Source organism: Oncorhynchus gorbuscha, linkage group LG15, assembly GCF_021184085.1.
Source record: "Oncorhynchus gorbuscha isolate QuinsamMale2020 ecotype Even-year linkage group LG15, OgorEven_v1.0, whole genome shotgun sequence".
In the NCBI taxonomy this organism is placed as follows: domain Eukaryota; kingdom Metazoa; phylum Chordata; class Actinopteri; order Salmoniformes; family Salmonidae; genus Oncorhynchus; species Oncorhynchus gorbuscha.
Genome location: NC_060187.1, coordinates 2,226,109 through 2,364,743, shown reverse-complemented (window position 1 = coordinate 2,364,743; position 138,635 = coordinate 2,226,109). Strand labels below are relative to the sequence as shown.

General features: G+C 43.6%; 2 protein-coding genes across 8 annotated transcripts; one reads left to right on the top strand and one right to left on the bottom strand.

Moving 5' to 3' along the window:
- The first annotated feature begins 28,520 nt into the window (after positions 1-28,520).
- On the top strand, positions 28,521-74,118 carry LOC123998250 (cyclic nucleotide-gated cation channel alpha-3-like). Of its 3 annotated transcripts, XM_046303297.1 has the most exons (7): positions 28,521-28,683; positions 29,539-29,655; positions 29,810-29,983; positions 38,906-38,914; positions 49,816-49,917; positions 50,055-50,161; positions 72,648-74,118. In XM_046303297.1, exons 1-7 carry the CDS (start codon positions 28,577-28,579, stop codon positions 74,036-74,038), a joined length of 2,007 nt encoding a protein of 668 aa, XP_046159253.1. In that variant the 5' UTR covers positions 28,521-28,576; the 3' UTR covers positions 74,039-74,118. The 3 variants fall into 3 exon arrangements, with proteins under 3 accessions (XP_046159253.1, XP_046159255.1, XP_046159254.1); XM_046303299.1 differs by lacking the exon at positions 38,906-38,914 and having other exon boundaries at positions 29,855-29,983; XM_046303298.1 differs by lacking the exon at positions 38,906-38,914.
- A 10,928-nt stretch (positions 74,119-85,046) lies between these two features.
- Positions 85,047-131,193, bottom strand: LOC123996516 (ubiquitin-protein ligase E3A-like). 5 transcript variants are annotated; one of them, XR_006832004.1, is made up of 15 exons: positions 130,935-131,193; positions 129,542-129,585; positions 127,787-128,094; positions 126,935-127,623; positions 126,573-126,650; positions 116,130-116,285; positions 115,709-116,035; positions 111,375-111,519; positions 110,620-110,825; positions 107,851-108,015; positions 106,783-106,938; positions 102,363-102,436; positions 100,656-100,799; positions 86,232-86,435; positions 85,047-85,299 (listed from the first exon to the last, which is right to left on the bottom strand). XR_006832004.1 is itself a non-coding variant. In XM_046299912.1 (14 exons), coding segments are annotated over exons 2-14 (2,487 nt in total). In that variant the 5' UTR covers positions 129,544-129,585; positions 130,935-131,193; the 3' UTR covers positions 85,047-86,398. The 5 variants fall into 5 exon arrangements, 4 of the variants coding, with proteins under 4 accessions (XP_046155868.1, XP_046155869.1, XP_046155867.1 ...); XM_046299912.1 differs by having other exon boundaries at positions 85,047-86,435; XM_046299913.1 differs by lacking the exons at positions 85,047-85,299; positions 86,232-86,435 and adding an exon at positions 89,685-93,197 and having other exon boundaries at positions 129,531-129,585.
- Positions 131,194-138,635: the final 7,442 nt, after the last annotated feature.

Here is a 138,635-nt window from a genome sequence, read left to right as displayed (position 1 = left end):
GCTCATCGCACTCTGGCGACTCCTTGTGTCGGGCTGGGCACATTCAGGCCGACTCGGTCTTCAGTTGAACAGTGTTTCCTCTGACACATTGGTGCGGCTGGCTTCCGGGGTTAAGCGGGCTGTTGTTAAATAGCATGGTTTGGCGGGTCATGTTTCGGAGGACGCATGTTGAACTCAATCTTCACCTCTCCCGAGCTTGTTGGGAAGTTGCAGTGAGGAGACAAGATCTTAATAGGATTTGATGAAATTGGAGAGAGAGAAAAAAAAAGTGACATAGCAACTCTTTGAAACGAATAGCGACAAGCAAAATCACGTCCTCCAAAGTGGGTGTACAGCGACTTCGGAAAGTGACCCCTTGACCTTTTCCTAATTTTGTTACGTTACAGCCTTATTCTAAAATGGATTACAGTTTTCCTCATCAATCTACACACGTTACCCCATAATGACAAAGCAAAAACAGGTTTCTAGAACATTTTGCTAATTTATTACAAACAAAAAACTGAAATATCACATTTACATAAGTATTCAGACCTTTACTCAGTACTTTGTTGAAGCTCTTTTGGCAGCGATTACAACCTTTAGTCTTCTTGGGTAGGACGCTACAAGCTTGGCACACCTGTATTTGGGGAGTTTCTCCCATTCTTCTCTGCAGATCCTCTCACTCTGTCAGGTTGGATGGGGAGCATCGCTGCACAGCTATTTTCAGGTATCTCCAGAGATGTTAGATCGGGTTCAAGTCCGGGCTCTGTCTGGGCCACTCAAGGACAATCAGAGACTTGTCCCAAAAGCACTCTTGCATTGTCTTGTCTTTGTGCTTAGGGTCGTTATCCTGTTGGAAGGTGAACCTTCGCCCCAGTCTAAGGTCCTGAGCGCTCTGGACCAGGTTTTCATCAAGGATCTCTCTGTACTTTGCTTCAATTCTGACTAGTCTCTCAGTCCCTGCTGCTGAAAAACATCCCCACAGCATGATGCTGCCACCACCATGCTTCACCGTAGGGATGGTGCAAGGCTTCCTCCAGACATGACGCTTGGCATTCAGACCAAAGAGTTCAATCTTGGTTTCATCAGATCAGATAATCTTGTTTCTCATGGTCTGAGAGTCTTTAGATGCCTTTTGGCAAACTCCAAGCTGGCTGTCATGTGCCTTTTACTGAGGAGTGGCTTCTGTCTGGACACTCTACCAAAAAGGCCTGATTGGTGGAGTGCTGCAGAGATGGTTGTCCTTCTGGAAGAATCTCCCATCTCCACAGAGGAACTCTAGAGCTCTGTCAGAGTGACCATCGGGTTTTGGTCTCCTCCCTGACCAAGGCCCTTCTCCCCCGGTTGCTCAATTTGGCCGGGTTTCCAGCTCTAGGAAGAGTCTTGGTGGTTCCAAACTTCTTCCATTTAATAATGATGGATGCCATTGTGTTCTTGGGGACCTTCAATGCTGCAGACATTTTTTAATAACCTTTCCCAGATCTGTGGCACAATCCTGTCTAGGAGCTCTAAGGGCAATTTCTTTGACCTCATGGCTCAGTTTTAGCTCTGACATGTGCTGTCAACTGTGGGACCTTATATAGACAGGTGTGTGCCTTCCCAAATCATGTCCAATCAATTGAATTTACCACAGTTGGACTCCAATCAAGTGGCAGAAACAAGGAAGATCAATGGAAACAGGATGCACCAGAGCTCAATTTCGAGTCTCATAGCAAAGGGTCTGAATACTTATGTAAAGTAAATAAGGTATTTCTGTTTTTAAAATTTTAATACATTTGCTGAAGAAAAAAAACAACAGTTTTTTGCTTAGTCGTTCTGAGGCATTGTGTGTAGATTGCCGAGAATAAAAAAATATTTTAGCCATTTTAGAATAAGGCTGTAACGTAACAACATGTGGAAAGAGTGAAAGGGGTCTGAATGCTTTCCGAAGACACAGTACAGTATATACAGATGTCTCGTCATTGTGCATAAAGAATATTTCCATATGTTTCTCACTTAAAGATATATAAAAGGTTTTATATCATTTCAGCCAGTAGTTTTGAAAGTAGCACTCAGGAGCCAATGGTGGACGACGTCACCTATATCGTTCTATATAATGGAGCCAATGGCTCATCACCTATCTCGTTCTATGTAATGGAGCCAATGGCTCATCATCTATATCGTTCTATGTAATGGAGCCAATGGTGGACGACGTCACCTATATCGTTCTATGTAATGGAGCCAATGGCTCATCATCTATATCGTTCTATGTAATGGAGCCAATGGCTCATCATCTATATCGTTCTATGTAATGGAGCCAATGGCTCATCATCTATATCGTTCTATGTAATGGAGCCAATGGCTCATCATCTATATCATTCTATGTAATGGAGCCAATGGTGGACGACGTCACCTATATCGTTCTATATAATGGAGCCAATGGCTCATCATCTATATCGTTCTATATAATGGAGCCAATGGCTCATCATCTATATCATTCTATGTAATGGAGCCAATGGTGGACGACGTCATCTATATCGTTCTATATAATGGAGCCAATGGCTCATCATCTATATCGTTCTATGTAATGGAGCCAATGGCTCATCATCTATATCGTTCTATATAATGGAGCCAATGGCTCATCATCTATATCGTTCTATATAATGGAGCCAATGGCTCATCATCTATATCGTTCTATGTAATGGAGCCAATGGTGGACGACGTCACCTATCTCGTTCTATGTAATGGAGCCAATGGCTCATCATCTATATTGTTATATGTAATGGAGCCAATGGTGGACGATGTCACCTATATCGTTCTATGTAATGGAGCCAATGGCTCATCATCTATATCGTTCTATGTAATGGAGCCAATTATGGACGACATCACCTATGTCGTTCTATATAATGGAGCCAATGGCTCATCATCTATATCGTTCTATATAATGGAGCCAATGGTGGACGACGTCATCTATATCATTCTATATAATGGAGCCAATGGCTCATCATCTATATCGTTCTATATAATGGAGCCAATGGTGGACGACGTCATCTATATCATTCTATATAATGGAGCCAATGGCTCATCATCTATATCGTTCTATATAATGGAGCCAATGGCTCATCACCTATATCGTTCTATGTAATGGAGCCAATGGCTCATCATCTATATCGTTCTATGTAATGGAGCCAATGGCTCATCATCTATATCGTTCTATGTAATGGAGCCAATGGTGGACTACGTCATCTATATCGTTCTATATAATGGAGCCAATGGCTCATCATCTATATCGTTCTATGTAATGGAGCCAATGGCTCATCATCTATATCGTTCTATATAATGGAGCCAATGGCTCATCATCTATATCGTTCTATGTAATGGAGCCAATGGCTCATCATCTATATCGTTCTATGTAATGGAGCCAATGGTGGACGACGTCATCTATATCGTTCTATATAATGGAGCCAATGGCTCATCATCTATATCGTTCTATATAATGGAGCCAATGGCTCATCAGCTATATCGTTCTATATAATGGAGCCAATGGTGGACAACGTCACCTATATCGTTCAATATAATGGAGCCAATGGTGGACAACGTCACCTATATCGTTCTATATAATGGAGCCAATGGTGGACCACGTCATCTATATCGTTCTATATAATGGAGCCAATGGCTCATCATCTATATCGTTCTATATAATGGAGCCAATGGCTCATCATCTATATCGTTCTATATAATGGAGCCAATGGCTCATCATCTATATCGTTCTATATAATGGAGCCAATGGTGGACGACGTCATCTATATCGTTCTATATAATGGAGCCAATGGCTCATCATCTATATCGTTCTATGTAATGGAGCCAATGGTGGGCGACGTCATCTATATCGTTCTATGTAATGGAGCCAATGGCTCATCATCTATATCGTTCTATATAATGGAGCCAATGGCTCATCATCTATATCGTTCTATGTAATGGAGCCAATGGCTCATCATCTATATCGTTCTATATAATGGAGCCAATGGCTCATCATCTATATCGTTCTATATAATGGAGCCAATGGCTCATCATCTATATCGTTCTATGTAATGGAGCCAATGGCTCATCATCTATATCGTTCTATATAATGGAGCCAATGGCTCATCATCTATATCGTTCTATGTAATGGAGCCAATGGTGGACGACGTCATCTATATCGTTCTATGTAATGGAGCCAATGGCTCATCATCTATATCGTTCTATGTAATGGAGCCAATGGCTCATCATCTATATCGTTCTATGTAATGGAGCCAATGGCTCATCATCTATATCGTTCTATATAATGGAGCCAATGGCTCATCATCTATATCGTTCTATGTAATGGAGCCAATGGTGGACGACGTCATCTATATCGTTCTATGTAATGGAGCCAATGGCTCATCATCTATATCGTTCTATATAATGGAGCCAATGGTGGACGACGTCATCTATATCGTTCTATATAATGGAGCCAATGGCTCATCATCTATATCGTTCTATGTAATGGAGCCAATGGCTCATCATCTATATCGTTCTATATAATGGAGCCAATGGCTCATCATCTATATCGTTCTATGTAATGGAGCCAATGGCTCATCATCTATATCGTTCTATGTAATGGAGCCAATGGTGGACGACGTCATCTATATCGTTCTATATAATGGAGCCAATGGCTCATCATCTATATCGTTCTATGTAATGGAGCCAATGGCTCATCATCTATATCGTTCTATGTAATGGAGCCAATGGCTCATCATCTATATCATTCTATGTAATGGAGCCAATGGCTCATCATCTATATCGTTCTATATAATGGAGCCAATGGTGGGCGACATCATCTATATCGTTCTATATAATGGAGCCAATGGTGGACGACGTCATCTATATCGTTCTATATAATGGAGCCAATGGTGGACGACGTCATCTCTATTGTTCGATATGTTGCTTCTTCATTCCCCTTTATATGATGTTACCAATTCCAGTTCGTATAATGTGTTAACGAATACGTAAGCGCTTAAGATCCCGTGAAACTCTTTTTCAATCTCATCAGGAAACCTTACGCAACTTTTATTTTTTATGTCAAGGGGAGAGATTTAGAGAGTCAAGGAGAGAGAGAGAGACCCGGAGGAGGGTTTAACGAGAACACAGTACCATGACCAATCAGGGAATAATCATTCGCAGTAATACGAGTGGTTTTCTATACTGAGTTTTACTGATGATCTGAATGATGTCCAGGTTATAAATACACTGCTGGGGCTCCTAGTCCTGATTATTATGAGTGCTTATGTTCAATTAGCAGACCCAATTGAACACTGGGTAATTGTGTTGATTACATACAGTATGACGGTGACTGTCCTCTCCTGTTTTCTGTGTTGAGAACTCGGTAGTGTGTGTTGTAGCCGAGCACAGACGATTTTTAAGCACTTCGCTCTTCAGCACTCAGCGGTCCCATTCTGTGAGCTTGTGTGGCTTACCACTTTGCTGCTGAGCCGTTGTTGCTCCTTAGCAGGGCAGAAATTTGACGAAATGACTTGTTGAAATAGTGGCAACCTGTGACGGTGCCATATTGAAAGTCACCGAGCTCTTCAGTGCAGGCCATTCTACTGCCAATGTTTGTCTATGGAGATTGCATGGCTGAGTGCTAGATTTGTGTGGCTGAAATAGCTGAATCCACTCATTTGAAGGTGGGTCCACATTATGCTGTATATATATATGGGAGCTTTAAAGCTGCTTCATAATTTTTTTGTCAACGTTTGATGTGGTGATAAAAGAACGGATCATTAATTAATGAATTAATTGCTATTAGGGCTCAAACATTTAATTGAGTGAATTTGTGATCTTCACATTTTAATTGATTTATATATATATATATATATATATATATATATATATATATATATATATATAGTGTACATTGTAAACCACTGCAGGCCTCTCATTCAGCTCAGGCAGAAATGAAGCAGTCTAGAGGTGTCTGAACCAGCCTTGTAAACAGTACATGAGTATGTTGAGTACTGATGATCGCGTGGGTTCGAGAACACACCACTCTATCTTCAATGGGATGGAGACATGACAAAAGATGCTGCCATGGTAACTCAGCAGGAATACGCATGGAGTTAATTTCTGTTGTTCTGCTCGGAACACAACAGGAGAGGTAAAACACACCCACCTCCAGGTGTTCAACAGCATGGGTCATGTGGTTACTGGATGTATGTGTTTGTTTCCATAGCCAGGTCCGTCTTCCCCTGGTCCACATCAGTAGCAGAACACTTTACAGTACACTAGGTTAGGCCTCTGATCAGTCCTCTGGTTAGTCCTCTGGTTAGTCCTCTGATCAGTCCTCTGGTCAGTCCTCTGATCAGTCCTCTGATCAGTCCTCTGGTTAGTCCTCTGGTCAGTCCTCTGGTCAGTCCTCTGGTTAGTCCTCTGGTTAGTCCTCTGGTCAGTCCTCTGGTCAGTCCTCTGGTCAGTCCTCTGGTTAGTCCTCTGATCAGTCCTCTGGTCAGTCCTCTGATCAGTCCTCTGGTTAGTCCTCTGGTCAGTCCTCTGGTCAGTCCTCTGGTTAGTCTTCTGGTCAGTCCTCTGGTCAGTCCTCTGGTCAGTCCTCTGGTCTGTCCTCTGGTTAGTCCTCTGGTCAGTACTCTGGTTAGTCCTCTGGTCAGTCCTCTGGTCAGTCCTCTGGTTAGTCCTCTGGTTAGTCCTCTGGTCAGTCCTCTGGTTAGTCCTCTGGTCAGTCCTCTGGTTAGTCCTCTGATCAGTCCTCTGGTCAGTCCTCTGATCAGTCCTCTGGTTAGTCCTCTGGTCAGTCCTCTGGTCAGTCCTCTGGTTAGTCTTCTGGTCAGTCCTCTGGTCAGTCCTCTGGTCAGTCCTCTGGTCTGTCCTCTGGTTAGTCCTCTGGTCAGTACTCTGGTTAGTCCTCTGGTCAGTCCTCTGGTCAGTCCTCTGGTCTGTCCTCTGGTCAGTCCTCTGGTTAGTCCTCTGGTCAGTCCTCTGGTCAGTCCTCTGGTTAGTCCTCTGGTCAGTCCTCTGGTTAGTCCTCTGGTCAGTCCTCTGGTCAGTCCTCTGGTCAGTCCTCTGGTTAGTCCTCTGGTCAGTCCTCTGGTTAGTCCTCTGGTCAGTCCTCTGGTTAGTCCTCTGGTCAGTCCTCTGGTCAGTCCTCTGGTCAGTACTCTGGTTAGTCCTCTGGTCAGTCCTCTGGTCAGTCCTCTGGTTAGTCCTCTGGTCAGTTCTCTGGTTAGTCCTCTGGTCAGTCCTCTGGTTAGTCCTCTGGTTAGCCCTCTGATCAGTCCTCTGGTTAGTCCTCTGGTTAGTCCTCTGGTTAGTCCTCTGGTTAGTCCTCTTATCAATTCTCTGGTTAGTCCTCTGGTTAGCCCTCTGATCAGTCCTCTGGTTAGTCCTCTGGTTAGTCCTCTGGTTAGTCCTCCGATCAATTCTCTGGTTAGTCCTCTGGTTAGCCCTCTGATCAGTCCTCTGGTTAGTCCTCTGGTCAGTCCTCTGATCAATTCTCTGGTTAGTCCTCTGGTTAGTCCTCTGGTCAGTCCTCTGATCAATTCTCTGGTTAGTCCTCTGATCAATTCTCTGGTTAGTCCTCTGGTTAGTCCTCTGATCAATTCTCTGGTTAGTCCTCTGGTTAGTCCTCTGATCAATTCTCTGGTTAGTCCTCTGATCAATTCTCTGGTTAGTCCTCTGGTTAGCCCTCTGATCAGTCCTCTGGTTAGCCCTCTGATCAATTCTCTGGTTAGTCCTCTGATCAATTCTCTGGTTAGTCCTCTGATCAATTCTCTGGTTAGTCCTCTGGTTAGCCCTCTGATCAGTCCTCTGGTTAGTCCTCTGGTTAGTCCTCTGGTTAGTCCTCTGATCAATTCTCTGGTTAGTCCTCTGGTCAGTCCTCTGATCAATTCTCTGGTTAGTCCTCTGGTCAGTCCTCTGATCAATTCTCTGGTTAGTCCTCTGGTTAGTCCTCTGATCAATTCTCTGGTCAGTCCTCTGGTCAGTCCTCTGATCAATTCTCTGGTTAGTCCTCTGGTCAATTCTCTGGTTAGTCCTCTGATCAATTCTCTGGTCAGTCCTCTGATCAATTCTCTGGTCAGTCCTCTGGTCAGTCCTCTGATCAATTCTCTGGTTAGTCCTCTGATCAATTCTCTGGTTAGTCCTCTGGTCAATTCTCTGGTCAATTTTCTGGTCAATTCTCTGGCCAGGCAACCTTGAGGACAACAAAAGCAGACTATAGGAGGTTCTGCTAACTTATGAAAGGTCACAGTATCTGTGTAACCTATGAAAGGTCACAGTATCTGTGTAACCTATGAAAGGTCACAGTATCTGTGTAACCTATGAAAGGTCACATTCTCTGTGTAACCTATGAAAGGTCAGTCTCTCTGTGTAACCTATGAAAGGTCAGTCTCTCTGTGTAACCTATGAAAGGTCACAGTCTCTGTATAACCTATGAAATGTCAGTCTCTCTGTGTAACCTATGAAAGGTCAGTCTCTGTGTAACCTATGAAATGCACAGTCTCTCTGTGTAACCTATGAAAGGTCACAGTCTCTCTGTGTAACCTATGAAAGGTCAGTCTCTCTGTGTAACCTATGAAAGGTCAGTCTCTGTGTAACCTATGAAATGCACAGTCTCTGTGTAACCTATGAAAGGTCACAGTCTCTGTATAACCTATGAAAGGTCAGTCTCTCTGTGTAACCTATGATAGGTCACAGTCTCTCTGTGTAACCTATGAAAGGTCACAGTCTCTCTGTGTAACCTATGAAAGGTCAGTCTCTCTGTGTAACCTATGAAAGGTCAGTCTCTCTGTGTAACCTATGAAAGATCACAGTCTCACTGTGTAACCTATGATAGGTCAGTCTCTCTGTGTAACCTATGAAAGGTCACAGTCTCTCTGTGTAACCTATGAAAGGTCACAGTCTCTCTGTGTAACCTATGAAAGGTCACAGTCTCTCTGTGTAACCTATGAAAGGTCACAGTCTGTCTGTGTAACCTATGATAGGTCACAGTCTCTCTGTGTAACCTATGAAAGGTCACAGTCTCTCTGTGTAACCTATGAAAGGTCACAGTCTCTCTGTGTAACCTATGAAAGGTCACAGTCTCTCTGTGTAACCTATGATAGGTCACAGTCTGTCTGTGTAACCTATGAAAGGTCACAGTCTCTCTGTGTAACCTATGAAAGGTCACAGTCTGTCTGTGTAACCTATGATAGGTCACAGTCTCTCTGTGTAACCTATGAAAGGTCACAGTCTCTGTGTAACCTAATGAAAGGTCACAGTCTCTCTGTGTAACCTATGAAAGGTCACAGTCTCTCTGTGTAACCTATGAAAGGTCACAGTCTCTCTGTGTAACCTATGAAAGGTCACAGTCTCTCTGTGTAACCTATGAAAGGTCACAGTCTCTCTGTGTAACCTATGAAAGGTCACAGTCTCAGTCTCTATGCCACTTTGTTTACTTTGTCTACACACTCATCTCATATGTATATACTGTACTCGATACCATCTACTGTATGCTGCTCTGTACCATCACTCATTCATATATCCTTATGTACATGTTCCTTATCCCCTTACACTGTGTATAAGACAGTAGTTTTGGAATTGTTAGTTAGATTACTTGTTGGTTATCACTGCATTGTCGGAACTAGAAGCACAAGCATTTCGCTACACTCGCATTAACATCTGCTAACCATGTGTATGTGACAAATAAAATTTGATTTGATTTGATTTGCCATATGAAAGGTCACAGTCTCTCTGTGTAACCTATGAAAGGTCACAGTCTCTCTGTGTAACCTATGAAAGGTCACAGTCTGTATCTGTAACCTATGAAAGGTCACAGTCTCTCTGTGTAACCTATGAAAGGTCACAGTCTGTCTGTGTAACCTATGAAAGGTCACAGTCTGTCTGTGTAACCTATGAAAGGTCACAGTCTCTCTGTGTAACCTATGAAAGGTCACAGTCTCTCTGTGTAACCTATGAAAGGTCACAGTCTGTCTGTGTAACCTATGAAAGGTCACAGTCTCTCTGTGTAACCTATGAAAGGTCACAGTCTGTCTGTGTAACCTATGAAAGGTCACAGTCTGTCTGTGTAACCTATGAAAGGTCACAGTCTCTCTGTGTAACCTATGAAAGGTCACAGTCTCTCTGTGTAACCTATGAAAGGTCAGTCTCTCTGTGTAACCTATGAAAGGTCAGTCTCTGTGTAACCTATGAAATGCACAGTCTCTGTGTAACCTATGAAAGGTCACAGTCTCTGTATAACCTATGAAAGGTCAGTCTCTCTGTGTAACCTATGATAGGTCACAGTCTCTCTGTGTAACCTATGAAAGGTCACAGTCTCTCTGTGTAACCTATGAAAGGTCAGTCTCTCTGTGTAACCTATGAAAGGTCAGTCTCTCTGTGTAACCTATGAAAGATCACAGTCTCACTGTGTAACCTATGATAGGTCAGTCTCTCTGTGTAACCTATGAAAGGTCACAGTCTCTCTGTGTAACCTATGAAAGGTCACAGTCTCTCTGTGTAACCTATGAAAGGTCACAGTCTCTCTGTGTAACCTATGAAAGGTCACAGTCTGTCTGTGTAACCTATGATAGGTCACAGTCTCTCTGTGTAACCTATGAAAGGTCACAGTCTCTCTGTGTAACCTATGAAAGGTCACAGTCTCTCTGTGTAACCTATGAAAGGTCACAGTCTCTCTGTGTAACCTATGATAGGTCACAGTCTGTCTGTGTAACCTATGAAAGGTCACAGTCTCTCTGTGTAACCTATGAAAGGTCACAGTCTGTCTGTGTAACCTATGATAGGTCACAGTCTCTCTGTGTAACCTATGAAAGGTCACAGTCTCTGTGTAACCTAATGAAAGGTCACAGTCTCTCTGTGTAACCTATGAAAGGTCACAGTCTCTCTGTGTAACCTATGAAAGGTCACAGTCTCTCTGTGTAACCTATGAAAGGTCACAGTCTCTCTGTGTAACCTATGAAAGGTCACAGTCTCTCTGTGTAACCTATGAAAGGTCACAGTCTCAGTCTCTATGCCACTTTGTTTACTTTGTCTACACACTCATCTCATATGTATATACTGTACTCGATACCATCTACTGTATGCTGCTCTGTACCATCACTCATTCATATATCCTTATGTACATGTTCCTTATCCCCTTACACTGTGTATAAGACAGTAGTTTTGGAATTGTTAGTTAGATTACTTGTTGGTTATCACTGCATTGTCGGAACTAGAAGCACAAGCATTTCGCTACACTCGCATTAACATCTGCTAACCATGTGTATGTGACAAATAAAATTTGATTTGATTTGATTTGCCATATGAAAGGTCACAGTCTCTCTGTGTAACCTATGAAAGGTCACAGTCTCTCTGTGTAACCTATGAAAGGTCACAGTCTGTATCTGTAACCTATGAAAGGTCACAGTCTCTCTGTGTAACCTATGAAAGGTCACAGTCTGTCTGTGTAACCTATGAAAGGTCACAGTCTGTCTGTGTAACCTATGAAAGGTCACAGTCTGTCTGTGTAACCTATGAAAGGTCACAGTCTGTCTGTGTAACCTATGAAAGGTCACAGTCTGTATGTGTAACCTATGAAAGGTCACAGTCTGTCTGTGTAACCTATGAAAGGTCACAGTCTGTCTGTGTAACCTATGAAAGGTCACAGTCTGTCTGTGTAACCTATGAAAGGTCACAGTCTGTCTGTGTAACCTATGAAAGGTCACAGGCTAAATAAGCCCTTCTAGATGTTTAGGACTGCTGTCGTTGTATGTCCACCTCCACCACAGTATTATATACTGGATCCCTTTGCAGAATACCTGACAGAATAACTGTTTATTTTGATTATCCCCCCAGACGTCTGCATAGTATTGTATGGAGACCGTTGACTCTGGAGGAGATAGACGGCATCCTACGATCTCTTTCAACCAGGCTAAAATAGTTCTGGTTCTGGTGGGATAAGGTTTGGCCTTTTTTAACTCTTCACCCAAAGACTGTTGATTTATAAACTATTGAGTTGACAAATTTGTTTGCCTGTCTGGCCGCCTGTCTGGCCGCCTGTCTGGCCGCCTGTCTGGCCGCCTGTCTGGCCACCTGTCTGCCCGCCTGTCTGGCCACCTGTCTGCCCGCCTGTCTGCCCACCTGTCTGCCCGCCTGTCTGCCCACCTGTCTGACCGCCTGTCTGGCCGCCTGTCTGCCCACCTGTCTGCCCACCTGTCTGCCCACCTGTCTGCCCACCTGTCTGCCCACCTGTCTGCCCACCTGTCTGCCCGCCTGTCTGGCTGCCTGTCTGGCCGCCTGTCTGGCTGCCTGTCTGCCTCTTGTCCGCCAGAGATTTGGAGGTGAGATCATCATGCCCAGGGATCATCATGCCCAGGGATCATCATGCCCAGGGATCATCATGCCCAGGGATCATCGTGCCCAGGGATCATCGTGCCCAGGGATCATCGTGCCCAGGGATCATGCCCAGGGATCATGCCCAGGGATCATCGTTCCCAGGCATCATCGTGCCCAGGGATCATCATGCCCAGGGATCATCATGCCCAGGGATCATCATGCCCAGGGATCATCATGCCCAGGGATCATCGTGCCCAGGGATCATCATGCCCAGGGATCATCGTGCCCAGGGATCATCGTGCCCAGGGATCATCGTGCCCAGGGATCATCGTGCCCAGGGATCATCATGCCAAGTCAGTAATTGTACTTCTACTTGAGTAGAATATTTCAGGACTCTATTAATGAATTGCTTTAATTTATTTTCAAATATAAATAGAATATAGAATAATATTTTTTTCCATTCAGATGTGCCTTGTAGCAACTGAACATATTATGACTTAGTTCCTACAGTAGAATCATGGTTACAACATTCAGGTAACATTAGTGAAATTAGCTAATTATCAATATTGTTTATCATTTTTAAAGTAAGTCACTTACTTTTTAAAAACTTTTTTTTCATTTTTTTTTCACCTTTATTTAACCAGGTAGGCTAGTTGAGAACAAGTTCTCATTTGCAACTGCGACCTGGCCAAGATAAAGCATAGCAGTGTGAACAGACAACACAGAGTTACACATGGAGTAAACAATTAACAAGTCAATAACACAGTAGAAAAAAAGGGGAGCCTATATACAATGTGTGCAAAAGGCATGAGGAGGTAGGCGAATAATTACAATATTGCAGATTAACACTGGAGTGATAAATGATCAGATGATCATGTACAGGTAGAGATATTGATGTGCAAAAGAGCATATAAGTAAATAAATAAAAACTGTGGGGATGATGTAGGTGAAAATGGGTGGGCTATTTACCAATAGATTATGTACAGCTGCAGCGATCGGTTAGCTGCTCAGATAGCTGATGTTTGAAGTTGATAAGGGAGATAAAAGTCTCCAACTTCAGCGATTTTTGCAATTCGTTCCAGTCACAGGCAGCAGAGAACTGGAACGAAAGGCGGCTTGAGGTGTTGGCTTTGGGGATGATCAGTGAGATACACCTGCTGGAGCGCGTGCTATGGATGGGTGTTGCCATCGTAACCAGCGAACTGAGATAAGGCGGAGCTTTACCCAGCATTGCCTTGTAGATGACCTGGAGCCAGTGGGTCTGGCGACGAATATGTAGTGAGGGCCACCCGACTAGAGCATACAAGTCGCAGTGGTGGGTAGCATAAGGTGCTTTAGTGACAAAACGGATGGCACTGTGATACACTGCATCCAGTTTGCTGAGTAGAGTGTTGGAAGCGATTTTGTAGATGACATCGCCGAAGTCGAGGATCGGTAGGATAGTCAGTTTGACTAGGGTAAGCTTGGCAGCGTGAGTGAAGGAGGCTTTGTTGCAGAATAGAAAGCAGACTCTTGATTTGATTTTCGATTGGAGATGTTTGATATGGGTCTGGAAGGAGAGTTTGCAGTCTAGCCAGACACCTAGGTACTTATAGGTGTCCACATATTCAAGGTCGGAACCATCCAGTGTGGTGATGCTAGTCGGGCATGCGGGTGCAGGCAGCGATCGGTTGAAAAGCATGCATTTGGTTTTACTAGCGTTTAAGAGCAGTTGGAGGCCACAGAAGGAATGTTGTATGGCATTGAAGCTCGTTTGGAGGTTAGATAGCACAGTGTCCAATGACGGGCCGAAAGTATATAGAATGGTGTCGTCTGCGTAGAGGTGGATCAGGGAATCGCCCGCAGCAAGACCAACATCATTGATATATACAGAGAAAAGAGTCGGCCCGAGAATTGAACCCTGTGGCACCCCCATAGAGACTGCCAGAGGACCGGACAGCATGCCCTCCTATTTGACACACTGAACTCTGTCTGCAAAGTAATTGGTGAACCAGGCAAGGCAGTCATCCGAAAAACCGAGGCTACTGAGTCTGCCGATAAGAATATGGTGATTGACAGAGTCGAAGGCCTTGGCAAGGTCGATGAAGACGGCTGCACAGTACTGTCTTTTATCGATGGCGGTTATGATGTCGTTTAGTACCTTGAGTGTGGCTGAGGTGCACCCGTGACCGGCTCGGAAACCAGATTGCATAGCGGAGAAGGTACGGTGGGATTCGAGATGGTCAGTGACCTGTTTGTTGACTTGGCTTTCGAAGACCTTAGATAGGCAGGGCAGGATGGATATAAGTCTGTAACAGTTTGGGTCCAGGGTGTCTCCCCCTTTGAAGAGGGGGATGACTGCAGCAGCTTTCCAATCCTTGGGGATCTCAGACGATATGAAAGAGAGGTTGAACAGGCTGGCAATAGGGGTTGCGACAATGGCGGCGGATAGTTTTACTCTGTGTACATTTTAAATTCGGTACTTTTATTTCAGATGGGATTTTTACACCCGTAATTTGACTTCTTCTTGAGTAAACTATTTCAGTACTCTTTCCACCTCTGCCATTTTCCCACATTGCGATTAAATTAGTGTCACTGTGTGTTTCTTTTAAAATGGCAAAATGCTGTTTTTTGTTGTTTTTATGGATTAGGTGATGACATTGACTATGAAGCTGCTCCAATAGGATTGCAGATATTGTTGTAGGGATTTTAAATGAGTGGTTGATAGACTGCTGTGTAATAATGACTCTGCTCTCCTTTGGCTGAAAGATTTCTATTGGCGAAGAGGTTGGACATCCAATCACTCCTCAGCAGTGTAATCAAGCAGAGGATCACAAGCCTCTATTATAGAAACACACACACACACACACACACACACACACACACACACACACACACACACACACACACACACACACACACACACACACACACACACACACACACACACACACACACACAGACACACACACACACACACACACACACACACACACACACACACACACACACACACACACACACACACACACACACACACACACACACACACACACACACACACACACACACACACACACACACACACACACACACACTTGTAATCAGCTGGTGATTGGGAACGACTGCTCAGGTGCAATTATGTAATTTAGTTGACTCATTGAATTAATGAATTCAACTCATTGAATTGTTCCTTGTGTTATATGTCCAGCAGTGTTGCAGTTCTTGGACACACTCAAACCAGTGCGCCTGGCAACTACTACCATACCCCGTTCAAAGGCACTTTAATCTTTTGTTTTGCCAAAGGCCATTTTTGCCTTTATCTGTTGTTTAGTACAGTCTTTTTGCTAGCTAGGGCCATCTACTTTTAGTGCTAACTGTCTTCCCTGTAGCCTAGTTGGTGTGTGAACTGCTGACTGTCTTCCCTGTAGCCTAGTTGGTGTGTGAACTACTGACTGTCTTCCCTGTAGTCTAGTTGGTGTGTGAACTACTGACTGTCTTCCCTGTAGCCTAGTTGGTGTGTGAACTGCTGACTGTCTTCCCTGTAGCCTAGTTGGTGTGTGAACTGCTGACTGTCTTCCCTGTAGCCTAGTTGGTGTGTGAACTACTGACTGTCTTCCCTGTAGCCTAGTTGGTGTGTGAACTACTGACTGTCTTCCCTGTAGCCTAGTTGGTGTGTGAACTACTGACTGTCTTCCCTGTAGCCTAGTTGGTGTGTGAACTGCTGACTGTCTTCCCTGTAGCCTAGTTGGTGTGTGAACTACTGACTGTCTTCCCTGTAGCCTAGTTGGTGTGTGAACTACTGACTGTCTTCCCTGTAGCCTAGTTGGTGTGTGAACTGACACTAGACAGACTATGGACCAGACTACCTATCTACATGTATTAGCAGAGTGACTGACACTAGACAGACTATGGACCTCTCCTCCTACTCATGATACCTCTCCTCCTACTCATGATACCTCTCCTCCTACTCATGATACCTCTCCTCCTACTCATGATACCTCTCCTCCTACTCATGATACCTCTCCTCCTATTCATGATACCTCTCCTCCTATTCATGATACCTCTCCTCCTACTCATGATACCTCTCCTCCTACTCATGATACCTCTCCTCCTATTCATGATACCTCTCCTCCTATTCATGATACCTCTCCTCCTATTCATGATACTTCTCCTCCTATTCATGATACCTCTCCTCCTACTCATGATACCTCTCCTCCTACTCATGATACCTCTCCTCCTATTCATGATACCTCTACTCCTACTCATGATACCTCTCCTCCTATTCATGATACCTCTCCTCCTATTCATGATACCTCTCCTCCTATTCATGATACCTCTCCTCCTATTCATGATACCTCTCCTCCTACTCATGATACCTCTCCTCCTACTCATGATACCTCTCCTCCTACTCATGATACCTCTCCTCCTACTCATGATACCTCTCCTCCTACTCATGATACCTCTCCTCCTATTCATGATACCTCTCCTCCTACTCATGATACCTCTCCTCCTACTCATGATACCTCTCCTCCTACTCATGATACCTCTCCTCCTACTCATGATACCTCTCCTCCTACTCATGATACCTCTCCTCCTACTCATGATACCTCTCCTCCTATTCATGATACCTCTCCTCCTACTCATGATACCTCTCCTCCTACTCATGATACCTCTCCTCCTACTCATGATACCTCTCCTCCTACTCATGATACCTCTCCTCCTACTCATGATACCTCTCCTCCTATTCATGATACCTCTCCTCCTATTCATGATACTTCTCCTCCTATTCATGATACCTCTCCTCCTACTCATGATACCTCTCCTCCTACTCATGATACCTCTCCTCCTATTCATGATACCTCTACTCCTACTCATGATACCTCTCCTCCTATTCATGATACCTCTCCTCCTATTCATGATACCTCTCCTCCTATTCATGATACCTCTCCTCCTATTCATGATACCTCTCCTCCTACTCATGATACCTCTCCTCCTACTCATGATACCTCTCCTCCTACTCATGATACCTCTCCTCCTACTCATGATACCTCTCCTCCTACTCATGATACCTCTCCTCCTACTCATGATACCTCTCCTCCTACTCATGATACCTCTCCTCCTACTCATGATACCTCTCCTCCTATTCATGATACCTCTCCTCCTACTCATGATACCTCTCCTCCTACTCATGATACCTCTCCTCCTACTCATGATACCTCTCCTCCTACTCATGATACCTCTCCTCCTACTCATGATACCTCTCCTCCTACTCATGATACCTCTACTCCTACTCATGACACCTCTCCTCCTACTCATGATACCTCTCCTCCTACTCATGATACCTCTCCTCCTACTCATGATACCTCTCCTCCTACTCATGATACCTCTCCTCCTACTCATGATACCTCTCCTCCTACTCATGATACCTCTCCTCCTACTCATGATACCTCTCCTCCTATTCATGATACCTCTCCTCCTACTCATGATACCTCTCCTCCTACTCATGATACCTCTCCTCCTATTCATGATACCTCTCCTCCTATTCATGATACCTCTCCTCCTATTCATGATACCTCTCCTCCTATTCATGATACCTCTCCTCCTACTCATGATACCTCTCCTCCTACTCATGATACCTCTCCTCCTATTCATGATACCTCTACTCCTACTCATGATACCTCTCCTCCTATTCATGATACCTCTCCTCCTATTCATGATACCTCTCCTCCTATTCATGATACCTCTCCTCCTATTCATGATACCTCTCCTCCTACTCATGATACCTCTCCTCCTATTCATGATACCTCTCCTCCTACTCATGATACCTCTCCTCCTACTCATGATACCTCTCCTCCTACTCATGATACCTCTCCTCCTACTCATGATACCTCTCCTCCTACTCATGATACCTCTCCTCCTACTCATGATACCTCTCCTCCTACTCATGATACCTCTCCTCCTACTCATGATACCTCTCCTCCTACTCATGATACCTCTCCTCCTATTCATGATACCTCTCCTCCTACTCATGATACCTCTCCTCCTACTCATGATACCTCTCCTCCTACTCATGATACCTCTCCTCCTACTCATGATACCTCTCCTCCTACTCATGATACCTCTCCTCCTACTCATGATACCTCTCCTCCTACTCATGATACCTCTCCTCCTACTCATGATACCTCTCCTCCTACTCATGATACCTCTCCTCCTACTCATGATACCTCTCCTCCTACTCATGATACCTCTCCTCCTACTCATGATACCTCTCCTCCTACTCATGATACCTCTCCTCCTATTCATGATACCTCTCCTCCTACTCATGATACCTCTCCTCCTACTCATGATACCTCTCCTCCTACTCATGATACCTCTCCTCCTACTCATGATACCTCTCCTCCTACTCATGATACCTCTCCTCCTACTCATGATACCTCTCCTCCTACTCATGATACCTCTCCTCCTACTCATGATACCTCTCCTCCTACTCATGATACGTCTACTAGGTGTCATGAGTAGGAGGAAAGGTGTCATGTTGACACGGATATTAATTCATTTATGTGTGATCAGCCTCTTCAGTTGATGTAGTGACAGACATCCTATATTGACAATAACTTTATTTTGAATCTGTGGATGTCTGAAGCTCACATTTGCTATTTTGTGATCAGTGAGAATTTTAATGTCTCCAAATCAAATCTCCAAATCAAAATGACTTGAATGTTTTCTTGCCATTTGAATGAAGCTGTAGGGCCAGTAATGCTCAGTATTAACCCATCAAATTATTTGGAAATTAAATAAGTCCACCGTTGATCTGGGAGCATTGTTTTTGTTGACTATTTGTACTCAATACATGACAGGAAACAAAAATATGAAACAAAACCCTAATCTTTTTTTATGTTGAACCTTTTGTATGACTTAAAATGACACATAAATAGCAGAGCATCCTTGATAAGTCGCTCTGGATAAGAGCGTCTGCTAAACGACTTAAATGTAAATGTAATAGAAAAATACAGTTTCTTTGCCTGTTGAATATTCATAATTTGAGCACCATGTGGCTCCGCCTCCTGGCAGACAGCACGGTTGATTTTCTCCTGTTAGCGTGAACTGTCTGTCTACTGTCTGTCTGTGGTGCTGAAGATACCACAGAAAGGGGCTTCTGGAAGTCACTCACAAATTCTCTACTATTTGTATTACAATTGGGATTGGGATTTGTTTTTTTTGGGGGGGGGGGTCAAAGAAGAAATAAACCAAACGACGTAGGATTACAATTATTTTCAACAAAGAAAAAAATAAGGAATTATCCAATGTCAACTTGAACTGAATGACTTCTGCTGTCGCAGCGTGAGGAGAGAACACAATAGGCTACATTCAGGTGGGTACAATTGCTTTGGTGGTCTCCGTAGGATAGATCGTTTTAGTGTTATCTGTCACTAATCCACAGGTAGACGTGTTAACAGTAGTGGTCTCCACACCACAGATCATATAGGGTCTCCACACCACAGATCATATATGGTCTCCACAACTAAGATCATACATATTAACAGTAGTGGTCTCCACACCACAGATCATATATGTTAACAGTAGTGGTCTCCACACCACAGATCAGGTACACATATTAACAGTAGTGGTCTCCACACCACAGATCATATATGTTAACAGTAGTGGTCTCCACACCACATATCAGGTACACATATTAACAGTAGTGGTCTCCACAACACAGATCATATATGTTAACAGTAGTGGTCTCCACACCACATATCAGGTACACATATTAACAGTAGTGGTCTCCACAACACAGATCATATATGTTAACAGTAGTGGTCTCCACACCACAGATCATATATGTTAACAGTAGTGGTCTCCACACCACATATCAGGTACACATGTTAACAGTAGTGGTCTCCACACCACAGATCATATATGTTAACAGAAGTGGTCTCCACAACACATATCAGGTACACATATTAACAGTAGTGGTCTCACACCACATATCAGGTACACATATTAACAGTAGTGGTCTCACACCACAGATCATATATGTTAACAGAAGTGGTCTCCACACCACATATCAGGTACACATGTTACCAGTAGTGGTCTCCACAACACAGATCATATATGTTAACAGTAGTGGTCTCCACACCACAGATCATATATGTTAACAGTAGTGGTCTCCACACCACAGATCATATATGTTAACAGTAGTGGTCTCCACACCACAGATCATATATGTTAACAGTAGTGGTCTCCACACCACAGATCATATATGTTAACAGTAGTGGTCTCCACACCACAGATCATATATGTTAACAGTAGTGGTCTCCACACCACAGATCATATATGTTAACAGTAGTGGTCTCCACACCACAGATCATATATGTTAACAGAAGTGGTCTCCACACCACATATCAGGTACACATATTAACAGTAGTGGTCTCCACAACACAGATCATATATGTTAACAGTAGTGGTCTCCACACCACAGATCATATATGTTAACAGTAGTGGTCTCCACACCACATGTCATATATGTTAACAGTAGTGGTCTCCACACCACAGATCATATATGTTAACAGTAGTGGTCTCCACAACACAGATCATATATGTTAACAGTAGTGGTCTCCACACCACAGATCATATATGTTAACAGTAGTGGTCTCCACACCACAGATCATATATGTTAACAGTAGTGGTCTCCACACCACAGATCAGGTACACATATTAACAGTAGTGGTCTCCACACCACAGATCATATATGTTAACAGTAGTGGTCTCCACACCACATATCAGGTACACATATTAACAGTAGTGGTCTCCACAACACAGATCATATATGTTAACAGTAGTGGTCTCCACACCACATATCAGGTACACATATTAACAGTAGTGGTCTCCACAACACAGATCATATATGTTAACAGTAGTGGTCTCCACACCACAGATCATATATGTTAACAGTAGTGGTCTCCACACCACATATCAGGTACACATGTTAACAGTAGTGGTCTCCACACCACAGATCATATATGTTAACAGAAGTGGTCTCCACAACACATATCAGGTACACATATTAACAGTAGTGGTCTCCACACCACATATCAGGTACACATATTAACAGTAGTGGTCTCCACACCACAGATCATATATGTTAACAGAAGTGGTCTCCACACCACATATCAGGTACACATGTTACCAGTAGTGGTCTCCACAACACAGATCATATATGTTAACAGTAGTGGTCTCCACACCACAGATCATATATGTTAACAGTAGTGGTCTCCACACCACAGATCATATATGTTAACAGTAGTGGTCTCCACACCACAGATCATATATGTTAACAGTAGTGGTCTCCACACCACAGATCATATATGTTAACAGTAGTGGTCTCCACACCACAGATCATATATGTTAACAGTAGTGGTCTCCACACCACAGATCATATATGTTAACAGTAGTGGTCTCCACACCACAGATCATATATGTTAACAGAAGTGGTCTCCACACCACATATCAGGTACACATATTAACAGTAGTGGTCTCCACAACACAGATCATATATGTTAACAGTAGTGGTCTCCACACCACAGATCATATATGTTAACAGTAGTGGTCTCCACACCACAGATCATATATGTTAACAGTAGTGGTCTCCACACCACATATCAGGTACACATATTAACAGTAGTGGTCTCCACAACACAGATCATATATGTTAACAGAAGTGGTCTCCACAACACATATCAGGTACATGTGTGACGGGGGTGACAGCATCATGTTGTGGGGGTGCTTTGCTGCAGGAGGGACTGGTGCACTTCACAAAATAGATGGCATCATGAGGGAGGGAAAATTACGTGGATATATTGTAGCAACTTCTCAAGACATCAGTCAGGAAGTTAAAGTTTGGTTGTGAATGGGTCTTCCAAATGGAAAATGACACCAAGCATACTTCCAAAGTTGTGGCAAAATGACTTAAGGACAACAAAGTCAAGGTATTGTAGTGGCCATCACAAAGCCCTGACCTCAATCCTATAGAAAATGTGTGGGCAGAACTAAAAAAGCGTGTGTGTACAAGGAGGCCTACAAACCTGACTCAGTTACACCAGCTCTTTCAGGAGGAATGGGCCATAATTCACCCAACTTATTGTGGGAAGCTTGTGGAAGGCCAGACCCAAGTTAAACAATTTAAAGGCAATGCTACCAACTACTAATTGAGTGTATGTAAACTTCTGACCCATTACATTACATTACATTTAAGTCATTTAGCAGACGCTCTTATCCAGAGCGACTTACAAATTGGTGCATTCACCTTATGACATCCAGTGGGACAGTCACTTAACAATAGTGCATCTAAAACTTAGGGGGGTGAGAGGGATTACTTCTCCTATCCTAGGTATTCCTTAAAGAGGTGGGGTTTCAGGTGTCTCCGGAAGGTGGTGATTGACTCCGCTGTCCTGGCGTCGTGAGGGAGTTTGTTCCACCATTGGGGGGCCAGGGCAGCGAACAGTTTTGACTGGGCTGAGCGGGAGCTGTACTTCCTCAGTGGTAGGGAGGCGAGCAGGCCAGAGGTGGATGAACGCAGTGCCCTTGTTTGGGTGTAGGGCCTGATCAGAGCCTGGAGGTACTGAGGTGCCGTTCCCCTCACAGCTCCGTAGGCAAGCACCATGGTCTTGTAGCGGATGCGAGCTTCAACTGGAAGCCAGTGGAGAGAACGGAGGAGCGGGGTGACGTGAGAGAACTTGGGAAGGTTGAACACCAGACGGGCTGCGGCGTTCTGGATGAGTTGAAGGGGTTTAATGGCACAGGCAGGGAGCCCAGCCAACAGCGAGTTGCAGTAATCCAGACGGGAGATGACAAGTGCCTGGATTAGGACCTGCTCCGCTTCCTGTGTGAGGCAGGGTCGTACTCTGCGGATGTTGTAGAGCATGAACCTACAGGAACGGGCCACCGCCTTGATGTTGGTTGAGAACGACAGGGTGTTGTCCAGGATCACGCCAAGGTTCTTGGCGCTCTGGGAGGAGGACACAATGGAGTTGTCAACCGTGATGGCGAGATCATGGAACGGGCAGTCCTTCCCCGGGAGGAAGATCAGCTCCGTCTTGCCACTGGGAATGTGATGAAAGAAATGAAATCTGAAATAAATATTCCGCTCCACTATTATTCTGACATTTCACATTATTAAATAAAGTGGTGATCCTAACTGATCTAAGACAGGGAATTTTTACTAGGATTAAATGTCAGGAATTGTGAAAAACTGAGTTTGAATGTATTTGGCTAAGGTGTATGTAAACTTCCGACTTCAACTGTAGGTCTATGTACTTGTCATGTTAGTTGAAGCTAACTATTAGTTTTATGCAACGATTGTTTGCTAAGGTGTAATATTTGATTAGCTTTGCTATCTAGCAAGCTGAGATCTCATTGCTCAAATTGGTAATCCAATATTTTGAAAACAGCTTGCTAGCCCCCATCTCCAGTACATAACATGCAAATATCTAATGTATATAATATATAAATATATATATATATATATATATATAATAAATATCTAATGTTATCCTAGCTAATGTCACTTCTCTGTACTGTTTCTTTAGGCATTGACCTGCTCTACTTGTACCAGTTTATTCCCTGATGTTGTCCATGTTCTGTAATGGATACCCTCTGTTTATACATACAACTGATTACTCATTCATTCTCGCTTCCTCCAATGTATTCCACATTGCCCACTTCCTCACCAGACAGTATCAAAATAATAACGAATATTCACTCAACATGTCACGTCCTGACCTTTATTTCCTTTGTTTTTGTCATTATTTAGTATGGTCAGGGCGTGAGTTGGGGTGGGCAGTCTGTGTTTGTTTTTCTATGATTTTGGGGATTTCTATGTTTCGGCCTAGTATGGTTCTCAATCAGAAGCAGGTGTCGTTAGTTGTCTCTGATTGAGAATCATACTTAGGTAGCCTGGGTTTCACTGTTTGTTTGTGGGTGATTGTCTATGTTGATTGCTTGTGTCATCACAGTTCTCATTAGCTTCACGGTCGTTATTTTGTTTACTGTTTTTGTATAGTGGGTTCCAGTGTTCAGTGTTTTCTTTATTACATTTCATCATGAACACATACCACGCCGCATTTGATCCTCCGATCCTTCTCGGACGCCCGTGACACATCTTTTAAAAAAAAAGCAGAATTTTTACAGATTACAGTCCAAAACTAATAAAAAGAGTTTCAGCATGTACCGAAAGTATTCACAGCCCTCGATTCTGTTCCTCATGTTGTTGTGTTACAGCCTGAATTTAAAATGGATTCAATTGAGATTTTGTCTCACTGATCTACACATAATACCCCATAATGCCAAAGTGGAATTATGTTTTTAAAAATGTTTTCAAATTAATAAAAAAATAAAAGATAATCTCTTGAGCCAATTGGTATTAAGACTTTTGTTAAGGAGCCTAAATAAGTTCAGGAGTAAAGATTAACAACAACTTAACAAGGTACATAAGTTGCATGGACTCATTTTTAAATGAAACTAATTAATTTAACCCCATCTCTGTACCCCACAGATACAGAGAATTGTGCTTTTACACCTGCATTGTTTGGGGTTTTAGGCTGGGTTTCTGTACAGCACTTTGAGATATCAGCTGATGTACGAAGGGCTATATAAATAAATTTGATTTGATTTGATTTGAATTGTAAGGTCCCTAAATCGAGCAGTGAATTTCAAACACAGATTCAACGATAAAGACCAGGGAGGTTTTCCTATGGTTCACAAACAATGGACCTATTGGTAGATGGGTAAAGGAAAAATAAGCAGATTTTAAATATCCCTTTGAGCACGTCGCAGTTATTAGTCTTACACTTTAGATGGTGTATCAATACACCCAGTCACTACAAAGATACCGGCGCCCTTCCTAAATCAGTTGCCGGAGAAGAAGGAAACTGCTCAGGGATTTCACCATGAGGCCATTGGTGATTTTAAAACAGTTACAGAGTTTAATGGCTGTGACAGGAGAAAACGGAGGATGGATCAACAGCATTGTAGTTACTCCACAATAGTCAAAACATTCCAAATAATGCACCCTGTTTGTAACAAGAAACTAAAGGAAAATTGCATAAAATATGGCAAATATATTTTTTTCTGGATCCAAAGTGTTATGTTTGGGGAAAATCCAACACAACACATCACTGAGTACCACTCTTCATATTGTCAAGTATAGTGGTGCCTGCATCATGTTATGGGTATGCTCGCCATCAGCAAGGACTACGCAGTTTTTTAGGATAAAAAAAGAGCTAAGCACAGGCAAAAACACAGTGCCTCACATACAGCAGCCTACCCACAGTGCCTCACATACAGCAGCCTACCCACAGTGCCTCACATACAGCAGCCTACCCACAGCACCCACCCACAGTGCCTACCCACAGTGCCTCACATACAGCAGCCTACCCACAGTGCCTCACATACAGCAGTCTACCCACAGTGCCTACCCACAGTGCCTACCCACAGTGCCTCACATACAGCAGCCTACCCACAGTGCCTACCCACAGTGCCTACCCACAGTGCCTCACATACAGCAGCCTACCCACAGTGCCTCAGATACAGCAGCCTACCCACAGTGCCTCACATACAGCAGCCTACCCACAGTGCCTCACATACAGCAGCCTACCCACAGCGCCCACCCACAGTGCCTACCCACAGTGCCTACCCACAGTGCCTCACATACAGCAGCCTACCCACAGTGCTTACCCACAGTGCCTCACATACAGCAGCCTACCCACAGCGCCCACCCACAGTGCTTACCCACAGTGCCTCACATACAGCAGCCTACCCACAGTGCCTCACATACAGCAGCCTACCCACAGTGCCTCACATACAGCAGCCTACCCACAGTGCCTCACATACAGCAGCCTACCCACAGTGCCTCACATACAGCAGCCTACCCACAGTGCCTCACATACAGCAGCCTACCCACAGCGCCCACCCCACAGTGCCTACCCACAGTGCTTACCCATAGTGCCCACCCCACAGTGCCTACCCACAGTGCCTCACATACAGCAGCCTACCCACAGTGCCTCACATACAGCAGCCTACCCACAGCGCCCACCCCACAGTGCCTACCCACAGTGCTTACCCACAGCGCCCACCCCACAGTGCCTACCCACAGTGCCTCACATACAGCAGCCTACCCATAGTGCCCACCCCACAGTGCCTACCCAGAGTGCCTCACATACAGCAGCCTACCGGATATTTTAAAACTGCATTAGTGATCTCTCAGAGGGTCGGAGGATCCTGTGTTGTCACATTGTCTACAGCCTAGCATCTGATTGGATGTGTTGTCACATTGTCTACAGCCTGGCATCTGATTGGATCTGTGTTGTCACATTGTCTACAGCCTAACATCTGATTGGATCTGTGTTGTCACATTGTCTACAGCCTGGGCATCTCTGTGTTGTCACATTGTCTACAGCCTAGCATCTGATTGGATCTGTGTTGTCACATTGTCTACAGCCTAACATCTGATTGGATCTGTGTTGTCACATTGTCTACAGCCTGGCATCTGATTGGATCTGTGTTGTCACATTGTCTACAGCCTAACATCTGATTGGATCTGTGTTGTCACATTGTCTACAGCCTGGCATCTGATTGGATCTGTGTTGTCACATTGTCTACAGCCTGGGCATCTGATTGGATCTGTGTTGTCACATTGTCTACAGCCTAGCATCTGATTGGATCTGTGTTGTCACATTGTCTACAGCCTAACATCTGATTGGATCTGTGTTGTCACATTGTCTACAGCCTAGCATCTGATTGGATCTGTGTTGTCACATTGTCTACAGCCTAACATCTGATTGGATCTGTGTTGTCACATTGTCTACAGCCTGGCATCTGATTGGATCTGTGTTGTCACATTGTCTACAGCCTGGGCATCTGATTGGATCTGTGTTGTCACATTGTCTACAGCCTAGCATCTGATTGGATCTGTGTTGTCACATTGTCTACAGCCTGGCATCTGATTGGATCTGTGTTGTCACATTGTCTACAGCCTGGCATCTGATTGGATCTGTGTTGTCACATTGTCTACAGCCTAGCATCTGATTGGATCTGTGTTGTCACATTGTCTACAGCCTAGCATCTGATTGGATCTGTGTTGTCACATTGTCTACAGCCTAGCATCTGATTGGATCTGTGTTGTCACATTGTCTACAGCCTAGCATCTGATTGGATCTGTGTTGTCACATTGTCTACAGCCTAGCATCTGATTGGATCTGTGTTGTCACATTGTCTACAGCCTGGGCATCTGATTGGATCTGTGTTGTCACATTGTCTACAGCCTAGCATCTGATTGGATCTGTGTTGTCACATTGTCTACAGCCTGGCATCTGATTGGATCTGTGTTGTCACATTGTCTACAGCCTGGCATCTGATTGGATCTGTGTTGTCACATTGTCTACAGCCTAGCATCTGATTGGATCTGTGTTGTCACATTGTCTACAGCCTAGCATCTGATTGGATCTGTGTTGTCACATTGTCTACAGCCTGGCATCTGATTGGATCTGTGTTGTCACATTGTCTACAACCTGGGCATCTGATTGGATCTGTGTTGTCACATTGTCTACAGCCTAGCATCTGATTGGATCTGTGTTGTCACATTGTCTACAGCCTGGCATCTGATTGGATCTGTGTTGTCACATTGTCTACAGCCTGGCATCTGATTGGATCTGTGTTGTCACATTGTCTACAGCCTAGCATCTGATTGGATCTGTGTTGTCACATTGTCTACAGCCTGGGCATCTGATTGGATCTGTGTTGTCACATTGTCTACAGCCTGGGCATCTGATTGGATCTGTGTTGTCACATTGTCTACAGCCTAGCATCTGATTGGATCTCGTGATGGAGTGACTGGATAGTAGTGACGACACACCTTCCAAAACCATACAGGTCTCGCTTTCATTATAACTAGCAGCTTCTGTATAGACAGACACACTGCTTGTCCTTGATATTGTAGTCTCATGGGATTTATAGAAAAGACCACTGAAAGACTGATGAATGAATGGAACCATTCACAGACATAATAGATAAATGCCTAGCTGTCTCTTACATTCAGATGCAGGGTTAAGGTTTCAAAACTAGGGGTTACTTTTCCAAAATGTCCAGGTCGTCCAGAAATCCTGGTTGGAAGATGCCTATGCATCTTTTTAAGGGTCTATATCCTGATCACTGATTGGCTAACCTCTGACCTCTTACAGTGTTTTTTTTCTTCTTCGGAGTGTGGAGACCCTTGGCCAGCAAGGCCTGAGAAGTCAGCATGGCAAAGATCTGCACAGACCAGTCCTACCCGGCACCGACCAGGCAACAGCCACTTCTCGGCACGTCCGATGATGACCTGGACTCCATCGAGAACGGAACCTCCCGGTGAGAAGTCAAGACTCCGTTGCTTTATTGTCTGGCTTTGACAACGAGTAATGCGGATTTGGCATGATAGCACAAACAGATAGGCATTCAGGCTAGGAACACACAGGCTGTCCCAATCCAATGATCTAGCTACAGTCAGGCTAGGAACACACAGGCTGTCCCAATCCAATGATCTAGCTGCAGTCAGGCTAGGAACAAACAGGCTGTCCCAAACCAATGATCTAGCTACAGTCAGGCTAGGAACACACAGGCTGTCCCAATCCAATGATCTAGCTGCAGTCAGGCTAGGAACAAACAGGCTGTCCCAAACCAATGATCTAGCTACAGTCAGGCTAGGAACAAACAGGCTGTCCCAATCCAATGATCTAGCTACAGTCAGGCTAGGAACAAACAGGCTGTCCCAATCCAATGATCTAGCTACAGTCAGGCTAGGAACACACAGGCTGTCCCAATCCAATGATCTAGCTACAGTCAGGCTAGGAACATACAGGCTGTCCCAATCCAATGATCTAGCTGCAGTCAGGCTAGGAACACACAGGCTGTCTCAATCCAATGCCAGCTGCCTGTTGTCTAGCTGCCATAAAAGTCAGCGTCCTTGTGGATTGTGACTCTCACAGCGTCCTCTCTCTCTCTCTCTCTCTCTCTCTCTCTCTCTCTCTCTCTCTCTCTCTCTCTCTCTCTCTCTCTCTCTCTCTCTCTCTCTCTCTCTCTCTCTCTCTCTCTCTCTCTCTCTCTCTCTCTCTCTCTCTCCTCTCTCTCTCTCTCTCTCTCTCTCTCTCTCTCTCTCTCTCTCTCTCTCTCTCTCTCTCTCTCTCTCTCTCTCTCTCTCTCTCTCTCTCTCTCTCTCTCTCTCAGGGCCAACTCAGAGTGTGAAGACACATTGTCAGAGGTTCAGGGTGCTGTGTCTGTGTTAACCAGCAGACACACAGAGTCTCACAGAGATTCCTTTACAGGGTCAGGAGCCCTGGCCAGGTATATCCCACCTCACAGCATTGCACCATCTCACCCATAACATTCAGTCCATCGTCACTTGTTGCTTGTCCATTGTCAGTTTCACATCATGCAAAGTCATCCGCTCCGGATTCTCTTAGTTACAACCTGTGTGTTGTTTTCTCTGATCATCTAGGCTCTCTCACTTCCTGTTCATGCTGCGGACCTGGGCCTCTCACAAGATGCACCATGAGGTGGAGAGACCGGACTCCTTTCTGGAACGCTTCAGGGGTCCTGAGCTCAAAGAGGCCTCCAGCAGAGAGAGCAACGCACAGTCACTGGGATACCCCGACAGAGTCCGCAAGAGGAAGTAAGTCTGGACTAGAGATGGGGATGGCCAACTGGGGTTGCAAAATTTCCTGAATGTTTTCAAAATTCCCTGATTTTTTGCAAAAATCCCGATTGGAGGAATTCTGGACTTCCTGCTTATTCTGGGAGTCTTGGAACCCAAACCGTTATTTATGGTAAATTTGAGAATTTAGGGAAAATTCACGAAAGTTTGCCACTCTATGCTCAATGAAAAACGTTGTCTTCTTTCAAAAGAGATGTTCTGATCTCAGCGGGTCTAACCTGTACAAAAAACGGTTAAATGAAAACAAACCGAAAAGTTCTAACTTGGAATATCGTTTAATATACATGTGAAGATGAGTAAGTGGACATAGTATATAAGTAGCTCTATAGAGAGAAAGTAGAAAGTAGGAAGTAGCCTCCGATACTAGTTTATACTGGACACTGGAATTCTGAATATTATCATTATTATTATTATTTTTTACCTCAGTTTCAACAATCTCCTGCAACCCGCCTCACCCAATGTGGTAAGGATCTGGTATTTTCTATACTTCAGAACCGGAACCCCCAACAGAGGCTAGCCAGCTAACTAGCTACTAGCTAGTAGTCAGTTAGCCACTGCTAGCGGTAATCAGCTAACCATAGCCTGATCAACTCCTGCCAGTCTGCACAGCACGTTTCAACCCAGAGCATACCGGACTGCTCTTTCTCCATCTCCTGTTTCCTACCTCAAGCTCTGAACCTTTTCACCTGAATCATTGCAGCTAGCTAGCTGCTATCCGAGTGGCTACCCCTCTAGCTAATGTCTCTGTCCAGAAGCAAGCACCAGTGAGCCTGGAACTCGACTCGTGCTAGGCCCATCTCCCAGCTAGCTGAAGAGGTCCATCAGCCACTCCTTGGGCTACAATACATATTTTGCCAATTGGCCTCGACCCCTTTTACTGCCAACACGGAGCCCCTCCAATTCCACCATGACCACCCAGGTAGGCCAGTTGAGAATAGGTTCTCATTTACAACTGCAACCTGGCCAATATATATTCCATGTGTAACTCTGTGTTGTTGTTTTTGTCACACTGCTTTGCTTTATCTTGGCCAGGTCACAGTTTTATATGAGAACTTGTTCTCAACTGGCCTACCTGTTTAAATGAAGGTGAAATAAAAAATAAATAGAAAAAAAGCTATTTTGCCACAACTTTGGACGTATGCTTGGGGTCATTGTCTATCTGGAAGACCCATTTGCGACCAAGCTTTTTAACTTCCTGACTGATGTTGCTTCAATATAACAACATAATTTTACTTCCTCATGATGCCATATATTTTGTGAATTGCACCAGTCCCTCCTGCAGCAAAGCACCCTCACAACATGATGCTGCCACCCCCGTGCTTCACGGTGGGGATGGTGTTCTTCGGCTTGCAAGCCTCCCCCTTTTTCCTCCAAACATAAGGATGGTCATTATGGCCAAACAGTTCTATTTTTGTTTCATCAGACCAGAGGACATTTCTCAAAAAAGTACGATCTTTGTCCCTATCTGCAGTTGCAAACCGTAGTCTGGCATGTTTATGGCGGTTTTGGAGCAGTGGCTTCTTCCTTGTTGAGCGGCCTTTCAGGTTATGTCGATATAGAACTCGTTTTACTGTGGATATAGATACTTTTGTACCTGTTTCCTCCAGCATTTTCACAAGGTCCTTTGCTGTTGTTCTGGGATTGATTTGCACTTTTCGCACCAAAGTACGTTCATCTCTAGGAGACAGAATGCATCTCCTTCCTGAGCGATATGACGGCTGCGTGGGCCCATGGTGTTTCTACTTGAGTACTATTGTTTGTACAGATGAACATGGTACCTTCAGGTGTTAGGAAATTGCTCCCAAGGATCAACCAGACTTGTGGAGGTCTACAATTTTTTTCTGAGGTCTTGGCTGATTTATTTTGATTGTCCCATGATGTCAAGCAAAGAAGCACTGAGTTTGAAGGTAGGCCTTGAAATACATCAACAGGTACACCTCCAATCGAGTGAATTATGAGTGAAATAATCGGTCTATAAACAATTGGAGAAATTACTTGTGTCATGCACAAAGTAGACTTGCCTAACCGACTTGCCAAAACTATAGTTTGTTAACAATACATGTATGGAGTGGTTGAAAAACGAGTTAATGACTCCAACCTAAGTGTATATAAACTGACTTCAACTGTACCTTCCCCTCCAATCATCATCATAGCAATAGTAATATTTGTAAACTTCCGACTTCGATTGAAGATAAGCACTCGGGGAGCGGTCTAAGGCACTGCATCTCAGTGTTAGAAGTGTCACTACAGACACTGGTTTGATTCCAGGCTGTATCACAACCGGCCGTGCTAGGGCGGCGCACACAATTGGCCCAGTGTCATCCGGGTTTGGCCGGTTTAGGCCGTCATTGTAAAATAATAATAACAAATATATATATATGGACTATGGATCGTACGACCCTCTGCTCTGTCAATAGTCGCATTGGTATGTATTTGCTCCAGTTGGATTTTAGTATCATTGCAGCTTTAACCGATCACTGCCTGCACCCGCATGCCCGACTAGCATCACCACCCTGGATGGTTCCGACCTTGAATATGTGGACATCTATAAGTACCTAGGTGTCTGGCTAGACTGCAAACTCTCCTTCCAGACTCATATCAAACATCTCCAATTGAAAATCAAATCAAGTCGGCTTTCTATTCCGCAACAAAGCCTCCTTCACTCACGCTGCCAAGCTTACCCTAGTAAAACTGACTATCCTACCGATCCTCGACTTCGGCGATGTCATCTACAAAATCGCTTCCAACACTCTACTCAGCAAACTGGATGCAGTCTATCACAGTGCCATCCGTTTTGTCACTAAAGCACCTTATACCACCCACCACTGCGACTTGTATGCTCTAGTCGGCTGGCCCTCACTACATATTCGTCGCCAAACCCACTGGCTCCAGGTCATCTACAAGTCCATGCTAGGTAAAGCTCCGCCTTATCTCAGTTCACTGGTCACGATGGCAACACCCATCCGTAGCACGCGCTCCAGCAGGTGTATCTCATTGATCATCCCTAAAGCCAACACCTCATTTGGCCGCCTTTCGTTCCAGTACTCTGCCGCCTGTGACTGGAACAAATTGCAAAAATCGCTGAAGTTGGAGACTTTTATCTCCCTCACCAACTTCAAACATCAGCTATCTGAGCAGCTAACCGATCGCTGCAGCTGTACATAGTCTATAGGAAAATAGCCCACCCATTTTCACCTACCTCATCCATATACTGTTTTATTTATTTACTTTTCTGCTCTTTTGCACACCAATATCTCTACCTGTATATGACCATCTGATCATTTATCACTCCAGTGTTAATCTGCAAAATTGTAATTATTCGCCTACCTCCTCATGCCTTTTGCACACATTGTATATAGACTCCCCCTTTTTTCTACTGTGTTATTGACTTGTTAATTGTTTACTCCATGTGTAACTCTGTGTTGTCTGTTCACACTGCTATGCTTTATCTTGGCCAGGTCGCAGTTGCAAATGAGAACTTGTTCTCAACTAGCCTACCTGGTTAAATAAAGGTGAAATAAAAAAAATTAAAAAAATTAGAACGATGAGACACATTATTATTTGAGAGGCCCTGTTTAGGATTGTATGGACCACAAATAGTATGGTAGCTTGAGGTAATGGTAAACTATAAAGAAGTCCATATTTAGAATGCATTATGGACAGTACTGATGGTGATTATACTGGTTATATATAGTTATATATAGCGTATCTGAAATATATACATACAATATATACAAGAGTAGAAAGAAAAATAGGATTGCATTAAGAATAAAACTTCTACTCCTTATTCATTCAGTGAACGGTTGAACTATACTGTTTCATATTTATGTAAATATTACATTAGACTCATGAGGAGTGAACTGTATGGTGAACAGAAACAGGAGGGGTTCTGCCACCTGCAGGGCTCTTGTATATCCTGCACTGCCATATTTCAGCAGACATTACAAAACCAAAATATACATTACATATACACTATATGGCCAAAATATACATTACATATACACTATATGGCCAAAATATACATTGCATAACCAAAATATACACTACATGACCAATATATACACTACATGACCAAAATATCCATTACATTACCAAAATATACACTACATGACCAATATATACACTACATGACCAAAATATACACTACATGACCAATATACACTACATGACCAAAATATACATTACATATACACTACATGACCAATATATACACTACATGACCAAAATATACACTACATGACCAATATATACACTACATGACCAAAATATACACTACATGACCAATATATACACTACATGACCAATATACACTACATGACCAAAATATACATTACATGACCAATATATACACTACATGACCAATATATACACTACATGACCAATATATACACTACATGACCAAAATATCCATTACATGACCAATATATACCAAAATATACACTACATGACCAATATATACACTACATGACCAAAATATACACTACATGACCAATATACACTACATGACCAAAATATACATTACATATACACTACATGACCAATATATACACTACATGACCAAAATATACACTACATGACCAATATATACACTACATGACCAAAATATCCATTACATTACCAAAATATACACTACATGACCAATATATACACTACATGACCAAAATATACACTACATGACCAATATACACTACATGACCAAAATATACATTACATGACCAATATATACACTACATGACCAATATATACACTACATGACCAATATACACTACATGACCAATATACACTACATGACCAATATATACACTACATGACCAAAATATACACTACATGACCAAAATATACACTACATGACCAATATATACACTACATGACCAATATATACACTACATGATCAAAATATACACTACATGACCAATATACACTACATGATCAAAATATACACTACATGACCAATATACACTACATGACCAAAATATACACTACATGACCAATATACACTACATGACCAAAATATACATTACATGACCAATATATACCAAAATATACACTACATGACCAATATATACACTATATGACCAAAATATACACTACATGACCAATATACACTACATGACCAAAATATACATTACATGACCAATATATACCAAAATATACAATACATGACCAATATATACACTATATGACCAAAATATACACTACATGACCAATATACACTACATGACCAAAATATACATTACATATACACTACATGACCAATATATACACTACATGACCAAAATATACACTACATGACCAATATATACACTACATGACCAATATATACACTACATGACCAATATATACATTACATTACCAAAATATACATTAATTTACCAAAATATACACTACATGACCAATATATACACTACATGACCAAAATATCCATTACATGACCAATATATACACTACATAACCAAAATATACACTACATGACCAATATATACACTACATGACCAAAATATACATTAATTTACCAAAATATACACTACATGACCAATACATACATTACATATACACTACATGACCAATATATACACTACATGACCAAAATATACATTAATTTACCAAAATATACACTACATGATCAAAATATACACTACATGACCAATATACACTACATGACCAAAATATACACTACATGACCAATATACACTACATGACCAATATACACTACATGACCAATATACACTACATGACCAAAATATACACTACATGACCAATATATACCAAAATATACACTACATGACCAATATATACCAAAATATACACTACATGACCAATATATACACTATATGACCAAAATATACATTAATTTACCAAAATATACACTACATGACCAATATACACTACATGACCAATATACACTACATGACCAATATACACTACATGACCAATATACACTACATGACCAATATATACACTATATGACCAAAATATACATTAATTTACCAAAATATACACTACATGACCAATATACACTACATGACCAATATACACTACATGACCAATATACACTACATGACCAAAATATACACTACATGACCAATATACACTACATGACCAATATACACTACATGACCAATATACACTACATGACCAAAATATACACTACATGACCAATATATACCAAAATAAATATGACAATATTACAAAATATACACTACATGACCAATATATACACTATATGACCAAAATATACATTAATTTACCAAAATATACACTACATGACCAATATACACTACATGACCAATATACACTACATGACCAATATACACTACATGACCAATATACACTACATGACCAATATATACACTACATGACCAAAATATACACTACATGACCAATATATACCAAAATATACACTACATGACCAAAATATACACTACATGACCAATATATACACTATATGACCAAAATATACACTACATGACCAAAATATACATTAATTTACCAAAATATACACTACATGACCAATATACACTACATGACCAATATACACTACATGACCAATATACATTACATGACCAAAATATACATTACATATACACTACATGACCAAAATATACATTACATGACCAATATATACACTACATGACCAATATATACACTACATGACCAAAATATACATTACATTACCAAAATATACATTACAAAATATACACTACATGACCAAAATATACATTACATGACCAAAATATACCAAAATATACACTGCCACCGTCATAAGATGCCACCTTTCCAACAAGTCAGTTTGTCAAATTTCTGCCCTGCTAGAGCTGTCCTGGTCAACTGTAAGTGCTGTTATTGTGAAGTGAAAACATCTAGGAGCAACAACGGCTCAGCCACAAAGTGGTAGGCCACACAGGCTCACAGAACAGGACCACCGAGTGCTGAAGTGTGTATCGCATCTGTCCATCGGTTGCAACATACATCACCGAGTTCCAAAAATGCCTCTGGAAGCAACGTCAGCACAAGAACTGTTCAGTGGGAGCTTCATGAAATGGGTTTCCTTGGCCAAGGAGCCACACACAAGCCTAAGATCACCATGTGCAATACCAAGCATTGGCTGGAGTGGTGTAAAGCTCACAGCCAATGGACTCTGGAGCAGTGGAAACGTGTTCTCTGGAGTGATGAATCACGCTTCACCATCTGGCAGTCCGAAGGACTAATCTGTGTTTGGCGGATGCCAGGAGAACACTACCTGCCGGAATGCATAGTGCCAACTGTAAAGTTTGGTGGAGGAGGAATAATGGTCTGGGGCTGTTTTTCATAGGTCGGGCCCTTTACTTCCAGTGAAGGGAAATCTTAACGCTACAGCATACAATGACATTCCAGACGATTCTGTGCATCTAACTTTGTGGCAACAGTTTGATTTGGATTTATTAGGATCCCCATTAGTCGATGCCAATGGCAACAGCTCGTCTTACTGTGGTCCGACACATAACGAAAAAGACATTAGAGACAAAATGCTTTACAATTTACATACACTACATGTTAATGTTTTTAAGTGTTTTTTGTGTGTGTGTGTGTGTGTGCGCATCTATCAATTACACATATACAGTGCATTCGGAAAGTATTCAGACCCCTAGACTTTTACACATTTTGTTACGTTACAGCCTAGTTCTTATGGATGAAATTGTTTTATTTCCCCATCAATCTACACACAATACCCCATAATGACATCACAATACCCCATAATGACATCACAATACCCCATAATGACATCACAATACCCCATAATGACATCACAATACCCCATAATGACATCACAATACCCCACAATGACATCACAATACCCCACAATGACATCACAATACCCCATAATGACATCACAATACCCCAGAATGACATCACAATACCCCATAATGACATCACAATACCCCATAATGACATCACAATACCCCATAATGACATCACATTACCCCATAATGACATCACAATACCCCATAATGGTAAAGCAAAAACAGGTTTTTAGAAATGTTTGCAAATATCACATTAACATGAGTATTCAGACCCTTTACTCAGTACTTTGTTGAAGCACCTTTGGCAGTGATTAGAACCTCGAGTCTTCTTTGGTATGCTGCTTCAAGCTTGGCACACCCTTATTTGCAGATCCTCTCAATCTCTGTCAGGTTCGATGGAGAGCGTCGCTGCACAGATTTTTTCAGGTCTCTTCAGTGTCATGACTGTCCTGTGAGGATCCAGATAGGTCAGGTCAGGTTTGCAATGAAGGTCTTCAACCAGACCCCCTCTCACCTGCAGAGGGGGGAGGAGGGAACTGGTGGGGGCTAACAACTCACGCCCTGTTGTAAATCAAACAGAGAAGATTCAGGTATCCCTCTCCAAATTCACCAAAGGAATGTGCTTTGTTTCAAAATACTTTTTTCCCGTCGAAACTCTAACAGATTCTAAAGTGAATACTGGAACAATATTTCTAACAGAACGTGGGGAATGGTCATTCTGCTACTCTGTTCAAACCATCGTATTACACTACTCTCATCACCCCACTGGGAATCATTGACACGGCTAGCCTGTCTTCAAAGAAGCATCTACCAGAGCGAATTGTAGGAGAAAAAAACTCCGTAGTTCTGTTCAGGACCGATGCAACAAGTCACTGATACCGGACAACTGCAGAGAAGAACAACAGTAGAAGACTTGCTGGAACCAATCAGAGCCTTACAAGCGCGCCGCAAACAGGCCCAACCCTCTTTCTAAGGCGGCCCGGTTCCGAGAGAGATACACGGCGAACCAAGCCATTTCACATGAATACATTCATGACTTCTTACTCCAAGCGAGCCGCAGTTAGATTTTTGTCAGAGGGTCAGGAGGCCCGGAAAATAGACCTCGTAAGTATCATGGTAGTCCATGAGGTAGTCTACCCCAAGATGTGAAGGACAAGGTGGAGCTCCCATAAGTATCATGGTAGTCCATGAGGTAGTCTGCCCCGAGATGTGAAGGACAAGGTGGAGCTCCCGTAAGTATCATGGTAGTCCATGAGGTAGTCTGCCCCAAGATGTGAAGGACAAGGTGGAGCTCCCGTAAGTATCATGGTAGTCTGCCCCGAGATGTGAAGGACAAGGTGGAGCTCCCATAAGTATCATGGTAGTCCATGAGGTAGTCTACCCCAAGATGTGAAGGACAAGGTGGAGCTCCCGTAAGTATCATGGTAGTCCATGAGGTAGTCTGCCCCAAGATGTGAAGGACAAGGTGGAGCTCCCATAAGTATCATGGTAGTCCATGAGGTAGTCTGCCCCGAGATGTGAAGGACAAGGTGGAGCTCCCATAAGTATCATGGTAGTCCATGAGGTAGTCTGCCCCGAGATGTGAAGGACAAGGTGGAGCTCCCGTAAGTATCATGGTAGTCCATGAGGTAGTCTGCCCCGAGATGTGAAGGACAAGGTGGAGCTCCCATAAGTATCATGGTAGTCCATGAGGTAGTCTGCCCCGAGATGTGAAGGACAAGGTGGAGCTCCCGTAAGTATCATGGTAGTCCATGAGGTAGTCTGCCCGAGATGTGAAGGACAAGGTGGAGCTCCCATAAGTATCATGGTAGTCCATGAGGTAGTCTGCCCCGAGATGTGAAGGACAAGGTGGAGCTCCCATAAGTATCATGGTAGTCCATGAGGTAGTCTGCCCCGAGATGTGAAGGACAAGGTGGAGCTCCCATAAGTATCATGGTAGTCCATGAGGTAGTCTGCCCCGAGATGTGAAGGACAAGGTGGAGCTCCCGTAAGTATCATGGTAGTCCATGAGGTAGTCTGCCCCGAGATGTGAAGGACAAGGTGGAGCTCCCGTAAGTATCATGGTAGTCCATGAGGTAGTCTGCCCGAGATGTGAAGGACAAGGTGGAGCTCCCGTAAGTATCATGGTAGTCCATGAGGTAGTCTGCCCGAGATGTGAAGGACAAGGTGGAGCTCCCGTAAGTATCATGGTAGTCCATGAGGTAGTCTGCCCGAGATGTGAAGGACAAGGTGGAGCTCCCATAAGTATCATGGTAGTCCATGAGGTAGTCTGCCCCGAGATGTGAAGGACAAGGTGGAGCTCCCATAAGTATCATGGTAGTCCATGAGGTAGTCTACCCCGAGATGTGAAGGACAAGGTGGAGCTCCCATAAGTATCATGGTAGTCTGCCCCGAGATGTGAAGGACAAGGTGGAGCTCCTATAAGTATCATGGTAGTCCATGAGGTAGTCTACCCCGAGATGTGAAGGACAAGGTGGAGCTCCCGTAAGTATCATGGTAGTCTGCCCCGAGATGTGAAGGACAAGGTGGAGCTCCCGTAAGTATCATGGTAGTCTGCCCCGAGATGTGAAGGACAAGGTGGAGCTCCCATAAGTATCATGGTAGTCTGCCCCGAGATGTGAAGGACAAGGTGGAGCTCCCGTAAGTATCATGGTAGTCCATGAGGTAGTCTGCCCCGAGATGTGAAGGACAAGGTGGAGCTCCCGTAAGTATCATGGTAGTCTGCCCCGAGATGTGAAGGACAAGGTGGAGCTCCCGTAAGTATCATGGTAGTCTGCCCCGAGATGTGAAGGACAAGGTGGAGCTCCCATAAGTATCATGGTAGTCCATGAGGTAGTCTGCCCCGAGATGTGAAGGACAAGGTGGAGCTCCCATAAGTATCATGGTAGTCCATGAGGTAGTCTACCCCGAGATGTGAAGGACAAGGTGGAGCTCCCATAAGTATCATGGTAGTCTGCCCCGAGATGTGAAGGACAAGGTGGAGCTCCCGTAAGTATCATGGTAGTCCATGAGGTAGTCTGCCCCGAGATGTGAAGGACAAGGTGGAGCTCCCGTAAGTATCATGGTAGTCCATGAGGTAGTCTACCCCAAGATGTGAAGGACAAGGTGGAGCTCCCATAAGTATCATGGTAGTCCATGAGGTAGTCTGCCCCGAGATGTGAAGGACAAGGTGGAGCTCCCGTAAGTATCATGGTAGTCCATGAGGTAGTCTGCCCCGAGATGTGAAGGACAAGGTGGAGCTCCCGTAAGTATCATGGTAGTCCATGAGGTAGTCTGCCCCGAGATGTGAAGGACAAGGTGGAGCTCCCATAAGTATCATGGTAGTCCATGAGGTAGTCTGCCCCGAGATGTGAAGGACAAGGTGGAGCTCCCGTAAGTATCATGGTAGTCTGCCCCGAGATGTGAAGGACAAGGTGGAGCTCCCGTAAGTATCATGGTAGTCCATGAGGTAGTCTGCCCCGAGATGTGAAGGACAAGGTGGAGCTCCCGTAAGTATCATGGTAGTCCATGAGGTAGTCTGCCCCGAGATGTGAAGGACAAGGTGGAGCTCCCATAAGTATCATGGTAGTCCATGAGGTAGTCTGCCCCGAGATGTGAAGGACAAGGTGGAGCTCCCATAAGTATCATGGTAGTCTGCCCCGAGATGTGAAGGACAAGGTGGAGCTCCCGTAAGTATCATGGTAGTCCATGAGGTAGTCTGCCCCGAGATGTGAAGGACAAGGTGGAGCTCCCATAAGTATCATGGTAGTCCATGAGGTAGTCTGCCCCGAGATGTGAAGGACAAGGTGGAGCTCCCATAAGTATCATGGTAGTCCATGAGGTAGTCTACCCCAAGATGTGAAGGACAAGGTGGAGCTCCCATAAGTATCATGGTAGTCCATGAGGTAGTCTGCCCGAGATGTGAAGGACAAGGTGGAGCTCCCATAAGTATCATGGTAGTCCATGAGGTAGTCTGCCCGAGATGTGAAGGACAAGGTGGAGCTCCCATAAGTATCATGGTAGTCCATGAGGTAGTCTGCCCCGAGATGTGAAGGACAAGGTGGAGCTCCCATAAGTATCATGGTAGTCCATGAGGTAGTCTACCCCAAGATGTGAAGGACAAGGTGGAGCTCCCATAAGTATCATGGTAGTCTGCCCCGAGATGTGAAGGACAAGGTGGAGCTCCCATAAGTATCATGGTAGTCCATGAGGTAGTCTACCCCAAGATGTGAAGGACAAGGTGGAGCTCCCATAAGTATCATGGTAGTCCATGAGGTAGTCTACCCCAAGATGTGAAGGACAAGGTGGAGCTCCCATAAGTATCATGGTAGTCTGCCCCGAGATGTGAAGGACAAGGTGGAGCTCCCATAAGTATCATGGTAGTCCATGAGGTAGTCTACCCCAAGATGTGAAGGACAAGGTGGAGCTCCCGTAAGTATCATGGTAGTCTGCCCCGAGATGTGAAGGACAAGGTGGAGCTCCCGTAAGTATCATGGTAGTCTGCCCCGAGATGTGAAGGACAAGGTGGAGCTCCCATAAGTATCATGGTAGTCTGCCCCGAGATGTGAAGCACAAGGTGGAGCTCCCGTAAGTATCATGGTAGTCCATGAGGTAGTCTGCCCGAGATGTGAAGGACAAGGTGGAGCTCCCGTAAGTATCATGGTAGTCTGCCCGAGATGTGAAGGACAAGGTGGAGCTCCCGTAAGTATCATGGTAGTCTGCCCCGAGATGTGAAGGACAAGGTGGAGCTCCCATAAGTATCATGGTAGTCCATGAGGTAGTCTACCCCGAGATGTGAAGGACAAGGTGGAGCTCCCATAAGTATCATGGTAGTCTGCCCCGAGATGTGAAGGACAAGGTGGAGCTCCCGTAAGTATCATGGTAGTCCATGAGGTAGTCTGCCCCGAGATGTGAAGGACAAGGTGGAGCTCCCGTAAGTATCATGGTAGTCCATGAGGTAGTCTACCCCAAGATGTGAAGGACAAGGTGGAGCTCCCATAAGTATCATGGTAGTCCATGAGGTAGTCTGCCTCGAGATGTGAAGGACAAGGTGGAGCTCCCGTAAGTATCATGGTAGTCCATGAGGTAGTCTGCCCCGAGATGTGAAGGACAAGGTGGAGCTCCCATAAGTATCATGGTAGTCCATGAGGTAGTCTGCCCCGAGATGTGAAGGACAAGGTGGAGCTCCCGTAAGTATCATGGTAGTCCATGAGGTAGTCTGCCCCGAGATGTGAAGGACAAGGTGGAGCTCCCATAAGTATCATGGTAGTCCATGAGGTAGTCTGCCCCGAGATGTGAAGGACAAGGTGGAGCTCCCGTAAGTATCATGGTAGTCTGCCCCGAGATGTGAAGGACAAGGTGGAGCTCCCGTAAGTATCATGGTAGTCCATGAGGTAGTCTGCCCCGAGATGTGAAGGACAAGGTGGAGCTCCCATAAGTATCATGGTAGTCCATGAGGTAGTCTGCCCCGAGATGTGAAGGACAAGGTGGAGCTCCCATAAGTATCATGGTAGTCCATGAGGTAGTCTACCCCAAGATGTGAAGGACAAGGTGGAGCTCCCATAAGTATCATGGTAGTCCATGAGGTAGTCTGCCCCGAGATGTGAAGGACAAGGTGGAGCTCCCATAAGTATCATGGTAGTCCATGAGGTAGTCTGCCCGAGATGTGAAGGACAAGGTGGAGCTCCCATAAGTATCATGGTAGTCCATGAGGTAGTCTGCCCCGAGATGTGAAGGACAAGGTGGAGCTCCCATAAGTATCATGGTAGTCCATGAGGTAGTCTACCCCAAGATGTGAAGGACAAGGTGGAGCTCCCATAAGTATCATGGTAGTCTGCCCCGAGATGTGAAGGACAAGGTGGAGCTCCCATAAGTATCATGGTAGTCCATGAGGTAGTCTACCTCAAGATGTGAAGGACAAGGTGGAGCTCCCATAAGTATCATGGTAGTCCATGAGGTAGTCTACCCCAAGATGTGAAGGACAAGGTGGAGCTCCCATAAGTATCATGGTAGTCTGCCCCGAGATGTGAAGGACAAGGTGGAGCTCCCATAAGTATCATGGTAGTCCATGAGGTAGTCTACCCCAAGATGTGAAGGACAAGGTGGAGCTCCCATAAGTATCATGGTAGTCCATGAGGTAGTCTGCCCCGAGATGTGAAGGACAAGGTGGAGCTCCCGTAAGTATCATGGTAGTCCATGAGGTAGTCTGCCCCGAGATGTGAAGGACAAGGTGGAGCTCCCATAAGTATCATGGTAGTCCATGAGGTAGTCTACCCCAAGATGTGAAGGACAAGGTGGAGCTCCCGTAAGTATCATGGTAGTCCATGAGGTAGTCTGCCCGAGATGTGAAGGACAAGGTGGAGCTCCCATAAGTATCATGGTAGTCCATGAGGTAGTCTACCCCAAGATGTGAAGGACAAGGTGGAGCTCCCGTAAGTATCATGGTAGTCCATGAGGTAGTCTGCCCCGAGATGTGAAGGACAAGGTGGAGCTCCCGTAAGTATCATGGTAGTCCATGAGGTAGTCTACCCCGAGATGTGAAGGACAAGGTGGAGCTCCCATAAGTATCATGGTAGTCCATGAGGTAGTCTACCCCGAGATGTGAAGGACAAGGTGGAGCTCCCATAAGTATCATGGTAGTCTGCCCCGAGATGTGAAGGACAAGGTGGAGCTCCCGTAAGTATCATGGTAGTCCATGAGGTAGTCTGCCCCGAGATGTGAAGGACAAGGTGGAGCTCCCGTAAGTATCATGGTAGTCCATGAGGTAGTCTACCCCAAGATGTGAAGGACAAGGTGGAGCTCCCATAAGTATCATGGTAGTCCATGAGGTAGTCTGCCCCGAGATGTGAAGGACAAGGTGGAGCTCCCGTAAGTATCATGGTAGTCCATGAGGTAGTCTGCCCGAGATGTGAAGGACAAGGTGGAGCTCCCGTAAGTATCATGGTAGTCCATGAGGTAGTCTGCCCCGAGATGTGAAGGACAAGGTGGAGCTCCCATAAGTATCATGGTAGTCCATGAGGTAGTCTGCCCCGAGATGTGAAGGACAAGGTGGAGCTCCCGTAAGTATCATGGTAGTCTGCCCCGAGATGTGAAGGACAAGGTGGAGCTCCCGTAAGTATCATGGTAGTCCATGAGGTAGTCTGCCCCGAGATGTGAAGGACAAGGTGGAGCTCCCGTAAGTATCATGGTAGTCCATGAGGTAGTCTGCCCCGAGATGTGAAGGACAAGGTGGAGCTCCCATAAGTATCATGGTAGTCCATGAGGTAGTCTGCCCGAGATGTGAAGGACAAGGTGGAGCTCCCATAAGTATCATGGTAGTCTGCCCCGAGATGTGAAGGACAAGGTGGAGCTCCCGTAAGTATCATGGTAGTCCATGAGGTAGTCTGCCCCGAGATGTGAAGGACAAGGTGGAGCTCCCATAAGTATCATGGTAGTCCATGAGGTAGTCTGCCCCGAGATGTGAAGGACAAGGTGGAGCTCCCATAAGTATCATGGTAGTCCATGAGGTAGTCTACCCCAAGATGTGAAGGACAAGGTGGAGCTCCCATAAGTATCATGGTAGTCCATGAGGTAGTCTGCCCCGAGATGTGAAGGACAAGGTGGAGCTCCCATAAGTATCATGGTAGTCCATGAGGTAGTCTGCCCCGAGATGTGAAGGACAAGGTGGAGCTCCCATAAGTATCATGGTAGTCCATGAGGTAGTCTGCCCCGAGATGTGAAGGACAAGGTGGAGCTCCCATAAGTATCATGGTAGTCCATGAGGTAGTCTACCCCAAGATGTGAAGGACAAGGTGGAGCTCCCATAAGTATCATGGTAGTCTGCCCCGAGATGTGAAGGACAAGGTGGAGCTCCCATAAGTATCATGGTAGTCCATGAGGTAGTCTACCCCAAGATGTGAAGGACAAGGTGGAGCTCCCATAAGTATCATGGTAGTCCATGAGGTAGTCTACCCCAAGATGTGAAGGACAAGGTGGAGCTCCCATAAGTATCATGGTAGTCTGCCCCGAGATGTGAAGGACAAGGTGGAGCTCCCATAAGTATCATGGTAGTCCATGAGGTAGTCTACCCCAAGATGTGAAGGACAAGGTGGAGCTCCCGTAAGTATCATGGTAGTCTGCCCCGAGATGTGAAGGACAAGGTGGAGCTCCCGTAAGTATCATGGTAGTCTGCCCCGAGATGTGAAGGACAAGGTGGAGCTCCCATAAGTATCATGGTAGTCTGCCCCGAGATGTGAAGGACAAGGTGGAGCTCCCGTAAGTATCATGGTAGTCCATGAGGTAGTCTGCCCCGAGATGTGAAGGACAAGGTGGAGCTCCCGTAAGTATCATGGTAGTCTGCCCCGAGATGTGAAGGACAAGGTGGAGCTCCCGTAAGTATCATGGTAGTCTGCCCCGAGATGTGAAGGACAAGGTGGAGCTCCCATAAGTATCATGGTAGTCCATGAGGTAGTCTACCCCGAGATGTGAAGGACAAGGTGGAGCTCCCATAAGTATCATGGTAGTCTGCCCCGAGATGTGAAGGACAAGGTGGAGCTCCCGTAAGTATCATGGTAGTCCATGAGGTAGTCTACCCCAAGATGTGAAGGACAAGGTGGAGCTCCCATAAGTATCATGGTAGTCTGCCCCGAGATGTGAAGGACAAGGTGGAGCTCCCATAAGTATCATGGTAGTCCATGAGGTAGTCTACCTCAAGATGTGAAGGACAAGGTGGAGCTCCCATAAGTATCATGGTAGTCCATGAGGTAGTCTACCCCAAGATGTGAAGGACAAGGTGGAGCTCCCATAAGTATCATGGTAGTCTGCCCCGAGATGTGAAGGACAAGGTGGAGCTCCCATAAGTATCATGGTAGTCCATGAGGTAGTCTACCCCAAGATGTGAAGGACAAGGTGGAGCTCCCATAAGTATCATGGTAGTCCATGAGGTAGTCTGCCCCGAGATGTGAAGGACAAGGTGGAGCTCCCGTAAGTATCATGGTAGTCCATGAGGTAGTCTGCCCCGAGATGTGAAGGACAAGGTGGAGCTCCCATAAGTATCATGGTAGTCCATGAGGTAGTCTACCCCAAGATGTGAAGGACAAGGTGGAGCTCCCGTAAGTATCATGGTAGTCCATGAGGTAGTCTGCCCCGAGATGTGAAGGACAAGGTGGAGCTCCCATAAGTATCATGGTAGTCCATGAGGTAGTCTACCCCAAGATGTGAAGGACAAGGTGGAGCTCCCGTAAGTATCATGGTAGTCCATGAGGTAGTCTGCCCCGAGATGTGAAGGACAAGGTGGAGCTCCCGTAAGTATCATGGTAGTCCATGAGGTAGTCTACCCCGAGATGTGAAGGACAAGGTGGAGCTCCCGTAAGTATCATGGTAGTCCATGAGGTAGTCTGCCCCGAGATGTGAAGGACAAGGTGGAGCTCCCATAAGTATCATGGTAGTCCATGAGGTAGTCTGCCCCGAGATGTGAAGGACAAGGTGGAGCTCCCATAAGTATCATGGTAGTCCATGAGGTAGTCTACCCCAAGATGTGAAGGACAAGGTGGAGCTCCCATAAGTATCATGGTAGTCTGCCCCGAGATGTGAAGGACAAGGTGGAGCTCCCATAAGTATCATGGTAGTCCATGAGGTAGTCTACCCCAAGATGTGAAGGACAAGGTGGAGCTCCCATAAGTATCATGGTAGTCCATGAGGTAGTCTACCCCAAGATGTGAAGGACAAGGTGGAGCTCCCATAAGTATCATGGTAGTCTGCCCCGAGATGTGAAGGACAAGGTGGAGCTCCCATAAGTATCATGGTAGTCCATGAGGTAGTCTACCCCAAGATGTGAAGGACAAGGTGGAGCTCCCATAAGTATCATGGTAGTCCATGAGGTAGTCTGCCCCGAGATGTGAAGGACAAGGTGGAGCTCCCGTAAGTATCATGGTAGTCCATGAGGTAGTCTGCCCCGAGATGTGAAGGACAAGGTGGAGCTCCCGTAAGTATCATGGTAGTCCATGAGGTAGTCTACCCCAAGATGTGAAGGACAAGGTGGAGCTCCCGTAAGTATCATGGTAGTCCATGAGGTAGTCTGCCCGAGATGCGAAGGAGGTGGAGCTCCCATAAGTAAGGACAGATGTGTGGACAAGCTGGAGCTCCCGTAAGTATCATGGTAGTCCATGAGAGTCTGCCCCGAGATGCGAAGGACAAGGTGGAGCTCCCATAAGTATCATGGTAGTCCATGAGGTAGTCTACCCCAAGATGTGAAGGACAAGGTGGAGCTCCCGTAAGTATCATGGTAGTCCATGAGGTAGTCTGCCCCGAGATGTGAAGGACAAGGTGGAGCTCCCGTAAGTATCATGGTAGTCCATGAGGTAGTCTACCCCAAGATGTGAAGGACAAGGTGGAGCTCCCATAAGTATCATGGTAGTCCATGAGGTAGTCTGCCCCAAGATGTGAAGGACAAGGTGGAGCTCCCGTAAGTATCATGGTAGTCCATGAGGTAGTCTGCCCCGAGATGCGAAGGACAAGGTGGAGCTCCCATAAGTATCATGGTAGTCTGCCCCGAGATGTGAAGGACAAGGTGGAGCTCCCATAAGTATCATGGTAGTCCATGAGGTAGTCTGCCCCGAGATGTGAAGGACAAGGTGGAGCTCCCATAAGTATCATGGTAGTCCATGAGGTAGTCTACCCCAAGATGTGAAGGACAAGGTGGAGCTCCCATAAGTATCATGGTAGTCTGCCCCGAGATGTGAAGGACAAGGTGGAGCTCCCATAAGTATCATGGTAGTCCATGAGGTAGTCTACCCCAAGATGTGAAGGACAAGGTGGAGCTCCCATAAGTATCATGGTAGTCCATGAGGTAGTCTACCCCAAGATGTGAAGGACAAGGTGGAGCTCCCATAAGTATCATGGTAGTCTGCCCCGAGATGTGAAGGACAAGGTGGAGCTCCCATAAGTATCATGGTAGTCCATGAGGTAGTCTACCCCAAGATGTGAAGGACAAGGTGGAGCTCCCATAAGTATCATGGTAGTCCATGAGGTAGTCTGCCCCGAGATGTGAAGGACAAGGTGGAGCTCCCGTAAGTATCATGGTAGTCCATGAGGTAGTCTGCCCCGAGATGTGAAGGACAAGGTGGAGCTCCCGTAAGTATCATGGTAGTCCATGAGGTAGTCTACCCCAAGATGTGAAGGACAAGGTGGAGCTCCCGTAAGTATCATGGTAGTCCATGAGGTAGTCTACCCCAAGATGTGAAGGACAAGGTGGAGCTCCCGTAAGTATCATGGTAGTCCATGAGGTAGTCTGCCCCGAGATGCGAAGGACAAGGTGGAGCTCCCGTAAGTATCATGGTAGTCTGCCCCGAGATGCGAAGGACAAGGTGGAGCTCCCATAAGTATCATGGTAGTCCATGAGGTAGTCTACCCCAAGATGTGAAGGACAAGGTGGAGCTCCCGTAAGTATCATGGTAGTCCATGAGGTAGTCTGCCCCGAGATGCGAAGGACAAGGTGGAGCTCCCATAAGTATCATGGTAGTCTGCCCCGAGATGTGAAGGACAAGGTGGAGCTCCCGTAAGTATCATGGTAGTCCATGAGGTAGTCTGCCCCGAGATGCGAAGGACAAGGTGGAGCTCCCATAAGTATCATGGTAGTCTGCCCCGAGATGTGAAGGACAAGGTGGAGCTCCCATAAGTATCATGGTAGTCTGCCCCGAGATGTGAAGGACAAGGCACACCTGGCATCATGCTACATTAACATGAAAAATAGCTCTATTCTGGTTGGATGGGTGGGAGAGTAACACTATGTGGGTGTTGGTAAGAACACACGCAGTAGACAAGGGTAACCTTTGTACTACCAAGTCCAGGGTTTTGTCACCATTGTGGCCATTGATTTTACAATGTCAAAACACACATGAACAATGTGTTCACTGTAATGAACAGTATATGAAAGATGGTGGTCATTCTGTTACTTGATCATAATTAAATACTGGCCCTTTTGTGATGACTGAACAATCTGTGAAACATATTTTTAAAAGCTTGCTTAAAAATGAATCCGAAGTCATGTTTCAGGAAAGAGATTTGGATCATGGACCCATCAGCAGACAGATACTACAGATGGCTAACCATCATCGCAGCACCATGCTTCTACAACCTGATGATGCTAGTGACCAGGTCTGTTCTCATAGAGTACAGTTCACTTCTTCATTTAAGCTCATATATTTTTGTTGCTGAATGTTGGTTGTCTATCTTTTGAATGTTTGTTGTGTTTAATGTTGTACATTGGTTGTTGACTATTTGTCATCCCACAGGGCATGTTTTAATGAACTCCAGAGCACGTACATAACTCTGTGGATTGTCCTGGACTACACCTCAGACTTAATCTACTACACAGACACATTCGTCAGGTCTAGAACAGGTGAGGTTCTATGTTTCTACTACTCAAACATTCTAGAACAGGTGTGGTTCTACTACTCAAACATTCTAGAACAGGTGAGGTTCTGTGGTTCTACTACTCAAACATTCTAGAACAAGTGAGGTTCTATGGTTCTTCTATTCAAACATTCTAGAACAGGTGAGGTTCTATGGTTCTACTACTCAAACATTCTAGAACATTTACATTTACATTTACATTTACATTTAAGTCATTTAGCAGACGCTCTTATCCAGAGCGACTTACAAATTGGTGCATTCACCTTATGACATCCAGTGGGACAGTCACTTAACAATAGTGCATCTAAAACTTAGGGGGGGTGGGGTGAGAGGGATTACTTAACCTATCCTAGGTATTCCTTAAAGAGGTGGGGTTTCAGGTGTCTCCGGAAGGTGGTGATTGACTCCGCTGTCCTGGCGTCGTGAGGGAGTTTGTTCCACCATTGGGGGGCCAGGGCAGCGAACAGTTTTGACTGGGCTGAGCGGGAGCTGTACTTCCTCAGTGGTAGGGAGGCGAGCAGGCCAGAGGTGGATGAACGCAGTGCCCTTGTTTGGGTGTAGGGCCTGATCAGAGCCTGGAGGTACTGAGGTGCCGTTCCCTCACAGCTCCGTAGGCAAGCACCATGGTCTTGTAGCGGATGCGAGCTTCAACTGGAAGCCAGTGGAGAGAACGGAGGAGCGGGGTGACGTGAGAGAACTTGGGAAGGTTGAACACCAGACGGGCTGCGGCGTTCTGGATGAGTTGAAGGGGTTTAATGGCACAGGCAGGGAGCCCAGCCAACAGCGAGTTGCAGTAATCCAGACGGGAGATGACAAGTGCCTGGATTAGGACCTGCGCCGCTTCCTGTGTGAGGCAGGGTCGTACTCTGCGGATGTTGTAGAGCATGAACCTACAGGAACGGGCCACCGCCTTGATGTTAGTTGAGAACGACAGGGTGTTGTCCAGGATCACACCAAGGTTCTTGGCGCTCTGGGAGGAGGACACAGTGGAGTTGTCAACCGTGATGGCGAGATCATGGAACGGGCAGTCCTTCCCGGGAGGAAGAGCAGCTCCGTCTTGCCGAGGTTCAGCTTGAGGTGGTGATCCGTCATCCACACTGATATGTCTGCCAGACATGCAGAGATGCGATTCGCCACCTGGTCATCAGAAGGGGGAAAGGAGAAGATTAATTGTGTGTCGTCTGCATAGCAATGATAAGAGAGACCATGTGAGGTTATGACAGAGCCAAGTGACTTGGTGTATAGCGAGAATAGGAGAGGGCCAAGAACAGAGCCCTGGGGGACACCAGTGGTGAGAGCGCGTGGTGAGGAGACAGATTCTCGCCACGCCACCTGGTAGGAGCGACCTGTCAGGTAGGACGCAATCCAAGCGTGGGCCGCGCCGGAGATGCCCAACTCGGAGAGGGTGGAGAGGAGGATCTGATGGTTCACAGTATCGAAGGCAGCCGATAGATCTAGAAGGATGAGAGCAGAGGAGAGAGAGTTAGCTTTAGCAGTGCGGAGCGCCTCCGTGATACAGAGGAGAGCAGTCTCAGTTGAATGACTAGTCTTGAAACCTGACTGATTTGGATCAAGAAGGTCATTCAGAGAGAGATAGCGGGAGAGCTGGCCAAGGACGGCACGTTCAAGAGTTTTGGAGAGAAAAGAAAGAAGGGATACTGGTCTGTAATTGTTGACATCGGAGGGATCGAGTGTAGGTTTTTTCAGAAGGGGTGCAACTCTCGCTCTCTTGAAGACGGAAGGGACGTAGCCAACGGTCAGGGATGAGTTGATGAGCGAGGTGAGGTAAGGGAGAAGGTCTCCGGAAATGGTCTGGAGAAGAGAGGAGGGGATAGGGTCAAGCGGGCAGGTTGTTGGGCGGCCGGCCGTCACAAGACGCGAGATTTCATCTGGAGAGAGAGGGGAGAAAGAGGTCAGAGCATAGGGTAGGGCAGTGTGAGCAGAACCAGCGGTGTCGTTTGACTTAGCAAACGAGGATCGGATGTCGTCGACCTTCTTTTCAAAATGGTTGACGAAGTCATCTGCAGAGAGGGAGGAGGGGGGAGGGGGCGGAGGATTCAGGAGGGAGGAGAAGGTGGCAAAGAGCTTCCTAGGGTTAGAGGCAGAAGCTTGGAATTTAGCGTGGTAGAAAGTGGCTTTAGCAGCAGAGACAGAGGAGGAAAATGTAGAGAGGAGGGAGTGAAAGGATGCCAGGTCCGCAGGGAGGCGAGTTTTCCTCCATTTCCGCTCGGCTGCCCGGAGCCCTGTTCTGTGAGCTCGCAATGAGTCATCGAGCCACGGAGCGGGAGGGAGGACCGAGCCGGCCTGGAGGATAGGGGACATAGAGAGTCAAGGGATGCAGAGAGGGAGGAGAGGAGGGTTGAGGAGGCAGAATCAGGAGATAGGTGGGAGAAGGTTTGAGCGGAGGGAAGAGATGATAGGATGGAAGAGGAGAGAGTAGCGGGGGAGAGAGAGCGAAGGTTGGGACGGCGCGATACCATCCGAGTAGGGGCAGTGTGGGAGGTGTTGGATGAGAGCGAGAGGGAAAAGGATACAAGGCAGTGGTCGGAGACTTGGAGGGAGTTGCAATGAGGTTAGTGGAAGAACAGCATCTAGTAAAGATGAGGTCGAGCGTATTGCCTGCCTTGTGAGTAGGGGGGAAGGTGAGAGGGTGAGGTCAAAAGAGGAGAGGAGTGGAAAGAAGGAGGCAGAGAGGAAAGAGTCAAAGGTAGACGTGGGGAGGTTAAAGTCGCCCAGAACTGTGAGAGGTGAGCCGTCCTCAGGAAAGGAGCTTATCAAGGCATCAAGCTCATTGATGAACTCTCCGAGGGAACCTGGAGGGCGATAAATGATAAGGATGTTAAGCTTGAAAGGGCTAGTGACTGTGACAGCATGGAATTCAAAGGAGGCGATAGACAGATGGGTAAGGGGAGAAAGAGAGAATGACCACTTGGGAGAGATGAGGATCCCGGTGCCACCACCCCGCTGACCAGACGCTCTCGGGGTGTGCGAGAACACGTGGGCGGACGAAGAGAGAGCAGTAGGAGTAGCAGTGTTGTCTGTGGTGATCCATGTTTCCGTCAGGGCCAAGAAGTCGAGGGACTGGAGGGAGGCATGGGCTGAGATGAACTCTGCCTTGTTGACCGCAGATTGGCAGTTCCAGAGGCTACCGGAGACCTGGAACTCCACGTGGGTCGTGCGCGCTGGGACCACCAGAGTAGGGTGGCCGCGGCCACGCGGTGAGGAGCGTTTGTATGGTCTGTGCAGAGAGGAGAGAACAGGGATAAACCGACACATAGTTGACAGGCTACAGAAGAGGCAACGCTAATGCAAAGGAGATTGGAATGACAAGTGGACTACACGTCTCGAATGTTCAGAAAGTTAAGCTACGTAGCAAGAATCTTATTGACTAAAATGATTAAAATGATACAGTACTGCTGAAGTAGGCCAGCTGGCAGTGGGTGCGTTGTTGACACTACACTAATCAAGTCGTTCCGTTGAGTGTAATAGTTTCTGCAGTGTTGCTATTCGGGGGCTAGCAGGCTAGCTAGCAGTGTTGTTTACGTTACGTTGCGTTAAAAGAACGACAATAGATGGCTAGCGAACCTAGAAAATCGCTCTAGACTACACAATTATCTTTGATACAAAGACGGCTATGTAGCTAGCTAAGTAGCTAGCTACGATCAAACAAATCAAACCGTTGTACTGTAATGAAAATGAAGTGAAAATGTGATACAACCTGTGAATGCGACCGGGTAGTTGAGTTCTATACAGAAAAGACGTTGGCTAGCGTTGGCTAGCTGTTGGCTAGCTAGCAGAGTCACCTACGTTAAGGACGACAAATAGCTGGCTAGCTAACCTCGGTAAATTAAGATAATCACTCTAAGACTACACACTCTAAACCTAAACAACACAATTATCTTGGATACGATGATACGATGATACGAAGACAGCAAAGACAGCTATGTAGCTAGCTGACACTAAACTAATCAAGTCGTTCAGTTGAGTGTAACAGTTTCTCCAGTGCAGCTAATCAGTGGACGTTAGCTAGCTGGCTAGTGAAGACTAGTGAAGACTACGTTAGGACGGCGAAATACGATAATTACGCAATTATCTTTTGATACAAAGACGGCTATGTAGCTAGCTGAGAAGAAATTGCTAAGATAAGACAAATCAAACCGTTGTGATATGAGATATAATGAAAAAGTTATACTACCCGTTGGAGCGACGTGCAGATGCGACCACTCGCTCCAACCGGAACCGGAACCGGAATTTTAGAACAGGTGAGGTTATGTGGTTCTACTACTCAAACATTCTAGAACAAGTGAGGTTCTATGGTTCTTCTACTCAAACATTCTAGAACAGGTGAGGTTCTATGGTTCTACGACTCAAAAATTCTAGAACAGGTGAGGTTATGTGGTTCTACTACTCAAACATTCTAGAACAAGTGGGGTTCTATGGTTCTTCTACTCAAACATTCTAGAACAGGTGAGGTTCTATGGTTCTACTACTCACACATTCTAGAACAGGTGAGGTTCTGTGGTTCTACTACTCACACATTCTAGAACAGGTGAGGTTCTGTGGTTCTACTACTCAAACATTCTAGAATAAGTGAGGTTCTATGGTTCTTCTACTCGAACATTCTAGAACAGGTGAGTTTATATGGTTCTACGACTCAAACATTCTACAACAGGTGAGGTTCTACTACTCAGACACATTCTAGAACATATGAGGTTCTACTACTCACTCATTCTAGAACAGGTGAGGTTCTACTACTCAGACTCATTCTTGAACATATGAGGTTCTACAACCCATACACATTCTAGAATAGATTAGGTTTTATGGTTCTACTACTCAGACACATCGTCAGATTCAGAACAGGCGAGGTTCTGCTACTCAGACTAATTCTAGAACAGGTGAGGTTCTACTACTCAGACACATTGTCAGGTCTAGAACAGCTGAGGTTCTTCAACTGTATTTGATCAATTGTGATTTGTAAAGGAAGAGAGGCATGGCACTGAAAAATGTTATTCATGTTTTATTTGTCACATGCTTGGTAAACAACAGGTGTAGACTAACAGGCTTACTTACGGGCCCTTCCCAAGAATACACAATAATAGAAAAATAATAATATGAGGAATGAATAGAAAATGAGTAACAATAACTTGGCTATATACACGGGGTACCAGTACCGAGTCAATGTGCAGGGTATGAGGTAATTTTGCATATTTGGAAAAAAACAACAAAATAAATACCTTATTTACATAAGCATTTAGACCCTTCCGTATGAGACTCAAAATTGAGCTCAGGTGCATCCTGTTTCCATTGATCATCCTTCAGATGTTTCTACAACTTGATTGGAGTCCACCTGTGGTAAATTCAATTGATTGAACATGATTTGGAAAGGCACACACCTGTCTATATAAGGTCCCAGAGTTGAAATTGCCTGTCACAGCAAAAAGTAAACCATGAGGTCGTAAGAATTGTTCGTAGAGCTCCGAGACAGGATTGTGTCGAGGCACAGATCTGGGAAAGGGTACCAAAACATTTCTGCAGCATTGAAGGTCCCCAAGAACACAGTGGCCTCCATCATTCTTACATGGAATAAGTTTGGAACCACCAAGAGTCTTCCTAGAACTGGTCGCCCAGCCAAACTGAGCTGTTGGGGGAGAAGGACCTTGTTCAGGGAGGTGACCAAGAACCCGATGGTCACTTTAAGTGAGCTCCAGAGTTCCTCTGTGGAGATGGTTGTCCTTCTGGAAGGTTCTCCCATCTCTGCAGCACTCCACCAATCAGGCCTTTATGGTAGAGTGGCCAGATGGAAGCCACTTCTCAGTAAAAGGCACATGACAGCCCACTCGGAGTTTGCCAAAAGGCACCTAAAGGACTCTCAGACCATGAGAAACAAGATTCTCTGGTCTGATGAAACCAAGATTGAACTCCTTTGACCAAGCATCACGTCTGGTGGAAGCCTGGCACCATCCCTATAGTGAAGCATGGTGGTGGAAGCTTCATGGTGTGGGGATATTTTTCAGCGTCAGGGACTGGGAGACTAGTCAGGATTGAGGGAAAGATGAACGGAGCAAAGTAAAAAGATCCTTGATGAAAACCTGCTCCAGAGCACTCAGGACCTCAGACACGGGCGAAGGTTCACGTTCCAACAGGGCAACGACCCTAAGCACACAGCCAAGACAATGCAGGAGTGGCTTCAGGATGTGTTTCTGAATGTCCTTGAGTGGCCCAGCCAGAGCCCGGACTTGAACCCGATCGAACATCTCTGGAGAAAACTGAAAATAGCTGTGCAGCGACGCTCCACATCCAACCCGACAGAGCTTGAGAGGATCTGCAGAGAAGAATGGGAGAAACTCCCCAAATACAGGTGTGCCAAACTTTTAGCGTCATACCCAAGAAGACTCAAGGCTGTAATCGCTGCCAAAGGTGCTTCAACAAAGTACTGTCATTATGGGGTATTGTGATGTCATTATGGGGTATTGTGATGTCATTATGGGGTATTTTGTGTAGATTGATGAGGGAGATTATTATTTGTTTTAATACATTTTAGAATAAGGTTGTGACGTAACAAAATGTTTTTGCTTTGTCATTATGGGGTATTGTGATGTCATTATGGGGTATTGTGATGTCATTATGGGGTATTGTGATGTCATTATGGGGTATTTTGTGTAGATTGATGAGGGAGATTATTATTTGTTTTAATACATTTTAGAATAAGGTTGTGACGTAACAAAATGTGGAAAAAGTCAAGGGGTCTGAATACTTTACGAATTAATTGTATAGGTAAAGACTAGAAAACAGGACAGATTATATCAATTCAATTCAATCACATTCATTTATAAAGCCCTTTTTACATCAGCCGATGTCACAAAGTGCTACACAGATACCCAGGCTAAAACCCCACACAGCAAGTAATGCAGATGTAGAAGCACGGTGGTTAGGAAAAAGTCCCTAGAAAGGCCAGAACCTAGGAAGAAACCTAGAGAGGAACCAGGCTATGTGGGGTGGCCAGTCCTCTTCTGGCTGTGCCGGGTGGAGATTATAACAGAACATGGCCAAGATGTTTAAACGATCATAGATGACCTGCAGGGTCAAATAATAATAATCACAGTGGTTGTAGAGGGTGCAACACCTCAGCACTATTCAGAGTTGGAGACAGCAGGTGCGTTAGAGAGAGAGAATCGAAAACAGCAGACCCGGGACAAGGTAGTATGTCCTGTGAACAGGTCAGGGTTCCATAGCCGCATGCAGAACAGTTGAAACTGGAGCAACAGCAAGTCCAGGTGGACTGGGGACAGCAAGTCATCAGGCCAGGTCGTTGTGAGGCATGGTCCCAGGGCTCAGGATGTGAGGGAGAGAGAGAATTAGAGGGAGCATACTTAAAATTTCACAGGACACCAGATAAGACAGGAGAAGTACTCCAGATATAACAGACTGACCCTAGCACTCCGACACAAAACTACTGCAGCACAAATACTGAAGGCTGAGACAGGAGGGGTTGGGAGACACTGTGACCCGTCCGACGATACCCCCGGACAGGGCCAAACAGGCAGGATATAACCCTACCAGCTTTGCCAAAGCACAGCCCACACATCACTAGAGGGATATCTTCAACCACCAACTTACTATCCTGAGACAAGGCCGAGAATTGACTAGGAAGTTCTCCCCCATGGCACGAACCCAAGGAAGGGGAAGCGCCAACCGGGACAGGAAGATCACGTCAGTGACTCAACCCACTCAAGTGATGCACCACTCCTAGCGACGGCATGGAAGAGCACCAGTAAGTCTGGTCCTTCTGTAGCTCAGTTGGTAGAGCATGGCGCTTGTAACGCCAGGGTAGTGGGTTCGATCCCCGGGACCACCCATACGTAGAATGTATGCACACATGACTGTAAGTCGCTTTGGATAAAAGCGTCTGCTAAATGGCATATATCAGCCCATGTAATAGGGTTTGAGGCAGAGAATCCCAGTGGAGAGAGGGGAACTGGCCAGGCAGAGACAGCAAGGGTGGTTCATCGCTCCAGTGCCTTTCCATTTACCTTCACACTCCTGGGCCAGACTACACTCGATCATAGGGCCTACTGAAGAGATGAGTCTTCAAAAAAACGTAAAAGTCGAGACCGAGTCTGCATCTCTCACACGGATAGGCAAACCATTCCATAAAAATTGAGCTCTATAGGAGAAAGCCCTGCCTCCAGCTGTTTCTTAGAATTCTAGGGACAGTAAGGAGACCTGCTGGCAGGACCAAACCAAAAAGATAGGTCGGAGCAAACCCATGTAATGCTTTGTAGGTAAGCAGTAAAACCTTGAAATCAGCCCTTGCCTTAACAGGAAGCCAGTGTAGGGAGGCTAGCACTGAAGTAATATGATCACATCTTTTGATTCTAGTCAAGATTCTAGCAGCCGTATTTAGCACTAACTGAAGTTTATTTAGTGCTTTGTCCGGGTATCCGGAAAGTAGAGCATTGCAGTAGTCTAATCTAGAAGTGACAAAAGCATGGATTAACTTTTCTTCATCATTTCTGGACAGAAGGTTTCTGATTTTGCAATGTTACGTAGATGTAAAAAAAACTGTCCTTGAAACAGTCTTGATATATTCGTCAAAAGAGAGATCAGGGTCCAGAGTAATGCCGAGGTCCTTCACAGTTTTATTTGAGATGACATCAAGATGAATTGTCAGATTCAACAGAAGATCTCTTTGTTTCTTGAACTTAGAACAAGCATCTCTGTTTTGCCCGAGTTTAAAATTAGAGCATTTGCCGCCATCCACTTCCTTATGTCTGAAACACAGGCTTCCAGGGAGGGCAATTTCGGGGCTTCACCATGTTTCATCGAAATGTACAGCTGTGTGTCATCCGCATAGCAGTGAAAGTTAACATTATGTTTCCGAATGACATCACCAAGAGGTAAAATATATAGTGATAACAATAGTGGTCCTAAAACGGAACCTTGAGGAACACCAACATTTACAGTTAATTTGTCAGAGGACAAACCATATACAGAGACAAACTGATATCTTTCCGACAGATAAGATCTAAACCAGGCCAGAACTTGTCCGTGTCGACCAATTTGGGTTTCCAATCTCTCCAAAAGAATGTGGTGATCGATGGTATCAAAAGCAGCACTAAGGTCTAGGAGCATGAGGACAGTGGCAGAGCCTCGGTCTAATACCATTAAAAGGTAATTTACCACCATCACAAGTGCCGTCTCAGTGCTATGATGGGGTCTAAAACCAGACTGAAGCGCTTCGTATACATTGTTAGTGTTCGTGAAGGCAGTGAGTTGCTGCGCAACAGCTTTTTCAAAACTTTTTGAGGGGAATGGGAGATTCGATATAGGCTGATTAGTTTTTTATATTTTCTGGGTCAAGGTTTGGCTTTTTCAAGAGAGGCTTTATTACTATTGCTGCCACTTTTAGTGGGTTTGGTACACATCCAGTGGATAGAGAGCCGTTTATTATGTTCAACATAGGAGGGCCAAGCACAGGAAGCAGCTCTTTCAGTAGTTTAGTTGGAATAGAGTCCAGTATGCAGCTCGAAGGCTTAGAGACCCTGACTACTTTCATCAATGTGTCAAGAGATACAGGATTAAAAAACTTGAGTGTCTCCCTTGATCCTAGGTCCTGGCAGTGTTTTGCAGACTCAGGACAACTGAGCTTTGGAGAAATACGCAGATTTAAAGAGGAGTCCGTAATTTCTTTACTAATAATCATGATATTTTCCTCAAAGAAATTCTTGGATATATATATAATAGGATGATCGAGCAGCAGTGAGGGCTCTTGGCGGTACTGTCATTTCAAGCTAGTCAGAAGACTTCCAGTTTGGTGTAGCACCATTTCCGTTCCAATTTTCTGGGAGCTTGCTTCAGAGCTCGGTGTTTTCTGTATACCAGGGAGCTAGTTCCTTATGACAAATGTATTTTGTTTTTAGGGGTGCGACTGCATCTAGGATATTACGCAAGGTTGAATTGAGTTTCTCGGTTAGGTGGTTAACTGATTTTTGTAGTCTGACCTCCTTGGGTAGGAAGTCTGGAAGGGCATCTAGGAATCTTTGGGTTGTCCGAGAATTTATAGCACGGCTTTTGATGATCCTTGGTTGGGGTCTGAGCAGTTTATTTGTTGCAATTGCAAACATAATACAATGGTGGTCGGATGGGCCAGGATTATGAGGAAAAACATTAAGATCCACAACATTTATTCCATGGGACAAAACTAGGTCCAGAGTATGACTGTGGAAGTGAGTAGGTCCGGAGACATGTTGGACAAAACCCACTGAGTCGATGATGGCTCCGAAAGCCTTCTGGAGTGGGTCTGTGGACTTTTCCATGTGAATATTAAAGTCACCAAAAATTTGAATATTATCTGCCATGACTACAAGATCCAATAGGAATTCAAGGAACTCAGTGAGGAACGCTGTATATGGCCCAGGAGGCCTGTAAACAGTAGGTATAAAAAGTGATTGAGTAGTTTGCATAGATTTCATGACTAGAAGCTCAAAAGATGAAAATGGAGTCCTTTTTCTTTGCAAATTGAAATTTGCTATCATAAATGACATTTCAAATGTTAGGAACACCTTCACCTTTGCAGGATGCACGGGGGACATGGTCACTAGTGTAACCAGGAGGTGAGGCCTCATTTAACACAGTAAATTCATCAGGCTTGAGCCATGTTTCGGTCAGAAAAAAAAACAATCACATAATTGTTTTTATTATATATATATTTCTCCTTTATTTAACCAGGTAGGCCAGTTGAGAACAAGTTCTCATTTACAACTGCGACCTGGCCAACTGCGACATCAAGATTATGATCAGTGATTAGTTCATTGACTATAACTGCCTTGGTATTGAGGGATATAACATTGAGTAGCCCTATTTTGAGATGTGAGGTATCACAATCTCTTTCAGGCAGGGTAGCCTAGTGGTTAGAGCTTTGGACTAGTAACCGGAAGGTTGCGAGTTCAAACCCCTGAGCTGACAAGGTACAAATCTGTCGTTCTGCCCCTGAACAGGCAGTTAACCCACTGTTCCTAGGCCGTCATTGAAAATAAGAATGTGTTCTTAACTGACTTGCCTGGTTAAATAAAGGTAAAATAAAAAAATATATAAAAAATAATGACAGGAATGGAGGAGGTCTTTATTCCAGTGAGATTGCTAAGGCGAACATCGCCATGTTTAGTTTTGCCCAACCTAGATCAAGGCACAGACAGGGTCTCAATGGGGATAGCTGAGCTGACTACACTGACTGTGCTAGTGGCAGACTCCACAAAGCTGGCAGGCTGGCTAACAGCATGCTGCCTGGCCTGCACCCTGTCTCAATGTGGAGCTAGGGGAGTTAGAGCCCTGTCTGTGTTCGTAGATAAGATGAGAGCAACCCTCCAGCTAAGATGGAGCTGTCACTCAACAGGCTAGGCTTTGTCCCAGAAAGAGGGCCAATTATAAATTAAATTCTAGATTTTGAGAGTGGCAGAAAGCAGTTTTCAACCAGCGATTGAGTTGTGAGACCCTGCTGTAGAGCTCATCACTCCCCCTAACTGGGAGGGGGCCAGAGACAATTACTCGATGCCGACACATCTTTCTAGCTGATTTACACACTGAGGCTATGTTGCTCTTGGTGACCTCTGACTGTTTCATCCTAACATCGTTGGTGCCGACATGGATAACAATATCTCTATACTCTCTACACTCGCCAGTTTTAGCTTTAGCCAGCACCATATTCAGATTAGCCTTAACGTCGGAAGCCCTGCCCCCTGGTAAACAGTGTATGATCGCTGGATGATTCGTATTAAGTCTAATACTGCGGGTAATGGAGTTGCCAATGACAAGGGTTTTCAATTTGTCAGAGCTAATGGTGGGAGGCTTCGGCGTCTCAGATCCCGTAACGGGAGGAGTAGAGACCAGAAAAGGCTCGGCCTTTAACTCCGACTCGTTGCTTAATGAAAACCGGTTGAGCATTCCTACAGCATTTCCCTCCGGAAGCCATGAGAAAGTTGTCAGGCTGCGGGGACCGTGCGAGAGGATTTATACTAACATTACTATCTGTACTTACTGGTGGCACAGACGCTGTTTCATCCTTTCCTACACTGAAGTTACTCTTGCCTAACGATTGCGACTCAAGCTGGGCTTGTAGCACAGCTATCCTCGCCACAAGGCGATCATTCTCCTGTATATTATGAGTACAGCGACTGCAATTAGAAGGCATCATGTTAATGTTACTACTTAAGCTTCGGCTGTTGGAGGTCCTGGAGAACCACATCTAGATAAAGCATCCGGGGTGAAAAAGTTGATCAAGGGAAACAAATAAAAATATGAAGCGGTCATTAAAAAGTTACAACCGTAAAGTTGGCAGGAAGCAAAGTAACGTTAGCGAAACATAGCCTCGTAAAACTGACCATCCTACCGATCCTTGATTTTGGCGATGTTGTTTACAAAATAGCTCCAAACACTCAGCAAACTGGATGTAGTCTATCACAGTGCCATCCGTTTTGTCACCAAAGTCCCATATACTACCCACCACTGTGACCTGTACGCTCTCGTTGGCTGGCCCACACTACATATTCGTCGCCAAACCCACTGGCTCAAGGTCATCGAGAAGTCTTTGCTCGGTAAAGCCTGGTAAAGCTCGGTAAAGCCCCGCCTTATCTCAGCTCACTGGTCACCATGGCAGCACCCACCCATAGCACGTGCTCCAGCAGGTATATTTCACTAGTCATCCCCAAAGCCAACACTTCCTTTGGCCGCCTTTCCTTCCAGTTCTCTGCTGCCAGTGACTAGATCGGATTGCAAAAATCACTGAAGCTGGAGTCTTATATCTCCCTCTCGAACTTTAAGCATCAGCTGTCAGACCAGCCTGTACACAGCCAATCTGTAAATGGCACACCCAACTACCTCATCCCCATTTTGTCCTCTTGCTCTTTTGCACCCCAGTATCTCTACTTGCACATCATCATCTGCACATCTATCGTTCCAGTGTTAATGCTAAATTGTAATAATTTTGCCACTTAGGCCTATTTATTGCCTTACCTCCCTACTCTTCTACATTTGCACACACTGTACATATATTTTTCTATTGTGTTATTGACTGTACTTTTGTTTATGTGGAACTCTGTGTTGTTGTTTTTGTCACACTACTTAGCTTTATCTTGGCCAGGTCACAGTTGTAAATGAGAACTTGTTCTCAACTGGCCTACCTGGTTAAATAAAGGTGTTCTCAACTGGCCTACCTGGTTAAATAAAGGTGTTCTCAACTGGCCTACCTGGTTAAATAAAGGTGTTCTCAACTGGCCTACCTGGTTAAATAAAGGTCAAATTTAAAAAAAGGAAAAAAAACACTAAATAAATATAATACAATTAAAAAATAATAATATTACAGAATGTTTTTTTTTAAATTAATCAGTATATTTGAGTTTAACCATAACATATGTTGTAATATTTGTTCTATCTTTTCCGGAGGATAAAACTGAAATTGTATTGTTTAAGAAAGGGCGATACTTTAAACAAAATGTCCTTTTCAATTAGTCGGAAATGAGAAGCTGTATGAAGGCAAAACGCCATTTAAAGGATGAGCCTTTTCAATTAGTCAGAAATGAGAAGCTGTATGAAGGCAAAAAGCCATTTAAAGGATGAGCCTTTTCAATTAGTCGGAAATGAGAAGCTGTATGAAGGCAAAAAGCCATTTAAAGGATGAGCCTTTTTTAATCCACTGGAGAACCATTTTGGGGTTCAGTATAATTTATGTATGAGTGAAGCTTTTAGTGAGAGGTTTAAAGCTTTAATATTTATAATAATAATAATAATAATAATAATAATAATTTAGTAGTTTTAGCCCCCTAACTCATGTCCATTATATCAATAGGCATGTTTAATTTTGTCTCGCTTAGCGCCATTTGTAAGTAGGTAAACTGTGATAAGGACCAAAGAGTTCATCAATGTGATTTTCAATAAACAGTATTTACCTCTCCATAGTTGCAGAATCTAGTACAGAGGTCCATTAATAACAACAGCCATTACTCCCGTGTTCCAATGGCATGTTGTGTTAGCTAACCCAAGTTTATCATTTTAAAAGGCTAATTGATCATTAGAAAACCCTTTTGCAATTATGTTAGCACAGCTGAAAACTGTTGAGCTCATTAAAGAATCCATAAAACTGGCCTTCTTCAAACCAGTTGAGTCTCTGGAGCATCAGCATTTGAGGGTTTGATTACAGGCTCAAAATGACCAGAAACAGAGGACATTCTTCTGAAACTTGTCAGTCTATTCTTGTTGTAAGAAATTAAGGCTATTCCATGCGAGTAGTTGCCAAGAAACTGAAGATCTCCTCCAACGCTATGTACTACTCCCTACACAGAACAGCGCAAACTGTCTCTAACCAGAATAGAAAGAGGAGTGGGAGGCCCCGGTGCACACCCCGGTGCACGATGGCAAGTACATTAGAGTGTCTGGTTTGAGAAACAGACACCTCACAAGTCCTCAACTGGCAGCTTCATTAAATAGTACCCGCATAACACCAGTCTCAATGTCAACAGTGAAGAGGCGACTCCGGGATGCTGGCCTTCTAGGCAGAGTTGCAAAGAAAAAGCCATATCTCAGACTGGCCAATAAAAAGAAAAGATTAAGATGGGCAAAGGAACACAGACACTGGACAGAGTAATAGTTACAGGGGAGATAAATGAGCCAATTGTAAGCTGGGGATGATTAGGTGACCATGATGCTATGAAGGCAAGATTAGGAATTTAGCCATGACAGCAGAGTAAACACCCCTACTCTTACAATAAGTGCCATGGGATCTTTAAGACAACAGCCTACGCAGGGCAATGTCCCCAATCACTGCTGTGGGGAATTGGGATATTTTTTGGGACCAGAAGAAAGAGTGCCTCCTACTGGCCCTCCAACAACACTTCCAGCAGTATCTGGTCTCCCATCCAGGGACTGACCAGGACCGACCCTGCCTGGCTACAGAAGCAAGCCAGCAGTGGGACCCACTACTGATCCTTATCAACTGTGGAGAGTAGACCCACTACTGATCCTTATAGACTGTAGAGAGTAGAGCCACTACTGATCCTTATAGACTGTAGAGAGTAGACCCACTACTGATCTTTATAGACTGTAGAGTAGACCCACTACTGATCCTTATTGACTGTAGAGAGTAGACCCACTACTGATCCTTATAGACTGTGGAGAGTAGACCCACTACTGATACTTATTAACTGTTCAGAGTAGACCCACTACTGATCCTTATAGACTGTAGAGAGTAGACCCACTACTGATCCTTATAACCTGTCCAGAGTAGACCCACTACTGATCCTTATTAACTGTAGAGAGTAGACTCACTACTGATCCTTATAGACTGTAGAGAGTAGACCCACTACTGATCCTTATAGACTGTCCAGAGTAGACCCACTACTGATCCTTATTAACTGTAGAGAGTAGACCCACTACTGATCCTTATAGACTGTGGAGAGTAGACCCACTACTGATCCTTATTAACTGTAGAGAGTAGACCCACTACTGATCCTTATAACCTGTCCAGAGTAGACCCACTATTGATCCTTATAGACTGTAGAGAGTAGACCCACTACTGATCCTTATTAACTGTAGAGATTAGACTCACTACTGATCCTTATAGACTGTAGAGAGTAGACCCACTACTGATCCTTATAGACTGTCCAGAGTAGACCCACTACTGATCCTTATTAACTGTAGAGAGTAGACCCACTACTGATCCTTATAGACTGTAGAGAGTAGACCCACTACTGATCCTTATAGACTGTAGAGTAGAACCACTACTGATCCTTATAGACTGTAGAGAGTAGACCCACTACTGATCCTTATCAACTGTAGAGAGTAGACCCACTACTGATCCTTATAAACTGTCCAGAGTAGACCCACTACTGATCCTTATAGACTGTAGAGAGTAGACCCACTACTGATCCTTATCAACTGTAGAGAGTAGACCCACTATTGATCCTTATAAACTGTCCAGAGTAGAGCCACTACGGATCCTTATAAACTGTCCAGAGTAGAACCACTACTGATCCTTATAAACTGTAGAGAGTAGACCCACTACTGATCCTTATCAACTGTAGAGAGTAGACCCACTATTGATCCTTATAAACTGTCCAGAGTAGAGCCACTACTGATCCTTATAAACTGTAGAGAGTAGAGCCACTACTGATCCTTATAGACTGTAGAGAGTAGACCCACTACTGATCCTTATTAACTGTAGAGAGTAGACCCACTACTGATCCTTATCAACTGTCCAGAGTAGACCCACTACTGATCCTTATAGACTGTAGAGAGTAGACCCACTACTGATCCTTATAGACTGTAGAGAGTAGACCCACTACTGATCCTTATAGACTGTAGAGAGTAGACCCACTACTGATCCTTATTAACTGTAGAGAGTAGACCCACTACTGATCCTTATTAACTGTAGAGAGTAGACCCACTATTGATCCTTATAAACTGTCCAGAGTAGAGCCACTACTGATCCTTATAAACTGTAGAGAGTAGAGCCACTACTGATCCTTATAGACTGTAGAGAGTAGACCCACTACTGATCCTTATTAACTGTAGAGAGTAGACCCACTACTGATCCTTATCAACTGTCCAGAGTAGACCCACTACTGATCCTTATAGACTGTAGAGAGTAGACCCACTACTGATCCTTATAAACTGTAGAGAGTAGACCCACTACTGATCCTTATTAACTGTAGAGAGTAGACCCACTACTGATCCTTATTAACTGTAGAGAGTAGACCCACTATTGATCCTTATAAACTGTCCAGAGTAGAGCCACTACTGATCCTTATAAACTGTAGAGAGTAGAGCCACTACTGATCCTTATAGACTGTAGAGAGTAGACCCACTACTGATCCTTATTAACTGTAGAGAGTAGACCCACTACTGATCCTTATCAACTGTCCAGAGTAGACCCACTACTGATCCTTATAGACTGTAGAGAGTAGACCCACTACTGATCCTTATAAACTGTAGAGAGTAGACCCACTACTGATCCTTATAGACTGTAGAGAGTAGACCCACTACTGATCCTTATTAACTGTAGAGAGTAGACCCACTACTGATCCTTATAGACTGTAGAGAGTAGACCCACTACTGATCCTTATAGACTGTAGAGAGTAGACCCACTACTGATCCTTATAGACTGTGGAGAGTAGACCCACTACTGATCCTTATAGACTGTGGAGAGTAGACCCACTACTGATCCTTATAGACTGTAGAGAGTAGACCCACTACTGATCCTTATTAACTGTAGAGAGTAGACCCACTATTGATCCTTATAAACTGTCCAGAGTAGAGCCACTACTGATCCTTATAAACTGTAGAGAGTAGAGCCACTACTGATCCTTATAGACTGTAGAGAGTAGACCCACTACTGATCCTTATTAACTGTAGAGAGTAGACCCACTACTGATCCTTATCAACTGTCCAGAGTAGACCCACTACTGATCCTTATAGACTGTAGAGAGTAGACCCACTACTGATCCTTATAAACTGTAGAGAGTAGACCCACTACTGATCCTTATAGACTGTAGAGAGTAGACCCACTACTGATCCTTATTAACTGTAGAGAGTAGACCCACTACTGATCCTTATAGACTGTAGAGAGTAGACCCACTACTGATCCTTATAGACTGTGGAGAGTAGACCCACTACTGATCCTTATAGACTGTGGAGAGTAGACTGATCCTTATAGACTACTGATCCTTATAGACTGTGGAGAGTAGACCCACTACTGACTTATAGATCCTTATAGACTGTGGAGAGTAGACCCACTACTGATCCTTATAGACTGTGGAGAGTAGACCCACTACTGATCCTTATAGACTGTGGAGAGTAGACCCACTACTGATCCTTATAGACTGTGGAGAGTAGACCCACTACTGATCCTTATAGACTGTGGAGAGTAGACCCACTACTGATCCTTATAGACTGTGGAGAGTAGACCCACTACTGATCCTTATAGACTGTGGAGAGTAGACCCACTACTGATCCTTATAGACTTATAGACTGATCCTTATAGACTGTGGAGAGTAGACCCACTACTGATCCTTATAGACTGTGGAGAGTAGACCCACTACTGATCCTTATAGACTGTGGAGAGTAGACCCACTACTGATCCTTATAGACTGTGGAGAGTAGACCCACTACTGATCCTTATAGACTGTGGAGAGTAGACCCACTACTGATCCTTATAGACTGTGGAGAGTAGACCCACTACTGATCCTTATAGACTGTGGAGAGTAGACCCACTACTGATCCTTATAGACTGTGGAGAGTAGACCCACTACTGATCCTTATAGACTGTGGAGAGTAGACCCACTACTGATCCTTATAGACTGTGGAGAGTAGACCCACTACTGATCCTTATAGACTGTAGAGAGTAGACCCACTACTGATCCTTATAGACTGTGGAGAGTAGACCCACTACTGATCCTTATAGACTGTGGAGAGTAGACCCACTACTGATCCTTATAGACTGTGGAGAGTAGACCCACTACTGATCCTTATAGACTGTGGAGAGTAGACCCACTACTGATCCTTATAGACTGTGGAGAGTAGACCCACTACTGATCCTTATAGACTGTGGAGAGTAGACCCACTACTGATCCTTATAGACTGTGGAGAGTAGACCCACTACTGATCCTTATAGACTGTGGAGAGTAGACCCACTACTGATCCTTATAGACTGTGGAGAGTAGACCCACTACTGATCCTTATAGACTGTGGAGAGTAGACCCACTACTGATCCTTATAGACTGTGGAGAGTAGACCCACTACTGATCCTTATAGACTGTAGAGAGTAGACCCACTACTGATCCTTATAGACTGTGGAGAGTAGACCCACTACTGATCCTTATAGACTGTGGAGAGTAGACCCACTACTGATCCTTATAGACTGTAGAGAGTAGACCCACTACTGATCCTTATAGACTGTAGAGAGTAGACCCACTACTGATCCTTATAGACTGTAGAGAGTAGACCCACTACTGATCCTTATAGACTGTGAGTAGACCCACTACTGATCCTTATAGACTGTAGAGAGAGTAGACCCACTACTGATCCTTATAGACTGTGGAGAGTAGACCCACTACTGATCCTTATAGACTGTGGAGAGTAGACCCACTACTGATCCTTATAGACTGTGGAGAGTAGACCCACTACTGATCCTTATAGACTGTGGAGAGTAGACCCACTACTGATCCTTATAGACTGTGGAGAGTAGACCCACTACTGATCCTTATAGACTGTGGAGAGTAGACCCACTACTGATCCTTATAGACTGTGGAGAGTAGACCCACTACTGATCCTTATAGACTGTGGAGAGTAGACCCACTACTGATCCTTATAGACTGTGGAGAGTAGACCCACTACTGATCCTTATAGACTGTGGAGAGTAGACCCACTACTGATCCTTATAGACTGTGGAGAGTAGACCCACTACTGATCCTTATAGACTGTGGAGAGTAGACCCACTACTGATCCTTATAGACTGTGGAGAGTAGACCCACTACTGATCCTTATAGACTGTGGAGAGTAGACCCACTACTGATCCTTATAGACTGTGGAGAGTAGACCCACTACTGATCCTTATAGACTGTGGAGAGTAGACCCACTACTGATCCTTATAGACTGTGGAGAGTAGACCCACTACTGATCCTTATAGACTGTGGAGAGTAGACCCACTACTGATCCTTATAGACTGTGGAGAGTAGACCCACTACTGATCCTTATAGACTGTGGAGAGTAGACCCACTACTGATCCTTATAGACTGTGGAGAGTAGACCCACTACTGATCCTTATAGACTGTGGAGAGTAGACCCACTACTGATCCTTATAGACTGTGGAGAGTAGACCCACTACTGATCCTTATAGACTGTAGAGAGTAGACCCACTACTGATCCTTATAGACTGTAGAGAGTAGACCCACTACTGATCCTTATAGACTGTGGAGAGTAGACCCACTACTGATCCTTATAGACTGTGGAGAGTAGACCCACTACTGATCCTTATAGACTGTAGAGAGTAGACCCACTACTGATCCTTATAGACTAGTACTGATCCTTATAGAGTAGACTGTAGAGAGTAGACCCACTACTGATCTTATAGACTGTTATAGACCCACTACTGACCCACTACTGATCCTTATAGACTGTGGAGAGTAGACCCACTACTGATCCTTATAGACTGTGGAGAGTAGACCCACTACTGATCCTTATAGACTGTAGAGAGTAGACCCACTACTGATCCTTATAGACTGTAGAGAGTAGACCCACTACTGATCCTTATAGATAGACTGATCCTTATAGACTGTAGAGAGTAGACCCACTACTGATCCTTATAGACTGTGGAGAGTAGACCCACTACTGATCCTTATAGACTGTAGAGAGTAGACCCACTACTGATCCTTATAGACTGTAGAGAGTAGACCCACTACTGATCCTTATAGACTGTAGAGAGTAGACCCACTACTGATCCTTATAGACTGTAGAGAGTAGACCCACTACTGATCCTTATAGACTGTAGAGAGTAGACCCACTACTGATATAGACTGTGGAGAGTAGACCCACTACTGATCCTTATAGACTGTAGAGAGTAGACCCACTACTGATCCTTATAGACTGTAGAGAGTAGACCCACTACTGAGAGTAGACCCACTACTGATCCTTATAGACTGTAGAGAGTAGACCCACTACTGATCCTTATAGACTGTGGAGAGTAGACCCACTACTGATCCTTATAGACTGTAGAGAGTAGACCCACTACTGATCCTTATAGACTGTAGAGAGTAGACCCACTACTGATCCTTATAGACTGTAGAGAGTAGACCCACTACTGATCCTTATAGACTGTGGAGAGTAGACCCACTACTGATCCTTATAGACTGTAGAGAGTAGACCCACTACTGATCCTTATAGACTGTAGAGAGTAGACCCACTACTGATCCTTATAGACTGTAGAGAGTAGACCCACTACTGATCCTTATATAGTAGACCCACTACTGATCCTTATAGACTGTAGAGAGTAGACCCACTACTGATCCTTATAGACTGTGGAGAGTAGACCCACTACTGATCCTTATAGACTGTGGAGAGTAGACCCACTACTGATCCTTATAGACTGTAGAGAGTAGACCCACTACTGATCCTTATAGACTGTAGAGACCAGACTGTGGAGAGTAGACCTACTGATCCTTATAGACTGTGGAGAGTAGACCCACTACTGATCCTTATAGACTGTAGAGAGTAGACCCACTACTGATCCTTATAGACTGTAGAGAGAGTAGACCCACTACTGATCCTTATAGACTGTAGAGAGTAGACCCACTACTGATCCTTATAGACTGTAGAGAGTAGACCCACTGATCCTTATAGACTGTAGAGAGTAGACCCACTACTGATAGACTGTGAGATACTGATCCTTATAGACTGTGGAGAGTAGACCCACTACTGATCCTTATAGACTGTAGAGAGTAGACCCACTACTGATCCTTATAGACTGTAGAGACTGATCCTTATAGACTGTGGAGAGTAGACCCACTACTGATCCTTATAGACTGTTAGACCCACTACTGATCCTTATAGACTGTGGAGAGTAGACCCACTACTGATCCTTATAGACTGTAGAGAGTAGACCCACTACTGATCCTTATAGACTGTAGAGAGTAGACCCACTACTGATCCGAATGGAATGAAACATTCAAATCACAGCGCTTTTGCGCCATTATTCAAATGACATTTTCACTGCAGTTTACAGCCTAGAGTAGAATGTTGTACTCATTAGAAAACAATAATGCAGTTATTCATTGCCTTGTGGTATTGTAGGCTAGTCTTGGCAGGATCATTGTATTGTCCCTTAACAAGATCAATAGGGGAGTTGAACAGCGTGTCCTATTGTCTTCACTGTTCTTTCATACGCAATGATGCACCTGGCTTCTCCTCTGCCTATCAGCCATTCCTATTGGTTCTTGTGGATTCATATTGAAAATTGATGCAGCTTTGAATGCTTTTATGTGTGGTATGATTGCTAGTTCGCCTATTGCAGATCTGTACAAACGATCCACCTATCACTATTGTCACTATGGATGGTGGATAGAAGGCATGGATAGACAGTTAGATTGGTAGACTATATTGACCTGTGGTATATAGTACAAGTTAGAGTGCAGAAAAAGCACAGTGCATAAGGAATAGACCAAAACACCTTGATTATAGGGGAGGTGCGCTTGCAAACAGATGAGACAATTTGGCTAGGATGGAAGAAATGATGTCGCAAAACCTGCAAAAGAGGGAATTTAAACCAGGGAGAAATTTCACTACCCTCCCCTGTGCCCAATAAAAAAAGCACAACCCTCCCGAAAGCAAAAAGTAAAGTTAGACAACCCTCCCGTATTTTAGCACCCCCCCCCAGTAAATGTAGAACTGTCCCTTATTTGGTATCACTAATTTCTCTTGAATTATTTCAACAGGTTTTCTGGAACAGGGACTGCTTGTGAAAGACGACAAGAAGCTTAGAGACAAATACAAATCAATGCCACAGTTCAAATGGGACATGATTTCAATGATACCCACAGACCTGCTGTTTCTGAAAGTGGGTTTAAACTACCCCGAGCTCCGACTGAACCGACTCGCAAAGATGAACCGTCTCTTTGAGTTCTTCGACCGCACTGAGACCAGAACCAGCTTCCCCAACGTTTTCCGAATCAGCAATCTGGTACTTTACATCCTGATCATCATCCACTGGAACGCCTGCATCTTCTTCGCCATCTCCAAGACCATCGGGTTCGGGTCCGACACCTGGGTGTACCCAAACATCAGTCATCCTGAGCACGGCCGCCTTGCCAGGAAGTACATCTACTGTCTCTATTGGTCGACCCTGACCCTGACCACCATCGGAGAAACCCCGCCACCAGTTAGAGACTTCGAGTACCTCTTTGTGGTCGTCGACTTCCTCATCGGTGTGCTGATTTTCGCCACCATCGTTGGTAACGTTGGTGCCATGATCTCAAACATGAACAAAACCCGTGCGGAATTCCAGGCTAAGATCGACTCCATCAAGCAATACATGCAGTTCCGTAAGGTCTCCAAGGATCTGGAGGTCAGGGTCATCAAGTGGTTCGACTACCTCTGGACGGAGAAGAAGACCTGCGATGAGAAGGAGGTGTTGAAGAACCTGCCGGACAAGCTGAAGGCCGAGATCGCCATCAACGTCCACCTGGACACCCTGAAGAAGGTGTGTATCTTCCAGGACTGTGAGGCTGGTCTTCTGATTGAGTTGGTGCTGAAGCTGCAGCCTCAGGTGTTCTCCCCAGGAGATTACATCTGTAAGAAGGGAGACATCGGCAGAGAGATGTACATCATTAAGGAAGGGAAGCTGGCTGTGGTGGCAGACGACGGGGTGACACAGTTCGTGGTGCTCAGCGATGGCGCGTACTTCGGAGAGATCAGTATCCTGGGCATCAAGGGATCCAAGGCTGGCAACAGGAGAACGGCCAACATCAGGAGCATAGGTTACTCTGACCTCTTCGCCCTGTCGAAAGACGATCTCATGGAGTCCCTCACTGAGTACCCCGACGCCAAGAAGGCTCTGGAAGAAAAGGGAAAGGCTATGCTGATGAAAGACAACATGATCGATGACGACGTCGCTAACGCGGGCGCCGACCCTAAGGACATGGAGGAAAAGATCCAAAGGTTGGAGAGTAATATTGAAATCATCAAGACTAAGTTGGCCAAGATCATGGCTGAGTTCACATCCAGCCAGAACAAGATCAAACAGAGGATCACCAACATGGAGTCAACAGTCAAGTCAGTCCGGCCCGAGGATATATCTGAGGTGGTGGCCGACAACAAGACACATTAGTCCCACAATGCAATGTATTTACCCAGAGACTTTTTCTATTGAACCTTTATATTGACAGGGAGCCATTCCGAGATCAATGATGAGCATGTACAAAATATACACATCAATACATAAAAAGAGAAAGATAATTATAGAAAACAAAACACATTCTTCAGAAATGCAACTCATCACATTTTAGAGAGTTTGGGAGATTATTATATTCCACAAATAAGGTGTAAAAAAAACTAAAGCAGATTTACCTAACTCAGTGGAGATCAAAGGGATCTGGTATCTCGTTTTGTCTGTAGGTTAATAATTAAGTACTGCGGAAGTGCAATGTATCGATCTATGAGATTTCAAAAGAAAGCCAGCCTACTTTAAGATGATTGTAAACTTCAAACATTTTTCGGAATATTTTTGGAGGCAATATTGCAGCGTAATTCTGCAAGCAAAGGTTGCTGTAAAAAATTTCCATTTAAAATGAGGAATGTTTTGTTATCTGGGGGGAGTTTTGATTGGCAGTGTCACCTAGCAGACAATTATTTTTATCCTCCAATCAGAGCGCAGATATTGGTCATGTGATTAGTCTGCCATTCTAAACTAAAACTGAAGTGAAAGAAAATTAACTCCTGTTCTGAAGTGAAATGTTTCCTCACTGCAATATTTGATCATGATACGCTAATACATGCATACTGTGTTATTTTTGTCATGTTTAACTGACAAAAATATCCACGGTGGGATGCATGCTAATCGATTAGCAATTCCATGTAAAGTCAATGGGACAAACTGGCTAAATTACCTAGCTACCAAGCCACATTCTCCACATTCGGGTAGGCAGATAGCCTAATGGTTAGAGCATTGGGCTACTAACCATAAGGTTGCTGGATCGAATCCCCGAGCTGACAAGGTAAAAATCTGTCGTTCTGCCCCTGAATAAGGCAGTTTACCCACTGTTCGCTGGTAGGCTATCATTGTAAATAATACTTTGTTCTGACTTGCCTAGTTAAATAAAAGTAACAACAATAGATTGGTAGCTAGCTATAGCCATTTACATTTCATATGTTGTATCTTTAGCTAGCTAGCTGGCTGGCTAGCTAGCTTAATCCCATTCACATCTTTCTAGTTTCTGAAGTTAAGAGATTGCTAAATGTAGAGATCTTTATGTCTGCACTGCCATTGACTTGACTGGCAGCAGATTGAGTGGATGTTTGTTAGCTGATCAATTTCAGTATGACTCTGGCAGTCAACAGGAATTAACAAGATATAGTCGATTAGTAAATATAAATAGGGAATTGATCTTCATATGAAGTCTATTATTCATGTCCGTGTTGCAATACTCCAGTGTCTCATATCCTTTACCAGCAACATTGATCTTCATATGAAGTCTATTATTCATGTCCGTGTTGCAATACTCCAGTGTCTCATATCCTTTACCAGCAACATTGATCTTCATATGAAGTCTATTATTCATGTCCGTGTTGCAATACTCCAGTGTCTCATATCCTTTACCAGCAACATTGTTTCTCTGGTCACATCAGATATCATCCTCAGAATATTGTTGATAAAAGGATATTAAAAGGGTGAGCCGGTTAAGGATCGATTCAGACCAGGTGTTAAAATTGTACGACAAGCGACAGTTTATTTCAGAGTGAGAATATCTGGTACACGTAAATACGGCTCTCCCATTCGCTCGCACAGAACAGCAGGAAAAGAGGGCGAGTCAACTGCTACACACACAATTTATACAGAACAGAAAGTAGGTTGATCCTGGGAGATCGGATCTTTGGATTGGTTCAGCTGGGGTGTAGTCTGTAGTCTTCCGCCATTGGCTCAGCTGGGCCGTCCGTCACTCTAGAATCCCGCCGTCACACAATGTTCAGCTAAAGGGGGAAATTTGGTGTGTGCGCTGGTTTGGCAGTCAGTGTGTAATGTGGGAGCTATCCTGTAGGGGACCCCACAGGCTTTACTGTGAGTTGTAGCCATGTATTTAGCAGTAGGCTATGCTCACTTGCATAAGAAAATAGCAATTCTTTACAATATCCAAAATACAACAGCCACAGGACAACTTTGTTAGGAAGTCGTAAAGGACCATTCGCTGAAACTGAAAAGATATAGCTAGCTAACAATCTCCTTTTCCACATGGTAAAGATGGTGTACAAAGACTTGCTAGCTACATTAGCTATGTTAGCTAGTTAGCTACGTTAGCTAGTTAGCTACGTTAGCTAGTTAGCTACGGTTTTCCACAAGGAATCTGCCTCCAGAGAAAAAAAAGCTTCTCCCAAGTAGGTGTGACCCTGACCTCCTACCCCTGTTGCTTGTTGCACAGCTGCTTGGATCCCACCTGGCAATCTGTTCACTGGCCTGTCTCCCCCTGACTGGTACAGGTACCCCCGCCACACTCCCCCCTCTCTTTCCCGAGCTTTCGCTCACCTCCAGCACACACGTACTGTTGGGGCAAATGACTCTGAACTTACAATGGCTATCCCCAAGTCGTTATATCTTTATGCGTTTTGCCTCATGACTCCTGGTTGCTTTGTTAACTATGAACTTGCTTGTTTACCCAACGTGGGACAGATTATGTTTGTTCCCACACTCGATACTCTGACTCTCTATTGGTGAAACAGACTCTTGGCCTCCCATCCTATTCTAACCACCTCTCGCCGGCTTTGTATTCATGTGATGAAATTGCTGTACAATGTGATCTTGTTGCCATCAAATGCAAATTCAAATGTTATAGCTCTCCCTGTCCTCTGCCATACCCTAATTGTATTTCTGCTGATTATATCTGGAAATGTGCATGTACACCCTGGCCTATCTACTGTTGCTAGCCCCAATTCTGATTTGTGCTCTGATATCGGCTTCATGCTTGTAAAAGCCTGGGTTTTCTGCACATTAACACTATAAGCTTTTTATACCTAAAATCTATTGAAAGTGTGGGTTCACAGCTCCAATCCAGATGTGTTGGTCATTACTGAGACGTGGTTAAGGAAGAATGTTTTGAACACTGGTGTTGACCTGTCTGGTTATAATATTTTTCAGCCAGACAGATCACCACATGTGGTGGATCTTTACCAAGGATCACCTTCAGTGCTCGGTTGTTTCCACCAAGTCTGTCCCCAAACAATTTGATTAGCTGGTTTTACGCATTAATATATGCCATTTAGCAGACGCTTTTATCCAAAGCGACTTACAGTCATGTGTGCATACATTCTTCGTATGGGTGGTCCCGGGGATCGCATTAAACTGCTGGTTGTTATCACCCATCATCAGCACAGGCCTGTACCCTACCGGCCCTGAGCGTTCTACTGGGCCCTTCCACTAAGTCTGAATCTTTCCTGCTAGGTGACCTAAACTGGGACATGTTTAAATCACCTGACCAAGTCCTAAAGCAATGGGGCTCCCTAAATCTTTCTCAGGTTATTACCAATCCCACAAGGTATGACTCCAAACACCCAGAAAAATCTACTCTCCTCACTCCTCCTCAACCTCACAAATAATCCTGATCGGTATCAGGCTGGTGTTTTCTGTAATTGACCTTAGTGATCACTGTTTTACAGCCTGTGTTTTTAATGGCTGCTCAGTGAAACAACCTGTCCTGATTAGTCATAGAAGCTTGCTAAAAAAACTTTCATGAGCAAGGCTTCCTTCATGAACTGGCCTCTGTAAAATGGTATAGAATCAGCTTGATCCCCTCTGTTGAAGACGCTTGGACCTTCTTTTTTGATATTTTCAGTGATATCGTCAACAAATACGTGCCCATGAAGAAAATAAGAACATAAAACAGGTTCAGCCCCTGGTTCGCCCATGATCTGATAGAGTTACTCCAGCTCTTGGCAAATCGCTCTGCACATGCATATTCAGGCTGATTGGCTCTCGTTCAGGCAAATTATAAATAAGAATATCTGGAAGGCCAAGGTTAGTTACTTTAAGGAGCAGTTCTGTCTGTGGGTCTAACCCCAAGAAGTTCTGGAAAATGGTTAACGACCTGGAGAATAAACCCTCCTCCTCACAGCATGCCCAAGGCCCTTAATGTTGATGATGTGGTTGTTACTGACAAGGAGCACATGTCCCTTAATGTTGATGATGTGGTTGTTACTGACAAGGAGCACATGTCCCTTAATGTTGATGATGTGGTTGTTACTGACAAGGAGCACATGTCCCTTAATGTTGATGATGTGGTTGTTACCTCCTCACAGCTTCCCATGTCCAACATATCCTCATCTCCCTTCTTATGTCTATTATCCCCGATGCTCCTCCCTCTATTTCCCCGCTACAAAATGTCTCCCTGCACGCGGTCACTGAGTCCGAGGTGCTAATGGTAGCTCCTTAAACTTGACCCCATTATCTGGGTCAGATGGTTTAGACCCTTTCTTCTTGCTGCCCCCATCATCGCCAAGCCTATCACTAACCTTTTTAACCTGTCTCCTCTCTGGGGAGGTTCCCATTGCTTGGAAGGCATCCATGGGGATTTAAACGGGGAGATCAAGCTGATTGTAACTGTTATAGGAATGGTTCTATTTTGCTCTGTTTATTGACAAGTTTTTCCAACACTTTTGATAATCAACTGACTGGCTTTCTTGATGCCTTTGGTCTGGTTTGCTAACTACCTCTCTCAAGGAGTGCAGTTTATAAAGTCAGAACATCTGCTGTCTCAGCCACTGCCTCTCACCAAGGGAGTACCCCAAGGCTTGATCCTAGGCCCCACACTCTTCTCAATTTACATCAACAACATATCTCAGGCAGTAGGAAGCTCTCTCATCCATTTATATACAGATTGTCATTGTCTCTCTTTATGTAGTGTTGTGTTGTCTCTCTTTATGTAGTGTTGTGGTGTCTCTCTTTATGTAGTGTTGTCTCTCTTTATGTAGTGTTGTGGTGTCTCTCTTTATGTAGTGTTGTGTTGTCTCTCTTTATGTAGTGTTGTGGTGTCTCTCTTTATGTAGTGTTGTGTTGTCTCTCTTTATGTAGTGTTGTCTTGTCTCTCTTTATGTAGTGTAGTGGTGTCTCTCTTTATGTAGTGTTGTGGTGTCTCTCTTTATGTAGTGTTGTGTTGTCTCTCTTTATGTCGTGTTGTCTCTCTTTATGTAGTGTTGTGGTGTCTCTCTTTATGTAGTGTTGTGTTGTCTCACTTTATGTAGTCTTGTGGTGTCTCTCTTTATGTAGTGTTGTGTTGTGGTGTCTCTCTTTATGTAGTGTTGTCTCTCTTTATGTAGTGTTGTGGTGTCTCTCTTTATGTAGTGTTGTCTTAGGTCTCTCTTTATGTAGTGTTGTCTTAGGTCTCTCTTTATGTAGTGTTGTGGTGTCTCTCTTTATGTAGTGTTGTGGTGTCTCTCTTTATGTAGTGTTGTGGTGTCTCTCTTTATGTAGTGTTGTGGTGTCTCTCTTTATGTAGTGTTGTGCTGTCTCTCTTTATGTAGTGTTGTGGTGTCTCTCTTTATGTAGTGTTGTGGTGTCTCTCTTTATGTAGTGTTGTCTCTCTTTATGTAGTGTTGTCTCTCTTTATGTAGTGTTGTGCTGTCTCTCTTTATGTAGTGTTGTGCTGTCTCTCTTTATGTAGTGTTGTGGTGTCTCTCTTTATGTAGTGTTGTGGTGTCTCTCTTTATGTAGTGTTGTGGTGTCTCTCTTTATGTAGTGTTGTGGTGTCTCTCTTTATGTAGTGTTGTGGTGTCTCTCTTTATGTAGTGTTGTCTCTCTTTATGTAGTGTTGTGGTGTCTCTCTTTATGTAGTGTTGTGTTGTCTCACTTTATGTAGTCTTGTGGTGTCTCTCTTTATGTAGTGTTGTGTTGTGGTGTCTCTCTTTATGTAGTGTTGTCTCTCTTTATGTAGTATTGTGTTGTCTCTCTATGTAGTGTTGTGTTGTGGTGTCTCTCTTTATGTAGTGTTGTGTTGTCTCTATGTAGTGCTGTCTCTCTTTATGTAGTGTTGTGCTGTCTCTGTCATGTTTGTCATTTATTGTCATGTCTTGTCCCTGTGCTCCCCATGCTATTCGTTTCCCTCTGCTGGTCCTGTTTGGTTCTTTCCCTCCTTCTATCCCTCTCTCTCCCCCTCCCTCTCTCACTCTCTCGCTCTCTCTTCTCTCTGTCGTTCCGTTCCTGCTCCCAGCTGTTCCTATTCCCCTAATCATCATTTAGTCTTCCCACACCTGTTCCCGATCCTTTCCCCTGATTAGAGTCCCTATTTATTCCTTTGTGATCCGTTCCTGTTCCGTCGGTTCCTTGTATTGTATTCACCATGCTGTGATTGCGTTTCGCCCTGTCCTGTCGTGTTTTTGCCGTGATTGTGTATCACCCTGTCCTGTCGTGTTTTGTGCCTTCATCAGACGCTGCGTGTGAGCAGGTGTCTCAGTCGACTACGGCCTGCGCCTACCCGAATCGACCTGCAGTCTGTGGCCGCTTCTCCAGTTGTTTTCCCCTCTACAAATCTAGAGGATTTCTGTTATTCCGTTTTGAACATTAATAAACTCTGTTTCTGTTAAGTCGCGTTTGGGTCCTCTTTCACCTGCATGACAGTCTCTCTTTATGTAGTGTTGTGTTGTCTCTCTTTATGTCGTGTTGTCTCTCTTTATGTCGTGTTGTCTCTCTTTATGTAGTGTTGTGGTGTCTCTCTTTATGTAGTGCTGTAGTGTCTCTCTTTATGTAGTGTTGTGGTGTCTCTCTTTATGTAGTGTTGTGTTGTCTCTCTTTATGTAGTGTTGTGGTGTCTCTCTTTATGTAGTGTTGTGGTGTCTCTTTATGTAGTGTTGTGCTGTCTCTCTTCATGTAGTGTTGTGGTGTCTCTCTTCATGTAGTGTTGTGGTGTCTCTCTTTATGTAGTGTTGTGTTGTCTCTCTTTATGTAGTGTTGTCTTAGGTCTCTCTTTATGTAGTGTTGTCTTAGGTCTCTCTTTATGTAGTGTTGTGCTGTCTCTCTTTATGTAGTGTTGTAGTGTCTCTCTTTATGTAGTGTTGTGTCGTCTCTCTTTATGTAGTGTTGTGGTGTCTCTCTTTATGTAGTGTTGTGGTGTCTCTCTTTATGTAGTGTTGTGGTGTCTCTCTTTATGTAGTGTTGTGGTGTCTCTCTTTATGTAGTGTTGTGATGTCTCTCTTGTTGTGATGTGTGTTTTGTCCTATTTTTATTTATTTTTTAATCCCAGGCCCCCATCGCTGCAGGAGGCCTTTTGCCTTTTGGTAGGCTGTCATTATAAATAAGAATTTGTACTTAATTGCCTAGTTAAATTAAGGTAAACTAAAAAGTTCATAAATTGAGGTCCACACAGAAATAGTGAAAAAAACCCATCAACATAGGAATCATTTCAAAACTTTGTATGACCTCTTATACACTATATTAGACCCAGCCGGACCTCTTATACACTATATTAGGCCCAAGCCTGACCTCTTATACACTATATTAGGCCCAGCCTGACCTCTTATACACTATATTAGGCCCTGCCTTTCCTCTTATACACTATATTAGGCCCAGCCTTTCCTCTTATACACTATATTAGGCCCAGCCTTTCCTCTTATACACTATATTAGACCCAGCCTGACCTCTTATACACTATATTAGGCCCAGCCGGACCTCTTATACACTATATTAGGCCCAGCCTGACCTCTTATACACTATATTAGGCCCAGCCTGACCTCCTATACACTATATTAGGCCCAGCCTGACCTCTTATACACTATATTAGACCCAGCCTGACCTCTTATACACTATATTAGGCCCAGCCTTTCCTCTTATACACTATATTAGACCCAGCCTGACCTCTTATACACTATATTAGGCCCAGCCGGACCTCTTATACACTATATTAGGTCCAGCCTGACCTCTTATACACTATATTAGGCCCAGCCTGACCTCTTATACACTATATTAGGCCCAGCCTGACCTCTTATACACTATATTAGGCCCAGCCTTTCCTCTTATACACTATATTAGGCCCAGCCTTTCCTCTTATACACTATATTAGGCCCAGCCTTTCCTCTTATACACTATATTAGGCCCAGCCTTTCCTCTTATACACTATATTAGGCCCAGCCTCTCCTCTTATACACTATATTAGGCCCGGCCTGACCTCTTATACACTATATTAGGCCAAGCCTTTCCTCTTATACACTATATTAGGCCCAGCCTTTCCTCTTATACACTATATTAGGCCCAGCCTGACCTCTTATACACTATATTAGGCCCAGCCTGACCTCTTATACACTATATTAGGCCCAGCCTTTCCTCTTATACACTATATTAGGCCCAGCCTTTCCTCTTATACACTATATTAGGCCCAGCCTTTCCTCTTATACACTATATTAGGCCCAGCCTTTCCTCTTATACACTATATTAGGCCCAGCCTTTCCTCTTATACACTATATTAGGCCCAGCCTTTCCTCTTATACACTATATTAGGCCCAGCCTTTCCTTTATACACTATATTAGGCCCAGCCTTTCCTCTTATACACTATATTAGGCCCAGCCTTTCCTCTTATACACTATATTAGGCCCAGCCTTTCCTCTTATACACTATATTAGGCCCAGCCTCTCCTCTTATACACTATATTAGGCCCGGCCTGACCTCTTATACACTATATTAGGCCAAGCCTTTCCTCTTATACACTATATTAGGCCCAGCCTTTCCTCTTATACACTATATTAGGCCCAGCCTGACCTCTTATACACTATATTAGGCCCAGCCTGACCTCTTATACACTATATTAGGCCCAGCCTTTCCTCTTATACACTATATTAGGCCCAGCCTTTCCTCTTATACACTATATTAGGCCCAGCCTTTCCTCTTATACACTATATTAGGCCCAGCCTTTCCTCTTATACACTATATTAGGCCCAGCCTTTCCTCTTATACACTATATTAGGCCCAGCCTTTCCTCTTATACACTATATTAGGCCCAGCCTTTCCTCTTATACACTATATTAGGCCCAGCCTTTCCTCTTATACACTATATTAGGCCCAGCCTTTCCTCTTATACACTATATTAGGCCCAGCCTTTCCTCTTATACACTATATTAGGCCCAGCCTTTCCTCTTATACACTATATTAGGCCCAGCCTTTCCTAGATATGGCTACTATGTTGTGATCACTACATCCGATGCAAATATCTGCAGCATCAGTAAAGATGTGATCAATACATGTGGATGATGTCATTCCTGTGCTGTTTGTAACTACCCTGGTAGGTTGACTGACAACCTGAACCAGGTTGAAGGCATTGGTTGAAGTTTTTTCCTGAGTGATGATGAAAACCAGTCAATATTTAAATCACCCAGACAATATACCTCTCTATTGATATCACATACATTATCCAGCATTTCACACATGTTATCCAGATACTGACTGTTAGCACTTGGTGGTCTATAGCAGCTTCCCACCAGAATGGGCTTTAGGGGAGGCAAATGAACCTGTGACCATATTACTTCAACAGTATTTAACATTATCCAGATACTAACTGTCTATAGCAGCTTCCCACCAGAATGGGCTTTAGGTGAGGCGGTTGAACCTGTAGCCATATTACTACAACAGTATTTAACATGAGATCCTCTCTAAGCTTTACAGGAATGTGGTTCTGAATATAATCAGCAGCACCTCCACCATTGGCATTTCTGTATTCTCTGTAAATGTTCTAACCTTGTAAGTCGCTCTGGATAAGAGCGTCTGCTAAATGACTTAAATGTAAAATGTAAATGTATTGCTACCACTGTATCATCAAAGGTATTGTCTAAGTGAGTTTCAAAGATATCAAATAAAATAAAATCTCATTAGTCACATACACAGCGGGGTACCAGTACAGAGTCAATGTGGAGGCTATATACAGGGGGTACCGGTACAGAGTCAATGTGGAGGCTATATACAGGGGGTACCAGTACAGAGTCAATGTGGAGGCTATATACAGGGGGTACCGGTACAGAGTCAATGTGGAGGCTATATACAGGGTGTTGAAGGTAGAGTTATTAAAGTGACTATGCATAGATGTTAACAAAGAGTAGCAGTGATGTAAAAGGGGGGGTGGAATGCAAATAGTCTGGGAATGCAAATGCAAATGTGATTAGGTGATCAGGAGTCTTATGGCTTGGAGGTAGAAGCTGTTTAGAAGTCTCTTGGACCTTGACTTGGTGCTCCGGTACCGCTTGCCGTGAGGTAGCAGAGAGAACAGTCTATGATCAGGGTGGCTGGAGTCTTTGACAATTTTTTGGGCCTTCCTCTGACACCGCCTGGTATAGAGGTCCTGGATGGCAGGAAGCTTGGCCCCAGTGATGTACTGAGCTGTTCACACTACCCTCTGAAGTGCCTTGTGGTCGGAGGCCGAGCAGTTGCCATACCAGGCAGTGATGCAACCAGTGGCTCTCGATGGTGCAGCTATGGAACCTTTTGAGGATCTGAGGACACATGCCAAATCTTTTCAGTCTCATGAGGGGGAATAGGTTTTGTCGTGCCCTCTTCTCGACTGTCTTGGTGTGCTTGAACCATGTTAGTGATGTGGACACCAAGGAACTTGAAGCTCTCAACCTGCCCCACTGCAGCCCCGTCGATGAGAATGGGGGCGTGCTCGGCCCTCTTTTGCCTGTAGTCCACAATCATCTCCTTTGTCTTGATCACGTTGAGGGAGAGGTTGCTGTCAGAATATGAATGTCATCTGTTACGAATCCCTTTTGGCCCGACCGTCTAGGGGAGATGGTAACGAGACCCCGTAACATAACTCATGCAAATTAAAATAGTGAAAAAGTAAAATTGAGAACGAAATAACCACAGACAACTAAATTACCGTCAAACACATGGTTTATTAGAAAACACACGGTAATGGGGGGGGGGGGCAGGAAAAGGGGCTGAGCTGGACCCAAGGAAAGAAACAATAAGTATTCAAAAACACCCCTAAGCTAGACTAGCCTATTTCAACAACAGCTAACTAACTAACCAAAAATACAGTGGGTGGTCCGGCCAGTTCTAACTAGTGTATTTAACAAAGTTTACCTACGGGTAGTGTATGCCCATGGGCGACTTGTCTTGGTTCCCCCTTTTCCCACCAGCAAACAAACACAAAACCAAAAACAATACTCACAGGTGAGGACAAAGTGCTATGGAGGTGCTCAAACAAAAGCTAGCTCAATACATAAAGAGACATAGTAGGAGAGGGTGAAACAGAGTGATCTACAGACATATGGCATTTACAGAGAGATTGAGCTCCAGAGCAAACAACTGACAGGGTTTTTAAACCAAGGGAAAGAAACTGTGATTGGGTAGGAAACAGGAGGAGGTGTGTCTTCTGATTGATGATTGATTGGTGAGTGATGATTTTCACCTGTGAGGGGAGAAGGAGAGAAAAGAACACAGGATACCTGTATCCGTAACACTTGCAAATGATTGATTTCATGAACCTTGTTTCTTAAGCTACATATATTAACGTGGGCTATTTTGAGCACTTGTCTTCTGAGATGCTTACTTGCTTTCATTGCTTTACAGGGAAGCTTAGCAGCAGTAGATGTGCTTATGTTCTTTATGTTAGTGCGGGGTGAGCTGTTCACAGTGGACCTACTCCCAGGGAACACCAGCTTAGTGCTAACAGTATAAAACTGGTTCATGGACACATGATTACTGCATACAATAGCTGTAGGATCAGCAGAGGCATTCAGGTAGAGGGACATACATTAGGTTACATTGTGTCTACTGACACCCCTGGTATCATGTACATTTACTGAAGCATTATGATGACTCCGGGACAATGGTAGGGATTAGCTGAGCTGGGCTTGGGTCATTGATAAGTCACTGTCTCAACGCAGCCTTATAATGCTGTGAAAGGATCCAGGAACCCAAATTATTTGGGTGGATCCCATCCTCCTTATAAAATGTGTTTTGTATATATATACAGGGGGTACCTTTTGTTTGCAAAAAGTATTGAAATTGTCAACAAAAGTTACACCCATTGAGCTGCAATAATCACGTAGCCAGAGGAGAAAGAATCCTGCTAAAGCGTTCAATGTCTCGATTCAGAGAAGGGCACAGGGCCAGATATGAGATTTGTTAGTGTCTAGCAGAGAGTCAATGAGCTCTTTAAAATCCAGTTTCAACTTTTCCAAACTGCCCTTCATAATGCCATTAAGACCCACATGGACTAGGATAGAATTGATTTCCATGTCCTGACGTTGTACATTCAGGAGCAGCGTAGTGATGTCATTTACTCGGGGCTCTGGGAGAATACATTGTTTTTTCACCAGGAACGGTCACATTTCTTACCATGGAGCTGTCCAGAATCACGGCTGGCGAGAAGGACGAGGAAATCCGCCCACTCCCACGCTTCTCAGGATTCGGAGAACCCTTTATGGATGGGTGAGAGGCAGGATAGCTTGAGCATGTTGCTCGCGGCACCTGTGGCAGGCCTCTGACAGATGGAGAAGCTCGATTCAGAGCAGGGGCGGAAGGTTGTCGACGTAGTAGGCACTGCGAAGTAGTAGGCACTGCGGCCGCAGACACAGGCACCCCCAGCGACGAAGATACAGGAAGATCAGGCTCAAGAGATCAAGAGCACGATTGCGGGATTCCCTGTCGAGCAGGATTGCGGGATTCCCTGTCGAGCAGGATTCCAGGACAAGAAATAGCGATCCTAGCTGTCAAAAGCTAACCGTGTTTTTGAGGAATCCTCGCATTAACAAGTTCTGTATTCGTATTTAATTAAATAATAACAAACCGAGTGTTTTCCAGCATACAATGTTCAGCTGCGCACTCTGATGACATGTGATGTTTAACAGCAGATACAGAGGAAGAGAAGGTATAGCATAGCCTGAAATTAACTCAAAGTTCTTGACCGCAAATCGGCAGTTCAGGTATAGAAAACACACACACACACATAGTTGAGAAACCGTTTCGGCAACGAGACCACAACTGACATGACCACCGCTTAAACTTGCCGCTCAGAAACCAGGGGAGACTGAAGAGCACAACCTCTCTGTACTAATTGGTGATTGTCTAGGAGAGGAGAAACCACTCCCTCTCCAATACAGCCACCGATTACCAAAACAAGTCACAAATTCCCCTGTCTCTTTATCCTGGTTGATGTGTCAACAATCATCTACAAGTTATGAGCAGTCAGCAGTTCACACACCAACTAGGCTACAGGGAAGACAGTCAGCAGTTCACACACCAACTAGGCTACAGGGAAGACAGTCAGTAGTTCACACACCAACTAGGCTACAGGGAAGAGTCAGCAGTTCACACACCAACTAGGCTACAGGGAAGACAGTCAGCAGTTCACACACCAACTAGGCTACAGGGAAGACAGTCAGCAGTTCACACACCAACTAGGCTACAGGGAAGACAGTCAGCAGTTCACACACCAACTAGGCTACAGGGAAGACAGTCAGCAGTTCACACACCAACTAGGCTACAGGGAAGACAGTTAGTAGTTCACACACCAACTAGGCTACAGGGAAGACAGTCAGTAGTTCACACACCAACTAGGCTACAGGGAAGACAGTCAGCAGTTCACACACCAACTAGGCTACAGGGAAGACAGTCAGCAGTTCACACACCAACTAGGCTACAGGGAAGACGGTTAGCAGTTCACACACCAACTAGGCTACAGGGAAGACAGTCAGCAGTTCACACACAAACTAGGCTACAGGGAAGAGAGTCAGCAGTTCACACACCAACTAGGCTACAGGGAAGAAAGTCAGCAGTTCACACACCAACTAGGCTACAGGGAAGACAGTTAGCAGTTCACACACCAACTAGGCTACAGGGAAGACAGTCAGCAGTTCACACACCAACTAGGCTACAGGGAAGACAGTTAGCAGTTCACACACCAACTAGGCTACAGGGAAGACGCAGTTCACACACCAGCAGTTCACACACCAACTAGGCTACAGGGAAGACAGTCAGCAGTTCACACACAAACTAGGCTACAGGGAAGAGAGTCAGCAGTTCACACACCAACTAGGCTACAGGGAAGACAGTCAGCTGTTCACACACCAACTAGGCTACAGGGAAGACAGTCAGCACTTCAAGTAGATGGCCCTAGCTAGCAAAAAGACAGTACTAGACCACAGATGAAGGCAAAAAAATAAATGTATCACTCCTGGAGATATCAGGAGTCCTCTAACTATAGAAGGAAATGCAACACAACAATATCATAAAACATGGAGTGTCTCGGATTTACGTACAGGATAATCCGCAATGCTCTGAGACCAGGTTGGTCCTCAGGAGGTGTTCTTACCAGTCAGCGCCATGCAGAAAGCTAGCTATTGGCTGAGGAGTGCTATGTGCTACACATCTACAGCAGCTGGAAGGAGACAGGCCACATGTTTTTGGTTGGGATTTATAAAACATTACAACTGTGCAGTTGAAACTACACTTAGTATACAAAACATTAAAACACAACAGCTGCTCTTTCCAGCTGAAAGCTATGATCCCTTATTGATGTAACGTGTTATTAAATCCACTTCAATCTGTGTAGATGAAGGGGAGGAGACATGTAGATGAAGGGGAGGAGACATGTAGATGAAGGGGAGGAGACATGTAGATGAAGGGGAGGAGACACGTAGATGAAGGGGAGGAGACATGTAGATGAAGGGGAGGAGACATGTAGATGAAGGGGAGGGGACATGTAGATGAAGGGGAGGAGACATGTAGATGAAGGGGAGGGGACATGTAGATGAAGGGGAGGAGACATGTAGATGAAGGGGAGGAGACATGTAGATGAAGGGGAGGAGACAGGTTATAGAAGGATTTTAAAGTCTTGAGACAAATGACACATTGCTTGTGTATGTGTACCATTCAGAGGGTGAATGGGCAAGACAAAGACCTAAGTGCCTTTGAACAGGGTATGGCAGTAGGTGCCAGGCGCACCGGTTTGTAGAACTGCACCACCCAAAGGACATCAGCCAACTTGACACAACTGTCGGAAGCATCAGAGTTAACATGCCAGCATCCCTGTGGGACACTCTTCCGACACTTTATAGAGTCCACGCCCCGACAAATCGAGGCTGTTCTGAGGGCAAAGGGAAGGGTGGAACTCGATATTAGGAAGGTGTTCCTAGTGCTTGGTATACTCAGTGTATAATTCATAGAAGGGGAATTAAAGTGAAGCATTTTGTCATAAGAATGTCAGTGAAGATGGAGTTGAATGTTAATACGATGACAGCGTAGAGTTAATACGATGACAGCGTAGAGTTAATACGATGACAGCGTAGAGTTAATACGATGACAGCGTAGAGTTAATACGATGACAGCGTAGAGTTAATACGATGACAGCGTAGAGTTAATACGATGACAGCGTAGAGTTAATACGATGACAGCGTAGAGTTAATACGATGACAGCGTAGAGTTAATACGATGACAGCGTAGAGTTAATACGATGACAGCGTAGAGTTAATACGATGACAGCGTAGAGTTAATACGATGACAGCGTAGAGTTAATACGATGACAGCGTAGAGTTTACGATGACAGCGTAGAGTTAATACGATGACAGCGTAGAGTTAATACGATGACAGCGTAGAGTTAATACGATGACAGCGTAGAGTTAATACGATGACAGCGTAGAGTTAATACGATGACAGCGTAGAGTTAATACGATGACAGTGTAGAGTTAATACGATGACAGTGTAGAGTTAATACGATGACAGTGTAGAGTTAATACGATGACAGTGTCCACAGATACGATGACAGTGTCCACAGATACGATGACACAGAGACAGGGTTAAAAATGTATTATTTTATTTTGCATTATGTTGACACATCAAGTGTTTAATTAAAATGTTTGTACTTTCCTTAATTTCCATTATATCAAAATAAACCAGGCAGCAAACAACTAAATACAATCGCATTCAGAAAGTATTCACAGCGGTTGGACTTTATCCACATTTTGTCTTAAAGCCTGAATTGAAAACAAATTAAATAGAGATTCTTCACTATGAGGCCAACGGGGACTTGAAAACAGTTTGTGAGTTTAATGGCTGTGATGGGAGAAAACTGAGGACATTGTAGTTACTCCACAATACTAACCTAAATGACAGAGTGAAAAGAAGTAAGCCTGTACGGAATAAAAACTATTCCAAAACATGGATCACGTTTGCAATAAGGCACTAAAAGTAAAACTGCAAAAAATGTGGCAAAGAAATTCACTTTATACCCTGAATAAAAAGTGTTATGTTTGGGGCAAATTCAACACATCACTAAAGTAAGTACAAATCTTCATATAATCAATATGTGTTGTGCATAGTGGCGGTTGCATCATGTTATGGGTATGCTTGTCATCAGGAAGGACTAGAGAAAGCCTGGTTCAGTCTGCTTTCCAACAGACACTGAGAGTCAAATTGACCTTTCAGCAGGAGAATAACTGAAAACACAAGGCCAAATGTATACTGGAGTTGTTACCCAAGATGACATTGAAGGTTCCTGAGTAACCTAGTTACCGTTTTGATTTAAAATCTGCTTGAAAATCTACGGCAAGACGTTCAAGTGGCTGTCTAGCAATTATCAACAACCAATTGACAGAACTGTGCACATATTGTACGATCCAGGTGTGCAAATCTCTTACAGACTTATTCAGAAACGGGATTTCTGACATGTATTGATTTAGGGGTGTGAATACTGATGTAAATTGCATCGATTTTATTTAATACATTTGCTAAAATTGTGGGGTATTGTATGTAAAACGGTGGGAAAAAAATAATTCATATTGAATCTATTTTGAATTCAGGCAGTAAAACACAAGACTGTTGTACACATCACAGGATATCAAACCAAACCATTAAACCCTTCCTGCAAAGACTGTTGTACACATCACAAGATGTCAAACCAAACCATTAAACCCTTCCTGCAAAGACTGTTGTAGACATCACAAGATGTCAAACCAAACCATTAAACCCTTCCTGCAAAGACTGTTGTAGACATCACAAGATGTCAAACCAAACCATTAAACCCTTCCTGCAAAGACTGTTGTACACATCACAAGATGTCAAACCAAACCATTAAACCCTTCCCGCCAAGACTGTTGTACACATTATTGGATATTAAACCAAAAATGTTCTGCATGGCTTGGCAGGCTTTCAGGTGTATAGCATAATGAAAACCAAACCACAGTCACACCAAATCAAACACCAACGAACCAAAAATACTTCAGAGAATAACACACTGTTCTGAGCATCGATGTGGCACATCAATTCAGTGTTATTATTATAAAACACTTTTCTCCAAGTCAATATTTCACATTATATGGGTCAGATGAACTGTGAAGTCAGATTAGGGTTGCAGAATGCTGCTAACGTTCCCAGGTTTCAGATGAACTGTGAAGTTAGATTAGGGTTGCAGAATGCTGCTAACGTTCCCAGGTTTCAGATGAACTGTGAAGTCAGATTAGGGTTGCAGAATGCTGCTAACGTTCCCAGGTTTCAGATGAACTGTGAAGTCAGATTAGGGTTGCAGAATGCTGCTAACGTTCCCAGGTTTTCCAAAACTCCTTGTTGGAAGATTCTGGATTTCCTCTTTATTCCCTCCAGATTCTAGGACTCTTCCAACCGGGATTTCTGTAAAACCGAGGGCTTTCTGTAAAACCAAGGGCTTTCCGGAAAACCAAGGCATGTCTGGAAAACCAAGGCATGTCTGGAAAACCAAGGCATGTCTGGAAAACCAAGGCATGTCTGGAAAACCAAGGCATGTCTGGAAAACCAAGGCATGTCTGTAAAACCAAGGCATGTCTGTAAAACCAAGGCATGTCTGTAAAACCAAGGCATGTCTGTAAAACCAAGGCATGTCTGTAAAACCAAGGGATGTCTGTAAAACCAAGGGATGTCTGTAAAACCAAGGGATGTCTGTAAAACCAAGGGATGTCTGTAAAACCAAGGGATTTCTGTAAAACCAAGGGATTTTGGGTAAAACATTTCCCCCCCAAATGTTTTTGCAACTGTAAGTGAGAGTACATCTACCAAAGAACTAACATGACTTGACAATTCACTGGAGCTTTTGTAAAGCGAATTACTTACTTTGTGTCTGTAACCATGCATTAAAATAAAATACAAAAAACTGAAAGCACTCCGTCAGGGCTAAGAGAGTGTGCTCTGTTTTGTCTGGCGTACAAAATGAACATTGCAAAAAACATATAGGTATTGAACAGCAAGCTATTCAACACATTAGAAAGAGTGCAGGACCACAGCCAAAAGTAGCAGGGAGATTTGCCAAAGAGGCAGCAGGTACAGACGACGATGCAACGCCATCATACATAAGGGTTGCGCCCCCAAATGGCACCCTATTCCCTATGTAGGGGCCCTGGTGAAAAGTAGTGCACTATGTTGGGAATAGGGTGCCACTTGCATAGCTTACAGCAGAGCAGGAACACTGTGTTGGTGTACTGGTTAGAATAGTCCTGTGCCTTACGCGACACCACGCTAACACGTCATATGAACACCCCCCTTCAAGTACAGTGAAAAAGTATTTCACAGTACTTGTGCACGTGACAATAAAACTTGAAACAAAGCATTATAGAGGTCTATGAGCAGCTATAAAACACCTGGAAGGCATTATAATGCATTATGCATAGCTCATAAATGTACTTTTCAATGCATTATGAAGAGGGTATTATATTAGGAAGTGTTACCGACAACACTGCTGGCATTAAAGAAAATCATAAACTACCATAATGTCCTAAGACGGCAGTATACAGTAATGTATATACCATTCACTAACATTCAGAAGGTCTAGTTAAGTGCACTTTCACAACAATCAATGATAACCTGCTTCTTCTTCTTCTTAATTTTTATTTATTTTTTACACATCAAATAAACCAAGCGAGCTCCAGTAAGAATTATAACTGATTTCAACAGCTTGAATAACCTAGAATGTAAGGAGAAGGTTCTACGTATATTAAATGGATCTGAGGGGGGGAGGCTAGATCGAATGTCTGCTAGTTGAGTCTATTTGCTGTTCAGGCACACAGTCTCTGGAGCACTTCCTTGTCGTAATGCCACATTAATTTCAACTGTTGCATCATTGTATAATTCCTTCCTTCTCCATTACAAAACATAAAACCATTGAACTGAAGACAGGAAGTTTTTGTTTTGTTTTTGCAGAGTTGTCATTTTTGCTTGTTTCACAGCATTCCAAATCCTTTGGCATAAGTGATGGCTTTGAGAAGTCTCTCCTTCAGTTTCTCCTTTGAATCGTATTCAGGGAGCAGCAAAGCATTAAAACACGTGTGAGAAGTAGGTAACCTGACGAGACAGAGAGAGGGACAGAGAGAGAGAGAGAGGGGTATAGAGCAACAGAAGTTACAGATCTATCCAAGTAATCTGGGAGGCCCCAATGAAACAGGTCAGGTAAGAGATATGATTCTGCATCCAAAATGACACCCTACTGCAGGGTTCCCAACTGGCGGCCCACGGGCTGAATTTGGCCCCAGGGTGGTTTTATTTGGCCCCCCAAACTTTTCTGAGCAAAAAATAAAGAAATACTTTTAACATTTTCATTGTTGGACATAAAAGATTGTAAAAACACCAGGAAATAGGCTGATTTTAATTTAACACATCTGTATTCCAAGTTTTCCCACGCATAATAGAGAGACATTTACAAATGTAAGCATGGTTTGAAAGAATTCGGTTTTAGTGGTCTTCTTGCAGTGAATGTGCAGACGACAAATTATCGTGCAGGACCATCCGCACAAGAAAAAAAAATGGTCCCCTGCTGAATCTAGAAGATGATCCCTGCTCTAGTTGTTCTAATCTAGTAGATGATCCCTGCTCTAATCTAATAGATGATCCCTGCTCTAGTTGTTCTAATCTAGTAGATGATCCCTGCTCTAATCTAATAGATGATCCCTGCTCTAGTTGTTCTAATCTAGTAGATGATCCCTGCTCTAGTTGTTCTAATCTAGTAGATGATCCCTGCTCTAATCTAATAGATGATCCCTGCTCTAGTTGTTCTAATCTAGTAGATGATCCCTGCTCTAGTTGTTCTAATCTAGTAGATGATCCCTGCCCTAGTTGTTCTAATCTAGTAGATGATCCCTGTTCTAGTTGTTCTAATATAGTAGATGATCCCTGCTCTAGTTGTTCTAATCTAGTAGATGATCCCTGCTCTAGTTGCTCTAATCTAGTAGATGATCCCTGCTCTAGTTGTTCTAATCTAGTAGATGATCCCTGCTCTAGTTCTAATCTAGTAGATGATCCCTGCTCTAATCTAGTAGATGATCCCTGCTCTAGTTGTTCTAATCTAGTAGATCCCTGCTCTAGTTGTTCTAATCTAGTAGATGATCCCTACTCTAATCTAGTAGATGATCCCTGCTCTAGTTGCTCTAATCTAGTAGATGATCCCTGCTCTAGTTGTTCTAATCTAGTAGATGATCCCTGCTCTAGTTGTTCTAATCTAGTAGATGATCCCTGCTCTAGTTGTTCTAATCTAGTAGATGATCCCTGCTCTAGTTGTTCTAATCTAGTAGATGATCCCTGCTCTAGTTGTTCTAATCTAGTAGATGATCCCTGCTCTAGTTCTAATCTAGTAGATGATCCCTGCTCTAGTTCTAATCTAGTAGATGATCCCTGCTCTAATCTAGTAGATGATCCCTGCTCTAGTAGATGATCCCTGCTCTAGTAGATGATCCCTGCTCTAATCTAGTAGATGATCCCTGCTCTAGTTGTTCTAATCTAGTAGATGATCCCTGCTCTAGTTGTTCTAATCTAGTAGATGATCCCTGCTCTAGTTCTAATCTAGTAGATGATCCCTGCTCTAGTTCTAATCTAGTAGATGATCCCTGTTCTAATCTAGTAGATGATCCCTACTCTAGTTGTTCTAATCTAGTAGATGATCCCTGCTCTAATCTAGTAGATGATCCCTGCTCTAGTTGTTCTAATCTAGTAGATGATCCCTGCTCTAGTTGTTCTAATCTAGTAGATGATCCCTGCTCTAGTTGTTCTAATCTAGTAGATGATCCCTGCCCTAGTTGTTCTAATCTAGTAGATGATCCCTGCTCTAGTTGTTCTAATCTAGTAGATGATCCCTGTCCTAGTTGTTCTAATCTAGTAGATGATCCCTGCTCTAGTTGCTCTAATCTAGTAGATGATCCCTGCTCTAGTTCTAATCTAGTAGATGATCCCTGCTCTAATCTAGTAGATGATCCCTGCTCTAATCTAGTAGATGATCCCTGCTCTAGTTGTTCTAATCTAGTAGATGATCCCTGCTCTAGTTGTTCTAATCTAGTAGATGATCCATGCTCTAGTTGTTCTAATCTAGTAGATGATCCCTGCTCTAGTTGTTCTAATCTAGTAGATGATCCCTGCTCTAGTTGTTCTAATCTAGTAGATGATCCCTGCTCTAGTTGTTCTAATCTAGTAGATGATCCCTGCTCTAGTTGTTCTAATCTAGTAGATGATCCCTGCTCTAGTTGTTCTAATCTAGTAGATGATCCCTGCTCTAGTTGTTCTAATCTAGTAGATGATCCCTGCTCTAGTTGTTCTAATCTAGTAGATGATCCCTGCTCTAGTTGTTCTAATCTAGTAGATGATCCCTGCTCTAATCTAGTAGATGATCCCTGCTCTAGTTGTTCTAATCTAGTAGATGATCCCTGCTCTAGTTGTTCTAATCTAGTAGATGATCCCTGCTCTAGTTGTTCTAATCTAGTAGATGATCCCTGCTCTAGTTCTAATCTAGTAGATGATCCCTGCCCTAGTTGTTCTAATCTAGTAGATGATCCCTGCTCTAGTTGTTCTAATCTAGTAGATGATCCCTGCTCTAGTTGTTCTAATCTAGTAGATGATCCCTACTCTAGTTGTTCTAATCTAGTAGATGATCCCTGCTCTAATCTAGTAGATGATCCCCGCTCTAATCTAGTAGATTATCCCTGCTCTAGTTGTTCTAATCTAGTAGATGATCCCTACTCTAGTTGTTCTAATCTAGTAGATGATCCCTGCTCTAATCTAGTAGATGATCCCTGCTCTAATCTAGTAGATGATCCCCGCTCTAATCTAGTAGATGATCCCTGCTCTAGTTGTTCTAATCTAGTAGATGATCCCTGCTCTAGTTGTTCTAATCTAGTAGATGATCCCTGCTCTAGTTCTAATCTAGTAGATGATCCCTGCTCTAATCTAGTAGATGATCCCTGCTCTAGTTGTTCTAATCTAGTAGATGATCCCTGCTCTAGTTGTTCTAATCTAGTAGATGATCCCTGCTCTAGTTGTTCTAATCTAGTAGATGATCCCTGCTCTAATCTAGTAGATGATCCCTGCTCTAGTTGTTCTAATCTAGTAGATGATCCCTGCTCTAGTTGTTCTAATCTAGTAGATGATCCCTGCTCTAGTTGTTCTAATCTAGTAGATGATGAGTTCCTAGTAGATGATCCCTGCCCTAGTTGTTCTAATCTAGTAGATGATCCCTGCTCTAGTTGTTCTAATCTAGTAGATGATCCCTGCTCTAGTTGTTCTAATCTAGTAGATGATCCCTACTCTAGTTGTTCTAATCTAGTAGATGATCCCTGCTCTAATCTAGTAGATGATCCCCGCTCTAATCTAGTAGATGATCCCTGCTCTAGTTGTTCTAATCTAGTAGATGATCCCTACTCTAGTTGTTCTAATCTAGTAGATGATCCCTGCTCTTATCTAGTAGATGATCCCTACTCTAGTTGTTCTAATCTAGTAGATGATCCCTGCTCTAATCTAGTAGATGATCCCTGCTCTAGTTGTTCTAATCTAGTAGATGATCCCTGCTCTAGTTGTTCTAATCTAGTAGATGATCCCTGCTCTAGTTGTTCTAATCTAGTAGATGATCCCTGCTCTAGTTGTTCTAATCTAGTAGATGATCCCTGCTCTAGTTGTTCTAATCTACAGTGCATTCGGAAAGTATTCAAACCCCTTTACTTTTTCCACATTTTGTTACGTTACATCCTTATTCTAAAATGTATTAAAAAAACAAATCTACACACAGTACCCAATACTGACAAAGTGAAAACAGGTTAATATTTTTTTTCAAATTTATAAATTATAAAAAACAGAAATACCTTATTTACATAAGTATTCAGACCCTTTGCTATGAGACTCGAAATTGAGCTCAGATGCATTCTGTTTTCATTAATCATCCTTGAGATGTTTGTACAACTTGATTTGAGTCCACATGTGGTAAATTCAACTGATTGGACATGATTTGGAAAGGCAAACATCTGTCTGTATAAGGTCCCACAGTAGACAGTGCATGTCAGAGGAAAAACCAAGACAAGATGTCGAATTAATTAATTGTCCGTAGAGCTCCAAAACAGGATTGTTCCGAGAGACATATCTGGGGAAAAAAATCCTGTTGCATTTAAGGTCCCCAAGAACACAGTGGCCTCCATCATTCTTAAAGGTAAGAAGTTTGGAACCACCAAGACTCTTTCTAGAGTTGGCCACCCAGCCAAACTGAGCAATCGGGGGAGAAGGGCCTTGTTCAGGGAGGTGACCAAGAACCCAATGGTCACCCTGACAGCTCCAGAGTTCCTCTGTGGAGATGGGAGAACATTCCAGAAGGACAACCATCTCTGCAGCACTCCACCAATCAGGCCTTTTTGGTAGAGTGGCCAGACGGAAGCCACTCTTCAGTAAAAGGCACATGACAGCCCACATGGAGTTTGCCAAAAGGCACCTAAAGACTCTCAGACAATGAAAAACAAGATTCTCTGGTCTGATGAAACCAAGATTGAACTCTTTGGCCTGAATGCCAAGCATCATGTCTGAAGTAAACCTGGCACCATCCCAACGGTGAAGCATGGTGGTGGTAGCATCATGCTGTGGGGATGTTTTTCAGCAGCAGGGACTGGGAGACTAGTCAGGATCGAGGGAAAGATTAACAGAGCAAAGTACAGAGAGATCCTTGATGAAAAACTAGCCCAGGAACTCAGACTGGGGAGAAGATTCACCTTCCAACAGGACAACAACCCTAAGCACAAGGCCAAGACAAGTCTCTGAATGTCCTTGAGTGGCCCAGCCAGAACTTGAACCTGATCGAACATCTCTGGAGAGACCTGAAAACAATTGTGCAGCAACGCTCCCCATCCAACCTGACAGAGCTTGAGAGGATCTGCAGTGAAGAATGGGAGAAACTACCCAAATACAGGTGTGCCAAGCTTGTAGCGTCATTCCCAAGAAGACTCCAGGCTGAAATCATTGCCAAAGGTTCTTCAACAAAGCACAGAGTAAAGAGTCTGAATATTCATGGTAATGTGATCCGTTTTTAAAATTTGTGTGTGCAGCAGTCTTCATCGACCTGGCCAAGGCTTTCGACTCTGTCAATCACCATATTCTTATCGGCAGACTCAATAGCTTTGGTTTCTCTAATGACTGCCTCGCCTGGTTCACCAACTACTTTGCAGACAGAGTTCAGTGTGTCAAATAGGAGGGCATGTTGTACGGACCTCTGTGACAGTCTATGTGGGTACCACAGGGTTCAATTCTCGGGCCGACTCTTTTCTCTGTATATATCAATGATGTCGCTTTTGCTGCGGGCGATTCCCTGATCCACCTCTCCGCAGACGACACCATTCTGTATACTTCTGGCCCTTCCTTGGACACTGTGCTAACTACCCTCCAAACGAGCTTCAATGCCATAAAACAATCCTTCCGTGGCCTCCAACTGCTCTTAACTGCTCTCTACTCAGCAAACTGGATGCAGTCTATCACAGTGCAATCCGTTTTGTTACCAAATCAGCTTATACCACCCACCACTCACTGCGACCTGTATGCTCTAGTCGGCTGGCCCTCGCTACATATTCGTCGCCAGACCCACTGGCTCCAGGTCATCTACAAGTCCATGCTAGGTAAAGCTCCGCCTTATCTCAGTTCATTGGTCACAATAACAACACCACCCGTAGCACGCGCTCCAGCAGGTGTATCTCACTGATCATCCCCAAAGCCAACACCTCATTTGGCCGCCTTTCCTTCCAGTTCTCTGCTGCCAGTGACTGGAACGAATGGCAAAAATCGCTGAAGTTGGAGACTTTTATTTCCCTCACCAACTTCAACCGTCAGCTATCTGAGCAGCTAACCGATCGCTGCAGCTGTACATAGTCCATCTGTAAATAGCCCCATACTGTTTTTATTTATTTACTTTTCTGCTCTTTTGCACACTAGTATCTCTACTTGCACATCATCATCTGCTCATTTATCACTCCAGTGTTAATCTGCTAAATTGTAATTATTCGCTCCCATGGCCTATTTATTACCTTACCTCCTCATGCCTTTTGAACACACTGTATATAGACTTTCTTTTCTCTACTCTGTCATTGACTTGTTGACTTGTTTATTGTGTTATTGGCTTGTTTATTGTTTACTCCATGTGTAACTCTGTGTTGTTGTCTGTGTCACACTGCTATGCTTTACCTTGGCCAGGTCGCAATTGTAAATGAGAACTTGTTCTCAACTAGCCTCCCTGGTTAAATAAAGGTGTTCTCAACTAGCCTACCTGGTTAAATAAAGGTGTTCTCAACTGGCCTCCCTGGTTAAATAAAGGTGTTCTCAACTGGCCTACCTGGTTAAATAAAGGTGTTCTCAACTGGCCTACCTGGTTAAATAAAGGTGTTCAACTAGCCTACCTGGTTAAATAAAGGTGTTCTCAACTGGCCTACCTGGTTAAATAAAGGTGTTCTCAACTGGCCTACCTGGTTAAATAAAGGTGTTCTCAACTGGCCTCCCTGGTTAAATAAAGGTGTTCTCAACTGGCCTCCCTGGTTAAATAAAGGTGTTCTCAACTGGCCTACCTGGTTAAATAAAGGTGTTCAACTAGCCTACCTGGTTAAATAAAGGTGTTCTCAACTGGCCTCCCTGGTTAAATAAAGGTGTTCTCAACTGGCCTACCTGGTTAAATAAAGGTGTTCTCAACTGGCCTACCTGGTTGAATAAAGGTGTTCTCAACTGGCCTACCTGGTTAAATAAAGGTGTTCTCAACTGGCCTCCCTGGTTAAATAAAGGTGTTCTCAACTGGCCTACCTGGTTAAATAAAGGTGTTCTCAACTGGCCTACCTGGTTGAATAAAGGTGTTCTCAACTGGCCTACCTGGTTAAATAAAGGTGTTCTCAACTGGCCTACCTGGTTAAATAAAGGTGTTCTCAACTAGCCTACCTGGTTAAATAAAGGTGTTCTCAACTGGCCTCCCTGGTTAAATAAAGGTGTTCTCAACTGGCCTACCTGGTTAAATAAAGGTGTTCTCAACTGGCCTACCTGGTTAAATAAAGGTGTTCTCAACTGGCCTACCTGGTTGAATAAAGGTGTTCTCAACTGGCCTACCTGGTTAAATAAAGGTGTTCTCAACTGGCCTCCCTGGTTAAATAAAGGTGTTCTCAACTGGCCTACCTGGTTGAATAAAGGTGTTCTCAACTGGCCTACCTGGTTAAATAAAGGTGTTCTCAACTGGCCTACCTGTTTAAATAAAAGGTGAAATAAAAAAATGCAAGATTTTTTTTTGTAATAAATGTGAAAAAAAAAGTATAAAACCTGTTTTTGCTTTGTCATTTGTTATTATTATATACTACATTTTAGAATAAAGCTGAAACGGGGTATAAATACTTTCGAATACACTGTATGGATTAGGCATAAAGTCTGAGTTATGTCCCAAATGGCATAATAAACACCCGTTTGGGTCAAAAGCAGGACTCTGGTCAGTAGTCGTGCACCATATAGGGACCTTGATGCCATTTGGCACCCGAGGCCTGGTCTCACCTGTCTGTGTCGGGGCCGTTCTTGGCGATGATCATCTTTAACTTGCCCAGGCCTCCTACGGGTGCTCTGTCAGTCCCCGTAGTAAACTGGAGGAACAGTCTCTTATCCTCCTCACCAAACGAATGCACCGTCTCCCAGAAGTCTCTATGAGTGAGAAATAAAGGAAAACAATTTAAAAAAAAAATTGTTGGTCTGGGTGAATATGGAATCTGTATTCCACGTTTTCCTAATAAAAACAGTAGTAGCTTCGGTATATGACAAAACATATGTGTGTGTGTGTGTGTGTAATAAGGCCCGAGAAGGTATATGGCCAACGGGGCTGTTCTTATGCACGACGCAACGTGGAGTCCTTAGCCGTGGTATATTGGCCATATACCACAAACCCCCAAGATGCCTTATTGCTATTATAAACTGGTTACCAACATAATTAGAGCCGTAAAAATACATGTTTTGTCGTACCAGTGGAATTCGGTCTGGCTGATATACCATATATATAGCATATTAACGATACATCATACATGATGCCAGGAGAACGCTACTTGCCCGAATGCATAGTGCCCACTGTAAAGTTTGGTGGAGGAGGAATAATGGTCTGGGGCTGTTTTTCATCATTTGGAATAGGCCTCCCAGTGAAGGGAAATCTTAACACTACAGCCTACAACAACATTCTAGACGATTCTGTGCCTTCAACTTTGTGGAAACAGTTTGGGGAAGGCCCTTTCCTGTTTCAGCATGACAATGCCCCAGTGCACAAAGTGAGATCCATACAGAAATGGTTTGTCGAGATCGGTGTAGAAGAACTTGACTGGCCTCCACAGAGCCCTGACCCCAACCCCATCGAACACCTTTGGGATGAATTGGAACTTCGACTGGCCTAATCACCAAACATCAGTGCCCGACCTCACTAATGCTCTTGTGGCATTAGGAAGCAAGTCCCCGCAGCAATGTTCCAACATCTAGTGGAAAGCCTTCCCAGAAGAGTGGAGGCTGTTATAGCAGCAATGTTCCAACATCTAGTGGAAAGCCTTCCCAGAAGAGTGGAGGCTGTTATAGCAGCAATGTTCCAACATCTAGTGGAAAGCCTTCCCAGAAGAGTGGAGGCTGTTATAGCAGCAAAGGGGGAACCAACTCCTTATTAATGCCCATGATTTTGGATTGAGATGTTAGACGAGTAGATCCACATACTCTTGATGTATATACACGGAACAAAAACATAAATGCAACAATTTCAAAGACTTTACAGAGTTGCAGCTCTCATATGAGGAAATCAGTCAATTGAAATAAATAAATAAGGCTCTATGGATTAGACATGACCGGGAATACAGATATGCATCTGTTGGTCACAGATACCTTATAAATATATATATATATATATATATATAATAAAAAGCGAATTAATTATTTAAAAATCCCACAATTTGATTTTCTGGATTTTTGTTTTAGATTCCGTCTCTCACAGTTGAAGTGTACCTATGATAAAAATTACAGACCTCTACATGCTTTGTAAGTAGGAAAACCTGCAAAATTGGCAGTGTATCAAATACATGTTCTCCCCACTGTATATATATATATATATATAATATAATATAATGAGTGTGATATATGCAGATCTATTATTCAAGAGAATTGAAAGAGATCTTTGTATAAAAATATAGAAATCATTGTCACAACATGGTAAAAAATGACATCAAAAACATGTTTTTTTACTTAATAATGCGACAATCCTTGCTGTAGCCTCCGTCATACTCTGTCGTTTCTTCAAGCGCTTGAAAGTCTAAATTCTGAGGAGGTAAGACCACAAGAGACAGTTAGATCAAGCTACATCAGGTGGCATAGAAAACAATAGTGCAGCTATGGATTTAATTGTCATATTTTATTGACGATATACACAAAATACTCTAATGTCAGAGTGGAAGAAAAATTCTAACATTTGTAAAAGAAAAAAAAGAAGTAAGTAAGTATTCAACACCCTGAGTTAATACATGTTAGAATCACCTTGGGCAGTGATTATAGTGCCGAGTCTTTCTGGGTAAGTCTCTAAGAGCGTTCCACACCTGAATTGTGCAACATTCTTCAAGCTCTGTCAAATTGGTTGTTCGTCATTGCTCGACAATCATTTTCAGGTCTAGCTATAGATTTTCAAGCAGATGTATGTCAAAACTCTCTTGGACACTCAGGAACATTCACTGTTAATCTTGGTAAGCAACTCCAGTTTAGATTTGGCCTTGTGTTTTAGGTTAATGTCCCGCTGAAAAGGTGAATTGATCTCCTAGTGTCTGGTGGAAAGCAGACTGAACCAGGTTTTCCTCTAGGATTTTGCCTGTGCTTAGCTTAGCTTTCTTCTCCCCCAGTCCTTTACAATTACAAGCATACCCATACCATGGGTATGGAACATATTCCAAAACAAGCATACCCATAACATGATGCAGCCACCACTATGCTTGAAAATATGGAGAGTGGTACTCAGTAATGTGTTGTATTTAAATAATGTGTTGTATTCAAGATAAAAAGTGAATTGCTTTGCCAATGTTTTTGCAGTATTACTTTAGTGTTGCAAACAGGATGCATGTTTTGGAATATTTTTTTTATTCTGCACAGGCTTCCTTTTCACTCTGTCATTTAGGTTAGTAGTGTGGAGTAACTACAATGTTTTTATTTAACTAGGCAAGACAGTTAAGAACAAATTCTTATTTACAATGACGGCCAAAGAGTTCAATCTTGGTTTCATCAGACCAGAGAATCTTGTTTTTCATTGTCTGAGAGTCTTTAGGTGCCTTTTGGCAAACTCCAAGTGGGCTGTCATGTGCCTCTTACTGAGGAGTGGTTTCCATCTCTTCACTCTACCATAAAGGCCTGATTGGTGGAGTGCTGCAGAGATGGTTGTCCTTCTGGAATGTTCTCCCATCTCCACAGAGGAACTCTGGAGCTCTGTCAGGGTGACCATTGGGTTCTTGGTCACCTCCCTGAACAAGTCCTTTCTCCCCCGATTGCTCAGTTTGGCCAGGTGGCCAACTCTAGAAAGAGTCTTGGTGGTTCCAAACTTCTTCCATTTAAGAATGATGGAGGTCACTGTGTTCTTCAATGCTCCAGAAATGTTTTGGTACCCTTTCCCAGATCTGTGCCTCGACACAATTCTGTCTCGAAGCTCTACGGTCAATTCCTTCAACCTTATGGCTTGGTTTTTGCTCTGACATACACTGACAAGGAGGTAAGGCAATAAATAGGCCACAGTGGTGAAGTAATTACAATTTAGCAATTAAACACTGGAGTGATAGATGTGCAGAAGATGAATGTGCAAGTAGAGATACTGGGGTACAAAGGAGCAAAAAATAAATAACAATATGGGGATGAGGTATTTGGACGGCCTACTTACAGATGGGCTATGTACAGGTACAATGGTCTGTGAGCTGCTCTGACAGCCGATGCTTAAAGTTAGTGAGGGAGATAGGAGTCTCCAGCTTCAGTGATTTTTGCAATTTGTTCCAGTCATTGGCAGCAGAGAACTGGAAGGAAAGGCGGCCAAAGGAGGAATTGGCTTTGGGGGTGACCAGTGAAATATACCTGCTGGAGCGCGTGCTATGGGTGGGTGCTGCTATGGTGACCAGTGAGTTGAGATAAGGCGGAGCTTTACCTAGCAAAGACTTATAGATGACCTGGAGCCAGTGGGATGGCGATGAATATGAAGCTAGGGCCAGCCAACGAGAACATACAGGGCTTTGGTGACAAAACGGATGGCACTGTGATAGACTGCATCCAAATTGCTGAGTAGAGTGTTAGAGGCTATTTTGTAAATGACATCCCCAAAGTCAAGGATTGATAGGATAGTCAGTTTTACGAGGGTATGTTTGGCAGCATGAGTGAAGGATGCTTTGTTGCGAAATAGGAAGCCGATTCTAGATTTAATTTTGGGATTGGAGATGCTTAATGTGAGTCTGTAAGAAGAGTTTACAGTCCAACCAGACATCTAGATATTTGTAGTTGTCCACATATTCTAAGTCAGAACCGTGCGGGCAGCAATCGGTTGAAGAGCATGCATTTAGTTTTACTTGAATTTAAGAGCAGTTGGAGGCAGTTGTATTGCATTGAAGCTCGTCTGAAGGTTAGTTAACACAGTGTACAAAGAAGGGCCAGAAGAGAAGAGGCCGGAAGTATACAGAATGGTGTCGACTGCATAGAGGTGGATCAGAGATTCACCAGCAGCAAGAGTGACATGTTTGATGTATACAGAGAAAAGAGTCGGCCCAAGAATTGAACCCTGTGGCACTCCCAAAGAGACTGCCAGAGATCCGGACAACAGGCCCTCCAATTTGACACACTGAACTCTGTATGAGAAGTAGTTGCCGAACTAGGCGAGGCAGTCAATTGAGAAACCAAGGCTGTTGAGTCTACCGATAAGAATATGGTGATCGACAGAGTCGAAAGCCTTGGCCAGGTTGATGACAACAGCTGCACAGAACTGTCTTTTATCGATGGCGGTTATGATATCGTTTAGGGATATGGTCACTAGTGTAACCAGAAGGAGAGGCCTCATTAAATACAGTAAATTCATTATCCTTAAGCCATGTTTAAGTCAGGCCAATCACATCAAGATTACGATCAGGATTAGTTCATTGACTATAACTACCTTGGAAGTGAGGGATCTAACCTTGAGCGGAGACCAACTCGGAAACCAGATTGCATAGCGGAGGACGTATGGTGGGATTCAAAATGGTCGGTGATCTGTGTGTTAACTTGTCTTTCAAATACCTTAGAAAGGCAGGGTAGGATACATATAGGTCTTTAACAGTTTGGGTCTAGAGTGTCTCCCACTTTGAAGAGGAGGATGACCACGGCAGCTTTCCAATCTTTTGGGAATCTCAGATGATACGAGAGAGAGGTTGAACAGGCTAGTAATAGGGGTGGCAACAATTTCGGCAGATCATATTAAAAAGAAAGGGTCCAGATTGTCTAGCCCAGCTGATTTGTAGGGGTCCAGATTTTGCAACCATTTCAGATCATCCGCTATCTGGATTTGGGTGAAGGACAAATGGGGAGGCTTGGGCAAGTTGCTGTGGGGGGGTGCAGGGCTGTCGACCAGGGTACAGGTAGCCAAGTGGAAAGCATGGCCAGCCGTAGAAAAATGCTCAATTTGTGGATTTATCGGCGGTGACAGTGTTTCCTAGCTTCAGTGCAGTGGGCAGCTGGGAGGAGGTGCTCTTATTCTCCATGGACTTTACAGTGTCCCAGAACCTTTTGGAATTTGTGCTACAGGATGCAAATTGCTGTTTGAAAAAGCTAGCCTTTGCTTTCCTAACTGCCTGTGTATATTGGTATCTAACATTCCTGAAAAGTTGCATATCATGGGGGCTATTCGATGCTAATGCAGTACGCCACAGGATGTTTTTCTGCTGGTCAAGGGCAGTCAGGTCAGGGGCGGCAGGGAAGCCTAGTGGTTAGAGCGTTGGACGAGTAACCGGAAGGTTGCAAGTTCAAACCCCCGAGCTGACAAGGTACAAATCTGTCATTCTGCTCCTGAACAGGCAGTTAACCCACTGTTCCTAGGCCGTCATTGAAAATAAGAATTTGTTCTTAACTGACTTGCCTAGTTAAATAAAGTTCAAATAAACGTGAAATAAATTAAACTACAGGAGGTTTGTGTAAGACTGATTTTCTGTCTAGCTCGGTTAGCTTTCCCCGCAGAAGTGTTACAGATATCTATAGCTTAAAGTGACAGATTGTTATGGGGATTTTTTATTATTATGCTAATTTTGATTTCCGTGCTTCAACCGGAAGGGGGTTAAGCAAAAAAATAAAAAATCCCTGAAATTATTTAGGCTTGCCATAACAAAGGGTTTGAATACTTATTGACTCAAGACATTTCAGCTTAAACATATTTTATTAATTTGTACAAATTTTCGGGAAAAAAATAATTCCACTTTGACATTATGGGGTATTGTGTGTAGGCCAGTGACATTTATAAAAAAAAATATATATATATATATATATTGTTTTAAATCTCAGTTATATATATTTTTAAATCTCATGTGGAAAAAGTCAAGGTGTGAGAATACTTTATGAAGGCACTGCCTTCATGCCTATTTCTGTTTTTTAGGCTTAAAGTGAAATTCCTAAGAAGAATCCTACTTACCCTGCTTCCACAGATCAGTAGCTCCACTTCCTCAGGTCTAAATAAACACTTGAGAGGCGACTCATTGGTGACCATCTGGAAGCCCCTCCTGAAGGCTTTGAACTGGCGCTCCACACTCTTATTAAGTATGTAATCACTATACAGAGACACAAATTCCTGGAGATCACAGATAGGAAACAGTCAAAACAATGTCATCATTCACTTCACTGGTCCTGTGATAGACTAGATACTTCAGTGGTCCTGTGATAAGACTAGATACTTCAGTGGTCCTGTGATATAGACTAGATACTTCAGTGGTCCTGTGATAAGACTAGATACTTCAGTGGTCCTGTGATAAGACTAGATACTTCAGTGGTCCTGTGATAAGACTAGATACTTCAGTGGTCCTGTGATAGACTAGATACTTCAGTGGTCCTGTGATAGACTAGATACTTCAGTGGTCCTGTGATAGACTAGATACTTCAGTGGTCCTGTGATAGACTAGATACTTCAGTGGTCCTGTGATAAGACTAGATACTTCAGTGGTCCTGTGATAAGACTAGATACTTCAGTGGTCCTGTGATAAGACTAGATACTTCAGTGGTCCTGTGATAAGACTAGATACTTCAGTGGTCCTGTGATAAGACTAGATACTTCAGTGGTCCTAGATACTTGATGAAGACTAGATACTTCAGTGGTCCTGTGATAGACTAGATACTTCAGTGGTCCTGTGATAGACTAGATACTTCAGTGGTCCTGTGATAGACTAGATACTAGATACTTCAGTGGTCCAGTGGTCCTGTGATAGACTAGATACTTCAGTGGTCCTGTGACAGACTAGATACTTCAGTGGTCCTGTGATAGACTAGATACTTCAGTGGTCCTGTGACAGACTAGATACTTCAGTGGTCCTGTGATAAGACTAGATACTTCAGTGGTCCTGTGATAGACTAGATACTTCAGTGGTCCTGTGATAGACTAGATACTTCAGTGGTCCTGTGACAGACTAGATACTTCAGTGGTCCTGTGATAGACTAGATACTTCAGCCAGTGGTCCTGTGATAGACTAGACAACAACAGGCATCTTACTTTTCTATTGTCCGCATTAACAGGTATCTTGTCCCCGTTTTCCTTCAGGTCATAAGTCATGGGGTCTCCAAACAGGTCAGTCTGTGAGATCTGAAAGGTGATCATCATGTCCTCCTCCACATCCCCCTCGTAGTCCAGCAGCTCCCTCAGACTCTGGTACAGAACCTGGCAGAGAACCATAGAGATAGTTAGAGGACTCAACGTTGTATCTGTCCTGTTGTGGCGTCTGCGAGAGCATGGGCATCGCCAATAGAGGGCATCTCCATTTTGAAGTAGTTCTTGTTCTACTATTTCTAATGAAAGGGTGCTGCCATGTAGTTCTTCTTCTATTTCTAATGAAAGGGTGCTGCCATGTAGTTCTTCTTCTATTTCTAATGAAAGGGTGCTGCCATGTAGTTCTTCTTCTACTATTTCTAATGAAAGGGTGCTGCCATGTAGTAGTTCTTCTACTATTTCTAATGAAAGGGTGCTGCCATGTGGAGTTTGAACATGTATTTACTGTCATCTGCAGTTATGAAATGTTTGCTCACAATTATTGTTATTATTATCATCATCATAATTATCATCTGACCCTGCTGGTCAAATAATAATAGGTCATTTTTAAAGATACATTATATCGCTGTAACACTTTAATTCTGCAAAAATATTAGTGGGTGTGTTCAGATCTAAAAGGTTTGTGTGGGGGAGGAGGGGGGGGTTAAAAAGGTAACATTGCCCTTCCTAACAGAGTGTAGGGTGGTATAATTCACACACACACACACACACACACACACACACACACACACACACACACACACACACACACACACACACACACACACACACACACACACACACACACACACACACACACACACACACACACACACACACACACACACACACACACACACACACACACAATTCAAAAGAGGCCCAGCCCATGGACTTCCATCAGCAGCAGCTTTGAATTCAGAAAAGCAAATGGATGCGTTTATGCTATAATGTTAGTGCATCGATTCGTTCTTCTAAATTAAAGTGCATCTCTTCAAACTAAAGGTCCCTGTATCGTATCGGAGCCCATGTATCTAGATATGTATCCAATCGTTTTGAAAAGGAAAGATGCCCATCCCTAATAATCATAATCATATTATTATTATTATTGTTATTATTATTGTTATTAATGTTATTATTATTGTTACTATTGTTATTATTGTTATTATTATTATTGTTATTATGATTATTGTTATTATTATTATTATGATTATTGTTATTATTATTATTATTGGTATTATTATTGTTATTATTATTATTATTATTATTATTGTTATTATTATTATTGTTATTATTATTATTGTTATTATTATTGTTATTATTATTATTATTATTATTATTATTTATTATTATTGTTATTATTATTATTGTTATCATTATTATTATTGTTATCATTATTATTATTGGTATTATTATTGTTATTATTATTATTGTTATTATTATTATTGTTATTATTATTATTATTATTGTTGTTATTATTATTATTGTTATTATTATTATTGTTATTATTATTATTATTATTATTATTTATTATTATTGTTGTTATTATTATTATTGGTATTATTATTGTTATTATTATTATTGGTATTATTATTGTTGTTATTATTATTATTGTTGTTATTATTGTTGTTATTGTTATTATTATTATTGTTGTTATTATTGTTATTATTGGTATTATTATTGTTGTTATTATTATTATTGTTGTTATTATTATTGTTGTTATTATTATTATTATTATTGTTATTATTATTGTTATTATTATTATTGTTGTTATTATTGTTATTATTATTGTTGTTGTTATTATTATTGTTATTATTACTACTATTATTATTATCATTATTATTGTTATTATTATTATTACTATTATTATTGTTATTATTCTGATTATTGTTATTATTATTGTTATTATTGTTATTACTATTATTATTACCATGACATTTAGCAGACACTTTTTTATACAAAGTGACTTCCTTTTTTCCCCTCTTTAAAAAAAAACTTATGGGCAACTCTATTAAAAAATTACATCGGCCATATTGATCATATTGGCCCTGCGATGGACTAGTGTCTTGTCCAAGGGTTGTACTTGTGTTTCAAGCTACTCACGCTCGGTGGTGTAAAGTACTTAAGTAAAAATACTTTACAGTACAACTTAAGTAGTATCTGTACTTTACTATTTATATTTTTGAGTACTTTTACTTTCCTTGAGAAAATATTATACTTTTTACTAAATACAATTTCCCGACACCCAAAAGTACTCGTTACACTTTGAATGCTTAGCAGGACAGGAAAATAGTCAAATTGACACACTTATCAACGAAATATCCCTGGTCATCCCTACTGACGCACTCACTAAACACGTTTGTAAATTATGTCCGAATGTTGGGAGCGTGCCTGTGGCTTTCCATAAATAAAATAAAATGGTGCCACCTGGTATGCTTAATATAAGGAATTTGAAATTATTTGCTTTTAATACTTAAGTATAGTTTAAACAAAATACTTTTACTCAAGTAAAGTTTTACTGGGTGACTTTTACTCGAGTCATTTTCTTTGAAGGTATTTTTTACCTTTACTCAAATAGTTGGGCACCATTTCCACCACTGCTACAGAAACAGGAGAGAAGCTCGGAAGCAGTTCTGGCACAAGCCTACTTACTAGATCATATCGTAACAGGTTTAAACATGTTACAGTAACGACATTACAAATCACACTGAAACACGTTGAAATATGTTCCACTACCGGGTGTGAGTCTGTCAGGTCCAGATAGGTGCCTAACTTCCCCATTAGTTTCCTGTAGACCACCATGGGGAAGTGAACATCCAGGATACAGTTGTTGTAGATGGCCAGGCCCAAGACGATGCCTATCAGGGTGAACTGGGCCTCGTTCTCCAGAGAGGACGGGTTGTACCAGAACAGCTTGGTGGACTCGTCGTACGTAAACATGCCTAAAGGAAGGAACACATTTCATTCATTCATTCATTAGTTTTTATTTATGTAGCCACAAATTGTCCACTTGCTACTGTGTTCCTTCTCTCCTCAATAATCCAACGTTCTTCTATAATAATAATAATAATATATGCCATTTAGCAGACGCTTTTATCCAAAGCGACTTACAGTCATGTGTGCATTCTCTCCCCTCCCTTGTCTGTCTGTCTGTCTGTCTGTCTGTCTGTCTGTCTGTCTGTCTGTCTGTCTGTCTGTCTGTCTGTCTGTCTGTCTGTCTGTCTGTCTGTCTGTCTGTCTGTCTGTCTGTCTGTCTGTCTGTCTGTCTGTCTGTCTGTCTGTCTGTCTGTCTGTCTGTCTTGGGAAACCATTAAAATCTATATTACAGTGACTGTCTAAAAAAATGTTAAAAATAAAAACACCACGAGGACAGTTGGACCGTTTGCTGATGAATAAACAATACTAAATAAACACCTGAGTGATCAGTGAGACGTGTCGTAAACATGTTTTGTCCTAATCTTCAAAAATGTTAAAGTAGCAGAATATCTTACCAATATCAGGATTGAACATCTCCTCGAGGACGAGCTGGAAAAACTCTTTAGACACTCCTCCCTCGTCCACACCCTGCTCTCCTTCAAACTCTACAAACAGCTGCTTCCTCAGGTCCGCTGGGTTCTCCATGGCGATCATCTCCAACTGTAGGACGCAGAAAAGCGGAGAAACAGCAAGATACACGACATGACCAAATGTATGTGGAACACCTGCTCGTCAAACATCTCATTCCAAAATCAGGGGCATTAATATAGAGTTGGTCCCCCCCTTTACAGCTATAACAGCCTCCATTATTCTGGGAAGGCTTTAATATGGAGTTGGTCCCCCCCTTTACAGCTATAACAGCCTCCATTATTCTGGGAAGGTATTAATATGGAGTTGGTCCCCCCCTTTACAGCTATAACAGCCTCCATTATTCTGGGAAGGCTTTAATATGGAGTTGGTCCCCCCCTTTACAGCTATAACAGCCTCCATTATTCTGGGAAGGCTTTAATATGGAGTTGGTCCCCCCCTTTACAGCTATAACAGCCTCCATTATTCTGGGAAGGCTTTAATATGGAGTTGGTCCCCCCTTTACAGCTATAACAGCCTCCATTATTCTGGGAAGGTATTAATATGGAGTTGGTCCCCCCTTTACAGCTATAACAGCCTCCATTATTCTGGGAAGGCATTAATATAGAGTTGGTCCCCCCCTTTACAGCTATAACAGCCTCCATTATTCTGGGAAGGCATTCATATGGAGTTGGTCCCCCCCTTTACAGCTATAACAGCCTCCATTATTCTGGGAAGGCATTAATATAGAGTTGGTCCCCCCCTTTACAGCTATAACAGCCTCCACTCTTCTGGGAAGGCTTTCCACTAGATGTTGGAACATTGCTAAGGGGACTTCCTTCCATTCAGCCACAAGAGCATTAGTGAGGTCGGGCACTGATGTTGGGCGATTAGGACTGGCTCGCAGTCGGCGTTCCAATTCACCCCAAAGGAGTTCAATGAGGTCAGGGTTCTGAACAGGCCAGTCAAGTTCTTCCACACCGATCTTAAACAATTTATTTTTTGAACCTCGCTTTGTGCACAGGGGCATTGTCATGCTGAAACAGGAACGGTCCTTCCCCAAACTGTTTCCACAAAGTTGAAGGCACAGAATCGTCTAGAATGTTGTTGTCGGCTGTAGTGTTAAGATTTCCCTTCACTGGGAGGCCTATTCCAAACGATGAAAAACAGCCCCAGACCATTATTCCTCCTCCACCAAACTTTACAGTTGGCACTATGCAGTCGGGCAAGTAGCGTTCTCTTGGCATCCTCCAAACCCAGATTCTTCCATTGGACTGCCAGATGGAGAAGAGTGATTCATGACTCCAGAGAAGGTGTTTCCACTGCTCCACAGTCCAATGGTGGCGAGCTTTACACCACTCCAGCTGATGCATGGCATTTGCACATGGTGATCTTAGGTTTGTGTGCTGCTGCTTGGCCACGGAAACCCATTTCATGAAGCTCGAAATGAACAGTTCTTTCGCTGCACTCGCTACACTCTGCTAACCATGTGTATGTGACAAATAAATTTTTATTTTGATTTAAAAATAGCTGTGAAGCAAATAGCTGTCCCAATCCAACCTGACAGAGTTTGAGAGGATCTGCAGAGAAGGATGGGAGAATAATTGTAATTAATGATAATTAATAATAATTAAATGTAATTGCTGCCAAAGGTGCTTCAACAAAGTACTGAGTAAAGGGTCTGAATCCTACGTCAACGGGGTCTGAATCCTACGTCAACGGGGTCTGAATCCTACGTCAACGGGGTCTGCATCCTACGTCAACGGGTCTGGATCCTACGAAGGGACAGTATTTCATGTAGTCCTCATTATATCCTGTTATATTCCTATCAGCAGAGAGACATGTAGTCCTCATTATATCCTGCTATAGTCCTATCAGCAGAGAGACATGTAGTCCTCATTATATCCTGTTATAGTCCAGGGAGGAACCCTGTGTATTCTGGACCAGGATCAGTCAATATGAGGAGGTAGAAACCCTGTGTATTCTGGACCAGGATCAGGTATCAGTCAATATGAGGAGGTAGAAACCCTGTGTATTCTGGACCAGGATCAGGTATCAGTCAATATGGGGAGGGAGGAACCCTGTGTATTCTGGACCAGGATCAGGTATCAGTCAATATGAGGAGGGAGAAACCCTGTGTATTCTGGACCAGGATCAGTCAATATGAGGAGGTAGAAACCCTGTGTATTCTGGACCAGAATCAGTCACTATGAGGAGGGAGAAACCCTGTGTATTCTGGACCAGGATCAGGTATCAGTCAATATGGGGAGGGAGGAACCCTGTGTATTCTGGACCAGGATCAGGTATCAGTCAATATGAGGAGGGAGAAACCCTGTGTATTCTGGACCAGGATCAGGTATCAGTCAATATGAGGAGGGAGAAACCCTGTGTATTCTGGACCAGGATCAGGTATCAGTCAATATGAGGAGGGAGGAACCCTGTGTATTCTGGCCTATGATCAGTCAATATGAGGAGGGAGAAACCCTGTGTATTCTGAACCAGGATCAGGTATCAGTCAATATGAGGAGGGAGGAACCCTGTATATTCTGAACCAGGATCAGGTATCAGTCAATATGAGGAGGGAGAAACCCTGTGTATTCTGAACCAGGATCAGGTATCAGTCAATATGAGGAGGGAGAAACCCTGTGTATTCTGGACCAGGATCAGGTATCAGTCAATATGAGGAGGGAGAAACCCTGTGTATTCTGAACCAGGATCAGTCACTATGAGGAGGGAGAAACCCTGTGTATTCTGAACCAGGATCAGTCAATAGGAGGAGGGAGAAACCCTGTGTATTCTGAACCAGGATCAGTCACTATGAGGAGGGAGGAACCCTGTGTATTCTGGACCAGGGAACTCCTGTTATTTTTTTTATTTTATTTTACCTTTATTTAACTAGGCAAGTCAGTTAAGAACAAATTCTTATTTTCAAAGACGGCCTAGGAACAGTGGGTTAACTGCCTGTTCAGGGGCAGGACGACAGATTTTGTACCTTGTCAGCTCGGGGATTTGAACTTGCAACCTTTCGGTTAACTAGTCCAATGCTCTAACCACTGGGCCACCCTAACCACTGGGACATCACACAGGAAGAACACTGCTTCTATGGTTTTACCCTGACAGACAGGCTTGATACCGACACTTCTTCTATGGTTTTACTCTGACAGACAGGCTTGATACTGACACTTCTTCTATGGTTTTACCCTGACAGACAGGCTTGATACTGACACTTCTTCTATGGTTTTACTCTGACAGACAGGCTTGATACTGACACTTCTTCTATGGTTTTACTCTGACAGACAGGCTTGATACTGACACTTCTTCTATGGTTTTACTCTGACAGACAGGCTTGATACTGACACTTCTATGGTTTTATGTAAAGGATGGTTTATTCTACATGGACCCGTTACTACATTTAAAAGTTATCAAAAAACTTAGTTTATAATATCTAAATACATTTAGGGAATTCTTCTCATATGACTCCGTAGACGACGGACCTATTCAACACTTCCTCTGGCATTACATCTACATTTACATTTAAGTCATTTAGCAGACGCTCTTATCCAGAGCGACTTACAAATTGGTGCATTCACCTTATGACATCCAGTGGAACAGTCACTTTACAATAGTGCATCTAAATCTTAAAGGGGGGGGGGTGAGAATGATTACTTATCCTATCCTAGGTATCCTAGGTATCTTCACAAGGTCCTTTGCTGTTGTTCCGGGATTGATTTGCGCTTTTCGCACCAAAGTACGTTCATCTCTAGAATTCTTCTCATACGACTCCGCAGACGACGGACCTATTCAACACTTCCTCTGGCATCTCACCGTACATCTGCCTGTAGTTACTGAACTCAATCTGCAGGAGGTTTGTTGTGACTGAGTGGAGAGGAAACCGCCGCGGACTAAGTTCTGACAGATGGGGTGTGCCTTAGTGGTGGCAAGGACACACCCACATCAAACCACACCCCCAAGCCAACTCACGTTTGGCTTCCGTCATGGCCGCCAGCATTTCTTAATAACGAGCAACCCCCCCCCCCACACACAAAAAATGAGGCCAAATCAGCAGGTGCAGTTCCCCTTCAACATTACACCAACAAGTGTCTGTGTGTCTGCCTGTCTGTGTGTGTGTGTGTGTGTGTGTGTGTGTGTGTGTGTGTGTGTGTGTGTGTGTGTGTGTGTGTGTGTGTGTGTGTGTGTGTGTGTGTGTGTGTGTGTGTGTGTGTGTGTGTGTGTGTGTGTGTGTGTGTGTGTGTGTGTGTGTGTGTGTGTGTGTGTGACTCACCCTGACGAGGGCGTCGTCGATGATGTGGTCTCGTCGTACTTTGAGCCTGAGGTATGGGTTGAGCTGCTGTCCTTGTACCAGGCTGTAGAGCGCTGTGATCCTCCTCTCGCTGTACATGCTGATGCGGTTGTCGTAGTACAGTCCCAGGCTCTTGGTGCAGGCGTTGAGGATGAAGGGACAGCTCTGGAAGGAGAACTTACTCTCCGAGTCCACCTTGAAGAAGGTGAAGTCCTTGTCCATCTCTAGAACATCGTTCAACGGCTCGTTGACAAACTCCTCGAAGGGAATGAGGGGTCGTCTGCAGTCCAGGGTCCTGACTCCCAGCTCCTTTTCAATTGATTTGATTTGAAATATATTGTATTTAAATCATTGTGGATAACACAGAAACCAGATCAATATATTTCCATTGAGGTCGTCTCACCTTCTCCAAAGGGTCGACCCGGGGCCCCTTCTTGTTACTCCTCTCCTCCCCCAGGAGCTCCTGCAGGGTGAGCTCGCTGGACTCTGATGCAGGCTCCTCCTCCTCATTGTGACCCGTATCCAGGTCTCCTCCCAGGACGTTGGCGTAGAACACCAGCTTCAAAAACAATCAAACTTTATTTAAACATGCATTAAAAACGCTTTACAGTAAAACAAGATTATTATTTTTTTCAAGACAGATACCCAATCGGGTGGCTCACACTTTTCTCGTCAATGATTTTGAAAAAAACTGGAAAGCAAATGATCCTCCATCACTACGTGTGCAGCAGGTAGCCTAGTGGTTAGAGTGTAGAGGCAGCAGGTAGCCTAGTGGTTAGAGTGTAGAGGCAGCAGGTAGCCTAGTGGTTAGAGTGTAGAGGCAGCAGGTAGCCTAGTGGTTAGAGTGTAGAGGCGGCAGCGTAGCCTAGTGGTTAGAGTGTAGAGGTGGCAGGTAGCCTAGTGGTTAGAGTGTAGAGGCAGCAGGGTAGCCTAGTGGTTAGAGTGTAGAGGCGGCAGGGTAGCCTAGTGGTTAGAGTGTAGAGGCAGCAGCGTAGCCTAGTGGTTAGAGTGTAGAGGCAGCAGGTAGCCTAGTGGTTAGAGTGTAGAGGCGGCAGGTAGCCTAGTGGTTAGAGTGTAGAGGCAGCAGGGTAGCCTAGTGGTTAGAGTGTAGAGGAAGCAGCGTAGCCTAGTGGTTAGAGTGTAAAGGCAGCAGCGTAGCCTAGTGGTTAGAGTGTAGAGGCGGCAGGTAGCCTAGTGGTTAGAGTGTAGAGGCAGCAGCGTAGCCTAGTGGTTAGAGTGTAGAGGCGGCAGGTAGCCAAGTGGTTAGAGTGTAGAGGCGGCAGGGTAGCCTAGTGGTTAGAGTGTAGAGGCGGCAGGAAGCCTTGTGGTTAGAGTGTAGACGCGGCAGGTAGCCTAGTGGTTACATAGAGGCGGCAGGTAGCCTAGTGGTTAGAGTGTAGAGGCGGCAGGTAGCCTAGTGGTTAGAGTGTAGAGGCGGCAGGTAGCCTAGTGGATAGAGTGTAGAGGCAGCAGGTAGCCTAGTGGTTAGAGTGTAGAGGAGGCAGGTAGCCTAGTGGTTAGAGTGTAGAGGAGGCAGGTAGCCTAGTGGTTAGAGTGTGCTCGGTAGCAGTGAGAACATGTGGGTCTGAGCAGGTGTGATGTCATTGATGTGCGCGGTAGCAGTGAGACCATGTGGGTCTGGGCAGGTGTGATGTCATTGATGTGCGCGGTAGCAGTGAGAACATGTGGGGTCTGAGCAGGTGTGATGTCATTGATGTGCGCGGTAGAAGTGAGAACATGTGGGGTCTGAGCAGGTGTGATGTCATTGATGTGCGCGGTAGCAGTGAGAACATGTGAGTCTGAGCAGGTGTGATGTCATTGATGTGCGCGTTAGCAGTGAGAACATGTGGGGTCTGAGCAGGTGTGATGTCATTGATGTGCGCGTTAGCAGTGAGAACATGTGGGGTCTGAGCAGGTGTGATGTCATTGATGTGCGCGTTAGCAGTGAGAACATGTGGTGTCTGAGCAGGTGTGATGTCATTGATGTGCGCGGTAGCATTGAGAACATGTGGGGTCTGAGCAGGTGTGATGTCATTGATGTGGTAGTCTGTTTGTTGTCCCTTGTATGGTTGTTATTGTTTGAAAATACAAATTATATCAAATTTTTAAAAAGTCTTCAAAAAAATATAAATATACAAAAATAAAAAAAATAAAACAGAAATCATTAATTAAAAAGGACAGTAACATCATTGTTTAAAGGCTAAAAAGGTGCGTTTTTCAAAAACCTTGACTGTGTCTGTACCTCTTACCTGACAGGGCAAGTTGTTCCATAGCTGTAGGGCGAGAGTGTTCTGCTCCCAGCCTTGGTTCTACACCTAGGTATTTCTACTCCTAGGTATTGCTAATGGACCTTGGTTCTACTCCTAGGTATTGCTAATGGACCTTGGTTCTACTCCTAGGTATTGCTAATGGACCTTGGTTCTACTCCTAGGTATTGCTAATGGACCTTGGTTCTACTCCTAGGTATTGCTAATGGACCTTGGTTCTACTCCTAGGTATTGCTAATGGACCTTGGTTCTTCTCCTAGGTATTGCTAATGGACCTTGGTTCTACTCCTAGGTATTCCTAATGGACCTTGGTTCTACTCCTAGGTATTGCTAATGGACCTTGGTTCTACTCCTAGGTATTGCTAATGGACCTTGGTTCTACTCCTAGGTATTGCTAATGGACCTTGGTTCTACTCCTAGGTATTGCTAATGGACCTTGGTTCTACTCCTAGGTAATGCTAATGGACCTTGGTTCTACTCCTAGGTATTGCTAATGGACCATGTTTCTACTCCTAGGTATTCCTAATGGACCTTGGTTCTACTCCTAATTATTGCTAATGGACCTTGTTTCTACTCCTAGGTATTGCTAATGGACCTTGGTTCTACTCCTAAGTATTGCTAATGGACCTTGGTTCTACTCCTAGGTATTCCTAATGGACCTTGGTTCTACTCCTAAGTATTGCTAATGGACCATGGTTCTACTCCTAGGTATTGCTAATGGACCATGTTTCTACTCCTAGGTATTCCTAATGGACCTTGGTTCTACTCCTAGGTATTCCTAATGGACCTTGGTTCTACTCCTAGGTATTGCTAATGGACCTTGGTTCTACTCCTAGGTATTGCTAATGGACCTTGGTTCTACTCCTAGGTATTGCTAATGGACCTTGGTTCTACTCCTAGGTATTGCTAATGGACCTTGGTTCTACTCCTAGGTATTGCTAATGGACCTTGGTTCTACTCCTAGGTATTGCTAATGGACCTTGGTTCTACTCCTAGGTATTGCTAATGGACCTTGGTTCTACTCCTAGGTATTGCTAATGGACCTTGGTTCTACTCCTAGGTATTGCTAATGGACCTTGGTTCTACTCCTAGGTATTGCTAATGACCTTGGTTCTACTCCTAGGTATTGCTAATGGACCTTGGTTCTACTCCTAGGTATTGCTAATGGACCTTGGTTCTACTCCTAGGTATTGCTAATGGACCTTGGTTCTACTCCTAAGTATTGCTAATGGACCTTGGTTCTACTCCTAAGTATTGCTAATGGACCTTGGTTCTACTCCTAAGTATTGCTAATGGACCTTGGTTCTACTCCTAAGTATTGCTAATGGACGTTGGTTCTACTCCTAGGTATTGCTAATGGACCTTGGTTCTACTCCTATGTATTGCTAATGGACCTTGGTTCTACTCCTAGGTATTGCTAATGGACCTTGGTTCTACTCCTAGGTATTGCTAATGGACCTTGGTTCTACTCCTAGGTATTTCTACTCCGAGATAATGCTAATGGACCTTGGTTCTACTCCAAGATAAAGCCAATGGACCTTGGATCTACTCCTAGGTATTGCTAATGGACCTTGGTTCTACTCCGAGATAATGCTAATGGACCTTGGTTCTACTCCTAGGTATTGCTAATGGACCTTGGTTCTACTCCTAGGTAATGCTAATGGACCTTGGTTCTACTCCTAGGTATTGCTAATGGACCATGTTTCTACTCCTAGGTATTCCTAATGGACCTTGGTTCTACTCCTAATTATTGCTAATGGACCTTGTTTCTACTCCTAGGTATTGCTAATGGACCTTGGTTCTACTCCTAAGTATTGCTAATGGACCTTGGTTCTACTCCTAGGTATTGCTAATGGACCTTGGTTCTACTCCTAGGTATTGCTAATGGACCTTGGTTCTACTCCTAGGTATTGCTAATGGACCTTGGTTCTACTCCTAGGTAATGCTAATGGACCTTGGTTCTACTCCTAGGTATTGCTAATGGACCATGTTTCTACTCCTAGGTATTCCTAATGGACCTTGGTTCTACTCCTAATTATTGCTAATGGACCTTGTTTCTACTCCTAGGTATTGCTAATGGACCTTGGTTCTACTCCTAAGCTAATGGACCTTGGTTCTTCTAGGTATTGCTAATGGACCTTGGTTCTACTCCTAGGTATTGCTAATGGACCTTGGTTCTACTCCTAGGTATTGCTAATGGACCTTGGTTCTACTCCTAGGTATTGCTAATGGACCTTGGTTCTACTCCTAGGTAATGCTAATGGACCTTGGTTCTACTCCTAGGTATTGCTAATGGACCATGTTTCTACTCCTAGGTATTGCTAATGGACCATGTTTCTACTCCTAGGTATTCCTAATGGACCTTGGTTCTACTCCTAATTATTGCTAATGGACCTTGTTTCTACTCCTAGGTATTGCTAATGGACCTTGGTTCTACTCCTAGGTATTGCTAATGGACCTTGGTTCTACTCCTAGGTAATGCTAATGGACCTTGGTTCTACTCCTAGGTATTGCTAATGGACCATGGTTCTACTCCTAGGTATTGCTAATGGACCATGTTTCTACTCCTAGGTATTCCTAATGGACCTTGGTTCTACTCCTAATTATTGCTAATGGACCTTGTTTCACTCCTAGGTATTGCTAATGGACCTTGGTTCTACTCCTAAGTATTGCTAATGGACCTTGGTTCTACTCCTAGGTATTGCTAATGGACCTTGGTTCTACTCCTAGGTAATGCTAATGGACCTTGGTTCTACTCCTAGGTATTGCTAATGGACCATGTTTCTACTCCTAGGTATTCCTAATGGACCTTGGTTCTACTCCTAATTATTGCTAATGGACCTTGTTTCTACTCCTAGGTATTGCTAATGGACCTTGGTTCTACTCCTAAGTATTGCTAATGGACCTTGGTTCTACTCCTAGGTATTCCTAATGGACCTTGGTTCTACTCCTAGGTATTGCTAATGGACCTTGTTTCTACTCCTAGGTATTGCTAATGGACCTTGGTTCTACTCCTAGGTATTGCTAATGGACCTTGGTTCTACTCCTAGGTAATGCTAATGGACCTTGGTTCTACTCCTAGGTATTGCTAATGGACCTTGGTTCTACTCCTAGGTATTGCTAATGGACCATGTTTCTACTCCTAGGTATTCCTAATGGACCTTGGTTCTACTCCTAATTATTGCTAATGGACCTTGTTTCTACTCCTAGGTATTGCTAATGGACCTTGGTTCTACTCCTAAGTATTGCTAATGGACCTTGGTTCTACTCCTAGGTATTGCTAATGGACCTTGGTTCTACTCCTAGGTATTGCTAATGGACCTTGGTTCTACTCCTAGGTATTGCTAATGGACCTTGGTTCTACTCCTAGGTATTGCTAATGGACCTTGGTTCTACTCCTAGGTATTGCTAATGGACCTTGGTTCTACTCCTAGGTATTGCTAATGGACCTTGGTTCTACTCCTAGGTATTTCTACTCCGAGATAATGCTAATGGACCTTGGTTCTACTCCAAGATAAAGCCAATGGACCTTGGATCTACTCCTAGGTATTGCTAATGGACCTTGGTTCTACTCCGAGATAATGCTAATGGACCTTGGTTCTACTCCTAGGTATTGCTAATGGACCTTGGTTCTACTCCTAGGTAATGCTAATGGACCTTGGTTCTACTCCTAGGTATTGCTAATGGACCATGTTTCTACTCCTAGGTATTCCTAATGGACCTTGGTTCTACTCCTAATTATTGCTAATGGACCTTGTTTCTACTCCTAGGTATTGCTAATGGACCTTGGTTCTACTCCTAAGTATTGCTAATGGACCTTGGTTCTACTCCTAGGTATTGCTAATGGACCTTGGTTCTACTCCTAGGTATTGCTAATGGACCTTGGTTCTACTCCTAGGTATTGCTAATGGACCTTGGTTCTACTCCTAGGTAATGCTAATGGACCTTGGTTCTACTCCTAGGTATTGCTAATGGACCATGTTTCTACTCCTAGGTATTCCTAATGGACCTTGGTTCTACTCCTAATTATTGCTAATGGACCTTGTTTCTACTCCTAGGTATTGCTAATGGACCTTGGTTCTACTCCTAGGTATTGCTAATGGACCTTGGTTCTACTCCTAGGTAATGCTAATGGACCTTGGTTCTACTCCTAGGTATTGCTAATGGACCATGGTTCTACTCCTAGGTATTGCTAATGGACCATGTTTCTACTCCTAGGTATTCCTAATGGACCTTGGTTCTACTCCTAATTATTGCTAATGGACCTTGTTTCTACTCCTAGGTATTGCTAATGGACCTTGGTTCTACTCCTAAGTATTGCTAATGGACCTTGGTTCTACTCCTAGGTATTGCTAATGGACCTTGGTTCTACTCCTAGGTAATGCTAATGGACCTTGGTTCTACTCCTAGGTATTGCTAATGGACCATGTTTCTACTCCTAGGTATTCCTAATGGACCTTGGTTCTACTCCTAATTATTGCTAATGGACCTTGTTTCTACTCCTAGGTATTGCTAATGGACCTTGGTTCTACTCCTAGGTATTGCTAATGGACCTTGGTTCTACCTTGGTTCTACTCCTAGGTATTGCTAATGGACCTTGGTTCTACTCCTAGGTATTGCTAATGGACCTTGGTTCTACTCCTAGGTATTGCTAATGGACCTTGGTTCTGGTATTGCTAATGGACCTTGGTTCTACTCCTAGGTAATGCTAATGGACCTTGGTTCTACTCCTGTATTGCTAATGGACCTTGGTTCTACTCCTAGGTATTGCTAATGGACCTTGGTTCTACTCCTAGGTATTGCTAATGGACCTTGTTTCTACTCCTAGGTATTCCTAATGGACCTTGGTTCTACTCCTAGGTATTGCTAATGGACCTTGGTTCTACTCCTAGGTATTGCTAATGGACCTTGGTTCTACTCCTAGGTATTGCTAATGGACCTTGGTTCTACTCCTAGGTATTGCTAATGGACCTTGGTTCTACTCCTAGGTATTGCTAATGGACCTTGGTTCTACTCCTAGGTATTGCTAATGGACCATGTTTCTACTCCTAGGTATTCCTAATGGATAATTATTGCTAATGGACCTTGTTTCTACTCCTAGGTATTGCTAATGGACCTTGGTTCTACTCCTAAGTATTGCTAATGGACCTTGGTTCTACTCCTAGGTATTCTAATGGACCTTGGTTCTACTCCTAGGTATTGCTAATGGACCTTGGTTCTACTCCTAGGTATTGCTAATGGACCTTGGTTCTACTCCTAGGTATTGCTAATGGACCTTGGTTCTACTCCTAGGTATTCCTAATGGACCTTGGTTCTACTCTAATTATTGCTAATGGACCTTGTTTCTACTCTACTCCTAGGTATTGCTAATGGACCTTGGTTCTACTCCTAGGTATTGCTAATGGACCTTGGTTCTACTCCTAGGTATTGCTAATGGACCTTGGTTCTACTCCTAGGTATTGCTAATGGACCTTGGTTCTACTCCTAGGTATTGCTAATGGACCTTGGTTCTACTCCTAGGTATTGCTAATGGACCTTGGTTCTACTCCTAAGTATTGCTAATGGACCATGGTTCTACTCCTAGGTATTGCTAATGGACCATGTTTCTACTCCTAGGTATTCCTAATGGACCTTGGTTCTACTCCTAGGTATTCCTAATGGACCTTGGTTCTACTCCTAGGTATTGCTAATGGACCTTGGTTCTACTCCTAGGTATTGCTAATGGACCTTGGTTCTACTCCTAAGTATTGCTAATGGACCTTGGTTCTACTCCTAGGTATTGCTAATGGACCTTGGTTCTACTCCTAGGTATTGCTAATGGACCTTGGTTCTACTCCTAGGTAATGCTAATGGACCTTGGTTCTACTCCTAGGTAATGCTAATGGACCTTGGTTCTACTCCTAGGTATTGCTAATGGACCATGTTTCTACTCCTAGGTATTCCTAATGGACCTTGGTTCTACTCCTAATTATTGCTAATGGACCTTGTTTCTACTCCTGGTATTGCTAATGGACCTTGGTTCTACTCCTAGGTATTGCTAATGGACCTTGGTTCTACTCCTAGGTAATGCTAATGGACCTTGGTTCTACTCCTAGGTATTGCTAATGGACCATGGTTCTACTCCTAGGTATTGCTAATGGACCATGTTTCTACTCCTAGGTATTCCTAATGGACCTTGGTTCTACTCCTAATTATTGCTAATGGACCTTGTTTCTACTCCTAGGTATTGCTAATGGACCTTGGTTCTACTCCTAAGTATTGCTAATGGACCTTGGTTCTACTCCTAGGTATTGCTAATGGACCTTGGTTCTACTCCTAGGTAATGCTAATGGACCTTGGTTCTACTCCTAGGTATTGCTAATGGACCATGTTTCTACTCCTAGGTATTCCTAATGGACCTTGGTTCTACTCCTAATTATTGCTAATGGACCTTGTTTCTACTCCTAGGTATTGCTAATGGACCTTGGTTCTACTCCTAAGTATTGCTAATGGACCTTGGTTCTACTCCTAGGTATTCCTAATGGACCTTGGTTCTACTCCTAGGTATTGCTAATGGACCTTGTTTCTACTCCTAGGTATTGCTAATGGACCTTGGTTCTACTCCTAGGTATTGCTAATGGACCTTGGTTCTACTCCTAGGTAATGCTAATGGACCTTGGTTCTACTCCTAGGTAATGCTAATGGACCTTGGTTCTACTCCTAGGTATTGCTAATGGACCATGTTTCTACTCCTAGGTATTCCTAATGGACCTTGGTTCTACTCCTAATTATTGCTAATGGACCTTGTTTCTACTCCTAGGTATTGCTAATGGACCTTGGTTCTACTCCTAAGTATTGCTAATGGACCTTGGTTCTACTCCTAGGTATTGCTAATGGACCTTGGTTCTACTCCTAGGTAATGCTAATGGACCTTGGTTCTACTCCTAGGTATTGCTAATGGACCATGTTTCTACTCCTAGGTATTCCTAATGGACCTTGGTTCTACTCCTAATTATTGCTAATGGACCTTGTTTCTACTCCTAGGTATTGCTAATGGACCTTGGTTCTACTCCTAAGTATTGCTAATGGACCTTGGTTCTACTCCTAGGTATTCCTAATGGACCTTGGTTCTACTCCTAGGTATTGCAAATGGACCTTGGTTCTACTCCTAGGTATTGCTAATGGACCTTGGTTCTACTCCTAGGTATTCCTAATGGACCTTGGTTCTACTCCTAATTATTGCTAATGGACCTTGTTTCTACTCCTAGGTATTGCTAATGGACCTTGGTTCTACTCCTAGGTATTGCTAATGGACCTTGGTTCTACTCCTAGGTATTCCTAATGGACCTTGGTTCTACTCCTAGGTATTGCTAATGGACCTTGGTTCTACTCCTAGGTATTGCTAATGGACCTTGGTTCTACTCCTAGGTATTGCTAATGGCCCTTGGTTCTACTCCTAAGTATTGCTAATGGACCATGGTTCTACTCCTAGGTATTGCTAATGGACCATGTTTCTACTCCTAGGTATTCCTAATGGACCTTGGTTCTACTCCTAGGTATTCCTAATGGACCTTGGTTCTACTCCTAGGTATTGCTAATGGACCTTGGTTCTACTCCTAGGTATTGCTAATGGACCTTGGTTCTACTCCTAGGTATTGCTAATGGACCTTGGTTCTACTCCTAGGTATTGCTAATGGACTCCTAGGTATTGCTAATGGACCTTGGTTCTACTCCTAGGTATTGCTAATGGACCTTGGTTCTACTCCTAGGTATTGCTAATGGACCTTGGTTCTACTCCTAGGTATTGCTAATGGACCTTGGTTCTACTCCTAAGTATTGCTAATGGACCTTGGTTCTACTCCTAGGTATTGCTAATGGACCTTGGTTCTACTCCTAGGTATTGCTAATGGACCTTGGTTCTACTCCTAGGTATTGCTAATGGACCTTGGTTCTACTCCTAGGTATTGCTAATGGACCTTGGTTCTACTCCTAGGTATTGCTAATGGACCTTGGTTCTACTCCTAGGTATTGCTAATGGACCTTGGTTCTACTCCTAGGTATTGCTAATGGACCTTGGTTCTACTCCTAAGTATTGCTAATGGACCTTGGTTCTACTCCTAAGTATTGCTAATGGACGTTGGTTCTACTCCTAGGTATTGCTAATGGACCTTGGTTCTACTCCTATGTATTGCTAATGGACCTTGGTTCTACTCCTAGGTATTGCTAATGGACGTTGGTTCTTCTCCTAGGTATTGCTAATGGACCTTGGTTCTACTCCTAGGTATTGCTAATGGACCTTGGTTCTACTCCTAGGTATTGCTAATGGACCTTGGTTCTACTTCTAGGTATTCCTAATGGACCTTGGTTCTACTCCTAGGTATTGCTAATGGACGTTGGTTCTACTCCTAGGTATTGCTAATGGACGTTGGTTCTACTCCTAGGTATTGCTAATGGACGTTGGTTCTACTCCTAGGTATTGCTAATGGACCTTGGTTCTACTCCTAGGTATTGCTAATGGACGTTGGTTCTATTGCTAATAGTTTGTATGGAACGAGCATGTCCGTCAGATCAGATTGACCAAGGCAGTTTCATATCAGTACCTTCAGACACTTGGCTGCAGCCACCACACACTCATCATCGTTGACCAGACTGTCGCTGTCGTACTCGTTGCTGATTACCTTGATAAATGAGAATAATACATTTAAACATGTGTATAAAGCACTTCACTGTACTGTTTACACCTGCTGTATCCTGTGTATGTGACAAATCACTTCTGGTTTAGATTGAGTTAGCACTATTCATTACAGAGGAATCAAACTCTAGGTAGGTAGAAACTGACTAAATGAATAGAGAATATTGAGCATGTAACTGTGCATTCTGTATAATTCAGTCTGGTCGACTGTGAGCATGAATGAAAAAAAAAAAGAATAAGCTTAAAATCAGGTAAAGAATGTAACGTTACCGTGTAGGTGATGAGCTGCTGAAAGGTCTCCATCATGCGTCTGATGTGCTCTACACTGTACTGAGACCACAGGCGCGTCAGCTTGGCCAGGGCAGGCAGAGGGAGTTTACTCATACACTTACAGAACAGAGGCATGGCCAACTCCAGGTACTCTGGGCTGTGGAGGCTGCTGTTCTCCAGCACGATGATGAAGATGTTCAGGTAGTCTGGGTTGGTGTCGTACACGTCTAGATAGGTTAGATCCAGCTCTACGTTGGGAGTTAGGTAGACCAGGGCGTTGAGGAAGGCTGATTCCATCTTCTCGTTGGAGAGGAGTCTGTCGTACACTCTCCTCACAGCTTCTATGTCCACTGAGACCTCCACAGGACCCAGTCTGTTCTCCGTCGATCCCGTCGCTCCCTCCATGGATGCCGAGGCCTCTGATTCCTGCTCCATGGCGGTGGTTCTCTCCTTGTCGTCCTCGTCCTTGTCCTCATCTTTGGCCTGGTGGGTCTTACGCTGCTCCTTGGTGTTGGGGTGCTGCTCCTTGGTGTTGGGGTGCTGCTCCTGGTCTTTCCTGAAGCTCTGCACCAGCCCGTCGGCGTTGGAGAAGATCCTCCCGATGACTCGGATCAGAGGAGAGTAGTCCTTCTTCCCCTCACAGATACTCAGGATCTCATACACTTTCTCCTCGGTCAGGTAATGCACCTCTGGACACAGAAATCACAGGGAAAATGAATGCATGGGCAACCATTTAATTCTCTCTAAAATGAATGCATGAACAACCATTTAATTCTCTCAAGAAAAAAGGTCACACAGGGCAGTGCACTATACAGGGTGCCATTTTGGGACTGTGAAAAGTATTGCGTTTACCTCTGAAGTCTTCCCTAGGAGGAAACAGGTTGTCTTCGTGGTCTGGCATCTTCCCGTGACGGTCGCCCAATAAGGTAGGGTGGGTTTCTTTGGCACTGCTGTTGTCAGGGAAGGCAGCAGAGTGACGACCACACAGTTTGGCATTCATTTTATAGAGCTCCAGGGCTCTGATGGCCGCCGCGTTGTGATCCAGCGGTTGAAAGCCAAGACACGAAGCACAGAACTCATTCGTGCAGGCCCCATTTCCACAGCCCTCTGTTAACTGGCTAAAGTAGCGCTCGATTAGATGCTTTGCAGCCGCTCTCTTCCTGTACAAGACATTCAAACAGGAAGTGATATTCAAACAGGAAGTGACAAGGTTTTAGTACGATGACCATTGAAAAGGAAGCTTGCTCATCACATGACTAACAAATCACACAAGATACAATGTTATTTAAAAAGCACAAAAACAATCAAAACAGTGAGAATAAACTAGCGATGCAACAAGTATGCTAAATGTACTAATGGTAAGTTAATCACAGCATTGCATGCATTTGGAGGGAAATGTAGCAAATGGATCCATATTATATAATGATAATATCTATCCTTACATCACAATGTCATATCAGAATGATAATATCTATCCTTACATATCAGAATGATAATATCTATCCTTACATATCAGAATGATAATATCTATCCTTACATATCAGAATGATAATATCTATCCTTACATATCAGAATGATAATATCTATCCTTACATATCAGAATGATAATATCTATCCTTACATATCAGAATGATAATATCTATCCTTACATATCAGAATGATATGGTGGTCCTGTAGCTCAGTTGGTAGAGCATGGCGCTTGTAACGCCAGGGTAGTGGGTTCAATCCCGGGGACCACCCATACGTAGAATGTATGCACACATGACTGTAAGTCGCTTTGGATAAAAGCGTCTGCTAAATGGCATATATTATTATATATTATTATTATTATATATTATAATATCTATCCTTACATATCAGAATGATAATATCTATCCTTACATATCAGAATGATAATATCTATCCTTACATATCAGAATGATAATATCTATCCTTACATATCAGAATGATAATATCTATACTTACATATCAGAATGATAATATCTATACTTACATATCAGAATGATAATATCTATACTTACATATCAGAATGATAATATCTATCCTTACATATCAGAATGATAATATCTATCCTTACATATCAGAATGATAATATCTATCCTTACATATCAGAATGATAATATCTATACATATCAGAATGATAATATCTATACTTACATATCAGAATGATAATATCTATCCTTACATATCAGAATGATAATATCTATCCTTACATATCAGAATGATAATATCTATACTTACATATCAGAATGATAATATCTATCCTTACATATCAGAATGATAATATCTATCCTTACATATCAGAATGATAATATCTATACTTACATATCAGAATGATAATATCTATCCTTACATATCAGAATGATAATATCTATCCTTACATATCAGAATGATAATATCTATACTTACATCAATCACAATGTCATATTAGTATGATAATATCTATCCTTACACCACAGTGTCATATCAGAATGATATTTCACAATACATGTTCAGTCCAAATAGGAATTGCAGAACAATTGTTTTCAAAAAACTGTGTGCCAAATGAGGTGTCTCATGGGAATCTGGGGCATTAGTAGTAGAAACATGCCTGTACCTGCCACTTACATTCGGCTTGGTTTAGTGTGCTCTGTGATGTAGGTAACTGGACTCTGAAACGGACGAGATGGGAGGAAGTTAGAGAACTAACCTTTGAGGATCATCTTTATATTAGGCTTTCCAAAATAAACGTCCGTAAGAAGTCGGGAATAATAAGTCATGAAAAAGACAGAAATTAAAACAGGTATACAGTTCAACTACCTCATGTGCTTCCTTCGACATAGTAAGTCTTGCTTCGTCATTCAGAATATGGTTCGTGCTTACATGGAAGATAATATTCTACAGCACCCGGATGTCAACAAACTCATTACAATTGTTGCAACATGATTTGATTTAGGTTGGGGTGTATTCATTACAGAAACGGAAGCTAACGGAACGACACGGGGAGGGACCTACTGGGGAATTTGTCCAATGGAAACTCTCGTTCGCGTTTCCCATTTAGACTAAACGGTTTCTGTTGCCAAAATGCTTTGCAACGGTATCGGCGTAATGAGTACACCTCTGGTTACATGTCATGTTGCGACAGTATCAGCGTAATGAGTACAATGTTGCGACAGTATCAGCGTAATGATTACAATGTTGCGACAGTATCAGCGTAATGAGTACAATGTTGCGACAGTATCAGCGTAATGAGTACAATGTTGCGACAGTATCAGCGTAATGAGTACAATGTTGCGACAGTATCGGCGTAATGATTACAATGTTGCGACAGTATCAGCGTAATGAGTACAATGTTGCGACAGTATCAGCGTAATGAGTACAATGTTGCGACAGTATCAGCGTAATGAGTACAATGTTGCGACAGTATCAGCGTAATGAGTACAATGTTGCGACAGTATCAGCGTAATGAGTACAATGTTGCGACAGTATCGGCGTAATGATTACAATGTTGCGACAGTATCAGCGTAATGAGTACAATGTTGCGACAGTATCAGCGTAATGAGTACAATGTTGCGACAGTATCAGCGTAATGAGTACAATGTTGCGACAGTATCGGCGTAATGATTACAATGTTGCGACAGTATCAGCGTAATGAGTACAATGTTGCGACAGTATCAGCGTAATGAGTACAATGTTGCGACATTGTTACATTGTTGACAAACACAAGCTGGTCGGGACGTTAGTTCACATCAAACGGGCCCCTGAACTGTCACCACAGCGAGTTGAGAAGCAGCTCGATGAAGTGAAACCCATATTATGTCAAACTGGACATGTCAACAACTGGAGGGTGGATACGGAGTTAAAAACATAAGGGAAAAAAGTCAAATCACTGCAAACGTGTATGAATATTTTGGAGATGTTTTTCACACTGTTTACGGAATCACCTCGGACAGTAAATTGCAGTCCAATCCCGGTATCCCCGGTGTTAGCTAGCGTTAGATAGATATTGTATAGTACCGACCTGTGAGCGGTAGCCGAGTCATTCAGGGGCGGACTTTCTGTCTGTGGCCAAATCAGCTTTCCTTCGACAGTCTTGCTCTCGTGTGTCCTTCCTAGAACACTATATTCGGCACTTACTATATACTATTCCAATGGATGTTCAGCTTTGACAAATAATACGATACAAGTTTGGTTTTTAGGCCTGCTAAACTCCCAGGTCACGAAATATACTCGACCATTTTGTGTCAACACGGAGATGTATCCCGGCATGCAGCGCATGGTCATCCCCAAACAGAACATTTGGAATTAGAATACTAGAAGGGTCATGAACCTTGTTATGACTGGATGTAAAATCATTTTGGTCAGGGAGTTGGTCAACCATTAATTTGCCAGTGCTGCGATAAAATATTTGTGGTAACAATGAATTTGACCTTTGTGTTTGTTAGCTAGCCAGACAATTTTAGAAGAATGATTCCATTCATGTTTTTAATTAACTGCCAAGACTCTGTTCAAACAATTGCAATCAACAGAAGAGGTAAAGTGCTCAATGGACAGTAGACAACTTCATAGTTAGGTGGGACTTGCAGCACATTATTCTCCTTATTGCTACTGCTCTTATACTGTGTAAACGAGAAATGCCATTCAACATTTCAAAGCGTGCAGACTAATCTGGAATAGTGTGCTAGAAATACAACTTTTTTTTCGTATGATTTATACTTTTTAAACTATACATTTGTTTGTCTCTATTTTTGTCTTCAGTCACTTTAATGGGATTTTTTTGTTTGTTGCGACATTGTAAATCTCCCCGTTGTGACATCATCACTTCCAACATCCGTTCACCGTAAATACAACGATGCAACTTCTGAAACACTTGGCCCAGTGTTGTCCAGGTTAGGGTTTGGCTGTCATTATAAACAAGATTTTATTATTATTTTAAAAATGTATTTATATATTTGTTTTTCCTTAATTAAAAAAAAAATATATATATATATTTTTAGGGGGTGGATCAGCTTTGATATTAAGGATAGATTGTTGCTTCCATCAATGTAATTGTCTGTGCCATTTCCAATCCCCCATTTATTTTGGGGGTAAAATATATATATATATATATATATATATATATATATATATGGGTATGTATGTATATATGGGTATGTGTATGTATGGGTATGTGTATGTATGTATATATGGGTATGTGTATATATGGGTATGTGTATGTATGTATATATGGGTATGTGTATGTATGTATATATGGGTATGTGTATGTATGTATATGAAATGTGAAATGTTTGAATTTGTGTATATATATATATATATATATATATATACACAAATTCAAACATTTCACTGAGTTACAGTTCATATAAGGAAATCAGTCAATTGAAATACTGTACATACATACATACACATACCCATATATAGACATACACAAACCCATATATACATACATACACATACCCATATATACATACATACACATACCCATATATACATACATACACATACCCATATATAGACATACACATACCCATATATACACATACACATACCCATATATACACATACCCATATATACATACATACACATACCCATATATAGACATACACATACCCATATATACACATACACATACCCATATATACACATACCCATATATACACATACCCATATATACACATACACATACCCATATATAGACATACACAAACCCATATATACACATACACATACCCATATATAGACATACACAAACCCATATATACATACATACACATACCCATATATACACATACACATACCCATATATAGACATACACATACCCATATATACACATACACATACCCATATATACACATACACATACCCATATATACACATACACATACCCATATATACACATACACATACCCATATATACACATACACATACCCATATATACACATACACATACCCATATATAGACATACACAAACCCATATATACACATACACATACCCATATATAGACATACACAAACCCATATATACATACATACATACACATACCCATATATACACATACCCATATATAGACATACACAAACCCATATATACATACATACATACACATACCCATATATAGACATACACAAACCCATATATACACATACACATACCCATATATACACATACACATACCCATATATACATACATACACATACCCATATATACACATACCCATATATAGACATACACAAACCCATATATACATACATACATACACATACCCATATATACACATACCCATATATATACATACATACCCATATATACATACATACACATACCCATATATACATACATACACATACCCATATATACACATACCCATATATACACATACCCATATATATACATACACATACCCATATATATATACATACACATACCCATATATACACATACCCATATATATACATACACATACCCATATATATACATACATACCCATATATACATACATACACATACCCATATATACATACATACACATACCCATATATACACATACTCATATATATACATACACATACCCATATATACACATACCCGTATATACATACATACCCATATATACATACATACTCATATATATATACATACCCATATATACACATACCCATATATACACATACCCGTATATACATACATACCCATATATATATATATATATATATATATATACATACCCATATATATACATACACATACCCATATATATACATACACATACCCATATATACATACATACCCATATATATATACATACCCATATATACAGATACCCGTATATACATACATACCAATATATATATACATACCCATACATACACATACCCATATATATACATACACATATATATATATACATACCCATATATATACATACACATATATATATACATACACATACCCATATATACATACATACCCATATATATACATACATACCCATATATATATATACATACCCATATATACACATACCCGTATATACATACATACCAATATATATATAAATACCCATATATACACATACCCATATATACATACATACCCATATATATACACATACCCATATATACATACATACCAATATATATATATATATACATACACACTTTCTTTTTTTGGATATATCTTTATTATTCCCCAAACCCTACCACCCCTCCCCCAATTGGAGTAAGCTAATAAACAACAACACTTAGGCTTCTACGTCCAGCAAAAGTTCTGAACCTATATACATTTGACAGACCCCATATGTTTTACATTGGTTATCTTGTTGTTATTAGTCCCACCCTTCAGCTCCATTCAGCCCCTCCCGTCTATCTCTCAACACCATCCAGTCCCTTCAGCTCCATTCAGCCCCTCCCATCTATCTCTCAACACCATCCAGTCCCACCCTTCAGCTCCATTCAGCCCCTCCCATCTCTCTCAACACCATCCAGTCCCTTCAGCTCCATTCAGCCCCTCCCATCTTTCTCTCAACACCATCCAGTCCCACCCTTAAGCTCCATTCAGCCCCTCCCATCTATCTCTCAACACCATCCAGTCCCACCCTTCAGCTCCATTCAGCCCCTCCCATCTATCTCTCAACACCATCCAATCCCTTCAGCTCCATTCAGCCCCTCCCGTCTATCTCTGAACACCATCCAGTCCCACCCTTAAGCTCCATTCAGCCCCTCCCATCTATCTCTCAACACCATCCAGTTCCACCCTTCAGCTCCATTCAACCCCTCCCATCTATCTCTCAACATCATCCAGTCCCACCCTTCAGCTCCATTCAGCCCCTCCCATCTTTCTCTCAACACCATCCAGTCCCTTCAGCTCCATTCAGCCCCTCAAATCTATCTCTCAACACCATCCATTCCCTTCAGCTCCATTCAACCCCTCACATCTATCTCTCAACACCATCCATTCCCTTCAGCTCCATTCAACCCCTCCCATCTATCTCTCAACACCATCCAGTCCCTTCAGCTCCATTCAACCCCTCCCATCTATCTCTCAACACCATCCAGTCCCTTCAGCTCCATTCAACCCCTCCCATCTATCTCTCAACACCATCCAGTCCCTTCAGCTCCATTCAACCCCTCCCATCTATCTCTCAACACCATCCAGTCCCTTCAGCTCCATTCAGCCCATCCCATCTATCTCTCAACACCATCCAGTCCCACCCTTCAGCTCCATTCAACCCCTCCCATCTATCTCTCAACACCATCCATTCCCTTCAGCTCCATTCAGCCCCTCCCATCTTTCTCTCAACACCATCCAGTCCCTTCAGCTCCATTCAGCCCCTCCCATCTATCTCTCAACACCATCCAGTCCCTTCAGCTCCATTCAGCCCCTCCCATCTTTCTCGCAACACCATCCAGTCCCTTCAGCTCCATTCAGCCCCTCCCATCTTTCTCTCAACACCATCCAGTCCCTTCAGCTCCATTCAGCCCCTCCCATCTTTCTCTCAACACCATCCATTCCCTTCAGCTCCATTCAACCCCTCCCATCTTTCTCTCAACACCATCCAGTCCCTTCAGCTCCATTCAGCCCCTCCCATCTTTCTCTCAACACCATCCAGTCCCTTCAGCTCCATTCAGCCCCTCCCATCTATCTCTCAACACCATCCATTCCCTTCAGCTCCATTCAGCCCCTCCCATCTATCTCTCAACACCATCCAGTCCCACCCTTCAGCTCCATTCAACCCCTCCCATCTATCTCTCAACACCATCCATTCCCTTCAGCTCCATTCAGCCCCTCCCATCTATCTCTCAACACCATCCAGTCCCACCCTTCAGCTCCATTCAACCCCTCCCATCTATCTCTCAACACCATCCAGTCCCACCCTTCAGCTCCATTCAAACCCTCCCATCTATCTCTCAACACCATCCATTCCCTTCAGCTCCATTCAGCCCCTCCCATCTATCTCTCAACACCATCCAGTCCCTTCAGCTCCATTCAGCCCCTCCCATCTATGTCTCAACACCATCCAGTCCCTTCAGCTCCATTCAGCCCCTCCCATCTATCTCTCAACACCATCCATTCCCTTCAGCTCCATTCAGCCCCTCCCATCTATCTCTCAACACCATCCAGTCCCTTCAGCTCCATTCAGCCCCTCCCATCTATCTCTCAACACCATCCAGTCCCTTCAGCTCCATTCAACCCCTCCCATCTATCTCTCAACACCATCCAGTCCCTTCAGCTCCATTCAACCCCTCCCATCTATCTCTCAACACCATCCAGTCCCTTCAGCTCCATTCAACCCCTCCCATCTATCTCTCAACACCATCCAGTCCCTTCAGCTCCATTCAGCCCCTCCCATCTATCTCTCAACACCATCCAGTCCCACCCTTCAGCTCCATTCAACCCCTCCCATCTATCTCTCAACACCATCCAGTCCCTTCAGCTCCATTCAACCCCTCCCATCTATCTCTCAACACCATCCAGTCCCTTCAGCTCCATTCAGCCCCTCCCATCTATCTCTCAACACCATCCAGTCCCACCCTTCAGCTCCATTCAACCCCTCCCATCTATCTCTCAACACCATCCATTCCCTTCAGCTCCATTCAGCCCCTCCCATCTTTCTCTCAACACCATCCAGTCCCTTCAGCTCCATTCAGCCCCTCCCATCTTTCTCTCAACACCATCCAGTCCCTTCAGCTCCATTCAGCCCCTCCCATCTTTCTCTCAACACCATCCAGTCCCTTCAGCTCCATTCAACCCCTCCCATCTTTCTCTCAACACCATCCAGTCCCTTCAGCTCCATTCAGCCCCTCCCATCTTTCTCTCAACACCATCCAGTCCCTTCAGCTCCATTCAGCCCCTCCCATCTATCTCTCAACACCATCCATTCCCTTCAGCTCCATTCAGCCCCTCCCATCTATCTCTCAACACCATCCAGTCCCACCCTTCAGCTCCATTCAACCCCTCCCATCTATCTCTCAACACCATCCATTCCCTTCAGCTCCATTCAGCCCCTCCCATCTATCTCTCAACACCATCCAGTCCCACCCTTCAGCTCCATTCAACCCCTCCCATCTATCTCTCAACACCATCCAGTCCCACCCTTCAGCTCCATTCAACCCCTCCCATCTATCTCTCAACACCATCCATTCCCTTCAGCTCCATTCAGCCCCTCCCATCTTTCTCTCAACACCATCCAGTCCCTTCAGCTCCATTCAGCCCCTCCCATCTTTCTCTCAACACCATCCAGTCCCTTCAGCTCCATTCAACCCCTCCCATCTTTCTCTCAACACCATCCAGTCCCTTCAGCTCCATTCAGCCCCTCCCATCTTTCTCTCAACACCATCCAGTCCCTTCAGCTCCATTCAGCCCCTCCCATCTATCTCTCAACACCATCCATTCCCTTCAGCTCCATTCAGCCCCTCCCATCTATCTCTCAACACCATCCAGTCCCACCCTTCAGCTCCATTCAACCCCTCCCATCTATCTCTCAACACCATCCAGTCCCTTCAGCTCCATTCAGCCCCTCCCATCTATCTCTCAACACCATCCAGTCCCACCCTTCAGCTCCATTCAACCCCTCCCATCTATCTCTCAACACCATCCAGTCCCACCCTTCAGCTCCATTCAACCCCTCCCATCTATCTCTCAACACCATCCATTCCCTTCAGCTCCATTCAGCCCCTCCCATCTATCTCTCAACACCATCCAGTCCCTTCAGCTCCATTCAGCCCCTCCCATCTATCTCTCAACACCATCCAGTCCCTTCAGCTCCATTCAGCCCCTCCCATCTATCTCTCAACACCATCCAGTCCCTTCAGCTCCATTCAGCCCCTCCCATCTATCTCTCAACACCATCCAGTCCCTTCAGCTCCATTCAGCCCCTCCCATCTATCTCTCAACACCATCCAGTCCCTTCAGCTCCATTCAGCCCCTCCCATCTATCTCTCAACACCATCCAGTCCCTTCAGCTCCATTCAGCCCCTCCCATCTATCTCTCAACACCATCCAGTCCCTACAGCTCCATTCAGCCCCTCCCATCTGTCAACACCATCCAGTCCCACCCTTCAGCTCCATTCAGCCCCTCCCATCTCTCAACACCATCCAGTCCCACCCTTCAGCTCCATTCAGCCCCTCCCATCTCTCAACACCATCCAGTCCCTTCAGCTCCATTCAGCCCCTCCCATCTCTCAACACCATCCAGTCCCTTCAGCTCCATTCAACCCCTCCCATCTATCTCTCAACACCATCCAGTCCCTTCAGCTCCATTCAACCCCTCCCATCTATCTCTCAACACCATCCAGTCCTTCAGCTCCATTCAGCCCCTCCCATCTATCTCTCAACACCATCCAGTCCCTTCAGCTCCATTCAGCCCCTCCCATCTATCTCTCAACACCATCCAGTCCCTTCAGCTCCATTCAACCCCTCCCATCTATCTCTCAACACCATCCAGTCCCTTCAGCTCCATTCAACCCCTCCCATCTATCTCTCAACACCATCCAGTCCCTTCAGCTCCATTCAACCCCTCCCATCTATCTCTCAACACCATCCAGTCCCTTCAGCTCCATTCAACCCCTCCCATCTATCTCTCAACACCATCCAGTCCCTTCAGCTCCATTCAACCCCTCCCATCTATCTCTCAACACCATCCAGTCCCTTCAGCTCCATTCAACCCCTCCCATCTATCTCTCAACACCATCCAGTCCCTTCAGCTCCATTCAACCCC

Excerpts from the sequence above, each read along its gene's own strand:
- LOC123998250 (XM_046303297.1), top strand. The coding sequence starts at position 28,577 with ATGGCAAAGATCTGCACAGACCAGTCCTACCCGGCACCGACCAGGCAA. Across the intron at positions 29,656-29,809 it reads GGGTCAGGAGCCCTGGCCAG|GCTCTCTCACTTCCTGTTCA; the intron begins GTATATCCCACC and ends CTGATCATCTAG. Across the intron at positions 50,162-72,647 it reads ATTCGTCAGGTCTAGAACAG|GTTTTCTGGAACAGGGACTG; the intron begins GTGAGGTTCTAT and ends TTATTTCAACAG.
- LOC123996516 (XM_046299911.1), bottom strand. Across the intron at positions 100,800-102,362 it reads AAGGATTGTCGCATTATTAA|AGACTTCTGGGAGACGGTGC; the intron begins GTAAAAAAACAT and ends TCTCACTCATAG. Across the intron at positions 93,198-100,655 it reads AACGGCCCCGACACAGACAG|GTTACCTACTTCTCACACGT; the intron begins GTGAGACCAGGC and ends CTGTCTCGTCAG.